At 32.5% G+C, this 144,179-nt stretch overlaps 1 protein-coding gene across 1 annotated transcript; it reads right to left on the reverse strand.

Moving 5' to 3' along the window:
- Positions 1–4,207: 4,207 nt before the first annotated feature.
- Positions 4,208–101,869, reverse strand: LOC126879775 (aristaless-related homeobox protein-like). Its single transcript, XM_050643025.1, has 3 exons — positions 101,647–101,869; positions 31,369–31,598; positions 4,208–5,052 (listed from the first exon to the last, which is right to left on the reverse strand). Exons 1-3 carry the CDS (start codon positions 101,750–101,752, stop codon positions 4,597–4,599), a joined length of 792 nt encoding a protein of 263 aa, XP_050498982.1. The 5' UTR covers positions 101,753–101,869; the 3' UTR covers positions 4,208–4,596.
- Positions 101,870–144,179: the final 42,310 nt, after the last annotated feature.

Here is a 144,179-nt window from a genome sequence, read left to right on the forward strand (position 1 = left end):
TCGCAGCAGTATCTTGCTGATGTTATGGGAATCCACCAGTGGCGTAACAAACTCCGTCGGGCCCCCCCTGCGGAATTGGAAATGGGGACCCCTTTAAAAAATTACTAAATGTGACATGTGTTACAAATATCTACAGTGCTAGTCAAAAGTCCGTACCCCCCCTCTTATCTTTTGAACGGTTTTACCTATAATAGTGAAATTTGGATGGAGGAAATTAACTGACGTAAGCTTCTTAACTAGTTATGACAGGTGACGTAATAGTGACAGATGACGTTACAGAGCCACTGTGACCGATAATTTTAAATGGGACCTTATGGCAAGTGATACCTCGTTTGAAAGGTATTCAAAATACCTACTCAGCCATACTAATTTTTTTGTGTTTTAGTTGATTTTGATTTTGGTGAATAAATTAAATAAATATAATATTGTAGCTTCGAATTTAATTAATAAAAATTCAAATGTACGCCTATGGTTTTTTTGTCAAAAAAGTTGACGTTTTTCGATTCTCTAGTAGTTTTTACGTCAACGTCAACCTTTTTGACAAGTAATCATAGGCGGAATTTTGAATTTTAAATTAATTAAATGAAACTACAATTTTATATTTATTTCATTAATTCGTCAAAATTAGCTTAAACTTAAACAATATTAGTATGACTGAATAGGTATTTTCAATACCTTTCAAACGAGGTGTCACTTGCCATAAGGTCCCATTTAAAATTATCTGTCACAGTAGCGCTGTAAAGTCATCTGTCACTATTACGTCACCTGTCATGACTAGTTAAGAAGCTTACGTCCGTTTATTTCCTATCTCCAAATTTCACTATTATAGGTACAACCGTTCAAAAGATACGAGGGGGGGTACGGACTTTTGACTAGCACTGTATATACAGCTCAGTAAATGAACGTAAAATATAGAAATACCGTCTAATTTTTCAATATCACCACCGAAGTGGTCAACTCAAGACTTTTCGAGTTATTTATGAGTAAAAATGTTTATTGTTCAACAAACAAAACACGATTTTAGGCGATTTTTCGCAAATAGTTCAAAGAGTAAGTATTTGATCTAAAAGAATATTGTTAGCAAAAATGTAGCATATAAAAAAATGAAACAAAAATGAAGTTTATCGACCCAGTAAAGGAAAAGTTGTAGCTAATGAAAAGTTTTTCTTATACATCAAATTCCAAATCGAATATTTTAACGTGAAATAACCAAAAAATGAAATACTTTTCGTGGAAAACTCATTAGAACTTTTTTAAAGTGTTTTAAAAAAAACTTTATTTTTTTATTTAACCAAAGGTTTTTGGCATTAAACCTAAGCCAGTTACCCTCAAAATACTGTTAATCCCATTTTTTGCTAAAAAAATTGTGAAAATCTCTCCCTATTTAGCACCCCAAATGAAACTTCACTATCGCTTTACAAATTACTTAACTTTTTATATGAGTAAGTTTTACAGGTTCAAAGTGCTTATTTTTTAAAGGGTTCTAGTTGAAAGGGCTTGAACGAGTCAATAATCACGAGTGTACGCAAATTTTAAACAGCCATATCTTAACCAATTTTTGTCGTAAAGAATAAAGCCAACATATTTATAAAAGCAAAACCCACATTTCTGTACTCTTTGAGATTTTTCGTATCACCAATACTTTTTAAGTAATTTTGAAAAAAGGCATTTTTCCAAAATAAAAAAAACTTTTGTTACTATAAAATCAAATATTTTCAAAAATAAGAACTTTGAAACGGTCAAACTTACAGATCATATAAACAATAAATATTTAAAGTAAATAGTAAAGCGCTAACGATAAATTTTATTTGGGGTGCTAAATAGAGGGAGATTTTCATGATTTTTTTACCAAAAAAGGACCAACTTTATTTTGAGCGTAACTCTTATAGTTTTGGTGCTAGAAACTTTTATAAAAAATAATAATAAAGCTTTTTTTTGTAACACTTAAAAAAATTTTAATGAGTTTTTCCCGAAAACTGCTTAATTTTTTGGTTATTTCAGGTTGAAACATTCGATTTGGAATTGGACGAATAAGAATCATTTTTCATGAGCTTCAACTGTGCTTTTACTGTGTCGATAGACTTCATAAATAAGTACACCATTTTTTTGTATCTTATATGCTACATTTTTGCTACAAATATTTTTCGATATCTAATATTTAATTCGATAAAATGCTTATTTTTAAGTTATTTGCGAAAAACCCTTTAAAAACGTGATTTTTTTTTGTTGAAAAATAAACATTTTCACTCGTAAATGACTTGGAAAAGTATTAACATAGATAAAGAAACTCCATAGAACAAAAGTTGCTTATAATTAATCAATTTATACATTTCCGGACTTACTTTAAACGTGTGTTTTTGACCCTAAGAAGTGGTGTCACCCCCCGAAGTAAAAGCAATAAACGGCATAAGACCAACTTTAAAGTGGAGTGTAACTAGAACCTAAGTAAAAATTGTCAAGCAAATACGTCCGTCGTGACGCTGATAATTTCACTCCAAAACTGTGAGTTACTGAACTATTAGTGTATTCATGCATTGTTTATGACGACTTACATTTTTCATCTTTATTGGTATGGAATAAAATAGATCAAAAATTACTAAATGATTACATTAATACATAGTATTATTCCATGAGAAGAACAACTTTTCTTCGTGCACTACTATCAGCGAATATATCTACAATTTTATTAATTCGGATGGGCAACTTCATTTTCAATACTGCACTGCTTAAAAAACGTCTGTATGCGAATAATATAACAACACATTTTTACATATATTAGACGAAAGATGGGGCCCCTGACATATTGTATGTATCTCTGAATAATTGTATATATCGAAATACTAAACGTAGGTAGCGATTAAAGAAGAAACCCATTTCCAGATTTAGAAATATTGTTCTAAAGTTCGGCAAATTGCAATTCTCAAACCTTTCAATAGTCAGGTACAAAACATTATAGTTTATTGTCGTCACCATAAAAGTTCGAGAGACCGGAAAGGATATATACACACGTAAAATAATATATAACAGATTTTTACATAATATCAGACGACAAGATGGGGCCCCTGATCGATTGCTCTGTTTCGCCCCTGGAATCCACCAATCCAGTGTTTCAAGAGTTTAAGAAGGTATAGAGAAAGTGGATTAGACACAAGAAGACCAGGCCATATTACAGCTAGAAAACTGCGAAACAATCTTTCCCCAGTACGTAATGTTCGAATAAGTGCCAATTCGGTTAGAGCAGATCAAGGGAATTTGGAATCATAGCCAGAATTCCTGCTACTGCTTCACTGTTAACAAGGGCACACCGTATGGGTAAAGCACGTATAAGTTTTGCACCAGAACATGTCGATTGGGATATTAACGACTGGACTAATATTATTTTTATTGACGAGTCAAGATTTTCACTTTGTGGATCCGATAGAGCTTTGTGGATCGTCTCAAGACATTTTGCTCTGTCGGATCCACAAAGTGCAAATATTGACTCATCAATAAAAATAATATTAGTCCAGTCGTTAATATCCCAATCGACATCTTCTGGTGCAAAATTTAAACGTGCCATACGGTGTGCACTCGTTAACAGTGGATCAGTTGCAGGAATTCTGGCTCTGATTCCAAATTTCCTTAATCTATTTCTAACCGAATTGGCACTTTATGAACCGAACTTTATGAGCTTAGAGCTGTAGAAAGATCATTTGGCAGTTGTCTAGCTGTAACAAGATGTGTACAGAAAGTCTGAAGATGTAAATAACGTTCATCTGCGGGTTCGTTCACCTGGGAAGTCCTGGAGCTGGTCTTCTTGTGTATCCTCCACTTTCTCTATACCTTCTTAAAACACTTGAAACGCTGGGTTGATGGATTCTGATAACGTCAGCAAGATATTGCTGCGATTGTCCATCTCCAATTAGTAGCAGTTGTCTAGCTGTAACAAGATGTGTACAGAAAGTCTGAAGATGTAAATAACGTTCATCTGCGGATTCGTTCACCTGGGAAGTCCTGGAGCTGGTCTTCTTGTGTATCCTCCACTTTCTCTATACCTTCTTAAAATACTTGAAACGCTGGGTTGATGGATTCCGATAACGTCAGCAAGATATTGCTGCGATTGTCCATCTCCAATTAAAGTTACAATTTTTGCTGCTTGTTCTGACGTTATATTACTCATTTTTTGTAAGAACGCACCACCTCATTGAAAACTCAAGCAGATATAGTCCACAGATCAAATTCTCGAACACAAATGTCCAAAATAAATTTTTTGTTTTACCGACACTGTTTATTTTTCGGTAAAAACACGCTTCAACTTGAAATGTTATGGGTTTGTAGACACCTAAAGAAGACGATAGATGAGATTTATAATATTCTACTAAAAATTAAAAATTATTTTTAATTTTTTTTTCAGTTTTAAAAATTATGCGATACTTTTTGTGATTAGTGTATTTGAAAATTTAAGTGCTTTATATACATATACCAAAATAATTATTATTGATCAATGAGCTGTTAAAAATTCAGTCAAATAAATACTACTGATCTAACTTGGGGAAAAATCCCCTACCTACATTAAAACTAAACTACAATATATTTACACTTATTATTTAATCCTGTCTACGAGCTAGCGTGGACCTTTCGTGGCGATGAGGGAGGTATCGACATATCCTGCGTCCTTACCCTAAGAGCATCTAAGGCATTGGGGGATAACTGGGAGGGACTATGGATTTCGGGACTAGAACTCCTCGAGCGCTCCTCTGGCATAGGTACACTTCCTACTAGGTTTAGGGGTGGTACTCCCCCTCCTGCCAACATGTACTGTGACAGAAACGCGTGAAATGTCGGCATATGGGTTTTGGGGGGCCAGTGGAGACCTAACGCTGGGCTAAGAATTGGTGGGAATGGGACAGATGGCCAAAAGTGTTCGCTAGAAACTGGGGGCATGCCAACTGGACCGTGGATTGCGAAATCTGGTAGGCCGGGTTGGTCTCCGGGATGCATGAATGATACTGCTTCTCTGCCCATAGCCTTTTCGCGCTTTCTCCATTTAGCGCGTCTGTTTTGAAACCAGACCTGGAATAAAAATATTTTCGTTTATAACAAATTTTAAGTCTAAGCGTAGGTAGTATAGTCACTTTATTTTGCAGTATACTCTATTTTTTATTGTAAATGTAAAAGAGGATATACAATATAAAAAGGAAACCTGACCAGATACAATATTTCAAATTTGGCGCCCACCATGTTATACAAGTATTATATTTGGATTTTAGATATCAAAAACTCATAATTAACAAAAACATAACCTCCAGTAAACTTTATGCTTGGTAACTTCTGTAGTCCACAAGTTTCGTATACTAATATAATATTGAATAGTGTTTCTAACAATGAGACATCTATATATTTCTTAGATCAGATATCCACATGTTCTCTCCATGTTCTAACGTATAGAGCAGAAACATTGACTCTTACCAGAATATTAATCAATAAGGTACAAGTGGCACAGTAGTCCAGAGTAATAAGGATGTTCTCGGGACACTCAAAGATCCAGGTAAAGTTGACACCATCTATCTATCGCCCGTCGGCAAATTCAAACAAAAATATAACTCCAGACCATATTTTACAACTTTTAGTCCAGACAAATTAATATATGTATTTAATATATTTTTACCACCAAAAATGAGATGTTTTAATCAAATATTGCTTCAAATATAATCTGCAGAATAATTTTGAATCACGTTCCGCTAATGAACTTGCTTTTTTGTCCTTAAAAGTAGAAAAAAGTTTCAATTCTATTGCTTAATATTTCATCTAAATATAATCGTCTAACAATTTTAACTGTACTAATGCCCAAGTATACATTTTTAAGTGTTAAACTGATTGATTTACAATAAGTAACCCGGTTGTAAAAATACCGGCGTGTGCCTTATCACAAAGGGACATCCGTTTACTCGAATTTCATAACAATACAAATGTTATCTGTTTGAATTTGCCGACGGGCGAAATATCTATGGACCCGACTTTAGCTGACTCTTTTTTTAGTTATTGTAGACCTATAGGAAGAAAACCTACCTGTTTCCTACCTAGAGTTTGCGTTAGTTTTTTAATAATTAACAATTTAGTGCAAAAATCGCGATTTTTTCGACTTTTACACTCCATTCAAAAGCTAAATAGTTTACCTAAAATTACAAAATTCAGTTTTTAGAACATTGAAAATCCTTCAAAATTCCGGTCTTTGAAAGTTTAAAAGTTAATTTGTTGCTACGCAAACTGCAAAATAAGTGAAAATCGTTATTTGTTAATAACGTTTACTAAAACTACCTTGGAACTTTAGTGTTTCACCCAAAGTTGGGTATTGGCGTACTTAACAAACATTTAAAATTTGAGACCGATCCATTAATTAGTTTAAGAGTTATTCTATTTGTTTATCCCAGAGACCTTTATTTTGCAATACGATAAGACAGAAAATAATGAAGATAGGGCAATTCTGAGTATTTTAAATAAAAGTAGAAGAGTGATAGTATCAAAATGTATTAAAAAAATATAAAAAAATTATTAATATAGTCAAAAATCCTCATGCCAAATTTTTGAAATTTTGTAGTTTATAAACATTTAGAATAACTTTAAAAATGTTGTACGTAGGAACAATCTTTTTATATATTCGAAAAGATAGTATTTTAACATGAATTTTCAAACAAAAAATTTACCCTGAGTTCATTTGGGACAAAGTTAGCCATATGTTTTTTAATTCCCAGTTATTTTTGTTTATAATAATATAGGAATCTCATAAGTTATAAGATAAGTCATTTTATATATTATAGAAAATGACTTATCTTATAAACTATTAACTATTCTTTTCACACAGTCATACCAGAACCGTCGTCATTGTCTCCTTCGTCTATTTCTGTCATCCCTTCGGAATGTATTTCAGATTTCTTCGTTCCTTCCTATATCCCTATATCCCGAAAACTCTTTACCGTTACCATTTTCAAAGTGTTCATCGCGGCCATTCAGATTAATTTCAGCTTAACACATATAGGAAATATGTGGGAAAAATACATCTAAGATTTCTTTGCTAACGAAAGAACAGAACCACAAATGAGTACAGTCCAAAAAACAATACTTAGGTATATTTTAACATCAGAAATTACAAAAGCAATACATAGAGCCAAGACATGAGAATGTAATAAAATCCTAAAAACACTTTAACTGTAAAAAGATAAGGGGATACCTAAAAAGTGATAAGGGGATACGTCTTAGAAAAGCAGATGTATTGAAAACATAACATAAAGTACTCAGGTCCACGTAGAGATGTTAAAAGTTATCAATGAATCTATTTTTGAAGAAGCATTACTATCTGAAAGTGAAGGAATGATAATTAACGGAAGAGCTATTAACTATCAACATAACATATCCAGATGACACCGTGATTATGACAAGCCCTCCTGAACAACTACAACTAGGTACATACTCGTATTACTAAACAATACAAGCAGTTTCTGTAAAAAATATGGACTAAAAGTGAATAAAAATAAAATATATGATAATAACAACGAAAACAAACATACAAACAAAAATACATTTGGGGATGAATCGATAGAAACGGTTAAAGCATACAAATATATGGGAACCTGCATTTCAGAAAATAATGATCAAAGAACAGAAATAAGGACCAGGATAGAAATAGCAAGAAATGCATTTGTAACAATGAAAACAATTATTCTCTCCAATAAAGACCTTAGATTAGAACGTAGAGTATCAGTCTCAGGTAGTATAATGACAATTGGTAGGTTAAAAAATATTACCTGTCTTATTAGCTTAAAAATAAATAATTACTGGAAGTAATCAAATAAGAGAGCAATATTTAGTCATTCTAACAATTATTATGTTTGAAAATAAAATTTACAATGAAATGTACAAATACAGACTAAAAGTTTAAATAATATGGAACAGCATTTTAAAAAACAACAAATTTAATGCGTTAATGTCACTGAAAATGATAAACAGTAAATAATGTATCAAAGACATGCCGTATCGCTTATCATTGTTTAACTTATTGTGGTTTGTATGGACAAACGGCCTAATTTTGCGATACTAGTTTCTGTGAATAAAAAAGAGACCTAGTATAAAAAGTAGTTCGTGAATAATTCCATGGATGTGCAAGGATCCGTTTGAAAACTGTACAACATCTGAAACAATTGCAACCACAGGCCTCCCCTCAGTTCTTGAAAAATTAAAAATTAGTATCCAGCAGCACACTGCATGCTTTCTGCTTATGGTCTGTGCGATTCGGGTCATTGAATCCATAATACTGGATAATAGCGGACATGAATCGCGTCTTAATTGGTAACAATTTGGATAATTAATCTGGCTTGTAACGGCGTAAGTAGCATTGCAATTGGCCATTGTTCGCCACAATAGCAGTAATCGGAACTGGTTCCGGACCCCAGGATTCTCTGATGTCTCATTTAGAGTGCCTTATACAGTGAGGGACTTAAATGCTCTAACTCTAAGTTCAGATTTTAAATGTCTGCTTCATTAAGAGATATATTTAAATTAGGATCTAATACAATTTACTACATATTTTATTGAGAAATGAGCCACAATTTGATTTAAAAATGAAATTTATTGACGTTTCGACTCCCACTTTGGATTTAGAGTACTGGACTGCGCTCCCTGTTCTAAGTGAAAAATTAGATTGTTTTGCCTTCGCATTGCAACTGAATAAAAATGGTATACATTTTTGTTTTATATTAGTATTACTCCTATGGAGTAACTACGTTTATTTTCCGTTGAAACTTTACCAAGCTGCAGACGGGGGTTGTGAATTGCAACTTTTTAGAATTCCCTTTTGTCTTCACTGCAGCATCCATCTGGCTTGCAAATTTTAGAAGCCATGGAGGTGTTTCCAGGGAAATGGACCAATAAGTTTTCAATTTAAAAATCTTTTAGTAATATTTTTAATATTTTTCAATATTATTAATGTTGCTATTAGGATTGAAAACTTTACCCTTAAATAATTTTATCTTTTTATAATATTCATAGCAATCTGAAGCTTGCAAAAACTAAACGCATTTGGAATGTTTACTCATTGGATTGAGATCCGGGTATTCTGGTGGCCACGGCAATACAATAATTTTTGCGTTGGTCAACCAGTTTGTCACAATACGTGCAATATATGGACCAGCATTATCAAACATGAGGCGAAAGTTTGTCCAAAATTTCCAGCAAATGTGCGATGCGTTGAAGAATGCCGATTTTTTCATGTTAAAACATAATAGGTATTGGTATTATAATGGTATATGGTATACAGCCAACTAGTGGGACTTTGCCTTTCAATATTCTATAGGTAACACTTAGTGTTAACAAAACGATGGATATAGCATCAATTAAATCGAGCCTACCAAACAGTCCAACTACTATGGTACTCTAACTCTAAGGTTTAAGCGTTTATATTAGTAAAATAAACAGGAGACAACAATATTTATTCTATAAGTTTACCATAGTTGTATTTATGTTTAATTTAGCTATAAACAAAATCTTGTTCATCTTCCCTTTATAAGAAATTCTGAGTGTTCATTGAAGGGCTGAGACCTCTATTGAAGGTTTTCACTTTATCTTTTGGGCAATCTTCTGAGACATTTGCCGATTGGTGTCAGAGGCAAATCTACGGAGAGGCAAAATGGGGAAATTTCCCCCTAACAAGGTCCAACATTAAAGAAAAAAATTATTGAAACATTAAAGTATATTTGCTGACATGAAACTTAAGCCACAGACAGACAAATCCAACCTAATAAACACGCTAGTTAGGAAAAGTACTTATACATATACAGCTCCCGGAGCGAAACATGGCCGGTGATAGAAATCCTGTCTGTGTAATGTTTAGGTGGGTGTACGACAGACGACAGCGTTTGTCGTTGGCCATGGTCTATTCCGGGAGCTGTAAGATATTATTTATGTCTTTCATGTAGTTTGGGTTTGTCTTTTTTATGTCTATCGGTTAGTGTTTCGTTGGAAAAATTCCCTCTTTCCCCTCCCAAGGCAAGTATCTATATCCGCCACTGATTGGTGTCGAGTCTTCTTTCTGATCCATCTCTCATTATTGTCTTACACAGGCTTTATACATTCTTGACTTCAATTTTGTTTTTAATACGTTGATTTTGTTTAGAAATATAAAAGGCAGATATCAGGCACTGTCATTTAGTAATTCTTGTCTAAGTACACTTTCGCTTCAGAGCATCATCAGGGCATTTCGTCAGCAAGGAAGATATACCAGAATGTCGTAGGTCGTAGACATCAGGCCCGCCGGCAAGAGGGGTCAGGGAGGGTCCGCCGACCCCCCTGTATAATTACAGCTTGATATTATTGATACATTTGGTCAAGATCGAAGGAGATTACAGTTTTTATTTACCGATTAATATTTTTTTTGTATTATATATGATTATTAAAATAAAAAATTTTCTTGATCTTTTATTCATTTCTAGAATAGAAAAGCGACTTAAAGATTTTGAGCCACCCTAAATTTTTTTCTGGGGGCGGCTCTGGTATACATTTGCTTAAAATTAACGATACAAATAATTAATAACATACGCTGGAAAAAGGGCAAACAGATTAAATTATTTGAATACTGCTACATTGTTCAAAGTTTAGAGAAACAGTAATTGATATTATGTAATATTATTCGTATACATCACGAATTTTTGAGTAGTTAGCGAAATGTTTGAATCGTTATGTTGTTCTGAAGCTTTTCCTTGTGGCATTTTTACAATGAACTATTTTTAATGGGAATTAAGCCACGATTAGTAAGTAAATAACATATCGAGTTAGTACAAATTTTATATTTTATTATTACTTATTGTATATCTATATATTATTTTTAATATTATTTATAATTTAAACATATTAAAGTCAGAATTTGGTATTAGTTTTTTGAAATTAAATTAAATGTAAGACCAAATACTTACGATGTCGGGATAGTATCACTAGGTTTTTTCCTGGTTTTCCCTCTGATTTATTATGAAATCTCTAACGCGAGAATTTTACTCTCATCGTTGCATTGGGTTGTCTTTTTAAAGACAGATCACATGCTATGATTTTTTTGTGACGGATATTCTTGAGTTGGGATTGATTTCATGTAATAGAATGAACTATCTTTTAGTATAGTCGTCCCAGGAACGCAACTCATAAATATTGGCGATATCATTTTAAAGTCTTCTACTTTAAAATGTATAATATACGTCTGAATTGCCAATATAAATGAGTCAGATTAAATATTAGAAGAATTTTTTTTTACATAGCAACAACATTTTTGTTTATTTTAGTAGTATTTTGTATTTTGACAACGAAACCCGATTTGGGCTTCGAAACGTTAATAAAATCATTTTTTGCTAAAATTGTGGCTTAATTCCCATTAAAAATAGTTGTTTGAATCGTAACATCAACAATGAATAAAATTCGAATTTTACCTAAAAGCTTTGTATATTAGGCTATTGATTATGTACTATAGAAAGGAACTACAGAGTGCTACCATTTAAAGAGGCACGTTTTTGAGAAATGGGTGAATTAGTCCCTGGGCACAGGTTACATTAGGGTGAGTTCTAGGCATTTTTGGTACAAACACGTCTACATAAAAATTGTTCCTGGTTAAATTTCCTTTCTAAATATAGCTTTTTAAAGTCAAAGATACTTTTTTTTACAAACATATATTCAAAAGAAAAAGCACAAAGGAACCCAAAACAAAGAAATTTTGTTTTTTGTCCCATAACTTTTGTCCACGGCGATACAGGTATAGACATTGCTTCACAGAAAAAAAACTTACACATTTTCTCTTTAAAATGATGCTTAGTAGAGGTCATTGGGATTTACAGTTTTCGAAATATGATTTTTCAAAGTTCGCCACTCACAGCAATTTTGGCAATTTTCCTTGTTATTTCGCAAATATTGTTCTGTAACTTTCTGCGCAACTTTAGGCATATGCAATGGTACATGTAAGAGGAATAGAAATCAATTACCTTTAAAATGTTTTACTGTATAATGTTGTACGACTTCTTTTAAAGAGGTTATCTTTTTCAAGGTTTTATACTTTTAATGACTTTTTATATTTTTTACGATTATTTTTTAAATTTCCCATTATGACTTTTTTTTCCACATTTAGGTATATATTATATAAAAAAAAAAAGAGAAAGCTTATTCTGTTTACTTTAAAATGGTGTATTATAAAAAATTCTAGGATTATTTTTGAATAAGATATGCTTTTTCAAAATGTAATAAGTACTTGCAACGATTTTTGATTTTAGGATTATTTTTTAAATTTCTCATTATAACTTTTTTATGCGATTGTGTCTTATGATTGAATCTTATTTTTTATAGGTAATACTTTGGATCCACTTGACACGGCCCGGCACAACTTCAAAATATGGATTAATTCCAATATTTACTGTCAAAGCTCTTGCACCTCAAGCTTTGCTTGAAAAATAGCATGTAAATGTACCAAAGGATGTACAAAAAACTGCGGTAGTAGGAAGATAGGAATTATTTGTTCAATATTCTGTAAAGGGTACATATGCACGGATACTAATTGTAGGAACTCTAAGACAACTGAGGTGTCAGAGGAAGATATTGAAGCTAATGCTAACGAAGAGATGGACTTTGACTTTGAAAATTTTTTAAATGTCAACGTTTAAACAATTTTAACTAAAGTGATGTTTTCTAAGACTAATGTTTATGTAATTTTTGTAAAAGAAATAATTTTAAATAATACAGGTAAAAATATATCAAAGAATCACTCGGTTTCCATTATTTACATATAGATGATACACCATTGTAAATAACAGAAAGTAAGCCCTCTTTATTGAGCAATATATAGTATATTCATGTACAAGAAAAAAAAAGTTATAATGACCAATTTAAAAAATAATCCTAAAATCAAAAATCGTTGCAAGTACTTATTACATTTTAAAAAATAATATCTTATTCAAAAATAATCCTAGAATTTTTTGTAATAAGTACACCATTTTAAAATAAACAAAATAAGCTTTTCTTATTATATAATATAATATATACCTAAATGTAGAAGAAAAAAAGTTATAATGAGAAATTTAAAAAATAATCGTAAAAAATGTAAAAAATAATATTTTTTTATATTAGGTATTATATGTACAGGGTGTCCCGAAAAGAGTGGTCATAAATTATACCACATATTTTGCGACCAAAAATAGTTCGATTAAACCTAACTTACTTTAGTACAAATGTGCTCATCAAAAAAGTTACAGCCCTTTGAAGTTACAAAATGAAAATCGATTTTTTTCAATATATCGAAAACTATTAGAGATTTTTTATTGAAAATGGACATGTATCATTCTCATCGCAGGAACATCTTAAAACAAAATTATAGTGAAATTTGTCCACCCCATAAAAATTTTATAGGGGTTTTTTTCCCTTAAACCCCCCCAAACTTTTGTGTACGTTCCAATTAATTCATTATTGTGGTACCATTAGTTAATCACAACATTTTTAGAACTTTTTTGCCTCTTAGTATTTTTTTGATAAGACAGTTTTTATCGAGATGCGGCTTATTTTTTAATATATTTACATAAAAATTTTATGGGGGTTTTGTTCCTTTAAACCCCCCAAATGTTTGTGTACGTTCCAATTAAACTATTATTTTGGTACCATTAGTTAAACACAGTGTTTTTAAAACTTTTTTGCCTCTTAGTCTTTTTTTGATAAGTCACCTTTTATCGAGATGTGGCTTCTTTTTCAAAATATACCTAAAAATGTAAATTATAAATAAATTTTCAGATTATTAACAGGTCTCTATAATCGTACTTAACCATATACAAATACGTGGTGGATTCGACAAATATTCAAAATATCTCGATAAACAGTGGCTTATCGAAAAAGTACTAGGAGGCAAAAAAGTTTTAGAAACATTGTGTTTCACTAATGGTGCCACAATAATAATTTATTTGGAACGTACACAAAAGTTTGGGGGGGTTTAAGGGAACAAGACCCCCATAAAATTTTTATGGGGCGCACAAATTTCACTTTAATTTTAATTTAAGATGTTGCTGTCCTAAGAATGCCACATGTCCATTTTCAATAAAAAATCTCTAAGAGTTCTCGATATATGAAAAAAAATCGATTTTCATTTTGTAACTTCAAAGGGCTGTAACTTTTTTTGTGTGCACTATTGTATATAGGTAAGTGAGGTTCAATCGATTTATTTTTGACCCCAGAATCTGTGGTATAATTTATGACCAATCTTTTCGGGACACCCTGTATAATAGGTATATAACATATTATATAATAATATTATTTTATTTTTATATTATATTATAAAAAACCGTTAAAAGTATAAAACCTTGAAAAACCATAATCCCTTTTAAAAAAGTCGTACAACGTTATACAGTAGACCATTTTAAAAGTAATTGATTTCTATTAATATTACGTGTACCATTGCATATACCTAAAGTAACTTAGAAAAAAGTTACAGAACAATATTTGCGAAATGACAAGGAAAATTGCCCAAAATTGCTGTGAGTGGCGAACTTTGAAAAGTCATATTTCGAAAACTGTAAATCCTAATTACATCTACTGAACAAAATTTTAAAGAAGAAATATGTAGGTTTTTTTTTCGTAAAACAATGTCTATACCTATATCCTCGTGGACAAAAGTTATGGGACAAAAAACAAAATTTCTTTCTTTTGGGTTTCTTTGTGCTTTTTCTTTTGAATATATTTTTGTAAAAAAAAGTATCATTGACTTTAAAAAGTGATATTTAGGTAGGAAATTTAACCAGGAACAATTTTTATGTAGATAAGTTTCTACCAAAAGTGCATAGAACTCACCCTAATGTAACCTGTGCCCAGACGCACCGACTTTAAATGGTAGCACTCCGCGGTTTTTTCATATATAGATGTCCATTGACCATATGAAATAATAAAACCCCGTTAACGTTGTAGTTCCTTTTAGTTATCTTATTTTGAATATAATCAATAGCCGTATATAGGCATAGGCATGTTTTGAATGAGACTTCGAATACACAGTTCACATACGTAATACATCGAAGTTCAACTGTGGCACGATCTTCATGAAGAGATGTGTGAAATCGGGCTAGTACATTACTGCTAATTCTATATCAGGGATAAATGATGAAAAGCTGTCTCTTTTATAATTGCCCTTTTAGCATCGATTTAGATAAGCTCCACTACACACGCAACAAAAGTTTCAGTGAATTCGTTAGCCCCTCTCCATTTATAAACCTTCTTAGTACGCGATCAAAACAGTGTAATATGCTATAAATCGGATTTGAACAAGCGGTCGGCATAGGGTATACGTATTACAGTTGATTGGCTGTACGGCCAGGTAATTGTGAACAGCTACCTGGTGATTTGCATAATTATTTTCTGTAAAAAGTAAGTTTCAATTGTATGTGCAATTCTATGGAGAACAATTTCCATTATTGCATGACTTATTAATTGTTGGATTTAACACTTTATAGTACTTCGATTTAACACTTTACATGAAGTACAGAAAAATATTCAGGTATTTATACTTTTAAACATTTACATTGCAAAAAGTAATAAAATAAAAAATATTTATAACAGCAGCAAAGCTAATTGGGAAAAATTCGCAGATAAAATGGAAAAAGATAGCCAAAGGAACCAAAAGCTATTTTACAGAACCGTGAAAACAATAATAAGAACACAAAACATAAAACATGAAACAAAGAAGCGTTAAAGATGAAATTGGAGACTAGAAAGAAAACAAATTGAAAGATGGAAAGAACACTTTGAAAAACTATTAAGGGTATAGGCGCAAAATGTCGCCTGTCAAAATTTTCAATGTGTTTTAAATGTATTCATTTTTTCGAATACTGAGAAAACTAATAAGTATTTTTGAAAATGAAAAATTACGTGGTTACAGAGGGCCGAAAGTCCCTGAAAACTTCTATAGTGTTTATTTTAATAAGTTACAAGGGTGAAAAAAAAAAAGAGAATTTAGTGTGACTTTTAATCTCAAATATCTCATTCAAAAGAAAATTTTTGATTATTCTAAGGGACTTGAGGCCCTCGGTAATAATACAGTCTTTCATACTGTGCTTAAATTTTTCAAAAATATTTATTAGTTTTCTCAGGATTCGAAAAAATGAATACATTTAAAACACATTGAACATTTTGACTGGCGACATTTTACGCCTATGCCCTTAACGGATAAAAACCAAGACGGCATTAACAAAGAACAAAATAATATTTGAGAATACAGAATATAATACAGAAAACTCAATAAAAGAGTAAGAGCTAGAAGAAACAATAAAAACGTTGAAGTATCGAAAAAGCGCCTGGAGTGGATGGAATAACAGCAAAAAATGATCAAAACATGAGAAAAATGGAGATCACATATTATTAAAAAGAATGAATAAAATACTCGATAAAAACGGAATAAAGATAAATAAAGATAAAACAAAGCAAAAGTTATACAGATAGGAGAAAAAAGAAGAACTTAATATAGAAATTGAGGAAACAAAAATAAAACAAGCTAAAGAAATAGCACTAATAGAAAAAGCAGTAATAATAAAAGAAACAGGATCTGTAAAAGCAGCGAGTAGAGAAAACGATACAATTGTATCCTACAATGAACAAAACATTTATATGCAGAAAAGAAATATCGCGGAATACAAAAATTGTAAGTTTTCAAAGCAGTTTATAGACCTTTGACTTTGACTTTAGGCGGCGAATCTTTGGTACTACCTACTAACCTAACCACAAAAGAGCAAGTACATGCTGTAGAGATAAAAAGAAAAATAATAAATGGGTTGCACATGTGAGTCCATCTCAAATGAGTTGCAAAAATAAAATTTAGACTTACAATCTGCTTTATTGAGCCAAAAGGATGACCGGTTTGGAACACTACATGGATTACTGTCCATTTTCAGGTCTCCCGTAACATTGACTCACCATTTTGAGTCGACTTTGGTATACTCTAGATAGAATACGTAGAAAAACGTAATAAAACAAACGATATTGTCAGAACGGCGCAATAAGGGTATTGAGATGGGTTGATGTACAATCCGACAAGCGAGAACTGGCTGGTGACCTTAATCGTGGGTGTCACAAATGCGTGGTTGTCGTATCAAAAATTTAGTTGGGATCTGAAAATTACGTTAGTAGATATTATTTACTACGATGTGAACTTAGCCGACAGCAGTAGAAATTAGCAATCCCTTCCAATTTTCAATTTGTTCTACTCGCAACCCGCCAGCACTCACTACTTGTAGGATTGTATCTCATATTTAAAATGCTATACACGGAAGAGAGAAGGTAGCTTAAGAAAACTTAATACAGAAGAAACGGAAAACGAGACTACGCAGCAGACAAAGATAGATCATAGACAAAGATATATGGATAGAACATTACCGAGAACTATAGATAGAAAAGCCATGATAGAAAAGACATGAATTTGAACTTACTAATCAACAGACTCGCACTACAATGAAATATCATACAGATGAGAAGAAGTGTCTCTAGATGAGTTACAAGAATCCCTAAAACAAATTAAAAACCGAAAAGCAGGTGAACCAGACATCATGAACATAAAACTTATAAACCATGATAGACTAATATTAGAACTGAGAATACTACATCTATTGAATGAATGTGATATAGTAGTATCACTATATCAAAAAGGAAATCAAAACTCATGTGGAAATTATAAAATATATAAGTATGTTACACACATCATACAAATTATATGGTGGACTTATAAACAATAGGACAAAAACAATCGCTGATGTGCCACTATTATAAAACAGAATTCCACCATAGTACGGCAATTATTAGAGAAACTACATAGAGAAGATAACATACAAGTTCATATTGCTTTTATTGACTACGAAAAACCCTTTGAATGGGAAAACAGAAATACTTTGTGGAGAATTATGGATAGACCAGGTTATCCTAGAGATGTTATAGAAGTGATAAATGGATTATGTTACGAAACAAAAATAATCATAAATATTGGAAAAGATACAACTGAACCATAACAATCAACGGAGGAGTGAAACAAGAGTGTAGTCTGTCACCGACCTTGTTCAATATGTAGGGGAGAGTTGGACAAAACCGGGTACCACTCCAAAAACCGTCTGTATCTTTTGCTATGTGAGAGTAGCAAATGTTTGCTGCAGATTGAAATATTCTCAAATGACTTAAGTTTATATGCCAATATAAATTTTTAAAAATATTCTTAGATTTTTAATTTTTTTATTTTTATGAAAATATTGCAAAATACCCGGTTTTGTCCAACCGGTATGATAAAACCGGGTAGTAACTTAATTACCCTGTAAAAAGACTAATGGGCAGAAAATAAAATATTTATTAAAAGTATGTGAACAAAAATCGAAAAATCTATGAACAGAAGTCACAAATAAAAACTTCATCTACATCATCATAGGCACTACAGGCGTCATAAGCCCATTTGGTGCAAGACACACAATTTATCCAGCCTTCCTTCGCAATATAATTTGAAAATAGTTAATTGTAATATAGACACGCATCGTCATTATTCTCTTCTTCCTCCAAACTCTCCAAAATGTTGTTTTTGGTGCAGCCCTTTTTACCACGTTTTTTCTTTTTTTTTTTTTGTCCAAATCATTTAGTTTTAATTTTTTTTCGACTGGAGATTTTTTTAAATTTTTTCTACTAGCTTTCTTACTAGCTTCTTCAACAGAAGAAGCCACATGTTGTAGTTAACTAAAAGCCAAAAAACCACTGCAGAAACTGGAAGTAACAATAGGTCTGATAAAATCGGGTACCCGGTTTTGTCGATTTTCGCACTACCCGGTTTTTTCAAACTCGTAAACAAGACATTAAATGTTATTTAAATTTTTAAGTTATGAAATAATATTCAAAATTTTTGGCCAAATTAAAGGTAATATACTATACTCCGTCTACCGAACAGACGGAGTAATCACGTAAATAAATCGAAATTTTTCTTCAAAATACCTTAACTCACGCTCTAGTACACAATACCATTAACAATATATTCGGTACTGGTGTTATCGCTATTGTGTACAAGGGCGTTAGTTAAGGTATTTTGAAAAAATATTGTGATTTATTCACGTGATTACTCGGTCTGTTCGGTAGACGGAGTATAGGTTACATGTATTAAATTTTGAAATGGCCATTAGTTATTCATTAGAGGAGAAAACAGCTAGAAACTTACCTCAAAAAATCGAGTTTCCTGCATCAAAAAACAGGTGAGGTCTACTGCTCCGGCACAGATTACTCAAATAAGGTAGAAATGAATACACACGACTGTTGGTGGTAAAGGGACACTAATTTTAACATTATCTAATAGATAGCAGCAGACAGTTAGAAGAATTAAGGGGTACCCGGTTTTATCAACCTACCCGGTTTTGTCCAACTCTCCCCTAGTTAACTGCAGACCACGAGGAACAAGAGACGTAGATAGACCCAGAAGAAGATGGCTAGAAAGAAAACTAAACTGGTTGCAAGCCTATTCCTTGAGGTGTAAAGGAAGAAGAAGTAGAAATATAAGCGGTGTAAGTATAAGGTATTTAGAAACAAAGTTTTCGCGCCAGAATATGTATTTGTAATATACAGGGATAAATAGTAACAGTATGAATAGTAAAAAACCGGACAAAGCGAAGCAGCACTTTTAAAATGAAGAAAAACCGAAATCACTTTTCCGATTTCAGTTTTCATTTGAGATTCTGTTTGTTTTCGTTCTACTTTTTAAATTAATATTAGATATTTATTCTTTAGTGTTTCCAATATAATTTTTTATCCGATTTTTGATTCACATTTGGCAAGTCTCAAGATTATTTTTTGGGTAAATTATTTTTATCAGTGTATTAAAATATAACAAAACCTCGTTGAAATCATAAGAGCACTTAATCTCTTTCTGTATCAAAGGGTTGCAAAATTACTACAAGGACTACTTTTTTAATTATTCAATTACCCTTTTTGTATATCGCGTACCGATTCTTAACATTTGAGACACTTTTAATAATGAAGGGTAATTATTCAATCATTTCTAATTAAATACCTTAGAGCAGGTGGAGGATGCTTTATGTATGAGGACAAAAACGTTTAGCTCAATTTTTAGTTAAACGCATGTGTTGACGAACTTTTGAGGTCTAGAAATTTAGACAGAAGACACAGAGAATGCAATAAAATAAAATCATAAGGCTTTCTTGAATACTCTACAAAACAAAACACAAGAAGCTAGATTAAAAATTATGTAGAAAAATGTAATAAAGCAAAACATATTGTCAGAAAGACACATCTTGACATATATTTATATCCAATATTGAAATTGAAAACGACACACACAAAAGACAGAAGATAGCTTAAAAACGCGTAAATAAAGAAGAAAAGGATATTGTACAGCTACACATAAAAGACAAAGATATATGGATAGAAATTACAGAGAAATATGGACAGAACAAACAGAGAAATAGCACGAAAGGCATGAAAATGAGTTTGAACTTATCAATAGACGCGAACTTCAATGAAACATCATACATGTGAGATGAGATTTCGCTACATCAATTATACGAATCCTTAAAACAAACGAATAGTCAGAAATCAGCAGGACCACACACCATAAATACAGGACTTATAGCCCGGGAGATAGTGTCAAATTTAACCGGACCATTTTAGCATGGCTGTTTTCTTTTTATTTGGTTAGGTGTTCCAAAGCTTATTAACAAATGATGTGTCAGCTGGCCCAAAACCGGGGATTTTAGCCAAGAAAAGGTAAAATGTGAAACTTGATGGAAAATGGCTATAACTTATATGTCAAATATTTATCACCGTGACTTAAGTGTATAATAGCCAAGGATACCTAGCTACTGGCTGTCACCCAGACGATTCGGGTTCAAATCACGGCCCTGAAAATCTTTTTTTTTTAAATTGACATTTTGATTTGAAAAATAATTATTTTTTGATAATACCACGTTTTTATTATTTATACGACACAATATAAAAAAGTCTGTATGTCTTTTATAGAATCGTAAACTTTGCATTTGATCATATATATTCAGCTGACGCTTATTTCTTACAATCTAAAATTCATAAATTAATGATTTATATTTTTTAATCTTTGCCCAACTACATAGTTCATGAATATTTTTTTTATTATTAACTAGTTGACCCGGCAAACTTCGTACCACCTTAGAACTAAAAAATAATGTTTAAAAGTTAAATACCTAAAAATTACCAGAAAGCCAAAAAATACTCAAACATATTGCGTATACTTTTTTTCTATTAAACAATATTGTTTTTGTGCTGTCTGCGTAAATAATGATTACTTAGATTGGTCGTATTAACTCAGATACCTTCCCGGGTTCATGTACAACTTTGCTTGAGGCAATCCTTGTAACGGCATGTAAGTAGATTAGAACAATATTACTATCTCTTTTATTATTACTACTTTGAATTTGGAAGCATATTTAAGTCAGGTTATGTTTATTTTGTTTTTTAATGGTTAAAAATTTTAATCTCAACAAATTCAAACTGTATGCACCCATTTGCACATACATGCCTATGAGCATTTTTACTCATAGGTTTGATTTTGTATATACCAATATTCTGAAATGTCAACAGTTGCAAACCTTTATTTCAAAAAATTTTATAAAAAATTTTTTAAATTTGGCTTTCTATTAACATCTCTTCAATCAGACACTGGTCTAACACAAGTTTTCTCTTATTGTAGCATTTAACTACTTGTAACGCCGACCTGAAGATGATCTGTATATTGTAGAGATCGAAACCGGTCGTCAAAGTATAATTAAATGATTGTGAGTAAGTCTGTGTTTCATTACTATATTTAATATGGACTCACATATGCAACCCATTCAATATTTGTTTTTTTAGTTCAATAATATATACTGATATTATAATAAACTTTAAACAATATCGAATTTTTAAAATACATAATATTTTGGTTATATTTTTAAGTCGTTTTGATTAAGTCAAACGGTTTGCATTTTCTCAACCTTCAAAGTATCCAGAAGGCAAGTTTTCAAACGGCGACAGTTCAAGGACAACTGAAATTATTTGTAAGACAAAAAAATGTAATTATAGATAGGATAATCCATTACAAAAAATGCCATTAAAAACGGTTTTTATGTACCAGTAGTTTTCGCTTTTTTGTCTAATAAGAATACTTACACTTATTTCAATTATTTTCGCATAATCGAGGAAAAATGTAGGTTATTTTCTTTTCACTTTTATTTTTTCTTTTATATAATATGCTATTGAATTTATAAAAAGCAGGTTGTGTCTCAATTCAACTTACAATTGAAATTTGAAAATAAACCTTTATATTTGAAACATACTTCTTAATGAAATAATTAGGTGAATGTATAATGTTAAAATTGGTATCCGTTTGAAACTACATTCTACTTTCTTTTAAAATTTCAAAGCAAAAAATATAGTTTCATTCTTCACATCTTTATTTATTTCAATGTACATTTTATTCGAAATGGTTTGGTTCAAATTATTACTACCAAAAAATCAAGACCAGCAAGACTCTTGCAACAAGCCTAAGACCAAGAACAAGACCGGCTAGTGCAAAACCTAGACCAAGACTGCCTTTTAGCTGCAAGACCAAGACCAAGCTTGCAAGAACAAGACTAAGACCAAGACTAGCCTGGTCTTGGTCTTGTTCTTGTTTTGCTCATCACTATTGGTTTTCTATTCGTCCTTTTATCAATCGACCTTACAAACTCCAATCTTCTGGAATACTTTTTTGGTTAATTAGATATTTATTAAAGATCTCCGCCAACTATTCTATTAGTATTGACGATTGTGTAAGTTCCATTAATTCAAAGGGGAATTTTTCTAGGATCTGTGGTTTTTCCGTTATTTAATTCCTTTATGGTTCGTTTTATCTCATTCACACTGAATGATTGTACTTCGTCTTCATCTGTTGGATCTATTCTGAAGTCTCTGTAATTTGCTTCGTAATGTGGTCTTACATCTTACCTCCCTCAATAGGGACTTCTAATATTCTTCTCATTCTGACATACTTATGGAGTTTAATCCCCATATTCCTTTATGCTATTTTCTGATGTTTCCTATAACTTCCATGCTTCAGATACTCGAGTTCCACCTCAACAACAAAACTAATAACAATCAAAAATCAAAAGAGGACAAGGGTGCAGTTTGTTACCAACGCTGTTCAATATGTAATTAACTGCAAACCGCGAGGAAGAAGAGAGGTCGGTAGGTTCAGGAAAAGACGGCTACAAAGAAGACTGAACAGGTTGCAAGCCTTGAAATTTTCAATGGTCTGAAACAAGCTTAATGTACAGAAGAAGAGGAAGTAGAAGAAATAATAATAATGTTTTCAGAAACAAAGTTTTCGCATCAAAATATATATTTGTAATATACAGGGATAAGACGTAACAGTAAACAGTACGAAAACTGTTTATAAACTAAAAATAGATAGTTCCCTGGGTTGGCTGTATACCATATAGTTAAAATCCATAAGGAAAAATTTCCCGTAACTGGCTGTATACCTTTAATTACAAAAATTGAAGAAAGACTTCTATGTAAAGTAAAAGATTGTAGATAAAAGATTCTAGAATCCACGCAGATCATGAAAAATCCGGAAATCTGACACTGGTTTCGTTATGTTGACGATTGTTTAGTTTTTATATCCGGTGACTCCAATTCAGCCGATCTTCTTCTTTCAAAAATCAATCAAATCCACCCTAACATTAAGTTCACTATGGAACTTGAGTCATCCCAATCAATCAATTTTCTTGACCTCACCATCATTAAACGACCATTTCGACTTCAGTATATATAGGAAACCAACACAGACTGATCATGACATACCCTTCTCATCCAACCACCCCATTTCACACAAATATTCAGCGTTCCATAGTTATATACACCGTCTAGAAACCACCCCCCTATCACAAGAAAATTACAATAAAGAATTAAAGATCTTGAAACAAATAGCCTTCAGCAACGGTTATGACCCCAACATCATAACTAAACTTATCCACAAGAGACATTTCAGAGTCTTGAGAGAGGCTGCGTTCCCCAGAGATGCGACCACCAGACCCATTTATACTTCTCTGCCATATCACCAAGAGCGTTTGTCCGGAGATATTAGAGATATTATTAAACGATCTGTCGACAACATCCAAATTTCCTTTAAAGTTCAAAACAATCTAGGTCAATGTCTCTCCAACTCTAAAGATCCTATCAACTACATGAATCGTAGTGGAGTCTATAAACTACAATGTTCCGATTGTGACGCCACATATATAGGAAGAACCTGTAGGTCACTTGCCTCCCGTTCACTCGAACACACAAAAAGAGAGAATACATAAACTTTTTCTCAACATCTAAAACAAAACAACCACACTCTTAATATACCGGACAACGTATCTCTAATTCATAACATTTCCCAAAAAAACTTTCTACGGTTGGACCTTTATGAGGACTTGGAAATAGTTAAAGAAAAACAAAGAAGTCCTAATTGTGTTAATCGTCATGTGTCATTCAACCGTGACTTTCATCCCTTACACCGTCAACTTTTTTCATAAATTACTCTTTGTTTTTCTCCTCTATATTTTTTGAGTTACAACATTTAATATCTATCAGTCATTTCATAAACGTTACATTTATTCACTCCTCCTTTTATACTAACCTTTCATTCAATTCTTCAAATTCCGCTTAATCTAATCTATTTTTTAAACATTATATCTGTCACAATTCCTACACAACTATATCAATATAACCTCTCACTACACTTTAAGTCCATCTATTTGTATGGGTCTTCATCTAGTTTCCAACCAACATTACACAACATTCATTCCATTAACATCAACTCAACCTTTTACTGTTTTAATTTCACATATTCACCTATCTTTCTCATCTTCTTACCTATCATCACCATCATTTATTGGTAGCCGGTTGTGGTCAGACTCCTGTGGTTCTCAGTCTCTCTCTCATTTCTTTCACCAATCTCAATCACTCTGCTGTCTGATATTTACAATTGCACAACTTGATAGCATACATTTACTTTTCACAATCTAATCTTAACTTTTTAACATAAGAAAACATTTTTTCCTTTTTAATTTTGAAACAACAACTTTTACTCAACACATTCTTTCTTTATTTTCTCCATGAAGGTAATAACTTAGAAAAATCTTACTTAATTTTTTCATTGTCCTAGATATACACATATATGGACAGAATAATATTTTTCTAAACATTTTTATAACAACTATCAGTCCTAATCAGTGTGGAGTAAACCTCACATACCCCATAAACTTTAATATAGTATGAATTTCAGTTAAATTAATTCATCCTCCATATCAATATTAAAATATTAGACATATAGAGCTCATTGTCTCATAATTTTACCATTAGCTATACCTTTGTTGCCTTTCTCATTTCATTGCAAGAGTGGCAACTTCAACCTAGACATTGCCTTCACTATGTTTAATAGTATTGAAAAAATATTCACTTATTTTCTCTGCCCTAAATGCATTAGATCATATGGGCAAATTATTATTTTTCAACTATTAAAAAAAAATAAATTTTATTTAAAATACACTCATGTATGGTTGGTTGCCTATCTTTGATAATGCACTTATTAAACCCCACTGACAATTGGCTTTCAAATAACGGTACTTCCACTTTGTATATCATTCTTGGTAGTTTAATAGTGAATACTTATAATCCCAGCATATGATGTTTGTTATTATCGTATTTTGCTACAAATAAATTTTTTAAAACTATTGGCTAGTGTACCTAACTACATATCAGTTCACAAATCTTCATGTTGGACCGTCTGTCTTGTGCTGTCATCAGTCAGAAACGCTTTCTTACCTGTCACCTGTAATTAGTTGGCTTTCACCTTTCTCTTTGTGAAGACAGAGAAATCAACTCAACCACCCACATACACGTGGTGGAGTCATATAATGCTGTGAGGTATATCTTTTTCATTTTCACCCATCGCCAGGGTTTAACATAATACACGCCAATGTAAGACTTTTGGTCGGCGTTTTAAGGGTTTTAACCTATGTATTTTTGGTGGCTTAGCATGTAGAGCTTGTAAGTATAACCTAATTTTTTATCTTGGTCAACCTTTAAATTTTTTTACTCTTGTCTTCACTAATTATGGTTGTACTTATTTTAGGCTTAGAACACTGATGATGCTCTCTTTAGAGCGAAAACGTTCTGACTTTTAATGTAGCCCTTTATTGGGGTTTTAATAAATATACCTTTTACACAGAAGTCTTTCTTCAATTTTTATATAGTTAAAAAGTTTTCGTTTAGGGTTTCATCATGTTCCTAGAGATATCTTCTAACATCGCCATTAAGCCTTCTTAATTTCAACACACTAGCATATAGATTGAATTATAATTACAACCACTGTTTGGTTCTGGGGCTAGTTAGCAAGTATATGAGTTCACTGATGATGGACTGATAGGTACGAAAACGTTCGTTCTGAACACATTTTATACAATCCATTGGTATTTTTGAGTATTATTATATTATATTATACCTATTACATAGAAGTTGTTTTACTTCGGTGTTAGAGTTTTTTAAAACTGTTTATGTTTTTGCTCTATTTTTTTAAAGTGATATTGTTGTTTCTCTAGTATTTTATAATATAATTCTTTATCCCTTCTTTGATTCTCATTTGGCAAGCCTCATAATATCGTATACATGCGCAAGATTATTTGTTGGGTAAATTATTTTTATCAGTGTATTAAAATAGTACAAAACATTCAGTTTGTATCAAAGGGTTGCAAAATTACAAGGACTATTTTTTTTAATTATTCAATTACCCTTTTTGTATACCGCGTACCGATTCTTAATATTTCAGACACTTTTGATAATTAAAGGTATCTAATTATTCAATCATTTCTAATTAAGGTGGAGGTTGCTTTTATGTATGAGGACAAAAACTTTTAGCTCAATTTTTAGTTCAACGCATGTGTTGCCGAACTTTTGAAGTATTTAATAGACTATATGAAGTTTGTAGTTGTTGGTAGTTATTAAAGTTACATTCTTAATTATAAGTTGGGTTTCGTTTGAACTATAACATTCAATGAAAAATTTAAAGCGCAAAAACTTTAAGCGTTCCTAATCAAATACTAATGAAGGGAAATTGTTAAAATGTAAAGGTGTCTCCTTATTACTAAAAAATCATAAATAGCCTGATAAAAATAAGGAACGTGAATGCTTTTAGGGGAATTATTTGCTATGAATGTAAAACAACTCACAAAGGAGTTCATTTGGAGATAAATCTGATTTACCGTTTGTGGTCTCCTTGACCACAAGAGAAAATAAGGCATGGAACGAATGATATGGAGACATGAACACGTTTAGAAGGAGTAATAATTTGTCGGATAGGAATAACTTTTGAGTTTATGGTAATTATGGTAATATTTTGGTGGGCACTGATAAGTTCGTCGACTATCGCAATGGATTTTAAATAAAGACAAATACGATTATTTCAAATTCAAGATGCAAAGGTAATATTTTTGGGGGTAACAATGTCACCTATTGCTTTTATAAAAAGAGCGACATTTGGAATAACATGTAACATAATAGCTTGATTTTTATGAGGAAACGTAGGAGGTGAAGGTTTAGTTAAAGTTGCAGCGACATAAGACATAGTACGAGTACACATTGTTACGTTATTTTTTGAAATTATTTGAGTAATTTAAGAGTTATTGGAGGTCATTTTAGTGAGCGATCCTCGATACCAAAACCACTACACGTAAATTTTTTTAATGCAACAGACGTCCCAGTAGAACTCTGTGGATAAATTGATTGAAAAATAACAGTTACCTGGTATGAGATAATTAAATATTTAAAAATGAATAACCATTTTCAATTTCGTTGCAAAACGAAAATACAGCCGAACCATATTCCAGTCCAATCAGAGAGTGCAGCAAGCACCTCTACCGGTTTCGAAACTTATTAGTCTCTCATCAGGAGGCACATATGCTGCTCTCTCTGATCCAACCAAAACAAACCTCAGCGTGCAGTCCCGGATTGCAATGAACGAAATGGCATAGATGCCCTAGCGGCAACTGCTAGCAAAAAGACTAATTCACTCTAATGGCATATAAAACAACATAATGCTATTCTACATCCCACCAGAATGAAAACAATGGGAACCTTCTCTGGTTACACGTCCGAGGCTTCTACAATTTGCAAGCCATACGGATGCTGAGACTAAGGAAGATGAGAGAATTCTACAATTTACAATTCACGTCCCATGTGCTTAGCGCGGTAAAGTTCCAACGAGAATGGTTCCCAATTCACTTATACTACCACTTGGCGATCTATAAATACCCACTATTCCATAATATGATCCATTAATTACAACATCCAAAGACAAAACCCACAAACTGTTGTCAATAATAAATGTTTTGATATTATTGACTTTTATGTATTCTTTCGTATAAATTAGAACTCCTCCTGTATGACGACTACTAGAATCACAACGCGCCATTACATATTCAGGGATCTGTAGCTCAGAATCTGAAAAATCGCTAGTGATACAAGTTTCCGTTAAACATAAAATGTGTGGGTCATATACCTGAACATAAAGTTTGATTTCATCGCAATGTTTATAGTAACTTTCAGCATTAATACAAGAAAGAAGAAGATTATCTGTACACTTTTTATTTGTGCGTGTAATATTTGAAGGCGTCTTTGATGTCTAGATATTATACCCTATTCTTTCTTTGGCTTTTAATAACTGTCTTTGATAACTACTACAATTTCTATCAAATACATTATGGTTATAATTAACATGTTTAAGTTTAAGAATTTCATTTGCATATTTACAGTTAACACAAGTAAAATTATCGTTAGTAATTCTGCACTCATCTTTTTTGTGTTGACCTTCACATAATGGACAAACATCCTGTGAAGTACATTTTCTGCGAAATGTCCAAATTTCCAGCACCGAAAACAACGAATAATATTTACGTGTTCAAAAAATCTGTAGCTATTCCATCCTATATGTATTTTTTCCTTTTCATTAATTAGATAATTAAATATATCTGCTGAAATTTCCACTATTACATTAAGTGCATTACGGTTATTAGTTTTCGATTTATATTTACGTAATATTTTAATGTAAGTTTCTATACCGTCAGTCAAATTTTGTTTTTTAAAACTATCAACAAATCTGTCAATATCTTCAATGTCTTTTTCGTGGACATTTATGATCTTGATCTTAGGTTTAGATATACTTGCAATTTTTATCTCATAATCTGCTCCAAGAACTTTTTCAGCATTAATTTTCAAATTATCCAAAGACTCCTTATTATTACAATGAATTGCAATCGACCCTTTAGCACAAGATTTAACATTTTCAACTGACACATTTATATCAACTGGACTAAATTTTTGTGCTAATACAGTTTTTGTTGTTAAACAATTTTGATTTTGATTTTTTGGTTTTATAATAAATGGTTCGGTTTTTTTCGTTTTTACAACATCGCTCCATTGACGCTGACTGTTTATTAGTGTACAATTATTTTCAATAAGATCAATTAACTTACAAGTTTTTTCCAACACTTCTTTTGTTTTCTTTTCATTAAGTTGATATTCAGATTCGTTTTTGTTAAGTCTATTTTCAGCTATCGTAAAACAATTGCCAAAAAACCACTTTAAATTAACACAATCTTGTTTAATTTTTAACACTTGATCTTTCACTTTAGCACAATGCAAATGATATGATTTAATACACAAATCGCAAACGATATACTTATTATTTACAATAAAATTATCAGCACATTGGACACACGTCTGTATGCCCGGCGCCATCTTTGACAAGTTCAAGGTAGTTGTAACCCCCCCTCCTTAGGATCATCCTGGTTACACCTCTGCTGAGTTGTCCTCCAGAATAAAAAACTACCAAAAAGGCAGCTGTTACATGTTTAACACAATATTTGATTATATTCGTCGAATAATTCTATATTTCCATAAAATCGAAAATTGTCGAGACAACGTCAAAAAATAAAAAAAAAAAACAAAAAAGAAATATTCGGATATTTCTCACCCAGTTACGTCGGTCGCTACGAAGAATTCTACGTTAATTTAATTTTTGTTAGAAGAAATTACAAAATAATTAAAAAATTTAATCGGGTAGTCGAATTTGGATTTAATATAATATAATATTTAAAATACCTACTACTTAATTGTTTATTGCTATCTGTCAAGGACGACCAACCTTTTTGATGTAAAAACAAGGTCCGATAAAAATCATAATAGTCAAGTCCGTAAAAATAAAGTAAGAGAGATTCATTTGAGTCCAAATTAGTTCAATAAAGGTGCGGTCAAGCCGGACGACTGCCCAGAGCGCCAAATTTTGAGAGGCGCAGATATAAAATATTTGTTTACACTCAACGCACCCGTAAATCAAAATATTTTGGTATCATTTTAGATTGTACTCATGATATTAGTCATAAGGAACAACTTTCATTTACTTTACCTTTTGTAGATATTAATAAAAGTGACTTAAAACCCAAGGAGCCATTTTATTAGCTACCAAGAACAATCAACAGGCCACTCATTACCTGAGATAATAAAACAATTATATGAATGATTTTCAATTGAACTTAGATGATTGTGGAGGCCAAAGATATGACAACGGCTCTGCCATAAACGAAAAAAAATAAAGGTGTATTTGTAAAGAATATCCGCGTGCTTTTTCCAATTTAGACATTGTGGATGCAGCTATATCTTGTACACAATCAACGTTGTTTTTGGTATTGTACAACTTTTATACTCATTTTTTCCGTACGCTTTCGCAGGGCGATAAAAACTTTGAACTGACAATGTGCCTTTATCTTTAAAACATTTATACGATACTCGCTGGGAAAGTAGAATTGACTGTATCAAACTTTTGAGATTCCAAATAACTAAAATAAACAATGCACTTTTACAAGTAGGTATACTAAACTCTAAAGATGATGTTGCACGAGATGAAGCATGTATGTGACCAGAACAAATATGTGAATATCCATTTCTAGTACTAATAGATATTTGGAATACCTAATAACAGAAACACCTAATTTTACCATAATTTGTTAATAAAACTCACCACATTTGGGCCTCCAAACCACTTCCATTGGATTCAGCGACCCAAAAAACCTATAATACCACCATCAAATCGCAGCGACCTAAAAGTGCCCACGGGACCCCCTATATCGCGACTAGACTATATTGCCAATCAACAAGTTTTCAAAAAATTATCGCATTATTTTTTATTTTCAAATTATTCTCACTCTCTTGTGATTAATGTTGCTAATATACAATGAAAAATATTCATAAAACATTCTGTATCAAATAAAAATTAAATATTACCTGGACTCTGGCTTCACTAAGATCCAACCTCATAGCTAATTCTTCTCTCGTAAAAACATCAGGATACTGTGTCTTCTCGAAAGCTCTCTCCAGTTGATGTAATTGAAAAGTGGTAAAAGTAGTTCTAGATCTTCTTATTTTTCTTGGTCTAGATGAATCTGAAGAGTCTTCTAGCGACTCTTCTATCATTTCACCCTCGCTCACAGATTCTCCTTTCAATGTATCAGCATCTAAAATAGATAAAAATTATTAGAATGGTATGTAGATAGTAGAAGATGGAATATTAGAACAAAAACAATATTTACAATTATTATGAAGTGGCATTGAAAAACGGCAAGGCGATCGGACCAAATGGGATTTACGTAGAAACACTAAAGCTTTTAGGTACCGAGGGCATTAAGATACTTACGAAATTATTCAACTCTACGAAAGCGGAAAAATTCCTAAAGATTTGCTTAAATCCTCATTTGTTGTACTACCAAAAAAACATAGAGCCACAAAATGCAGCGACTATCGCACCATCAGCCTAATGAGTCATGTATAGAAAACTTTTCTCAGAATAATTCATCAAAGAACATAATAGAAAAATTGAGGAAAGAATCTCAAGTACTCAATTCGGTTTTCGCTGTGGCCTTGGAACGCGTGATGCACTATTCGCAACCCAAGTTTTAATTCAAAGATGCAGAGATGTAAATCATGACGTTTTCATGTGCGCGATTGATTTTGAAAAGGCCTTTGATAAAGTTCGCCATGAAAAAATGCTACATATTCTCAAAACTACTTGTCTGGACGGTAGGGACATTAGAATAATCGCAAATTTGTATTGGGGCCAGGCTGCATGTGTTAGGGTTGGGAATCAGTGCTATGAAGAAGTAAAAATCAAGCGTGGAGTTCGACAAGGCTGTATATTGTCACCAATCTTAAACAATTATGCTGAAACAATCTTAAATGAAGTGTTGGAAAACGCAAAAGAAGGAATACTCATTAATGGTATGCTTATGAACAATATCAGATACGCAGATGACACCTTGATACTGACAGGATCAATTGAACATCTTCAAGCGTTATTGAACCGAATGGTGTCATTCTGCGCTACATATGGACTCAAACTCAACGCAACAAAAACAAAGTTTATGGTTATTGGTAAACAGGCAGCCGTAAATAATAATAACTATAACGTAACAATCGGTAATGACTCAATTGAACGAGTAAGTAATATTGTATATCTGGGTACTCATATTAATGAAAGCTGGAACCCTAGTACAGAAATAAAAATTAGAATTGCCAAAGCAAGAACAAGTTTTATGAAATTTAAGAAAATCTAAAAGAACAGTTGGGTAGAAAGAGTCACAAACGAAAGAGTTTTGCAAAGTTTGAATAAAAGTTGCGAAGAAGTGAACTTGGTTAAAAGGCGCAAATTGGAAATACTTTGGTCATATAATGCGTCACCCAGAAAAATATGACATACTTCACCTTGTCATGCAAGGTAAAATAATGGGAAAAGGAAGTGTGGGCCGCCGTACGCGTTCTTGGCTTAAAAACCTACGCCAATGGTTTGGGAAAACCAGCACTGAACTATTTCGTGCGGCTGTAAATAAGACAATGATTGTTAATATGCTGGGCAACATGAGAGCCAACGATCGACAAACGGTCTCGGCACCTTAAGAAGAAGAAGGCATTGAAATCTTATTAGCATTTTATACAGTTATGAGTGCGCTAAGAACCGGTAAAGTAACGCAAAAGTTGGGAAATATGTTAAGTTCTTAAAAGTGGCTAGTTTCAGTCACAATTTACTTATAACGTTGAAAAAAAAAATGATTCTTAATCAATAATTTAATTTTCGATTAAAAAGTTACTACTAATTAAACTGGTTTTAATTACATTTGCTTTATTGTCTTCAATCAGTTTTTATTTTATACGAAATTTAAAAAAAATATGTTTTCGACGTCATACATATAACTATGGCTGAAATCAACTAGCTCTAAGTCGCGTTTACACGATGGCAATTGGCGAGACAATTGTCAGAAGACAACTGACTGGCATGAAATTATTGTCTTCGTGTAAACACTTCAGGCCAATTGAATTGCCAACTGCCCTCACAATTGGCCCAAAATTCAGTTGTCTCCGGGAGTAGACTGAGGACAATGAGCTGCGCCCAGTGAGCCCCCCCACCACTCGAAATCTCAATTGTCGCGACAATTGGTGCCGTGTGAACGGTGTAGGCCAGTAGTGCTGTCTTGTTTTTTGCTGCCAGTTCTCACTAGATGACGAGCAGTCGGCCATGTTTTAGCTGTCTACTGCCATGGCAATAGTTGGCCCCGTGTAAACATCTTCTCTTTCAACTGGACTGGCCTCCGACAATCCGCAACCACGTGATGACAATAGGGCTTTTCATTCACAGTCATTTGTTTCGAGCTTCTGTCATGTGTCACATAATATTAATATATCTACGTCATACGTTATTGGTATCTACAATAATACAAACCAAAGACGTATGACGTAGATATATTAATATTATGTGACACATGACAGAAGCTCGAAACAATTGACAGTCGATGAAAAGCCCTATTGTCCAATGACAATTGTCTCGCCAATTGCCATCGTGTAAACGCGACTTTAAGCTAACGTCCAAAAGTAGACACTATCGATAGTAGTATTGCAATGTAATGTAAATTTATAGGTTTCTATCGATAAATTTCCCACCTCTACAAGATTCATCTCTTTTGATTTCACAACGTATTATGTTTTCCATCTTTTGCGTTATTTTGCCAGTTGTTAGCGCACTCATCACTGTAAGTATTATTACATTGTTTTTGACCCATCTCAAAATATCGACCAATTTCACATTTATTGGCATTTATTTCAAAAAAATTTATAAAACAATTTCACAAAACGTTTTTGGAATGACAATTCCATCTTAAAGCCCCAGTGCACATGAGCGGAATGTTGCCGTTAGGCCGCCAGGAAAGTTTCCGTACGACCGTCGTTGTAATGTTACGGCTAAAGGTTCTAATCGGGAGGTACACATGAGACGGAAACTGTGCGGCCGCGGAACGTTTTCGCAATTTAGCCGCAGCGCCCATAGAAAACCGTCCTCCATCTAGGGATGGTGGTTTAGGGAAACTTATTCGGTTTTTTCACCGGTTATTACGTTAAAAATAAAAAAAAACGGTTATAACCGGGACAAGAAAACAACCGAAAAAACCGATTATTCCGGAGAAAAAAACCGGTTTTAGGTTATAACCGGTAGGTTTTTTCCCATCCCCACCTCCATCGTGTTGCCGCAAGGTTGGTGCGCTATTTATATTTGAGTGTATTGGATCGTATCCATGACAGGAAAGAAACCTCGCGATTTCACTCTTGAACGGGCCACCAAGCGCATATATTGTTTTCTTTGAGCAGTATCTTTTGTTTTGTCTAAAATGCAAGCCGAAAACGTGGATATCGAATTGTTAATTATGGTGGTCGAAAAAAGATCTTGCGTGTGGGATATACCTACGGAACGAGCAATACAGAGACCTAATCTGAAAGATTCTGCGTTGTTTGGGATGTGCCCTGCACTTTTTTCAAACTTTTATATCTATCTGTCCCAGAAAAAAACGACTTTTCGTAAACGGCTACTAACTATAGGATGTGTTACACCCAGTATTTACGTTTTTTTTTTATTGTTTTCTTCTTAATAGTTGAAGACTGAAGTACCAGACCACTGCACAATATGGAGCGTCCATTTTAAATGATTCATTGCTGTTAGTTCTTCCGTTCCGCAGTATGTCCGTGAAAGTAGTTATTGGACGGAACGGCCGCCGCACGGAGGTTCCGTCCAGTGTCCGCTCATGTGCACCGGGCGTTATGCTCATGGTTAAAGCCACTAAAATATATGGGTGAAAATAAATGTATCAAATCGTTATTATGATGTTTGAACTTTAACTTAATTTACATCATGGCAAAACAGAACTCCCAAATATGTGGGTTGTTGCTTTCTGTCTGGGCCCTTTTAAAATAGATTTCTTCGTGATGACATACACAGTAGTGATGTAACGAATATTCGTATTCGCATTCGCGAATATTCGCATGTTTTTGTATATTCGCATTCGCATCCGCATTCGCGAAATTTGTGCGAATGTTTTGCGAATATGAAAACCAGAAAAAAAAATTTTAAGATAATATTTGGTTAATAAAATCAAAATCTATTCACTTTTCATCCTTTTTTATTAATAAAGGTAAATTAACCTCAAACATGCAGCTACTCTCAAATGGAAATATGCAGGACACAACACCAGACAAAGAGAGGAAGATGGAATGAAGCGATAACTCACTGGAGACCTTGGGACTACAAAAGAGGAATGGGCAGAGCACAGATGAGCTAGTCTGATGACCTAAAAAGATACGCAGGGACCAGATGGACAGCATTAGCACTGAACCGAGAAGAGTGGAAAAATAAGGGGGAGGCCTACGTTCAACTTTGGACAAATGAAGGGTAATAGATAGATAGAACTTAACCTTGTATAATCACATTATCAGCCTTCACTTTTTTTTATTATTTGGTATTATGTAGCTTAAGCTTAAGATTCAGATTGATTTACACTAAATATCAATTAACTTTTCATTATAAATTTAGGAAACATTACAAAAATAGAAACAAATTAAAAAAAACTGAATATTCGCATTCGCATCCGCATTCGCGAATGTCGGTAGCAGATATTCGCATTCGTATTCGCGAATGTTCAAAAAATGACATTCGTTACATCACTAATACACAGTTTGTGGAGATTCTTACGAACTGAATGACCAAAATCGCTACTTTGTGGAAAGTCGACAGTAGGGCCTATTTCTGTTTCTGTGCTTCTTTATTTCCTTAACTATGGATTTTAACAAGGCATTAAAAAATTTGTAGAGTAGATTTGGTAAGCCATATTTTAGTATAGATAACTTAAAGACAATTATTTTTTTATAAAATCTAATAAACACAGGATAGAGACAAGTTTTCACATATATCTATGACACATAATATCGATTTAAAAATAAAATGTTATAGAATATGAATATAACAAAATAATAATAAAGGTAATAACGTAATTCCAGTTAATACGAATAAAATGAACAATATCAAGTGCATTTCAACAAGGTTTTATACCTAGGTTAATAACGAAATCGGCTTTTAACTACAACTCGTTATTTTTTTATAATATCAGAATATTACTGTATAACGCAAAAATATATCAATGTGTATGATGTTATTTAGTTATCAAATTAAAATAGATTAATTAAACAGCAATTCATGCGCTTATTTACATTTTTATGCAAACTCATTTTATGGCCATGTTTATACTAAAATCACAATAAAGATGCACTAGAAATAAACAAACCAAGACACGTTGAATGCTACGAGGAGCACTCCCGAATCATGATTTACAATGTATAAACTTTGTAAATCATGATTTGGGATTTACAATTTATATATGTTACTCATATATGTTACTTATATATGTTATATATGTCGACTCCAACTAGTTGGAGTCAACTAAACTGAAACGAGCAGTAAAAGTTGATTTTAAAAATTTAAATCAACTTTTACTAGTTAGAGTTGACTCTTCCTGGATCGATTCAGTAAATGTTGATTATACGAGAATCTCAAGTGCATTTTTGATGAGTGTGCGTTTCTTTGTTTTGACCGTTTCAACTACTTATTAGTATAGTCTGTAACGTCGCCCCCGTTAGGTAAATTATTCTGATTCGATTTTTTGCACAAACTTACTCAAAGAAATATATCCGTATAACAATCCTTATAACAAATACACAGGGTGTCACGCGGTACCGCGGTCGAAAAATTGTTTAACCAATTTCAGTAAAGTCAGTCAATAAAGTGACTCTTTATCGAACGAGTCTGATATTACGAGCAGAGAAACAGACGCGTTCGATAAAGAGTATTGAGGTGGTGCGTACAAAATTGTATCGTTAATCATAAAAAACATTAACACTTACAACTTTGAGAAAATATTTTTAATTTTAGACGAAATAAAAAATTCGTATGACTGTAATGACAGTAATGACAGATGACTTTTGCATGATGGCCGGTTTTGATGTTTAATCGATAGTTATCAATACTGTATACCTACCTAATTACTAAATCTGTAAAGTTTTGATTTATTTTGTATGAATATAATTGCGAAACACTACAGAATTTTACTTTTTGACATAAATTTTATTAATAATAAATGCTCATACGCCAGCGCACGTGGGTTCGAGCCCTGCTAAAGACAAACCATTTTCATTTTCAATAATGACACGAGCCGTCTCACCGTGCCTCGGAGAGCACGTTAAGCAGTCGGTCCCCCTGGGCTAGTGTACATCGACACTAGTTACTTGAAACAGGGTTAAAGATGTAATTGGCGCCGGAACTGTCCGAAAGGCAAAAATGCCATACGATATTATATATTATGAAAGTCAGAAACTAAAAAAATCAAAGATTAAAGCTACCTCTATAAGATCCTGAAGAAATTTTTGTCATTATTTCATTAATAAGATATTATTTTGAATTATCAACAATGAGCGCTAACCGTGTATTGAGGCTCCGTCAATGTGAGTGCGAGTGAGATTCACCATTGGATGGCTGGAATGGTGCATCTCTTAGCACTCACCATTGACGGCCGCCTAATGCGCACTTAGCGCTCATTGTTAATAATTAAAAATAAAGCTTAGTAATAAAATAGTGACAAAAATTTCTGCTGGATCTTGTAGAGGGGTTATAAACTTTGATTTGGTCACTTTCTGACTTTCATAATAATTATATTTAACCGAGTTATTAAACCTTGAAAATTGCCATTTTCGCATTTTTCAAATTTTAAATCGCGGATAACTCGACAACAATCAATTTTAGAGAAAAATCACAAAATACCTTTTTTGCTCAGAATAACCCAAATGATCTAAAAAAAATTGTTCGAAGTGAAAAAATTATTTTTGTGAATTTGTCTAAAAAAATTGTTTAAAAAACAATTCATCGATCAAGGTACTGCCTGGCACCCAGTAGATTTGTTATAAGGACCTCTTTTTGAGTAAGTTTGTGCAAAAAATTCGAATCGGAGTAATTTACCTAACGGGGGCGACGATACAGCCTAGACTAATTAGAACATATTCAGTAACATTTAATTTCTAGAATCGGCTGTTTGTGTGAATCAGAATCAACTTTTACTAAATGGCATTGGGAAGAGTATACTTTTCCTATTTGGAGTCTACTTTTACTAGTAAATGTTGAATATAAATCTTCATTTTATATTTATAATCAACTTTTACTGAAACCAGCCGTTAGAGTTGCCTCCAACTAGTTGGAGTCAACTCCAACTGGATAATCAACTTGAACTGTAACATATACAAAATTATGATTTGGGAGTGCTCCTCGAACATTCAACGTGTCTCGGTTTGTTTATTTCTAGTGTATCTTTATTGTGATTGTAGTATATAGTAATCAATAGTAGTAGCTATGTATATTGTACAAGTGCAGAAAGTTACTCATTTTTCACCGGTTTGAAAAATTGTGAGTGCAAGCGAGTGCCTTAATTCAAACTATTGAAAAATTATCTTTCTGCACGTTTTATACATTTAGTCCAGGGTAATAAGGTTTTTTCCATGACACTCGAGCAGCCAGGGTACTGAAGCGTTTTTTCGACAGGTAATACCTATAAGAGCAAATTGTAACTATTTCCTGCGTAGGATCTGGCGTCCATTTTTATTTATAAACAATTAAGTGTCAAAAAATGGCATTTTTCCCTTTGTGAAACTTATGGTTTTTTTAGTACAAATATCTTTGAGATTATGGAAAAAGCTTTACAATGACTTATTACAAAGTTTGATATACTCATTTATTGTTAATATAATTTCGAAAAAAGTTCGGAATGACAAAAAAAAATTTTGCGCAATATCTATTGTAAAAATTAGTGTACAGCTTTGAAATTTTTGTCATATAAGGGTTCTTTGGTGCTTAATATGTGGTAAAAATTTCAAAGCGATTCATTTAATTGTTTAAATTTTATTCAAATTGTTTATCCCAGAGAGCATTTTTTTTACAATAACATAAGTCAGAAAAAATGACGTTAGAACCATTCCACAGGTGTTAAATGAAAGAGCATGAGCTATATTTTCAACTTGGTTTAAAAAAAGTGAATAAAAAATGCATTTATTAGTAATAAATAATTATGCAAAAGTATCGTAAATCTTTCCTTATAAACTTTTTATTTTGTTATATAAGAAATTATATACAGTGCTAGTCAAAAGTCCGTACCCCCCCTCGTAACTTTTGAACGGTTATACTTATAATAGTGAAATTTGGAGGAAGGAAATGAACTGACGTATGCTTCTTAACTAGTCATGACAGGTGACGTAAAAGTGACAGATGACTTTACAGCGCCACTGTGACCGATAATTTTAAATGGTACCCTATGGTAAGCGATACCTCGTTTGATAGGTATTGAAAATACCCATTCAGCTATACTAATTTTGTTTGAGTTTAAACTCATTTGTATGAATAAATGAAATAATATAAAATTGTAGTTTCGCATTTAATTAATAAAAATTCAAACCTCCGCCTATGGTTACTTGTCAAAAAGGTTAACGTTGACGCAAAAACTACTAGAGAGCTGAAAAATGTCAACTTTTTTGACAAAATAACCATGGGCGGACATTTGAATTTTTAATAATTAAATGCGAAACTACAAAGTTATATTTATTTCATTTATTCACCAAAATCAAAATCAAATTAAACCCAAAAAAATTAGTATGACTGAATAGGTATTATCAATACCTTTCAAATGAGGTGTCACTTGCCATAAGGTCCCATTTAAAATGATCTGTCACAGTGGCGCTGTAAAGTCATCTGTCACTATTACGTCACCTGTCATGACTAGTTAAGAAGCGTACGTCCGTTTATTTCCTCCCTCCAAATTTCACTATTATATGTATAACCGTTCAAAAGATACGAGGGGGGGGTACGGACTTTTGACTAGCACTGTATATTTATTACAATTTTTTATCAATTATGATATAAATAACATTACTTGGTAGTTGTGCACTTAAAACAGGGTAAAAAAGTTAATTTTTTTGGAAAAAGTTATTCAAAAAGTTTATAAGGAAAGATTTACGATACTTTTGCATAATTATTTATTACTAATAAATGCATTTTTTATTCGCTTTTTTTAAACCAAGTTGAAAATATAGTTCATGCTCTTCCATTTGACACCTGTGGAATGGTTCTAACGTCATTTTTTTCTGACTTATGTTAGTGCAAAAAAAATGCTCACTGAGATAAACAATTCGAATAAAATTTAAACAATTGAATGAATCGCTTTGAAATTTTTATCACATATTAAGCAACAAAGAACCCTCATTTGACAAAAATTTCAAACCTGTACACTAATTTTTACAGCAGTTATTGCGAACATAATTTTTTTTGCAATTCCGACCTTTTTTCGCAATTATATTAACAGCAAATGAGTATATCAAACTGTGTAATATGTCATTCTAAAGCTTTTTCCATAATCTCACAGATATTTGTACTAAAAAAATCATAAGTTTCACTGTTTTCCATTGATTTGAAAAAAAAATGGAAAAATGCCATTATTTGACAGTTAATTGTTTATAAATAAAAATGGCCGCCAGATCCTACGCAGGAAATAGTTACAATTTGTTCCTATAGGTAGTACTTGTCGAAAAAACGCTTCAGTACCCTGGCTGCTCGAGTGTCACGAACAGGGTATATTTTTGTCTTATTACCCTGGCCTAATTATATTTTTCTACAACCACATTTTTGGTAAAAATAAAAATCTTCTAAATTTATATTTTTGTCTGGAAATTGAAGGAGCAGCAATAACACACCAACTAACAACATTAATTAACAAAATTACCAAACACAATGAAATACAGGAAGAATGGAGAACGAGAGAACTAATTCTACTATTCAAAAAAGAGTCAAGAAATTACAGATGTATCAACTTGTTAAATACTACTCAAAAATGTACAACTAAAATTTTACAAGAACTTATGAATCAGAGGATAAGTTTAGCAGATGAACAACAGGAGTTTTCTTACTGGAAGATCGTATACCAGGTGCCATAATAGTCGTCAGAAAGTAAATTATTGAGAAATCACTATAGTTCAAATTCAATAGGATTGTCAGGACAGACATTTTGAAGTTTGTAAATACTTGATATCAAGCGGCTGTACATTTATTTGTTTAGGTATTAGTTCTTATTTTCCCTTGTTTTAAAAATGTACACTCCACCATTGAACTACACTCGTCTCTCGTCACAGGCCCTCATTCTCGTCATTCCAGGTTCTATCATTTTTAAGCGATACCCTGACAATCCTATTGAATTTCGACTATAGAGTATAATAGTCTGATAAGTATGATTCTGATTGACTTGAATAAAGCATTTGACAGAGTAAGACTCAAAATGTATTACACTTTCTGTATTATAGAGAAGTTTCCTTAAATATAGAATAGATGAAGAATATATAGACACGGGCAGCGGAATAAGGCAGGGGGACTCGTTGAGTCCTGTCATCTTCAATTGGATGAAATCATCAAAAGCTTCAACAAAGGAAGGGGGTATAGAATGGGAAATAAAGAACTAAAAATATTTGTTACGCAGAAGACGCAATATTGATAACCCGAGTTTAAATATTTTATCTCAGAAAATTAAGACAATAGATAGTAATCAGCAAAGAACCAATCCGATGTAAAATAGAAATTGATCACATCAGTATTGAACTAGTTTGAAATGTCAGTACAACCTTCAGAAAGTCCCCTATTATTTGCCAAGAAATGAGTTCGATGTTTCTGAAGTGGTACCTCAGGCTGCCATATCCAGTGATTAGGCATACCTAATCCTACGAATTGGCCACCCTACGAGGGCATCTCTCTCTCCCTCTCTCTGAGCTGTAGTAAAGTAGTAACTATATGTTTGTGATCAATGATCCCAGATATAAATATGAGCTCGCAACCTCAAACCGGTCGATCGTGCTTATGTGTGGATGGCTATTATATCTGTTACGGTAAAAGTAAATACATAATTGGTAATTGTATACAATTACCGGTATTTTTATACAATTACCAAGGACCAGTGGTAGAAGTAAGTAAAATGATGAATAAAAAGAATAAATTCCAAGAGCTATTCAAGAAGTTTGATTTTTATTGAACTTGAATTGAGCTATTTTGCCTGAATTAATACTACTACTTTACTTACTTACTATTTATTGTGACATGGCAAACTCTCATGGAACTTGGAATTAAGCAACTTTTCAGTTTTTCTAACATACTCGCGCAATGAAAAATGTTTAGTTTTGAAAGTACATCTAAAGAAATTAATGATTCTTTGCAGATGGTAAATTGATTACTGCTGTGCAACTATAGAAGTCGCCCTTCTTTAGTACCCAAATAATATAATTAATTTTAAATACTCATAAAAACAGCCAAAAGTTTTTGATGTTTTAAGCATTTTCTTCTCTTGCTATTCAAGGTCTTCCTTTGCCACATGTCCATTTAATTGCAACAGAATCTCGCCTCTCTGAAATTTGATTAGACATTACTTCTTTTAGAATCGCATTAGATTCATTCACTGATGGTTGCTCAGGTTTTTCTAGTTCTTGTGCTATTAGAAGCTCATTTGGCTCATTCACTTCTGCTTCTTCACTTTCTTCAAAATCAGGACCTGACTGGGTTTCTTCTACTTGTTGTTCTATTTCCAAATCTTCTTCAGTCGAAAGATCTTCTGGCAGTGATGAAGTTCTGAAACTAATTTTGGCAGGTAACACAAACATAGCTTCATGCCGACTGCACTTGATGCCATAAGGGCAAGCTCGGTTCTTGGTGAATTGTACAGACCGAAGACCCTGTGACAACTTGTTTTTGTTTGAATGCTTTTCAACTCGGAACTTAGTATATTTTCAATGTCCTTATTCGCAACAGATCCTTGTGACTGACTGTTTCTTGGCTTACCGTGCACTATCTTTAAATCTTTTCACGTGGAACACAGTTCTTCTATAATTGTGCTGGATAATTCTCGTCCATTGTCGCTTTAAAGAATCCTAGGAGCTCCAAAGACACAAAATATTTCAAGAAGAACTAACGAACTTCTTCTGCACGTTTAGTTTTCAACGGTCGTAATTGTACAAATTTTGTTAAGTGATATTGGTAGACAAAAATGAACTTGAATTAATTATCTGTTTGTGCTTGCATAGATATCTATCAAATATATTTGACCTCTACACTATTCATTTTTTTTGACAGTATAGGTTTCACTACTAAACCTTTTTTGGGACATTTAGATTTTTTCTGGCAAGTTTCACACGGATCCAAATAGATCTTTATAGTCCAGAAAGCCACTGCGCATCCGCTAGGAAAAATATTCTAATTCGGATTTTTTGCACAATCTTACTCAAAAAGGACTCCTTTAAACAAATTTGCATGTTGCCAGGACCAAAAGGTGGTCAAAAATTTTTTAAACGTTTTTTTTTGTTTTTTTCCTAAAATAATTTTTTTGCATGAAAAAAGTTTTTTTTTGGTTTTTTGGATCATTCCAAATAGAAAAGGTCCTAGTGACTTTTCTCTAAAAATGACAGTTTTTGTCATATAAGCGATTAAAAATTGAAAAATTGCAAAATCGGCCATTTTTAACCCTCAAAAATTATGTGAAAAACTGAAAATTTGAATGTTGCCAAGGTAGGTGGATATATTTTAAACATCGATTGATGAAATCCCGAAGAGTTTTTTGCAATAAAATTTTCAAAACTCCTTTGTTTTTTAATTGCTAATCCAGCGTGCGCGACACTATTTTCCACCGACAGTATGGTGCAAATGAAAGGAATAAATTCGTTACTTCGTAAACCGGCGACTTTAAGGAAAAATCCCGAAACAGGTCGATTTTTATTTTTAAGTTATGATATTGTGGCATATATGTTATACTAGTGACGTCATCCGTCTGGGCGTGATGACGTAATCGATGATTTTTTTAAATGAGAATAGGGGTCGTGTGGTAGCTCATTTGAAATGTTCTTCAATTCTCTATTCAGTAATGTAAACATTTACATAATTATTTATACAGAGTGTCCTTTTACTTCTTTTTTGTCAAATAATTTAATTTAATAAAAAAATTTTGGACACCCGCTATAAATAATTTTGTAAATGTTTATATTACTGAATAGAGAATTGAAGAACCTTTCAAATGAGCTAGAACACGACCCCTATTCTCATTTAAAAAAATCATCGATTACATCATCAGGTCCAGATGGATGACGTCACTGGTATACCATATATGCCACAATATCATAACTTAAAATAAAAATCGACCTATTTCGGGATTTTTCCTTAAAGTCGCCGGTTTACGAAATAATGAATTTATTCCTTTCATTTGCACCATACTGTCGGTGGAAAATAGTGTCGCGCACGCTTGATTAGCAATTAAAAAACAAAGGAGTTTTGAACATTGTATTGCAAAAAACTCTTCGGGATTTCATCAATCGATGTTTATATAATATCTACCTGCCTTGGCAACATTCAAATTTTCAGTTTTTCACATAGTTTTTGAGGGTTAAAAATGGCCGATTTGGCAATTTTTCAATTTTTAATCGCTTATATGTCAAAAACTATCATTTTTAGAGAAAAGTCACTAAGGACCTTTTCTGTTTGGAATGATCCAGAAAACCTAAAAAACCTTTTTTCCATGCAAAAAAATAATTTTAGAAAAAAAACAAAAAAAAAACGTTTAAAAAATTTTTGACCACCTTTTGGTCCTGGCAACATGCAAATTTGTTAAAAGGAGTTCTTTTTGAGTAAGACTGTGCAAAAAATCCGAATTAGAAAATTTTTCCTAGCGGATGCGCAGTGGCTTTCTGGAATATTATGCTTTCCACAGCTATGTATTATGGCATTCAGCTTGCGTGTCAATAGTTATAATTTAAATTTCTTACTGTTACCCAGATCCTCTGGGGAATGTATACAATTACCGGTAAAAGTAGGAAATAAAGGGTTTTTAAAGAATAGTTCCAACATTTACCGTCGACTCTGGTAATTGTATACAATTACCGGTAATTGTGTACAATTACCAGATCATCTACTTTTACCGTAAAATATCCTCTATAACGATCTTTCTCTTTGATTTGTTTAACTGCAGACCAAATATTTGACTTTCGTTTTCAACCAGTTGTATGAGATCAATAATTAACTCTTCTTGACTATTTTCAAGGAAAGCTATCTGCTGTCGTGGGTCATCTGCAAAACGTAGGTTGTTTATTTTTCGGCCATTTATTGAGATAGCAAAGATCGACGGCATAGAACGTTATAAAAAAGAATGTAAACTAGAGCAAACAAATATTTTTTAACAAAGTAAGTCATCAATCGAAGTAGCACAGAAAACGACAATAAAAATCGTTCCCATACCACCAGATATGAAATACAGGTGGAATAATTTCTTTGGTTACAACCTCCCGAGATTTTAAAAAATTATAAATCATACAGGATGCCGAGGAAATTAAGATGAGAGAATTTTAAATAATTCACAACCCATCTGCGTGGTAAAAGTTCCAACAAGAAAGATTCCTTAGTACTCAACAAAAGAGTAAATGAATTAAAATATATAAACATTTTCAATTTCTTTGCAACACGAAAATGCAGCAGCTGCATAATAATCTGGTTAAATCGGAGAGTGCAGGAAGAGTCTATACCGGTTTCGGAGGTTTTTTCCTCCTCATCAGTAGTCCCATATCCTCTTCTCTCCGATTTTCTCAGGCATCATACTTTGGGCCTTTCCGAATTGCAAAGAACGAAATGTCACGGATGTACTAGAGCCATCTACCGAAAAACAAAGTAAGTCATTAATCGAAGTAGCACCGAAAACGACAATAAAAGTCATTCCCGTACCACCAGATTGATAACAGGTGGACTACTTTCCTTGGTTACAACCTTCCGAGATCCTACTAACCAAAGAAAGTATTCCACCTGTTGTCAATCTGGTGGTATGGGAACGATTTTTATTGTCGTTTTCTGTGCTACTGCGATTGATCACTTACTTTGTTTTTCGGTAGATGGCTCTAGTACATCCGTGACATTTCGTTCTTTGCAATTCGGAAAGCCTCAAAGTATGATGCCTGGGGAAATCGTGTGACGGTTCACGTTACGAAATTAGCTCTTTAATTATTTTTATAATTATTTTCCCTTAATCTCATTTAAATTCTTTAATTTCTCGTAAAGGACTACTTATGTGACGTCACACGTCTGCGTCTACGGAACATACTTGTCGTATCGTTCCGTGACATTTAATTCATGTTCTGTGGTCGTTTGAGGTTCTCCTCTTTGAAGGAGCAAGGAAGGATGAACTTTTGACTTGTGGCTGTAAGTGAGGTTGGTACGTTGGTACCATGAAATGGCGGATGATTTCCATCTAGAGTCTGAATTATTTACCATCTTAAGTTTAATTAAAGTAAAAAGTTACCACCAATGGTTGCCTGGAGTAGGGAGACATGTGTGGGACACAACTCCTCTTGGAGCCGGAATAGGAATCATTCGCCATTTGGAAGAAAGCTAACTATTATGTGGAGTCGTACCCACTTTGACCACATAGGGAAGCCACTTTGACCTATTACAGCCACTGCCAAGTCACTATAGGGAATATGTCTATTTGGGAACAAGTTATGGGACGTTCCAGTCCCATTTTCAGTCATCGGTACACCTGTACCTACAGGAAATATTGTTCAGCACCTCCTCTGGTGCTAATTTTATGGATAGCAGCATCGAACCTTATCCGGAAATCGTTCGATGAATGGATTTGTTTGGGAACATTTAGTGATGTGCTTTTAGTAACTATTGGTTTTTTACATTTCAGACATTTGGTTTAATGCACTATGTTATTAATTTATTTTCAGATTTAGTTTACCTGTGTTTTTTATATGACATATTTGTATATTAATATTTGGTTCCCAAACTATTGTATCTATGGTAAGTTACTTGTATGCACAAGGTAATCAGGCCTAGACAATTAGGGTTTTATACTTTATTATTGGTTTGATATTTATTTTGTAATATTACTTGCTTGTTTCCAAAATATTTATTTTTTTATTCGCTTTATTCCATTTGTTCGGTTAATTTAGGTTATCGTTTCGGTATTTATCTTAGCTTCATTTCTATAACTTTTATTAATTAATTTTGCTTAATTCATCATTGTATTTTCTCTTCGTCAGGCTTGTGCCTATTTATTTATACATTTTTCATATTTTTCGGGTTTTAATTTAGTTGTACGTAGCAAGCGTACTATAACCATTTGGTAGAAGTCTCATGTGAGTTGTACCCTATATGTAAGTAAGAGGTACTTATATAATTTTGTAACAGGTAACAATATTGTTGTTATCTTAGATAGATATAACTTTTGTATAACTTTGTCATTTTAGAGTCACATTATATTCAATTTGATCTAACTCAGAGATTGTTAAAAATCTGGTAGTTAAATTTAATAAATGTTTATTTATTTTTTACATCATTTATTCTTATTCCCTTTATATTTACATTTACTTATATATTTAATATTTGACAGCAGTGTAAGATACCTGGGAGAGTGATCGAAGATCATTTTCTTGGCGCCCATGATTTGATTTATTAGTTTTATTTAATTGGTTCTTCTTTGGCACTTATTCATCTCTATTCATTTTCAGAACATTATTCTTATCTTAATATTTACCTTTTTTAGTCACCATTAGCTACGATGAGCTACTGTTCTTCGACAGGCATGCAAACGAGCCGTATCCATCCTTGAGTGTCAAGGTGTTCTCTTGCATCTCTTGCTAGCCACTCCATTCAGTTTGCCTCTGTCTCTTCATACTTCTACTTCTATTCCCTTTAATTCCCTTTTCCTCAACTTCATCACATTATCATTATTCCCCATACTACTACTACTGCACAAGTAGTATTTTTTATTACTTCAGCTTTTTCTTAATATTTTTTATTACCTCACCCTCTTTTCGTTTCTTGTTCTATTAGCATCCACTAGTTAGTTTGTTTTTTCTTACTTCTGTTGGAGTTTATCCCTCTCTTTACTTTCACTTCAACAGAAGTTCTTTTTATTTTTGTTTCAATCGGAGAGAAGAGGATATGGGACTACTGATGAGGAGGAAAAAAACCTCCGAAACCGGTATAGACTCTTCCTGCACTCTCCGATTTAACCTGAGTATTATGCAGCTGCTGCATTTTCGTGTTGCAAAGAAATTGAAAATGTTTATACATTTTAATTCATTTACTCTTTTGTTGAGTACTAAGGAATTTTTCTTGTTGGAACTTTTACCACGCTAAGCAGATGGGTTGTGAATTATTTAAAATTCTCTCATCTTAATTTCCTCGGCATCTTGTATGATTTATAATTGTTGAAAATGTAAGAAAGTATTCCACCTGTTGTCAATCTGGTGGTATGGGAACGATTTTTATTGTCGTTTTCTGTGCTACTTCAATTGATGACTTACTTTGTTTTTCGGTAGATGGCTCCAGTACATCCGTGACGTTTCGTTCTTTGCAATTCGGAAAGGTAAAAAAGTATGGTGCCTGGGGAAATCGGAGATAAGAGGATATGGGACTACTGATGAGGAGGAGAAAACCTCCGAAACCGGTATAGACTCTTCCTGCACTCTCCGATTTAACCAGAGTATTATGCAGAAAATGTTCATACATTTTAAATATTTTTTACAATCTCATGCTGCATAAAAACTTACTATGGATATACTAAATTGATCCACTAATTTCCAATTTTTGCAAACTTACACTAAACTGATTCGAAATTTACATACAACGAGAGACAAGACCGAAACATAGGCTTAAATGTTATTAAATTCAGTAATCTAGCGTATTTAACGTGGCATAATCGTGTACCCTCTTTTGTCCGGCCAACGTATAGCCAGCCAACTTCGCTGCGAGTACATATTTGGTATTCATAGACCTACCCTATGTGTTTAAATGCTCTTTGATACGACAGACGCATATAAATTTATACATGTAAATTGAATGCTAATGCTAACCGAGTTAGCGTAACTTGTTCTGGACATGTAGCATAGGAAAAGTCAAACAATCTCTTCTCATCTCGATGCGGTTATTAAATTTAGCTAAATACATTCATAAACGAAAAATTAACGTTCTATATAGTACGGGTAAAATAATGGAGAAACGGAATGCTATAAAATAGTGACTCTCTTGGAGGGAAGAAATTATTTATTGAAATGAAAAATCAAGGTATACCGGAAAAGACAATAAGATTAACAAAAATGACTATGCAGGGATCTCGATCTAAAGTAACAACAGAAGAAAGAAGAAGGTAGCACATAATAAATTGCAATAGAAACAGGAGTGCGACAAGGCGATTCACTGTCAACCACACTATTCAACGTAGCAGTTAGAAAGAACAGTCAAGGCCAGCGAAATTAAAGCAACTACAGCCCACTAATCAACACAAATAGTAGCATATGCCAATAACATAGTTCTTATGGGAAGATACAAGGAAAGATTAAAAGAAGCAGTAACAAACCTTTCAAATGAAGCACGGAAAAGAGGTCTATAAATTAACGAGGGAAAAACAAAACATCTACTCTGCTCTCGAAGAGAAGATAAAAAACGACAGAAATTAATATAGAAAACGACACTTTTGAAAGAATTCAACAATCTAAATATTTGGAAGTAATTCTAAATGCCAAAAATAAGAGAAGTGAAGAAGTAACGGAGAGAATACCAGCTGGAAACAAAATATACTTCCTGGATATATCATAGGCAAATGAAGCACAGGGACTTATCCAGATATATAAAACTGAAAATAAACAGAGTTGCAGTCAGACCAGTAGTTTGACACTCAGCTGAGACAATATGCCTCAGAGATAAAGATGAAGAAAAATTAATAAAATTCGGAAGGAACATCTTCAGACGAATTATGGGTCCTATAAGAATGAAAAAGGAGAAATAAGAAGAAGAATGAACCATGAACTAAGAAACATAATAAAGGGAAAAGATAATAAAATTATAAATGATGGTTTTGCTTGTTTTCGATTCAGAGGGTTGCACACCCGCTAGACAGGCTGTTTCTACCATTTCAGGCGTCATCAGTAGCTTTTTAAAGGGAATCTGAAAAATAATTCAAATTTCCCATTAGACACGATACAGCGACATCTCATAACAAATTGAAGAGTCTCAAATTGAAGCTACTGATGACGCCTGAAATGGTAGAAACAGCCTGTCTAGCGGGCGTGCAACCCTCTGAATCGAAAACAAGCAAAACCATCATTTGACTGAAAGTTCATCTGCTGTCCTTTTCCGAGACGAATGAAGGCGGAATGTGATCGTTTCCCTTTCGTTTTCTATATTCGTCGTCTGCTGTCTTATTAATTGAAAAAGTCGCAGATTAAGGATGTACCAGTAAGAACTTTCAACGCGAAAAGTCTCAGGTTTAAATTACTATTTACTATTTTAATTTTTATTAAATTGGTGGATTCTGCATCTGAGACTCTTCAATTTGTTATGAGATGTCGCTGTATCGCGTCTAATGGGAAATTTGAATTATTTTTCAGATTCCCTTTAAAATGATGGTGGAGCTATTTTTCGATTCAGAGGTGTGCACGCTAACAAAAGCTACTGATGACGCCTGAAATGGTAGAAACAGCCTGTCTAGCGGGTGTGCAACCCTCTGAATCGAAAACAAGCAAAACCATCATTTATTATTTTATTTCCTTTACTCGGTTTGAGTACTGAAAGTTCCTCTGCTGTCCTTTTTCGAGGCGAATGAAGGCGGAATGTGATCGTTTCCCTTTCGTTTTCTATATTCGTCGTCTGCTGTCTTATTAATTGAAAAAGTCGCAGATTAAGGATGTACCAGTAAGAATTTCAACGCGAAAAGTCTTAGGTTTCAATTACTATTTACCATTTTAATTTTTATTAAATTGGTGGATTCTGCATCTGAGACTCTTCAATAATTCAATTTGGAAAAGATAATAGTTATATTTATTATAGCGTAGAGACTAAGATGGCTAGGACATATAGAAAGAAGTTAAACCGACCTACTGATTAAGGAGGTCACGGTGATTAAGAAGGTCAGTCAGTTATTAGAAGAAGATTGTAACGAAAGCCAAGTCATACAACAAACTTTAACAATACACAAGAGGAATGCAGAGTGATTCTCCGCAATAAGCGAATCAGAAAACTGTAAGTAAGAGCAGGAAACATTCCATCCGGAACGAACAGCCTTGATAATGATGAATATAGTGTCGTGTCATATAATAGTCAAAATTTTGAGGTTACTGTACAATTAAGGCATATGCGAAAGTAAAATAAAATGAAATTAAAATCATTTCAGTGGTTTAGGACTGTGTTATGGGTGTGGTTCACAGGAATTAGTGTTGCCCAAATGCAAGACCAAGACGAGACTTAAACAGTCTTGGTCTTGCGCCAGTACACCTGGTCTTGGTCTTGTTATTGCGCTCCCGGTCTTGGTCTTGCAGCAAGAGTTTTGCAAGTCTCGCAGTTGCCCATTAGCCTATTGCATATCTTAGATCAACATAACAGAGAGGTACATTTTAAGTTTGAATAATAATATCATAGCCATAGTAAAGACTAGTCAAATTAATAAATAATTTAACAACTGACACCGGGTGGGTTTGAACCAACGATCTAAGTGATACCTGCCTATGTTCTAACATTCTAACCAACTAAAGTTAAAACTATATCTCAAAACCCACAAAATTTCATTTGCATAATTCAACCGGTTTTAGAGCAATAAATAAATCGTCAGTTTGTAAGAAAAATTTCAACACCCCCTATTTGGGAAACGAAGCATTTATAAAGTGAACGTTTATTAAGCAAACTGTCATTACTTTTTTGTGCAGAATTACCCATCAAAGTTTGCCATACTTATTTAAAAATATCCTGTATTGATGAAAAACATGGCTGATAGCAATAAAAAAACATAATGCTAAGAAAATATGAGGCTATAGTTGGGTTTTAATTTTAGTATGCTATTGCATGCTTAAATAATAAGTTAGCATAATGCTAGAATATTCCACAGAGTGAGAAAAACACAGTCTACATACATCCGGTATACAATGACAATAATTGACCTGTTTAGTAACAATATTATTACAGCAATATTTATAAAGAATAAGACAACATAATAAAAAAAATTACTTAAATCGGACAACAGGTTTAGGAAATTTGAGACATTAAAAATGACCCGTTTTTAAGGTGGTGCGTTAATTTCTTGGAGAAGTGTATATCGTTAGAATAATATTTCGGTATTTTGTTTACATGATATCCGGCATTATCTGTACTTTTGTCTCGTATCTAGGATACTTTTAAATAATAGCCGCGCTGTTTCGGCAAATTTTGTTTAGCCGAGTGACCTCATAGCACAGTTAGCATAAACAATACATAATAGTCTTACTATAATATTCTGTATACCGATAATATTTCTGGTGTTTGGATTTCTAGAAAACTAATAATGAAAAAAATTAATTACTTATTTACTTATTAAGTATATTTTATATTAGCTAAGGTGACATACTTTAAAAAGTTTGTATACGATATTCGATGTTACTGTAGGCGTCCCAACGCAGGAATTATGTTATGATTAGAAGACGACTATTGTCAAAACCTGAATAATTAATTTCAGAGCGAAAAATTCGGCTGCTGGGAAAGTATGTACTTTATTTTTACATTATAGTAATGACCTCTGAGTACATGTCAAATGTGTCAAGTGTTTTTTAATGGATATTTTGATTCGCTATGTATGTTTATGGTATTGTTCGTAATGCACATATATCCAATTTTCAAAAAAATTGTACAATTTTTTTTGTTTCTCATAGAGTATCTAAGAATATAGCCGAACTTATATACACACTCCCTAAAACGATCCTCAGTTCTAATTGCAAAACGCAAGAGTCTCGCAGGCTTAGTCTTGTTCTTGCTCAAGTCCTGCAAAGTAAGTCTTGGTCTTGGTCTTGCTAAAATTAGGCGGTCTTGGTCTTGCGAAAACGCAAGAACGAGACCAAGACTGCAAGACCAAAACCGATTTTAGGCAACACTAAAAGGAACTAGGATAGGTAATTAAAGATTAAACAGACAATAGCAAAAATAAGTTTATAAAAAGGGTTACCAACACCAACACCACTATTACATACACTCGCGGTATTCAGATGAGTAGGTTTCGGTTATTGCATAGAATATAGAATGCTTTCATTCGGAATATTCATACGTGGTTGTTTCTAGTACGTGTAGCGGTTTTTGTCTATAACGGATTAGTGGTATTTTTTCACTGTAGTGTTTCTTTTTCAGTAGTCGTTCACTAAGACAGACCGAAAAAGCACGTCTATTCTATACAGGAACCAATATGTAAGATATAGCAAAAAGGCGACTGCTCAATGCGAGAAGCGGTATCAGAGATATTCACGGTCTTTTTCACCATGTGGTAACAAGTGGTTATTACTAACAATGGAGAACAGCACGTCTGTTTTCTTCGGGAGCAAAGTCAGAGAGAGCGATTCGCGTCTGTTCGCTCCTGTTGAACACTTAACAGTTAGACGTTTGCACCGAGGTAGAAAAGATTTTGAAGGCACTTTTCGTTTTGGAGTAGGGAAGTTACCTCGATCCAAGGATTTTTAGTACGTTCTTTAACGGTAAAATATTGTAAAACCTCTAAATTTTAAAGAACCGCTTGGATTGACATGAAATTTGGCATACACATAGCTAACAAGTCAAAGAAAAAAAGTGATATTGTGCCGATATGTGCTTTTGTCCCGGGGGTGGTTCACCCCCTCTTGGGGGCGAAAAAATATTCGTCCAAAGTAAGTCCGGAAATGGATAAACTGACTAATTTTAAGTAACTTTTGTTCTATAGATTTTTTTCACTAAGTCAATACTTTCCGAGTTATTTGCCATGAATATGTTCATTTTTTCAACAAAATAACCACGCTTTTAGACGGTTTTTCGCAAATAACTCATATAATAAGTATTTTGTCGAAAAAACATTTGTAGCAAAAATATAGCCTGTAAAAAATTTAAAAAAATTGGTGTAAATATCAAGTCTCTGTACCTAGTAGAAGCAGAGTTATAGCTAATTAAAAATTGGTTCATATTCGTCAAATTCCAAATGGAATATTTTAATGTGAAGTAACCAAAAATGAAACACATTTCGGGGAAAACTCATTACAACTTAATTAAGGTGTTTAAAAAAAGCTTCATTTCTGTTTTATAAAAAAAATTCTAGCATCAAAGTAAACAAGTTACGCTCAAAATAAAGTTAGTCCCTTTTTTTTTGGTAAAAAAATCGGGGAATTCACCCCCTAATTAGTATCTCAAATGAACTTAATCGTTACGACTTCACAAGTTTCTTGACTCGTGTTTGTATTGTTTATAGGATCTGTAAGTTTCATCGGTTCAAAGTCCTTATTTTTGAAAGGGCTGTAGTTAAAAGGGGTCGAACGAGTCACTGATCATGAATGTATGCAAATTTAGAAACACCAAATCTTAATCAATTTTTGTCTAACAGAAAAATAAAAAAATACATGATATTCAGAAAAGCAATGCTGACTTTTTTTGTTTTTCGAGATTTTTGGTATCTCTAAAAATTTTTAAGTTATTTTGAAAAAAGCATATTTTTCAAAATAAAAATTTTTGAAAATTTTATTTTAAAACCAAATTTTTTTAAAAATAAGCACTTTGAATCGATGAAACTTACAGATCATATAAACACAACATAAGTAAAATAATTTGTGGAGCGGTAACGATTAATTTCATTTAAGTTGCTAATTAGGGGGTGGTCTTCCCGATTTTTTTGCCAAAACAAAAGGGACCAACTTTATTTTGAGCGTAACTTGCTTAAATTTAATGATAGAAACTTTTTATACAAACAAAAATAAAGCTTTTTTTAACACTTTAAAAAAGTTATAATGGGTTTTCCCCAAAAATTGCTTAATTTTTTGGATATTTCACTTCGAAATATTCTATTTGAAATTTGGTGATTATGAATCTATTTTTCATTGGCTATAACTCTGGTTATACGAGGTCCAGAGACCTAACGTGTACACCATGTTTTTTACTTTTTTACATGCTATATTTTTGCTAGGAACGTTTTTTCGATAACATACTTACTTTTTGAGTTATTTGCGAAAAACCGTCTAAAAATGTAGTTATTTTGTTGAAAAATGAACATATTCACTCGCAAATAACTCGAAAAGTGTTGACTTATCGAAAAAGCTCTATGGAACAAAAGTTACTTAAAATTAGTCAGTTTATGTATTTCCGGACTTATTTTGGACATACATTTTTTCACCCCCAAGAGGGGGTGAAAGTCACCCCCAGGGGAAAAGCACACATCGGCACAATATCACTTTTTTTCTTTGACATGAAAGCTATGCGTATGCCAAATTTCATATCAATCCAAGCGGTTCTTTAAAATTTAGAGCCAAAACCGTGAAAGAATGGACTATTTTGGGCCAGAGCAGATGAACGTATTGATTTGTCCTCCAGAAATGAAAGGAGTAGAATTGGTTGTGTTTTTATTTTTGAGAAAGCAGATACGACGAAGATGCAAATGAAGAACATAATAACGCCTGGATAAGAAATAGAAGAGTAGAATGGAAAGATGACGAGACACGGTTCCCCAATAGGAAGACAACCAGTGGGAACACCACGAAAACCATGAAATGATACAACTTACTGGAAGCACATTGAAAAACAGACAGTCATATATTGATGTGATCTTGGTTATTGATATGAGATAATATTCTTATTTGTCATTTAATTTAATCAATGCATTAATAATAATTTAATTAATTAACCAGATCACATATCAATATGTTTTCAATCTCAGGGCGAATTATAAAATTAATTACTTACTTACGTGGCTTCTCAGTATTTCTCAATGGTTCCTAATCGGGATAGGAAAGAAAAGAGTAAAATAATACACACATATGGGTTACAATTATAATCAAAATATTGTTTATTTTATTTAAATGGCAATCACTGCTTAATATTTGCTAGATCTTATTATTCTTAAACATAACATTTACAAATGGGAATCTTATTTCCTTTTGGTTTCCAATTGAAAGTTTTTATTAACATTTAGCTATTAGGATTTATTAGCAACAATTCTATTTAAGTTTGATGAAGCTTTTCTGATATTATTTATTATGTTCTTCGATTTATAATGTGGTATTTAATACGAAAAACCCATACATTCATGTCCAAACAAATGAGACTGACCTTTTTCTGGTGAACTGAGAATGTCTTCACACAAGACCCGTTTCCTGCTATCCTTGGCTGCGATCAAAACCTCGTCCTGGCTTTCAGTAATGTTCTCCTTTCAAAACTAGCTCGTATAGCTCTCGTACCTGCTTCTGTCGTGATGCTGTATTCTACCTTTTTCGAAACTGCAATCAGCTACCGGGACACTCTTGGCTCAAGGAGGTTCTTTTACTCTCAACCTGGCCTACCTCTCGTTCCACGATAGATACTCCACACTCACGGAACTACACCGGCTTTCTCACTCTCCGTACACTACCGTCTACCACTGGACTTCACTTCTCGACAGCTCAAAACATTCTGATCTCTATTTGTCATTCATTCCCCTACTTTCTAAACATCCCTTCCAGATTCACAAATCAACCTTCCACCACCAACTCTCATTCGCAGTATTCCTCAAAACCAATTTTTAATCTTTCTAAATATGCTTAATGGTTTTCAAAAAAGAAATAGTTAATTCCCATTCTAAAATTACTTTCTACTATTTACAAAATTTAATGACCTATTCTCTATTTCCACTAAGTCTTATTTAGCATCGGCTAATGATCGACCCTTCCGCGAACAACGATAATGACCTATTATCGATTTCACTTGAGTTTTATTTAGCATAGGCTAATAATCGAACCTTCCGCGAACAACGATAATGGTACGCGCCATTCACTTTGTTTTTTCTAAGCGCATTGTACCGAGTTCCGTAAGCTTTTTCTAATCATTTCTTAAAATTAAATATAACAATTTGTTGTATACAGGTTCTTCTAAATTTATATGCCCGTGGTTGAGAAAATTGAAAATATTTTATATTAAATTGAATTCTGTTTATAATTATCAAAATTTAATTTTCATATCAAATAGAAATATAACAAATCCCCGCCTTGTATTCGATAAAATTTATCTGCATTTTTAAATAAATTTTCTCGAGGCAAAATCAACTCCCTGTATATTTCCTTACTTTAATCTACGTCTTATACCCCTTCTTCTTGTATTACTCTAATTAGTCCCACCTGTAGAGTAATTGTTTCCTTATTTTCAGTGTCCTCATCCTGTGTTAGAGTGTCGGCTATTATGTTGTTTTTCCCTTTTTCCCATATCAATCTTCTGTCTTTTTCCTCAGATTTTTCACATACTTTTACCGTGTATTCTGCATCCTCGTTTTCATATGCCTCCTCTTCAAATGCCACTGTTTCGATCATATCTTTTTCGCTTTCATTTGTTAGCTTTATTTCTTCTTCTCCTGAGCTCATCTCTTCTTTTGAGGAATCCCAGTTTTCTTTTGCTTTTGATACTCTCAATTTTTCTTCTTCTGGGCTCAACTCTTCTTTTGAGGAGCCACAGGTTTCATTTTCTTTTGTCTTTTTCTGACTTTTTCTCCCTTTTATTCTTTGTCCTTGCTTCGTTGCCAAATTCATTTCCACTGTTTGTTCTTTACCTGATTCGTCCGTATTTTGTTTCTCCTGTTCCTTGTCCTGTTCTTCTTCTTTTTCTTCTGTTAGATTCATCGTATTATTTTTAAAATCTATCACTACATGTTTTTCTGCCAATTCGTCAACTCCTACTATCATGTCATGTGACATGTTTGGCATTATTACACATTGTAGTGCATACATCTTCTTACCCAGTCGTACCATTACTCGTATGCCTTCATTTATAGTTGCCAATGTCCGTTTGTTTGCGCCCACTAAATTTACCCTAGGTATTTTGTAAATTAAATTTGTTAAGTTAACTTCTTCTATTAGTTTTCTGTTGACCAATGTTATTTCAGATCCAGTGTCTATCATAATTTTAATTGGTTTCTCGTTGATAAATCCATCCACAAATTTTAAATTAACTCCATTTTTCTTTTCGTTGTTTCTTGCCAATTTAATAAACTCCTTGGGGTTACAAAAGATTCCTGTTTGATTTTTGGTTTTTAGTGAGCGCCGTCGTGAAAAGACGTCGGTTGCTCATCGTTGTTTATATTTTCGTCATAATGTCTCTCTCCGTCATATTCATCTGTCTGGGTATTATTTACTTCTCTTCTATTTTCTCTTGGTCTGTCGGATCTGTTTCGGTTTTCTCGATATCCCTGTTCATTTTGTCTACCATTATTTCTGTTTTCTTGATTTGCGAGTGTGGTGTTTCTATTCTGGTATTCTCGATTTCTGTCCTCATTCCATTGCCTATTTCTTTGTTCATAATTTCCTCTTCCGTTGTCTCTATTTTCGTTTTCCCTTCTGGGATTAAAATCTCGTCTTGTATAGTCCCTCTTATTTTGATTTCTATCTCTGTAATCCTGTGTTTCTCGGGGCCTGTAATCTTCTCGCGACCTTCTTGATTTTCTTTCTCTTAAACGTGATTCTCTTATTTGTAGGAATTGGCATAAACTATCTATGTCTTTGTAGTTTTGCAATGTGATATGGTCTTCCAGCGTTTCTTCGAAATGTCTTGCAATCAGTTCAACTAATTGTTCCGATGAGTAATTATATTGTAAATGTTTTGCATTATTGTAAATTTGTAACGCATATGTCCTTTCTGATACACCCATCCTATCATTGTATTTCCCATTTTGCAATTCCTTGTTAATTTCCAATTGTTGGACTTTTCCCCAGAAATAATTCAAAAATTTTTGTTCAAATTGTTGCCAATTGCCGAATTCTTCTTCTTTACTATCGAACCATAGGCTTGCTTCATATTTGAGATGGTTTCTGATAGTTTCTTTTGCTGTTTCGAAATTTCCGATGTGTTGTATTTTCTTTTTCAGGCTATTTATGAACGGCACTGGGTGTAATCTTCTTACATCCCCGCCAAACCTTATCTTCACGTCATCTGTGCTATGTATAACCATTTCTCTTCTTTCTCCTACATTTTGTTGCGTCCGGTTTTCGGTGACTTGTTTTTCTATTTCTGTGATTCTTTTTTCCACTTCTTCTCTGTCTACTTGAATAGCATTTTCCAACTTATTTTCCAAATTTTCTAGTTCCTTTTTCTGGCCATTCGTTAACTCCTTTATTTTATCTTGAATTTTCATTTCATACTTTTCTATGCGTTCCTCCATTTTCTTGTTGTTCTCTTCTATGGCTTGTTTTGTTTCCTTCTGATTTTGTTGCATTATTCTTTTTGTTTCATCCATTTTTTGATCCAATTTTTGTTGTGTTTCATCCATTTTTTGTTGTGTTTCATCTATTTTTTGTTGTGTTTCATCCATTTTTTGATCCACTTTATCCATTTTCTTTGATGTTTCTTCCTGATTTTTATCCATTGTCCTTTTTGCTTCATCCATTGCTTGTTTTGTTTCTCTTTGATTGTCATCCAGTTTTTGTGACTGGAGTTGCATCAGTTGTAATAGTTTATCTATTCCTGCTAATTCTTGCTGTTCTGATGCGATGATTGTCGTGTCTAAAATATCTTCTTGGTCTGAATATTCTTTTTGTTTTTTATTGTCTTTGCTTTGGCTTCTTGTCACAGACATTTGTTTTCAAGAAGTACTGTCCCCGCCAAATATGAAATTTTACTAGTATGTTACCAAGACGACTTTTTCTCACCCAAATATTATAAATTGTCAATAAATATATCAAATGTAAATATCGTAAAAATAAAATATTAAATCAGTTATGTAAAATTTGTACCTAAAGAGATCTAAAATTTTATGTTATCAAATGTAAGTATCTCACTTTTTACCACAGGCATATAAATTTTCAAATACCGGCTTTACTCTTTCTATCCTTCAAATTTGCCACTAGAAATACTTTACAATGCTTTCCACGTTGGACGAAAGTTGATGTGTTCTTGATTATTGATATGAGATAATATTCTTATTTGTCATTTAATTTAATCAATGCATTAATAATAATTTAATTAATTAACCAGATCACATATCAATATGTTTTCAATCTCAGGGCGAATTATAAAATTAATTACTTACTTACGTGGCTTCTCAGTATTTCTCAATGGTTCCTAATCGGGATAGGAAAGAAAAGAGTAAAATAATACACACATATGGGTTACAATTATAATCAAAATATTGTTTATTTTATTTAAATGGCAATCACTGCTTAATATTTGCTAGATCTTATTATTCTTAAACATAACATTTACAAATGGGAATCTTATTTCCTTTTGGTTTCCAATTGAAAGTTTTTATTAACATTTAAGTATTAGGATTTATTAGCAACAATTCTATTTAAGTTTGATGAAGCTTTTCTGATATTATTTATTATGTTCTTCAATTTATAATGTGGTATTTAATACGAAAAACCCATACATTCATGTCCAAACAAATGAGACTGACCTTTTTCTGGTGAACTGAGAATGTCTTCACACAAGACCCGTTTCCTGCTATCCTTGGCTGCGATCAAAACCTCGTCCTGGCTTTCAGTAATGTTCTCCTTTGAAAACTAGCTCGTATAGCTCTCGTACCTGCTTCTGTCGTGATGCTGTATTCTACCTTTTTCGAAACTGCAATCAGCTACCGGGACACTCTTGGCTCAAGGAGGTTCTTTTACTCTCAACCTGGCCTACCTCTCGTTCCACGATAGATACTCCACACTCACGGAACTACACCGGCTTTCTCACTCTCCGTACACTACCGTCTACCACTGGACTTCACTTCTCGACAGCTCAAAACATTCTGATCTCTATTTGTCATTCATTCCCCTACTTTCTAAACATACCTTCCAGATTCACAAATTAACCTTCCACCACCAACTCTCATTCGCAGTATTCCTCAAAACCAATTTTTAATCTTTCTAAATATGCTTAATGGTTTTCAAAAAAGAAATAGTTAATTCCCATTCTAAAATTACTTTCTACTATTTACAAAATTTAATGACCTATTCTCTATTTCCACTAAGTCTTATTTAGCATCGGCTAATGATCGACCCTTCCGCGAACAACGATAATGACCTATTATCGATTTCACTTGAGTTTTATTTAGCATAGGCTAATGATCGAACCTTCCGCGAACAACGATAATGGTACGCGCCATTCACTTTGTTTTTTCTAAGCGCATTGTACCGAGTTCCGTAAACTTTTTCTAATCACTTCTTAAAATTAAATATAACAATTTGTTGTATACAGGTTCTTCTAAATTTATATGCCCGTGGTTGAGAAAATTAAAAATATTTTATATTAAATTGAATTCTGTTTATAATTATCAAAATTTAATTTTCATATCAAATAGAAATATAACAATATATATACAAGAAGGAGAAGAAGAACGGCAAAGGTTTATTCTATTTTAGTGCTTATTTTCATATTTCATTCATTCATTAAGTATTACAATCACTAGAGATTCTATCTAACGCCATGGCGTTCAGAATCCTATTCTTGGTTGACGTGGATTACTCCTCTATGTCATTTATATTTTACTGTGTCTTTGACGCTGTCGCGAGTTTATTCCTATCCTTGCATTGAACTTTCAAGTCTTTAATATTCATTGCTCTTATATTTTATCTTCTACATCATTCAGATATCTTCTTCCAGGCCTTCCTCTACACATGGGCCACAGTGGTGTCCAGTTAGTTATCCTTCTCAACATATCTGAGTATTGGCGTCTCTGTATAATCTGTCCTATCCGCATTCTAAGCGAAAAGATTTAATGTATCTGACTATATCTTCTCCCTTTAATTCTTCTTCAATTTCGGTGTGTGTTTTCATTCTTATTTCTCCTTCTCTTGTTACATTGTGGCCAGTGTAGAGTGTAGTTCTCATTACTTTTCTTTCAAATTTCAGAATTTCCTCTTTCTTGTTAATCGTCGTTGTTTATATCCCATACAGGTCTAATTAGTCATTTATAGGTTCATCTATATTCTCTTACCTAGAGTCTTGCTTCTCAGCAGATTTCTATTTATTCCATATGTTTTTGTCTTTTAGAATTCTTTCCTCTGGTAGTTATAGTTTCAAATTTAGGGTTCTGTGTTATTAGATATGTCTGGGTGTCGTGCTTCCCTATCGTCATGTATTTTGTTTTGTGCTGGTTTATTATTGCTCTATTTAGTCATAGTTAAATATTTTACATAGATATGTTAATCGCTATAGGTATATCGCTATAGAAATCATGTCTCTCAAAAATACTTTTGTGCATTAATAAAATTTTCACTCCTGCGAAACATGGAACATACAGTCTAAGATATTTAATTAAGGTATTATAAAAATAATAAATCATACAGAAGTAAAAGTGTACACTATATGAACCGTAGTGGAGTTTACAGCTTGACTTGTTCTGATTGTGATGCTTCCTATATAGGTAGGACTTATAGATCACTTTCAACCAGATCTGCCGAACATTCAAAAAGGGATAATACATCAGCTTTCTCCCATCACCTTAAAGTTAACAAACACCATGTTAACATCCCTGATGGTGTCAAATTAATTCACAACATTCAGGATAGGAACTCTTTACGGTTGGATTTGTACGAGTACCTGGAAATTTCTAGAAACATGAGGACTAGCCCCAATTGCGTTAACCGCCAAACTACTTTAAATCGACCTTTTACTCCTATCCACCGACAATTATTCCCTTAACAATAGTTTGATTTATTTTATAATTCTCCATTCTTTTCTTTTTCTTTCAATCCTTTTCTTTACTTTTTTGTCCTCTTTCCATTCACTCCACTTACATTAACATTTATTATTTCCTTACTAATCACCCACTAACACATATTCAAATATGCCCTTGGTTTCTTTTCTTTCTCTTCCCCTATTTAACTATCGCACCCTTAACACAGTTTACCTCCTTTCTTTTCCAATCTTCCTTCACACATTTTCCCAAATACAAAGTTACATTATCATCCATAATAAAGTTTACCTTCTTTCATTTTCAATCCTCTCTCATACATTTTCTCAACCCACATAGTTGCATTGCCATACCTCGTGTCTCTGATTTTTTTCGGGTCCCCATGTATTTCTTGATCTGGTTGTTCTTCTTCTAATTTTCAACACTATTCATTAATTTCCCTCGACAATATATCAACCTGTTTATTCCATTAAAAACTATAAAATTTCAAATTTTCAGTTAACCCATTCAATGAATTAGTTCATCAAGATTTTTGCTTCATTTTGACAATAACCCCTGTATTACTAACTATCATTCCAAAGTACACTCACACGGTAACACTAATTCCTATGGTTGCCTCTTATGTTATAACTCATTAACTTCATCTATTCAGTTTCAAAATAACAATTGTTTGACACATAATTCACTTTACATTTCTGATATTATCATTCAGGTTATTTGCTCTTTGACTGGATTCTTTTAAATCATAATTTTAAATTTTCTGACATCTTTTAGGTCATTATCATTAAATAACTAATATTCTTTAAGTAATTTTAATTATTTAATTCTGCCTTTGGATCGAAAAAATCCGAAAGGTTGTGGGTTCGAATCTCACCAGGGTCAGGAAATTTTCATTTATTATAAATTAATAAATGAATATAGTTTCTGTCCTTGTGGGATCGGTACTCACCGGAGGGACCGCAGACGTTCGGATACGATTAGCGTCTCTTTGCAAAGACAATGACGTCGACTTTGCAAAGTAACAAGACACTTACTCAACACACACACTACACATGACACTAGGTACGTAACTGTTCAAAATTACCGTACCTACCATGCCAATGGCCATTAGTTGTCGAGGCATTAGCTAAATAAAAAAAAATTTTAATTAAAATTATAATTTAACCTATCATATCAGGCAACCACCATCACTCTTTTTTCAACTTGATTCTGCTAAACACTTTTCTCTCCTAGGTATATGGAAAGCTTTACAGCAATATACATTACTTTCACATCAGTCTGTTTACTCCATTACCTTACCTAGAGTTCAAATTATTAGGTCACTAATTCAGATAATAAATTAAATTAAAATATTTTCAATTTGTCAATAACCATTACAACCACAATAATAGGCAACCAACATTACTCTTGTTATTTTTACAACATTAATTACATCTTATCTTGGTACCTATATAAGTTTTGCACATAGAATTAATTTGCTTCTCTTTTATTTCAAACTAAATCAAATTTTCGTCTTCTTTCTCAAAATTGTCACCAATGACGTCATTGACTCTACTATGACTAGTAGTTTTATCAACCTAACGCTAACAACAGTTCTTTCTGTAAAGGCAAGCGTCCACAGACCCGCATCGTACGCAACGGATTTTAGTTTGCCTTGTACAGAAACTTATGTAACCGCGTCCACTGATCCGCATCGTACGGATCGCATTATCGGCAATAATTGTAAAACAAACTAAAATCCGTTGCGCACGATGCGGGTCTGTGGACGCTTGGCTTTACAGAGAGTAGAGAGTTGCCTTTTAGACTTTTACAATAAAATCTAATTCATTATAATTTAATGTTGTTCTGAAGCTATTTTCTTGTGGCATTTTTACAATTTTAACTATTTATAATGGGAAATAAGCCACAATATTATTAAAAAATGATTTTTATTAACGTTTCGACGCCCAAATCGGGTGCCGTTGTCAAAATACAAAATACTATTAACATAAACAAAAATGTTGTTGCTTAGTAAAAAAATTCTTCTAATAATTTATTTAATTTGACTCATTTATATCGGCAATTCAGATACATATGATACATTTTAAAGTAGAAGACTTTAAAATGATATTACCAATATTTATGAGTTGCGTTCCTGGGACGACTTTACTGAAAGATAGTTCATTCGATTACATGAAATCAACCCCAACTCAAGAATATCCGTCACAAAAAAATCATAGCATGTGATCTGTCTTTAAAAAAGACAACCACATGCAACGGTGACATTAAATACAAAGAATCGTATTTATAAAATACCTTGTGAATGCGAACAGTTTTATATAGGTGAAACATCAAGACCATTAAACGTTAGAATAAGTGAACATCAATCTTATATTAAAAATAGAGAATTTGATAGATCTCAAATATGTCAACACGCATGGGATAATGAACATAGAGTTCAGTGGATAGATTCAAGTATAGTCCTGAAAGAAACAGATAGTAAAAAGAGAAAAATCAAAGAAGCGGCTCTAATTATGCTAAACGAAACCAATTGTGTCGCAAATTCCTCGGTGGAATGCAGTAGGATGTGGATACCCATATTGAAAGAGGAAGTCAATAGAAAGAAAATACCACAATTAGTAAGTCAATAGTCGAGTTAGTACATATTTTATATTTTAGTATTACTTATATATCCATGTATTATTGATATTATTTATAATTTAAACAAAATTATAGTAAAGTCAGAATTTGGTATTAATTTTGAGAGTAAATTAAATATAAGACCAAATACTTACGATGTCGGGATAGTATCACGAGGTTTTTCCTGGTTTTCCCTCGTGATTTACTATGAGATCTCTAACGCGAGAATTTTAATGTCACCGTTGCATGTGGTTGTCTTTTTTAAAGACAGATCACATGCTATGATTTTTTTGTGACGGATATTCCTGAGTTGGGGTTGATTTCATGTAATCGAATGAACTATCTTTCAGTAAAGTCGTCCCAGGAACGCAACTCATAAATATGGGCAATATCATTTTAAAGTCTTCTACTTTAAAATGTATCATATGTATCTGAATTGCCGATATAAATGAGTCAAATTAAATAAATTATTAGAAGAATTTTTTTACTAAGCAACAACATTTTTGTTTATGTTAATAGTATTTTGTATTTTGACAACGGCACCCGATTTGGGCGTCGAAACGTTAATAAAAATCATTTTTTAATAATATTGTGGCTTATTTCCCATTATAAATAGTTAAAATTATAATTTAAATTTCACTTTTATACATTTACTAATATATAATCCAAATTTTAAACAACACTAATAGTTTGAAATTCATAACCAAAAATTGACTACCTGTCTTGTCATGTCACTTCGGTCTGATAATTAGATTGTCATCTCCTTCACTTTTGTTGGTCTGTGTCCATTGAACTGACAAGAACCACAAGTTCCTATCGAGCAGGGAACCATGTTGCCCTTTGAGCACTCCTAACACATTTAATCTTTTAACATCGACTTGGAGTCGCTATAAATATCATACAACTATTATGTAAACCATAATTATCGATGTAATCTATTTCAAAAAGTTGCTAGTTTCATGTACTCAGCAGAACGTAAGTATTACCACATTTTTCTTTAACTAGTCACAATTTTAACCTTTTGCATTCATTCTAACGTGGAAATACTTCGTTCTAGGCACTGAGGATGATCTGATCCAGATTTAAAATGTTTTGCAAATCCTTTTGGATGACTTTTAATGTTTTTTAATAAAACTTTTTTATACCATTATACAAACGAAGTTTTTACTTCTGTATGATTTTTTAATTATGGTATACAGCCAGCTACTGGGATTTTCCCATTGATTTTTTTTTATAAAAATACTATTTTGAAATAAGACACAAAAATATTCCATTATTAAGTAGATATGTTTATTTATAAAATCCCCACCTGGACTTTCTCTATTATTCATAATAAATTATTAATTAACATTTAATGGGACTACGCATTAAGAGAATTGGATCAAAAATTGCTTTAATAGAGTATAAATTAGTTTCATTAGATACATTACCCCCACTTTCCCCACTCTCTTGTTTACCTAATAAGCATGATATAAGATAATTAAACAAAAATAGGATATAAATCACATTTAATTAAAGAGAGGAATATTCCAAAACTTGTTATAGCAGTTCAATTAGTTTTTACTGTTATATTAGAAAATAAAAAAAATATGAAAAAAAAAATTTAAGAAACGCTTTTCTTTAGTTATGAGTTATGAGTGACTAAGATTTAGAATATTATAAAAAAAATCAACTAAAGAGCAAAAAATAAAAAAAAATCAAACTCGAAGGATTATTCGAAAAAAAAACGTTCGTTAAAAAAATGAAAAATCTAACACATTCGTTAAAGAAAAGCGTAGGGCGCTATCCTCAAACCGTTTATTCGATGAAGATGCGCCCCACGCTTTTCTTTAACGAATGTGTTATATTTTTTCATTTTTTTAACGAACGTTTTAATCGAATAATCCTTCGAGTATGATTTTTTTAATTCTTTGCTTTTTAGTTGATTTTTTTTATAATATTTTAAATTTTAGTCACTCATAACTAAAGAAAAACGTTTCTTAAAATCTTTTTCATATTTTTTTATTTTTTACTTTTTAGTTTTACACTTTTCAAACATTAAAATATATCGTCATGTTTAAAAAAAGAATGTAAGTATATGACAGATACATTTTTTGCAATTATTTCAACATTTTTTGTTACAACTTCTGATACATACATTGTACATTTTCTGTAATTTCTTCATACATTTCTTAAATCAAAATCATTATTTACACCTAGTACAGCTTTCGCAGTCTTTCCATCTCTTCTAATACTTTACTGTTGCACGGTGTAGACCCTGTTAATTTCTCGAAATGCAGCTCTTCGATGCGCAAGCCGTCTAAAGGTACGTATCCATACCAGGGTAAGCATCGCTCGGTGTAGCAGCTCCACATAGTGGATACGTCGGTGATCGCCGCTCAGCGCTTACCCCTTCGATTCAACCGGTTTACGGTTTATATGTAGGGGAGCGCATGCCGTATCCATTTGAGCAGCTACACCGATCGTGGTTCACCCTTCTATGGATACGTACCTTAATGATCGCACTCGGCTCAATGGAACGTAAGTTTTGCAGGCTCAATGCAGGCTGTTAAGCCTGTCCTTACGCAAACACTTTCGGGCCCAAGTTCACGACAGCGTAGTCAACAGTGGAACCTTGCGTTTTATGGACAGTCGAAGCCCAAGACAATACTAATAGAAATTAAACAGAAACTGGATAAATTTTAAACTTTATTGTTTATGTATGACCCATAACGTAAACAGTTAACGTAAAAAGTGAAATTATGTATAGTTCATACAATTAGCTACAATCTGTAAAAGTTTCAAGTTTCTACATTGTAAAAAAAGAGAGAATTTAAGCATTTTCCATTAAAATCGTTTTTTTTTATTTAAACAATTCATAAACACAAAAAAAAATTTGATCGACTATTCGTGTATTGTTCCCGCGAATGCATATGTCTGCAAAATTTCATTAATTTGCATTGAAGAAAAGGCAGTCAAATTTACGTCTAAAGATTTGACGCAAACGATTGAACTAAAAAAAAAGAATGTGTGTGTACTTTGTACGCACGTAAGAAGTTATACTTCTGTTATATGATTATATGATTATAAACGAAATTAATATACTTTTTATTTATATTTTATTTAAATATTAAACTAATTTATACTTACTACTTCTCAAACATTTTTATTAAAACAGTGCCAAAAATTAAAATAATAAAAGAATAAAACACACACAAACACATTAAAAATGCCACAAATGATTTCGGAAACATTAATTGTCGGAAAATTTTTAACTAAATACGTATTTTCTGAAAATAAAATTATATAATAAATATACTTACAATCATAAAATGTATAAAAAAAATAAAATTTTCTATTGGGATTCGAACCAACTTATCAGCGCGGTTAGTATTGGCGTTGTATTGGGGTTCATTCGCATTAAACGCTTCGCCACGGAGACAACGTGTCATTATGTGCGAAGATCGACTAACTAAACGGATTAAACTTTTGGCATTTTTGAATTACATAAATCAAATTATTTTGATTTTGAATTGAAATGATTTAGAATTGAAAAAATACAACAAAACATAGAGTAAGAAAACAATATATTAGATTAGGTGAATATTGATAGAAATTTTGATGGTAATCAAATTATGTAAATAAAAGTATTACATACTATGTATTTTGGTAGGTTCAAATAGGTAGGAACCTATGATACATTTACAATTATTACGTACCTGTTGCTTTAAAAACTATTTAAAAATCACTACAATTATAAACTTTTTTGTTTCTGTCCTCACAACAATAAAACTAATATATTATACATTTGTTTACCTTCATATTGAACAATTATTTATTATTGACAGATCATTTCAACACCCAATCAGAGCCCGTATAACGACTAAACGACTAATACCATACTGTCGGTGTGCGCATGCGCGCAGATCAATATAAATTCACCCTCAATCTCAATCGCGCCTAAAGAAGTATAACTTCAAAAAGCGTTTAATAAAGGTAACTCTTTTTAAACAATAAAGTTAAGCATGAGAGTCTTACCTTTTAGGGTAAAAACGACTTCCAACTGAGGTTTCTTCCTTGTACTGTTTTTAGTTAGGTCATTTGTTCACGTTTGGACCTGATGATGGGCTGAATTTGTAGAGTCCGAAACCGGTCGTTGCAGTTACATTAAAAACCAATTGAGAGTGCCTTATTTATTTTTTCTTTTACCCTTTGAAAACAGACTTACACATTCAATAAATTCATTATTTTTTATCTTCTTTTTGAGCCTACCCTAGCCACACATTAACAGTTGTCTGTACTCTTCAAACCATTTGTGGACTGCCGTTTTCGGCTTTTCGAAATATTGCGGCTATATCTTTAATGATTTTACCTTTTCAAGATATGGCTCCTCTCTTTTTTGATACGGAACTGTACTTGCTTAATCTTCCCAAAAGTATTTGTTAAACTATCTTCTTCTTGGCTGCTGTGAGTGCGTGAAATACGAATGTTGTGTCTTATGTTGTTTTCGATAATAGCCGCGTGACACACTGTAGTTGTTTCAAAACATAAAATGGGAGCCTAGTGGTCGTAGGGACCCATTTTTCAACATTATGCAGACAACGATTTTTTGACTCTTGCATCCGATTCCCATGACAACGTAGAGCTGTCACAAAATGCACAAGATCGAAATATGGAAAATTCTGAGGAAGATCTATGTCCAGCAATGGACAAGCGACAATTGAATGATGATGGCAGCCAACGTGTTAAGTGCCTTCTCCCAATCGGAGGTTGAATATCATTTTCACTATCTTTACTCAGTGGCGCTGCTGTGAAGAGTTCTATTCTATTGAACTGCATTTAAACCAGTCCCTTAAATTTTTCAACCATGACACGCTTCTTCTTCCTATACTCCTACCTGCTCTTATCTATATCTATATTATCAATCTTATAGTATTTCGTATCGTTGCCCCCTCATTATGTGTCCCAGAAATTGTAACTTACTTATTTTTATTGTGTTACCTAATTATTTTGTATTCTTTGCCCAATTCTCGCAATACGTTCGTATTCGTTTTCTTCTGTGTCCATCCTATTGTAAGCATCCTTCTGTAACACCACATTTCAAATGACTGTAGCCGTTGTAGCTCATTTATGTGTTCTTACCTCAGTGTTCATATTTTACTATCGAAAACATGTAACATCAATTTCAGTTTTAATCTAAGGTCTTTATTGCAGAGAATTGTTTTCAGTTTTACAAACGCATTTCTTGCTATTTCTATCCTGACCTTTTTTTCCGTGATTTGAACATTATTATCTGAAATCGAAGTTCTCAGGTAATTTGTATTTATCAACCCTTTCTATCAACATCTCCTAATATGTGGAATATGCGTCTCAAAAGGTGGAATCATTGCATCGCGATGTTTTCCCGTAAATAGGCAGGGTGTTGATATTTGGTTTTGAGTTGTGACTGCATAGCTTCACTGATGATGCATAGATGCTGAAATAGCTATATGGAGATGGCGGTCAAACTCTGAATCAAATAAAAACAAAACCTGCCTTTATCTTTTTCATCTTTACTCAAATTTGAGCATCTGAAACTGTCTTTCGGTCCTTTTCCTAGACGAAAAGAAGGTAAATACGTGGCTAGTGTCCTTTATTTGCTTTCTTTTATATTCGTCGTCTCTTGTGCTTATTATATTGTAAAAGCCGGAGATACAGGATGCAGCCAGAAGGCAGTTTCTTAACGAAAAATCTTGGATTTAAAATATTGTTTATTATTTTTATTTCAATTATTCTATTTGTTTAACTAACTGTAGGGCTTTCCGTCTTCCTCGTATTATGAGAGATGTCGCTGCTATGCGTCTCAAAAAGTGGAATTATTACATCGCGATGTTTTCCCTTAAATAGGCAGGTTGTTGATATTTGTTTTGGAGTTGTGACTGCATAGCTTCACTGATGATGCATAGATGGTGAAATAGCTATATGGAGATGGCGGTTTAACTCTGAATCAAATGAAAACAAATCCTGCTTTTATCTTTTTTAAACCTGCCTTTATCTATCTCCTATATGTTTGTTTGTACCTATATTTGTTTTCTTTGTTATTATCATATATATTTAGTCGTTTAGTCCTTTTTATATTTATATTTAGTCCATCTTTTCTACAGAAACTGCTTGTTTTGTTTAGTAGTAATTGATATTGTTTAGCAGAGCTTGCCATACTGACAGTGGCATTTTCATGTTATATCGTTAATAGTCTCTCCATTAATTATTATACTCTGGGCTAATTAGCAAAATTCATGGAAAAGATATTTACCAGCAATTTTATTGCTGGAATCAAATTATAAGATCCTATATATTAATAATATAGGTATACAAAGTCCGCAGATAGTGTGCTACTTTTTTTATAAACAAAATGGCGCCGACAAATCGTATTTTTTCAATTATTGCTCTATAACTCCGAAGATTTTAACTTTACAACAAAAATACCCAAATAAAAATTCACCGCAATTAAATTCTGCATAGAGATATGTTTTTCACGATTAGCTCCGACGAAAATTTTCCACGGAAAATGCGGGTTTTCCTAACAAAAACTCTAATTTTCAAATAAAGTTTTAGGTAAGTAATTATTAATCAATAATTAAATAACTTAGGGACGTCAAAGCTTTCTTGGTATAGATTGTAATTCCAGAAGCCGATGAAAATTAAACGAATATTTTAGCAACAATTCAATTGTTAATTAACAATTTACGATCGCAATAATAACCAAAATAATCATGATACATTGATCAAACTTATAAAGATTATAAAGATGAGATGCTTATTTAATATTTTATCGACAAAATATAATTTTTCTTTTTTTTGCATAATCTTTAAATTTTGAAAAAAAAATAGTTATAATACGCTGGTCTAATTAGTAAAGTACAAAGAAAGGTTATTTACCAGCAATTTAATTGCTGGAATCGAATTATAAGATCAAATATATTATTAATATAGGTATGCAAAGTCCGCAGATAGTGTGCTACTTTTTTTATAAACAAAATGGCGCCGACAAATTGTATTTTTTTCAATTATTGCTCTATAACTCCGAAGACTTTAACTTAACACCAAAAACACTCAAATAAAAATTCACCCCAATTTAATTCTACATAAAAGCATGTTTCTTCCGATTTGCTCCGACGAAAATTTTCCTCGGTAAATGTGGGTTTTCCCAACAAAATCTCGAATTTTCAAATAAATTTTTTGGGCCAGTAATTATTTATCAATAATTATATAGCTTGGTGAAATAAAAGCTTTCTTGGTATAGATTATAAATTCAGAAGCAGGTGAAAATGAAACGAATATTTTAGCACCAATTCAATTGTTAATTAACACTTAACAGTCGCAATAACAACCAAAATCATCATGAGACATTGATCAAACTTAGAAAGATTATAAAGGTGTGATGCCTATTTAATATTTTGTCGACAAAATATAAATTTTTCATTTTTTTGCATAATCTTTAAATGTTTAAAAAAATGGTTATAAAAAAATTAACATTTCTCAGAAATTGTTTATTATATTCTAATTTTATAAAATACTTAAAATGCGTATTTCATAGGTCTTGAAAATGAATGCATTAAAAAAATTTTCCCACCATTTGCAAAAAAGTTATGAAACAGCAAAGTAAATATACGAAATCTCCGTTGTTTATAATTTGTTTTAATTGTTGCAAAGCTTAAAAGTTAGTCTATGGTACAATCTAATTACTCACAAAGAATGTCAAAAATTAGTGCAATGGTTATATTTTAATCAAAGATTAAAAATACTTTTTTGGAATTTTTAGCGCAAAAGTAGGCCTGATACAGAGTCGGAGCTAAAATGTTCACTCGAAGCGACTGACACGCAGCATACATTATTTATAAAAGTGTACGTCTCGCGCGGCCGGTCGTCGTTCCGAGTGAAAATTTTAGCTACAGTACTGTATTATTCTACTTTCGCGCGTGTAAATTACAAAAAAATATCATTATAATCTTTAATTAAAATATAACCATTAAACTGATAATCGATATTTTTTTGTAATTAATTAGCTTGTACTTTAAGCTGACTTCTACGCTTTGAAAGAATTTAAAAAAATTATAAACACCATAGTAATCGTATGTTTACTTTGCTGTTTCATAACATTTTTGCAAATGGTTGAAAAAAAGTTTTATAGCATTCATTTTCAAGATACTTGAAATGCGCATTTTAGCTATTTTTTAAAATTACAATATAATAAAAACTTTCTGAGAAACGTTAATTTCTTTATAACTATTTTTTTTAACATTTAAAGATTATGCAAAAAATAAAAAAAATATATTTTGTCAACAAAATGTTAAATAGGCATCTTATCTTTATAAGATTTCAAAGTTTGATCAGTGTATCATAATTATTTTGGTTATTATTGCGACCGTAAATTATTAATTAACAATTGAATTGTTGCTAAAATATTCGTTTAATTTTCATTAGGTTCTGGAACTATAATCTAAACTAAAAAGGCTCTTAAGTCACCAAATTATTTAATTATTGGTAGATAATTACTTATCTAAAACTTTATTTGAAAATTAAAGATTTTGTTGTAAAAACCCGCATTTTCCGAGGAAAATTTTCATCGGAGCAGATCGGGAAAAACACGCCTCTATGCAGAATTTAATCGTGGTGAATTTTTATTTGAGTGTTTTTGTTGTAAAATTAAAATCTTCGGAGTTATAGAGCAATAATTGAAAAAAACACGATTTTCGGGCGCCATTTTGTTTATAAAAAAAGTAGCACACTATCTGAGGACTTTGCATAGCTATATTATTAATATATAGGATCTTATAATTCGATTCCAGCAATAAAATTGCTGGTAAATAACTTTTCCCAAAAATGACCTATTCTTCGATAAATCAGCCCAGACTATTATTCCTTCACTTTCAGATAGTAATGCTTATTCAAAAATGGATTCACTACATACAAAGTAGTACGGGCAGAATACATCTCTGACTAACTCCTCTCCTGATTTTAGTTTTTGAACTGGGCACGTCATCTATTATAATTTGTGCTCTTTGCTCTTTGTTTACTGTAAAGAACTGTTATTATTTGTACCTAAGTTCCTTTGTAAGAAACGAAGATATATTAATAAAATAAAGATAGAGGACATAATAGAATAGGTTGTAAAAGTGCAGCAGATATAACCTTGTTAGATGACCCACAAGAAAATGTCAGAGGCAGATAAAAAAAATAGAATTGAGACCAATGTCTAACAAGAGAAAGTAAGCACGTCCATCTACCAGATGGGCAGATGATCTGAAGAGGATCACAGAAACTGTATTGTAACTGTCCAAGGAAAGACACAAATGGGAAGAGAATGATAATATTATCAAAGTATATAATATTATCAAAGTATATAATATTTTTAGTATATAAACCTGCGTGTACCTTAGTAAATAGTAATTTACGTAACAAGTTCCGAAACTGATATTTTACGAGACGAGTAGGAAGTTTCTAGCGCGAGCCGTAGGCGAGTCTCGTAAAATCACTTTTGGATCGTGTTACGTACAATATTTTTTCTGCAGCCGTTTTGTATGTTTAAAAGAATATACATATGTATAAGCTTTACTTATGAACTTTTATTAATAGTCCAGTCGGGTTAGACGAATAACAGGCCTAACCATGCATTAGGAGCTGCCTTAAATTTTATTTTTCTAATCTTTAGGGAGGGTCAATATTAGTATAAATTTAAAATCTCGACTAAATTTCACCGTTGCGTTAGCCGCCATCTTGATTTTAAACGAGAACCGTTTTTGATCAATCTCCGCCATTTTCAATTTTTTTGACAAAAAGTGTAGAAACTGAACTTGTTGAAAATACGATTTTCTATAATTTCATTTATAATAATTTTTTTCGTGCGGTCGATATTTTCCGAGTTATGAGGGGAAACTAGTGACAGTTGGAGCATAATTATTGAATTATTGAATTATCTCGTTTATTATTAGTTGTACAACAAATATGTACCTATACAAAAATGAAGATAATTAAATTCTACACAATTTTGATCTCTTTCAATGTTTTGCTAAAATTAATATTTAAGGTAGTACGTATGCGGTAATGGCGCGAGCGTAAGACCGGATTTATTTTATAGCAATTGTTTTTGTTCAATATCTACGCCATTTTCAACTAAAATTGTTCAAAATATAATTTCCTACAATTTCTTTTTTACAATTTTTTTCATGCGGTTGATATTTTCCGAGTTGCATGGGAAAATAGTAAAAAGTGGTGGGGGGAGCATAATTATTGAATTGAATTTTGTATCCGAGCTGCCCCAAATTTTATAATTATATCATTTAGGAGAGATCAATAGTAGTGTAAATTTAAAATCTCGACTGAATTCCGCGGTTGCATTAGCCGCCATATTGATTTTAAATGAGAACTGTTGTTGCATAATATCTCCGCCATTTTCAACTTTTCGACATAAATGGTGGGAAAGAAAATTATTGGAAATGCAATTTCCTACAATTTCTCTGGCACAATTTTTTTATACGATCAATATTCTCCGAGTTAAGGGGGGAAATAATGGAAGCGGAGGGGAAGCATAATTATTGAATTGTCTCATTTATTATTAACTTTACGACATAATTGTACATAAACAAAAATAAAGAGAATTATATTTTATACAATTTTTAAAACTTCCAATAAAACATCAACCAAACTAAGTATACAGGGTGTAACAAAAATACAGGTCATAAATTTAATCACATATTCTGGGACCCAAAATAGTTCGATTGAACCTAACTTATCTTAGTACAAATGTGCACATAAAAAAAGTTACAGCCCTTTGAAGTTACAAAATAAAAATCGATTTTTTCCCATATATCGAAAACTATTAGAGATCTTTTATTGAAAATAGACATGTGGCATTCTTATGGTAGTAGTATTTTAAGAAAAAATTATAGTGAAATTTGGACACCCCATAAAAATTTTATGGGGGTTTTGTTCCTTTATACCCCCCAAACTTTTGTGTACGTTCCAATTTAATTATTATTGTAGTACCATTAGCTAAACACAATATTTTAAAAACTTTTTTGCCTCTTAGTACTTTTGCCAAAAGTCAGTTTTTATCGAGATATTTTGAATATTTGTCAAATCCACCACATATTTGTATATGGCTAAGTACGATTATGGAGACTTGGTAATAATATGAAAATTTATTTATGATTTACATTTTTAGGTATATTTTGAACCATATTAAAAAAGAAGTAATATCTTGATAAAAAGTGCTTTCTCGAAAAAATACAAAGAGGCAAAAAAGTTTTAAAAACACTGTGTTTAACTAATGGTACCGCAGTAAAAATTTAATTGAAACATACACAAGCATTTGGGGGGTTTAAAGGAACAAAACCCCCATAAAATTTTTATGGGGCGCACAAATTTCACTATAATTCTTTTTTAAGATGTTCCTGCCATAAGAATGCCACATGTCCATTTTCAATAAAAAATCTCTAATAGTTTTCGATATATTCGAAAAAATCGATTTTTATTTTGTAACTTAACTTTTTTAAAGGGCTGTAACTTTTTTTATGTGCATATTTGTACTAAGGTAAATTAGGTTCATTCGAACTATTTTTGGTCTCAGAATATGTGATTTAATTTATGACCTGTATTTTCGTTACACCCTGTATAAAAGACATAAAAAGACATTATATACATTAAGTTCACTTAATTTTATTAACTAGCGGGTTTTATTGGTTGAATTTGTCTGTCGATATTTTAAGTTTAGTCCCCCCTGTTGGGGGGAATTTTCCCATTTCCCCCCTTGTAGACCCGCCACTGGTTCTCTCGAAAAGTTGTAGTAAATCGTAATTGCAACAATTTCAGTTACACTTTTTGTCGAAAAGTTGAAAATGGCGGAGATATTGAACAAAAACAATTGCTACAAAATCAATCAGGTCTTACGCTCGCACCTTTACCACATACGTACTACCTTAAATATTGATTTTATCAAAAAAATGAACGGCATCAAAATTGTACAAAATTTAATTCTCTTCGTTTTTGTATAGGTAAATATTTGTTGTAAAACTAATAATAAACGAGATAATTCAATAATTCAATAATTATGCTACAACTGCCACTATTTTCCCCTCATAACTCGGAAAATATCGACCGCACGAACAAAATTATAATAAATGAAATTATAGAAAATCGCATTTTCAACAATTTCAGATTCTACACTTTTTGTCAAAAAATTGAAAATGGCGGAGATATTGAGCAAAAACGGTTCTCGTTTAAAATCAACATGGCGGCTAACGCAACGGTGGAATTCAGTCGAGATTTTAAATTTTTACTAATATTGACCCTCCCTAAAGATTAGAAAAATAAAATTTGGGGCAGCTCCTAATGCAAGGTCAAATGCTATCCCGACTGGGCTATAAACATTTTAATTATGACAAGCGTTGTCATATTAAAATACAAGTTGATGTTATTGTCAAAGCCTTTACCTAGCTGCCCAAAATCGTCCCGAAAGTAAAAAAAGCGTACGGAAAGTGAAAAAATTAATTCCGAAACAGCGCCCGTTTATCCACTGAGCGCATGGGGCGGGCGCCCAGCCTGTTCCTTTTAATTATAAAAAAGTAAAGTCGCTAAATAATCTACATATTTTCCGAAAATAATCTCATACGCAGATACGCCAATACACTGCAAACGCCTATGTTCTATTGTTACATCTCTTTACGCCTATACACAGTGGCGTAGCCTAGCCCCACATGGGCCCCGTGTCAATGTTTGTGGCGGGGCCCTTTTCCAAAAACTACAGAAAGTTGTCAGAAAGATGTCTCGAATTGTAGTGAATTTTGCATGTGAACCCAGCTTGGAAGTAACTACAGTGGAACCTGCTTAATTCGAACTTCCATAATTCGAAATCTTCTTTAATTCGAATTTTTATTCTGGTCCCTAGCATTTCCTATATAAGTAATGGTAAAAAGTCGTGAATAATTCTAATTATTTTTTGGCTAATTCGAACTTTTCTGCTATCTTTTCTGAATATCTTAGAATCTTTTGTCATTACTGAGAAGTTAAATTCTAAAAAGCAGCTAAAAATTTCGGATCTCTTTGAAAAAAAATAAAGTCCGTCTTTTTTATAGCTTGCAAATGTTTTAATTTGTATTTTTGGCCGAATTTTGTTAGCCCATTTTTTTTTAGGTTAACAAAGCTCTGGCAAGAATAGCAACAAAAACAAGAATCATCAAAATAAATGGAGAACCACTCAAAGGTGAATCAACCATGGCGCAGAAAGTGCGAAATGGAAGAAGAAACTGCCATACACATACTATGCCATTGCAGTGTGCTAGGTGGTGTAAGGCAGTACTTCACTGGTCAAATGAGGTTTGAACAAGAAGAGATCCTAAAACTAGCAATAAGAAAACTGTTGGCCGTCGTTGAGGTCACAGGACTTATTAAAGTTTAAGGAGAAGAACAGGGTTTGGTACAAAGGCCTTATGACTAAGTGCCAGAGATTGACCAAGTGCCAGAGACTAACGAGTCTCGCCTGAGTTAAGAAGAAGAAGAAGAGGAACAAAAACATCTCCAAGCGATAAAAATGATCAACTACTGTTTTTTTGCTGATCAACTACTGATATTTATCATTTTCAGATGTTTTTGTAGGTAATCCTTGTTTTTGTAGATTTATTTTTTAATTCGAATTTTTGGATAATTCGAATTTTTTTAACAGTCTCCTGAGATTCGAATTATCCAAGTTTCACTGTGGTTATTTCAGAACTGTTCAAAGTATCTACACGTTTTTTTCGGTTTCTCCTCAAAGGTGGAATTTACTGAAATAAAGCGGCAAATGTTGTATAAAAAGATTAATTGAAACTAGGTCCGCCCGATTTGAAGCTGTAAATGCAATATTTAAAAACTACGAATCCATCAAACATATTTTTTCCAGTTAAACAATAATAGTGAAGCCAAGGCACTGTACAATAAAATGGATACCTTTGCGACAGCTCTATTGACACTGATTTGGGTAAGAATTTTGGAACGAGTGAATGCAACCAGCAAAACGTTAAAAATTGTGGACTTAAACGTATCAACTGGAGTAGAATTAATGACATCTCTTTTGAGCTTTGTTGGACACGTAAGAAATAAGTTTAGCGAAATTGAACACGAAGCGAAAACTTTCTTTTGTGAAGGCGAGGATATCTCAAACATCTACTATACAACTGATCTTCAAAGAATAAAAAAATAAAAACATTTTTCGAAGAAGCAGGTGAAAGTCAAATCATTTTAAAGGGACAAGAGATATTCAGAATTAAAGTATTTTAAAGAGATCTTCAAGGTGATCTCGTTTAAGGAGATCTATTTCAAGATCTTTTAAAGAGAATTGAATGCTACAAGCTACAAGGATGTAACATCAGCTTTTAGATATTCTTTTACGCTACGTAAAGCAGAAGTCAAGACGTCAATTAATACTTTATGAGAGAAATATAAAAAAGATGTTGATGAAACCAAAGACAACTTGCATAATGATAATGAAATTACCCATCTTGTAACGTTATGCCAAAATTTAAATAAACATACATTTTATGAAAAAATTGATGTCATCCAGGATCTAAAGGCAACTTTTCCCAATATTTTAACTGCAAATTTATTTGACGAAACTAATTTCTAATGCGTCAGGCGAGCGGTCATTTTCCGCTTTAAAAAGAATAAAAACATTTTTAATGTCAAATTGGGGTCAAGAAAACCTGGACGCATTATCACTATTGTATATAGTCCAGAAAGCCACTGCGCATCCCCTAGGAAAAATATTCTAATTCGGATTTTTTGCACAATCTTACTCAAAAAGGACTCCTTTTAACAAATTTGCATGTTGCCAGGACCAAAAGGTGGTCAAAAAATTTTTAAACGTTTTTTTTTGTTTTTATCGTAAAATTATTTTTTTACATGTAAAAAAGTTTTTTTAGGTTTTTTGGATCATTCCAAATAGAAAAGGTCTTTAGTGACTTTTCTCTAAAAATGATAGTTTTTGACATATAAGCGATTAAAAATTGAAAAATTGCAAAATCGGCCATTTTTAACCCTCAAAAACTATGTGAAAAACTGAAAATTTGAATGTTGCCAAGGTAGGAAGATATTCTTTAAACATCGATTGATAAAATCCCGAAGAGTTTTTTGCAATACAGTATTCAAAACTCCTTTGTTTTTTAATTGCTAATCAAGTGTGCGCGACACTATTTTCCACCGACAGTATGGTGCAAATGAAAGGAATAAATTCGTTATTTCGTAAACCGGCGACTTTAAGAAAAAATCCCGAAATAGGTCGATTTTTATTTTTAAGTTATGATATTGTGGCATATATGGTATACTAGTGACGAAATCCATCTGGACGTGATGAAGTAATCGATGATTTTTTTAAATGAGAATAGGGGTCATGTGCTAGTTCATTTGAAAGGTTCTTTAATTCTCTATTCAGTAATAAAAACATTTACATAATTATTTATACAGGGTGTCCAAAAAATTTTTATTTTTTTTTTTTTTTTTTTTTTTTAACATCCCATTTATTTACAATCTGTAATAATGATTACAATAAGTAAATTGTTTAACAATTAAAAGAGACTTGCAGGAGACTGTCCAGTGACAATAACCTATAAAATCATAATTTTAGTACTTAACAAAATTATTTGTGACTAATAAATAAAACCCTATAAATAAAACTCTATAATAAATAAAATATTTTTGAAAATTTAAAATTTAAAATCTTGTTCGTAGATCGCTTGGAGTGTGGCGCTTTAGCCTTCTGTTTGCCTGGGGTCTCATTAGGTTCTTCGCTAGCCTGTTGGGGTGGTTTTGTAGTCGGATGTCGTATTTTTGGGCGTAACTGGCAATTTCTTCTTTGACAGTCTTCATTTGGAGATCACGATTGATGTGTTCATTGGGCATGTACCACGGTGCATTTGTGATAATGCGCAAGGTTTTCGATTGGAATCTCTCCAGGATGTCGATATTGGATCTCGACGCAGATCCCCACAGTTGGATACCATAGCTCCATATTGGCTTAATCACTGCCTTGTATACTAAAATTTTATTGTACAAACTCAGTTGTGACCTTTTTCCTATCAGCCAGTACATTTTATTGAGTTTCAGACCCAACTGTTTTCTTTTCGTGAATATGTGTTTCTTCCACGTTAATCTGCGGTCCAAGTGCATACCTAGGTATTTTACGTCATCCTTTTGTTGTAGTACTTGATTATTTATTGAGACGGTTGGGCACGTATCTTTTCGATTAGTGAACGTTATATGTACTGACTTGCTTTCGTTTACTTTAATTCGCCATGTTTGTAACCAGATATTTATACTGTCGAGATTTGTCTGGAGCAGTTGCGAGGCGATGTACGGGTTTGAGTGAGCTGCAATGATTGCTGTGTCATCTGCATATGTGGCTGTGATGATGTTTTGGCTTGTAGGAAGATCTGCTGTGTAGAGTAGGTAGAGAACTGGGAATTTTTATTAAATTAAAATATTTGACAAAAAAGAAGTAGAAGGACACCCTGTATAAATAATTATGTAAATGTTTACATTACTGAATAGAGAATTGAAGAACCTTTCAAATGAGCTACCTCACGACCCCTATTCTCATTTAAAAAAATCATCGATTACGTCATCACGCCCAGACGGATGACGTAACTAGTATACCATATATGCCACAATATTATAACTTAAAAATAAAAATCGAACTATTTCGGGATTTTTCCTTAAAGTCGCCAGTTTACGAAATAACGAATTTATTCCTTTCATTTGCACCATACTATCGGTGGAAAATAGTGTCGCGCACGCTTGATTAGCAATTAAAAAACAAAGGAGTTTTGAATAATGTATTGCAAAAAACTCTTCGGGATTTCATCAATCGATGTTTAAAGAATATCTACCGACCTTGGCAACATTCAAATTTTCAGTTTTTCACATAGTTTTTGAGGGTTAAAAATGGCCGAATTCGCAATTTTTCAATTTTTAATCGCTTATATGTCAAAAACTATCATTTTTAGAGAAAAGTCACTAAAGACCTTTTCTGTTTGGAATGATCCAAAAAACCTAAAAAAACTTTTTTCCATGCAAAAATAATAATTTTAGGAAAAAAACAAAAAAAAAAACGTTTAAAAAATGTTTGACCACCTTTTGGTTCTGGCAACATGCAAATTTGTTAAAAGGAGTCCTTTTTGAGTAAGATTGTGCAAAAAATCCGAATTAGAATATTTTTCCTAGCGGATGCGCAGTGGCTTTCTGGACTAATATAGAAAATGAAGAACTGGAGAAACTGAATTGTGATAATATTATATGGCAGTTTGCGAATGCTAAGTCAAGAAAAAAGTGATCTTATTTTTGTCTTTATGTATTTTTTAGAATATGTTTTTTGTTTGTGATGTGTTGTTTTGTGAAACTTTCTGTTTTTGATTTATGTTTTCAAATGTATTTTCTGGAATATTTTTTTATAATAATAGTCTCCCGTTTTATACCGCTGACGTGCCTTTGGGATTATAGCAGGGTAGTCTGCTATATCTAGGGCCTACGGTATACAAGTAGGGTAACAGGGCCAGTGCTACGCTTCAACCACCTATTATTACCCCTGGTTTTACCCAAGGTACTCATTTTATTCAGACTGAGTTTCACATGGGGCCTATAGACATTTCTAAAAATGTCTAGTTGTTCTTGCCGGCGGTGGGATTTGAACTCCGGCCTACCAGCACGCGAGTCAAGCATACTACCGCCTGAGCTACGCCGACCCGGGATTGTTTTTTACGTTGGCTATTCTACTTGCTTGTTTAAAAAAATATTTTATGGATTTTACAATAAACCTTTATAGTTAATGCATGTGTTTTCTTGTTAAAAAACTGACAACGAATAGCAATGAATGGGGCCCCTAAACCTCCAGCGCCCAGGGCCCGAAGTTAGGTTAAACCGGCACTGTCCCGAAAGTAACTATTATACTTTCGATTTAATAAATCATACCGAAAGTTTTATTTTCGGAACAGCTGCAGAAAAACTACTTTAATTAAATTAACAAATTTCAGTTGTTTTACAAATACAAAATATCCGAGTATTTTATTTAATTCAAGTCTAGACTTATTTTATCAAAAAAGCCATTAAAAAGTGTCACGATATCCTCATTAGCCGTTTCTTCTGCATTCTTGAAACTAATTACCAAAACTTAACTACAAACTAACCTTATATAACAGTATTAATTGTACTAACTGTACAAATTAGATAGAAAATAATCACTTTTTAATATAACCCGAAGTTCGTTTAAATTGTTTTATTATTCGATAATTACAATTTTAATTATTTTGTCAAATTAAAATACCTTCTGCGTGTAAAATTTTAATATACCCAAACAAGGTAAGTCAAACGATATAGTTTGTTTTAACTACTTATTTAAGATTTAAGCAACCTTAAAATTTTGGTATACCTATCAAGAATTGATCTCATCCCAAATGAAGAAATAAGAAAAAAGGAAGGATTTACAATATACCGTAAGTTACAATAGTTCTTCGTCGACGAAACGGAGTTAATCGTTTCTCGGTAGATATTCGATTTTCATGATAAGAGATAAGATCTCATTTTATTACTCTTCCACTACAGGGCCCCCGTAAGGGTTACTGGCGCCTGTGTGCAAAAAAGGATTTTGGCGCCCTTTAAGGCATTTTGGGTTATGTTTTTTATTTATTTTTTAAAGGGAGGTAGGTGCTTGAAATAAACCAAAAAACTGAACTTTGGAAATCATATTTATAGTCCATTCACTCAAGGTAAAATATTGTAAAAGCTCCGAATTTTTAAGGACCGCTTGGATTGACATGGCATTTGGCATACACATAGCTTAGCTAACGTGTCAAAGAAAAAAGTGATATTTTTTTTATTTTATTCACCCTTTCTCGGGGGTGAAAAACATATTTTATTCACCCTTTCTCGGGGGTGAAAAACATATGTTCAGAAAAGTCCGGAATTTGATAAAATGACTAATTTTGAACAACTTTTTTTCTACTTAGAAAGTTTTTTCTTTAAGTCAATAATACTTTTCAATACTTTTCTAATTAGTTATTTGCAAGTAAATATGTTAAAAGTGAAAAAAAATGGTGTAAGTACCTACAAAGTAATACGAAATGATTTACCTATATAATATGAAGTCTGCACACCCAGTAGAAGCAGAGTTAGTTGTATCTAATGAAAAGGTGGTTCTTATTCGTCAAATTAAAAATCGAATATTTCAATGTGAAATAAGTGTTTAAAAATAGCTATAGTTTTGATTTTTTTGTTTTTTTATATCAAAAGTAAGTTGCGCTCAAAATAATGTTAGTCCCTTTTTTTGGTAAAAAAATCGTTAAAATTACCCCCTAAATAAGCATCCCAAATGAAATTAATCGTTACCGCTCCGCCACAAATTACATACTTTACTTATTTATTGTTTATATGATCTGAAGTTTCATTGATTCAAAGAGCTTATTTTTGAAAAGGTTGTAGCTAAAAGGGCTTGAACTAGTCACCAATCACGAGTGTATGCAAGTTTTGAACAGCCATATCCAATTTTTGTCTTACAGCAAAACAAAAAATCCAAAATATTCAGAAAAGCAAAACCTTATTTTTACTGCTTGAAATTTTTTACTACTTGATATTTTTGGTATCACTAATAATTTTTAAGTTATTTGGAAAAAAGAAAATTATTCAAGATTAGATTAAGATCAAGATTAATAACTCGAAAAGTATTGACTTGGTGAGAATGTCTTATCGAAAAAAAGTTGTTTATAATCAGTCAATTTTTCCAATTCCGCGCTTATTTTGAACGTATGTTTTTTTCACCACCGAGAATCAGTGGCGGATCTAGACTTTTGCCTTGGGCGGGGAAATTTTCCGAAGGGAGGAACTTTCAATGAAACACCAATCAAAAGACATAAAAAAGATGTAAACTCAAACTACTAAAACACATACATAATAACTTAATGCATTAGTAAGTTCCCTTAATTTTCCTAACTAGCGTGTTTATTGGGTTGAATTTGTCTGTCTGTGGTTTAACTTTCATGTCGGCTAATATATTTTTATGTTTCAGTAATATTTTTTCTTTAATTTTGGACCTTGTTAGGGGGGGAAATTTCCCTATTTTCTCCCCGTAGATCCGCCACTGCCGAGAATACCCCAGGTACAAAACCACACATCGGTACAATATCACTTATTTTCTTGTTAGCTATGTGTATGACAAATTTCATGTCAATATAAGCGGTTCTTTAAAATTCACAGCAAAAACCGTGAATAAGTGGACTATTATTTGTAGACTAGAATACTAAAATATTAAAATGAAACAAGCATAATAAAATCATAACAAAATAAATTAAAATGCTTGACTTCTGATATGTTCTCGTAAATGGGAATCGGCAGTAACTGTTTGATATACAGTGGAACCTCGATAACTCGGATTAATCGGGACCGCCGCCGATCCGGGTTATCGAAAATCCAGGTTAGCCGGAGAGCATTGTAAAAATTAATAAAATACGGTATACTTATAGATAAAGTCCGTTATAATTAAAATAACATGAAATATATATGCACAGTACACATCTAACTTACCTATTATAGTTGTATATTTTATAGTATTGACAGTATAGATAGAGTATTGTTCATTTCTAGGTAAAAAAACTCAGTCAGTTTCGGTTGTGTCAATTTCGTCTGCCATCCGAACGATGTTATGTTATATGTTATTTAAGAACAGTGGCTCTTTCATTGTTTAAAGTTTAAAAGACCATTGTTCTAAAAATAATTTTTTAAAAGACAGTTGAAAATAAATAAAGGAATAAAAGGTGCCTGTTGTTTGCGATAGCCCGATAATGGATAATGAACGTCGCTCTGCCGTGTGCCATGAGTCATTTTTACCATAATGTTCAAATTACACAAATACCCATTATCTCTCAAATATTATATTATGGTCGAAGCCAAGTTTTATCAATGAAACTCGATATTTTTAAGACATTCCAGAAGCGGCTACAGATAAAATGTTTTAACATAATACGTACATTTTTATTGTTGAAATGTTTGTCTGATGAAAATCGGTCCGGGTTAGCCGGACTTCCGGGTTATCGGGGGCCGACTTATCGAGGTTCCACTGTACTAATAAAATTTCGTGTGTGTTTATACTTAATCCTATTTAATTTCTCAACTTTTATTTTAAAATTAATTTTTGTTTGTTTGTTTTTTTTGCAATTTTTGACCCCAGTTTTGGCGCCCCTAAAGGATGGCGCCCGTGTGCATTGCACACTTTGCACATATGGTAGCGAGCCCTCTGCTTCTTCACCATTGTATAGGTATGGTTGTGTTCGTCAGTCAGTAGCGTACTGAGCATGGTTCCGCGGAACCAGGGCACGGCCCCGCAGAGGCCCGCTGTTTTTCTAATTTGATGTGGACATTTTGCACTACACAAGTACACAATAGAAAATGTAACTTCTTAATAAATTTTTATTTTTGTTTAGGTACTTATAAATAAAAACGAAGAATACGTATTTATCAAAAAATTTGAAAACAAAATTTATTAATAGACACAGGGAAAACTTTTGTTAGGTTCTGTACTTGTACCTGCAAAAACCGAAGCCCTGGTTTCAACACATGTAAATAATTACCGCCTGTACCTTCTAACTCAAAAACTTATATTTATATCAGCACGTTTCATGGATTAGTTGTTGTAAACTAGAAAGTTGTAAAAAGTTGACACAGTCATTGCAAGTTATATAATACGGAGTGTTATAAAAATAAATAATCCCAAGACAATAAACTCACGACCGACGGTATACGGTCACAACTTTGGATTTGAATACCTTGATAGTAAAATTATAATACCAATATTTATTTAAACTTTACTCTGATCATTGATAATAATGTTCAAAGTTTTAGTTTAGACGTTTGCTTCTAGACGATGGCTTTTGAATGTTCTTGGATAACCGTTACTTGTATTACCGCTTAAATTATTAATTCAGTTAATTAATCTGATTATTTCATTCATAGGAGATTCTGACCAAAAGAAAGCTACAGAAATCTAAATTAAATTGATAATTTTTGACAATTTCCCGTCGTCAAGTATACTGTCAGATGCCCTTCGTTGCTATGAGAAAATACATTCAGTGACATTAATGACAATTAATGTTTTAAAAATTATAAAAGCGATGACTTTCAACCGTGAAATATTTATAACAACTGTGTGTTTAATCGTACTAATTTTGTACTTACATAAATAAATTACAATAAAATTTTGGTTTTGAACAGTTTTATTCATGAAATAATCGCAACAAATTTCACTCGATCTCTAAAATTAATATAGAATTTTAGAGCTCTTGTGCAATTACTACTGATTATTTCATTCATAGGAGATTCTGACCAATAGAAAGCTACAGAAATGCAAATTAATGTGATAATTTTTGATAATATCCCGTCGTTAAGCATATTACGTCAGATGCCCTTCGTTGCTACGAAAAAATACATTCAGTGACATTAATGACAACTATTGTTTTAAAAATTATAAAAGTGATGACTTTCAATCGTCATATTATATTTATAAAAACTGTGTGTTTAATGGTACTTTGTACTTACATAAATAAATTACAATTAAATTTTGGTTTTGAACAGTTTTATTCATGAAATAATCGCAACAAATTGCACACGATCTTTGAAATTAATATATAATTTTTGCTCTCGTGACACTTTGACATAATTTAACTCGCCTTCGGCTCGTGAAATTAAAACTGTCAAAAGTGTCACTCGGGAAAAATTCAATAATTTCAGAGCTCTTGTGCAATTACTACTGATAATTTTTTCACTAACCATGTATTCATTTATTACAATAATTTATATACTATACAATAAAAACTAATAATCGAGAAAAGAGTAAAAGCGATTTGTTTAATAATATATTGTTACTATGGAACGCTTAGATAAATTTTGAACATCTTTGACAACAAAATACTTTGATCACAGAATATATCCTAGTGTATTCTCTGATTAGATCTTCCATAAATAATAAACAATAAATAACTTTTTATTAATTTCACGTCTTAAACCAAATATGTATCAAAAATATGCAATTTAGAATATTGATGTAATTTCCATTCTAATATTCATTTTTTAAAAGCTGTTTTAGTTATTCGATATTAAGGTTTTTAATTATGACTGGAGATTTAGATGTAGAAAATTTTTGTGATCAATTATGTCAGTATGAAAAACGATAGGATTGATATTAATTTACTGTTTTAAATTAGCTTGAGTTTTATAAACAGATGATGATTTATATTTAATGTTTATTAAAAACTTTTAATATACCGGGTGGACCAAAAGTCAGTTAACCGTTTTGTATATTAATAAAAGTAAAAATAACTGAAATAAAAAAAAAGTTTATTGTTTATTGTAAAAAAGTAGGTACAAAGAAGTGCATGTTTTACATTTTATGTTCAAAATGTAAACCACCTTCATCAATACATTTTTGGCAACGCTTATTCAAAGTGAAACAAGTCTTTCTCTTTCTACAGACTTCCAAGTTGGCACGGAGAACTTCAAATTGTCGAAAACTTTATCTTTAAGTACTCCCCACAAGGCAAAATCAAAGAGCGTCAAATCTGGCGAACGCGCGGGCCATTCAATTGTGTCTCTTCTCCCTATCCAATCACTAAACTGGTCATTTAGAAACTCACGAACTTGCAATCCGTAAGGAGGCGGTGCATCGTCTTGCTGAAAATATCGAATACCTTGTAACTGTGGATTATTTGCAAGGCCTTTCACAGAGCATATATTATCTTGGAGACGCCGCAAACTTGCGCGTGACTTTTTTTGATAGCGTTAACTGACTTTTGGTCCACCCGGTATAATGTGTGTTTTTATTGGGCAGCGGGGCCCGCAGACCAACAGGAACCAGGGCCCGCGGATCTATCAGTACACTTCTACTTCGACTATTCGAGCTTACCTAACACAACTATTAGTTCTCTTGTTGAGGCTATCTTTATGGATTTTTGAGTACGTATGATCTATATTGATAGCTCAAGTACCCAAAATGAAATCTTCTATGAAAAAATATATTAGTATTCAAATGATTTTTACAGGATTGGTCGAAACCATATTATGTAGTTAAGATTATTAATGTGTAAAATATTAAGAAACACACATAAACTACGACTTTAGTGAAAAGTCGAAGTTTTACGAAAATTAGTGAGAAGATAACAGATATTTGCATCCCAATCATTCAAAATCTAAATTTTTTGTCCATTAATAAATCAACATAAACTTCCCTCGTTGTTGCTTGGTATTTTACCTACCTACTATAATTTTGTTTTTAACGATTTTTAATATAGCATTCATTCACTTACCAAATGACTGTTAAAACCTTTTTAGAAATCCCCTGTTTGTAATATTGACTAATCCCCTAACGATCAACAATGCAAGGTATCGGCATTATAAAGACTAAAAATGTTCAAGTACCAAACAATGAATGAATCGCAAAAGTTGTCATCCCCTAAAAGTTCCCCTTGTCAAGGACCTAACTGTTGTATTGTAATCCTCTAGTGTTTTGCAAGATAATCTAAAATAACGTAAATTTGTTTTTTTTTTAATTTATATTTCTAAAAAATTTCTAGTAACTTTTAGAATCGACTGCTACTACATGTCTCTTCAATGTTGGACATTGAAGAAACAACACATAAGAAAAATAGAAGCGTTCGAAATGTGGTGTTACAGAAGAATATTGAAAATTCAGTGGGTTCAAAGGATTACCAATGTTGAAGTGCTACCGACGTTTAAATAAGGAGTTAGAAACTATGAACAGTATAAAAACTACAAAACTGGAATATTTGGGTCGCATTACCAGAGGAGAAAAATATGAGTTGCTGAGAATTAATATGCAAGGAAGGATCCAACGAAGAAGTAGAATAGGAAGAAGACGCGTCTCCTGGATGAGGAACCTCAGAGAATGGTTTAACTGTAGTTCATTACAACTGTTCAGAGCAGCAACAAAGTGACCATAGCGATTATGATATCCAACCTCCGATAGGAGGGGGAACTTTAAGAAGAAGAAGCTACTACATATCCGTTTATAACGGCCTACTCCGTTTTCCGACTATATACCAATCGCCACTTCGTCCGGTTGTTGTATAGGTTCTCTTCTACGTTTCTTTCTCTCATCTCTTTCTCTATTCCTTCGCTCCAACTTTTTCTCGGTCTACCTAGTTTTCTCTTTCCTTCTCGTTGCCATTTTAGTATTTCTTTTGGTATTCGTTGTTTGTCCATTCTTTGTATATGTCCGAGCCAGATAAGATGTTTTTTGTCGATAAGTCATCAGTGATCAGGCGCGGATTTAGAAATTCATAATAGGGGGGGTCAGACGTACCGCAAATATTTTATTGTCCAGATTTAGCCATACGACTCACTTACTCTAAGGATAAAATTCAGTCATCTCAGTTACCCACGGTATCAAAATAATTGAGCTCTGGTTGACAGAAAAAAATAATAAATAATAAAAAAATACTTATAGACTAAATACAATAGGGGGGTCCATGGACCCGTTGACCTCCCTCTGTATCCGCGCCTATAGTTATTGTTCGATTGATTCTCATTATTTCTCTAATGTGATCGTTGGTAATCCTTTGTCTTCTAGATCTTCCTGCTGTTCTTCTCAAAAAAAAAACATTTCCGTTACTCTTATCATTGCCAGTGTTCTTTCTTACAGTGGCCGTACCTCACAGTTGTATAGAGTGATACTTGTCACTATAGTCTCTTATCTCTTTTTGTTTTCTTTGCTCATGGATTTGTCCCCAAAATTGTTGCTTGACATTGTGATGGTTTTGCTATCTGTCGTATTCCTTTCCGTTATGGCTTTGTCTATACTAATGTTCTTTCGTGCGAAATATTGATTTACGCCTATGGTGGTCATGGCGTCTGATATGAGATCTTTGTCTTCTTCTCCAATGCACAAGTGTACGTTTTTCTTTTTATTCACTTCTAGACCCCTTATAATCATACTCTTCCAAGTAATTTTCTTATTTGTGTACTTATCTTGATATTTGTTATGAGTTGATTGTATAGTACCTACATACTTTGACGGCTTTTATTTATGTTAACATTCTTTACATTGATTGGCCCAGCTTCTTCAATGGAACTCTCTTGTATTAACTATTATGTATGGGAAATTTCACCAGTGTCACAGAGAGACAGTCATATAAGTAAATTAAAAATTGATGCTAAACAACATTCAAAGAAGGAGAAATAAGTATATATACTTAGCAGGAAAGGTTTTACAAATTTGTAGAGGTATTAAAGAAGGATAGTTTTCATTCTGGAAACCGTCTGCGTCTGGTAGAAACTGGTCGTACTGGCACCAACTGGCTTACTGTCAATCTTTTATTTATTCATAATAGTCTTTCCACGATTCTTGGACCGATGCCCGGTTCTACAGATCTATAGTGGATGTTCAATGGCCATGCAAAATATAGTCTAGAGCTCATGTCTTTATGAAACAGCCTTGACAGGGTATATTACCACAATTTTTTAGTTGGAGTCATGTTGTTTTCGACTACAGGTATTTTCCTTTTGATATTTTCACCGAGATATTTTGTAGACAGAAGAGGATACAAATGGATGATAAAAGACAACCTGTTGTCCAAAAAAATAATGGTTCGATAAATCGAAAGAAAACCTTAAAGGGAAAGAGATTCAAAATTAGACAGCAAAACTTGAAAGTGTCAAGCCAAAGGCATAAAAGAACAAGCGTATATGCTTAAAAACCGGAAATAGATCATGTAAATGCTCAAATATGAATATACATGCATATGCAAACTACATGGCCGTATAACTACCTGTTTATACCATAAAAATGTGGGAGAGAGTAGATAATTGATAGACAGATGCGTGAAGAAACCGAAATATTCAATAATCAATTTGGCTTTATGCAAGTCAGATGCAATTTATTTTCATTATAAGGCAGTTGACGGAAAAATCCAGGAATAAAGAAACAAACGCTCATATGGTACTCATTGCTCTTGAGAAAGCATATGATAGAGTTCCTCTAGAGTTTCTGCGGTGGGCACTCAATAAGAAAGGAGTCCTTGGTGAATACGTAAAGATTGTGAGAGTCATGAGGCTTGTATAAGGGAGTAATAACTAATGTTTGGTCAGGTGTGGTAGAAACTGATAAAGTTTATGCAAAAGTAGGATTACAATAAGGCTTGGTGCTTAATCCTCATTTATTCTCATTAGTTTTGGATTATATAACAGATAAACTACAGGGTAACATTTCCTGGTGCTTAGTGTATAAGCTGATGATGTAGTGTTAGTAGGAAATGGTGAAAGCGACTGGACTAGAAAAGAATGGAACAGTGGAGAAAAGCTGTTGAGGAAATAGGTTTCAAACTTAGAAGGACAAAAATAGAGCATTTGAAATGTCCATTTAAAGTTGACATTCTCTATATCTATATCTTTTGATGGTGAAATAATTTTGAAAAATAATAGGTAGTTTTAGGTACCTACATAGGATCGGAATTACAGAGTAATGGTGAAATAGATGGAGATGCATGCAGTAGAATTAGGATTGTATGTTGTATGGATGAAGCCGAAGAAAGCGAGTGGTGTGTGGTGTGAGAAAAAATTCCAATGAGGCTGAAGGGAGAATCCTATAAAACAGCCATAAGACCAGCTATGATGATGAAACTGAATGTTGGGCAATTAAAATGGAAGAGGAACAGAGAATACATGTGGCGTAAATGAGAATGCTTAGATGGATCAGTCGTGTGAGAAAAAAAGAATAATATTAAGAATGCGTAGGATAAATCTAGGGGTAGCACCAACTGATGTCAAAATAAAAGAACATAGGTTATGATGGTTTGGTCACGCTCAACGTCGAGACGTTATTTACTAAGTAAGAATTGCTGATTTGCGAGTTATTGGAAGGAGTAAGAGTGGAACACCAAAGAAGACCTGGGGAAACGCTTAGACAGGACATGTCGGTAAAGGGGATGGATATTGATACGATCCAAGATAGAAACTTATGTAGAAATCTAATTAGTCGACACTGCATGGGCATAAAAGCAAAAAGAATAATGATGATAAATTTCATTGATTTTTAATCATCAACTACATATCAAATTGGGTGTATGTTTTTTTTCTCAAAATATGCATACTTACCTGTTTTAAATAGGTACATTTGATTGTAACATTTTTGGTAAATTTTATAACATTATGAAACTTCGAGTAAAATTAAGTAGAAAATAGCGACGGAAAATTACTAATGAAGTAAAGTAGTAAAATCCAAGAAAATCATTAGACACTTCAATATTAGGTATCTAATCTGGGTTCCTATCTTGACTTTTCCAGATTTAATATTACTCATGATAATAATTTAAATTGGAAAATTGAAAAGCTATATTTGTGGTTTTTGTATCACATATAAACATATTGGTAAAATATTTTTTAATGCGGAAAATCATTAATATTACTCATATTGAATTTATTAATTTTACGTCCTATCTTACCTATTATTCTTCCTACTATATCCTGTTTCTGTAGTCGAAGAATACAGAGACCCAAAGAAGTTTCGAGTTCACAAAGGTGAATTTGAATTTGGAAAAATTTTAGTTCTTCCGCAGAATTCGTCATCTAGCTCAATGAGCCACGTACTATACTCAAAGCGTTTTTAAAAGTAATTCCCAAGATTTATAACAAAACAAATGTGAAGAGAAAACGGCGACATTTAGTTTGGTTTAAAAACAGTTTAGGAACACGGGAGGCACTATTTGCATAATATTATTGATGCAAAAATGCTATGAGTAGAGAAGGGATGTTTTTATTCGCTTTGGTATTTATTGGTATTGGTATTGATGGATAAGCTATGAGGATGATTCAACAGCTGTACTGGAATCAAAAGGCAGAATCAAGTATCTCCAACAGTCTACATACTCAACAAGTAGAAACAAGTGAGGGTGTGAGACAGGGTTGCATCCTCTCTCCTCTGCTGTTAGATGCATTTATGTAGAAAAGATCTTCCAACTTGCACAGCAGAATAAAAGATGGATTAAAATAAATTTAATTCTGCGATATGTGAATTTGCGATATGTCGATGATACAGCTACTATAGCAGACAACATCAACATCGGAGAATTAACACAGAAAAAAGAGGTAAAATAAATTCACTGTTTAAATAAGATACAGTGCGTTGGAATAAGTGTTACCCCCCCCCCCCATTAATGACATATTTATTTCTAGTAAAGCACACATAAGCTAAACGCTCGGACAGGGCGATTTTTTAAATAATCAAAGTATATTATAACATCAATGTTTCGAACTTTACGCGATCCCTCTTCAGGTGACAGGCGAAACTTTGACTTTTTTAAATGGAAAAGTAGATCATGTGATAGATCATTTAAAAGCGTTTGAAATACTGATTACAAAACTGTATAATACTTTAATCCTTTTTAAGAGCGTAGGCGCACAATTTCGATCGAATTGTTTTTAGACGCATTTCTAATTTCTTCCAGTTTTGTCGATCTTGAGCTTTCTGCAACCAATTCCCAGCAATCCTTTTGACGTCGTCTGTCCATCGTGTAGGTGGTCTACCTCTACTTCTTCTGTCTTCTCTTGGTCTCCACACTGTAATTTTTTAGGTCCACCTCCCGTCCTTCATTCTGGCTACATGGCCCGCCCAATTCCACTTCAGCCATGCTACTCGCTCTATGACATCTTTGACGCCTGTCCTTCTTCTGGTTTCTTCGTTTCTGACCCTGTCTGTGAGAGTCAGTCCAAGTAGTGACCGTTCCATTCTTCTTTGGGCCACTCTAAGTTTCGTTGCTGTGGCCTGGGTTAACACATTTTTTGGGCCACATGTTTTTCTAATACTAAGAAAACTAATAAATATTTTTGAAAAAATTAAACGCAGAATAAAAGATTACATTATTACCGCGGGCTGAAAGTCCCGTAGAATAAACAAAAATTTATTTTTAATGATATATTTGAAATTAAAAATCCGACTAAATTTTCTTTTTTTTTTTCACCCCTGTGAATTATTACAATAATCATTATAGAAGTTCTCAGGGACTTTTGACCCTTGATAATACTGTAATATTTCATTCTGCGTTTAAATTTTTCAAAATACTTATTAGTTGTCTCAGGATTCGAAAAAAATGAATACATTTCAAAATAATTTGACCGAAATTTTGCGCATACTGTTTCAAAAAGGATTAAAGTATTATACATTTTTGTAATGAGTCTTTCAAAAGCTTTTAAATGTCACATGATGTACTTTCCCATTTAAAAAAATCAAAGTTATCACTGTGTGCTAAAAATAAATAAGTTAGTAAAGGGGGGTAACACTTATTCCAGCGCACTGTATCATCATCATCATCATCCAGCCTCAAAAGTCCACTGCTGAACATAGGCCTCCTCCCCTCGTTTCCAACTCCATCTATCCTGCGCCGCCCTCATCCAGTTTTTATTTACCTTTCTTAAGTCGTCAGTCCATCTTGTAGGCGGTCGACCGACGCTTCTCTTGTCTTCTCTTGGCCTCCATTCCAATAACCTCTTCGTCCATCGCCCATCTGTAATTCTGGCTACGTTTCCTGCCCATCTCCACTTCAACCTGGCTATCCTTTCGATGACGTCAGTCACCTTTGTTCTTCTCCTGATTTCTTCGTTTCTGATTTTGTCTCGCAGAGTTATTCCTAACATTGACGGCTCCATTCTTCTCTGGGTGACTCTTAGTTTGGTAGCCGAGGCTTTAGTTAAGGTAAGTGTTTCTGATCCGTACGTCAAGACTGGGAGGACGCACTGATCGAATACCTTTCTCTTTAGACATGTGGGTAACTCACTTTTAAAAGTTTCTCTCAGTTTTCCAAATGCTGCCCACCCAAGACCGATTCTTCTCTTCAGCTCATGAGTCTGGTTACTGTATATTCCGTATATTCGTATATATACTGTATATTCCTGTATATACTGTATATTCCGTTTACTGTATATTCCGTATAGAGCGCACTGTATATTCCGTACTATTGCAATAAAATATTAAAACGAATAAACGAAAACTTGTTGAGTAGTGCTGAATGACACAACAGACCAATAAAATGTTATTCACAAAGATAGTGTAAAATATATCGCCGCTTATCTGGTCCGCTAGTAATAAAGTTATCGGCATTTAATTGCAAAGCGGTCTTCTTAGGTGGAAAATACTTTAGAAAATAATATTAACACAGTGGAAGAATAAAATATTCTCAATATCAACATCACAAAAACGAAATAAATGTTAATAATCAGCAGACAATCCCATATGCAAGCACAGATGAAAATAAACAACCAACTTAGAGATAGAGTTGTGAAATTAAAATATCTTAGTTACTTTAAACAGTAAATTGGGCTGCAATGAAAAGGTAAAGATACGAGTAGCAATAGCAAGAAATATTTTGACCAAATTAAATAACTGCCTTTGTTAGCGAAACTCTGAGTCTCCTTATTCGCGCCCTAAAATGGTATAGGAGTATAGGTACATGGCCAATAATAATGTACGGTAGAGAGACCTGGTCACTTAATGTAAGATGGTTAAACCGTATATTGACGCGTACGAAATGTGGTGTCTCAGAAGATCGCTTAAATTTCCATGAGTCTTAAAATTCTATATTACAAATGAAGAGGTCTTAAGAAGAACTAGAGGAAAGTAACCAAATATGGAATAGTGCCCTAATATGGAATTCCTTGATTTTTCCGAAAATATAAGTGCGAAGCGCACTACAAGACCATCCTCTATTTTAGTCGCTCTCTTTATTATCGTATTCACACCTCTGTGTCAGATGCGCGAACGATACGTGTCTGACAGGCGCGTTTTGTTTTATCATCTCGCAGAAAATTTCAAAGGTAAATAGGTATATTCAACGAGTATTATTGGTTATTTTGCATGAATACAGACTTGTTATGCTATTGCGTATATCAATAGTACCTTTATTTTGATATTTTATGACCTTCTGTAATTAAAACATTAGGTACGACTTGAAAAAATGTTGATACTAGTTTGAACTAATGTACAAATCCAAATATGGACAGTCGTTGGTGCCTAATTATGGAATAGTGGATTAAGTGTTAGTGGGCTCATTATGATTGTGCTGGTCCAGAGTTTCATACATGGATCTATGATGTCTGCAAGTTAATTAAGCTACTTCTTTCATTTTTCATAATTTTCTTATTTAAATTTATTTGATCTCAGATGTTTATGTCTATTTTTGTTATTGATATGTTGGTTTATGCCTATATTCCATATATGGGTACCTATTCCATATTTGGTCACTCATTTGGGATTTTGTTTTTTTGTTCGTTTTTTTTTTTGTTAATGAAGATATTTAATAGAAGGCTTTTAATTACTATATAAAAATGTATGACTGATGTGTCATAACACTAAATTGTTTTCATTTCTATAAAGGTATTATTTTATATTCCCAAAACAAAATGGTATTCCATAATTGGCGACTTTCCTCTAATACCGAAAGACAACTTTTAAACATACTTAGTTAAATCGGCAAAAGATCTAATATCTAGGTCATTAAGAGGCGACAAATATAACCTTTAAACAATCATTTAATGGACAAAACTAGGTTGCTAGATTTGTTAGAAGGTCGGAGAGGACCAGGTCGCAAACAACACTCATGGTTCAGATGAGACATAAGAAACTCGTGCGAAGAAGAAAATGCAAAAATAATAGCAAGCCAAGGTCAACGATAAAACTTCTTAATTGAAGAAGGAAAGTAAAGGGCTGGCCTAATTATAAAGCAGAGCCCGATTTTAAATTACAAAATTATTTCATGTAGGTATAGGTATTCTTGACTTTACCGAAATATAAATTAAAAATACAGTATTTGCTGTTGGTATAAACATACAATGAATTATTCGTTTGTTATAAAAAAAGGTTGCTTAAAAAAAGCAAAAAATATCTATGTTAATAATTAAAGAACTAATTATGTGCCTATTTATACCCAATAAATTTTCATTATAGGTATTGACACTTCTAAATTATATTCAAATAAACAAAGTTTTTCTAAATGTTTATTTTTGGTTCTCATCAATTATGTACCTACATTATGTAGTGTTTCAAATCAGTGACAAGTTTCAACTTCACATACTGTTTCTCTATACTGTAGGTATTGCTTAATATGTGAATAAAACAGCATTTGATTGTACTTAATTACATTTTTTAGATTTGGTTTGATATTTCGATTTCCAATCCTAAATCGATTTCAAGAATTCTAAAGCAAAACTATGAATGGTAAATTATAAACATTCACAGCATAAGATCATTCACAATTTTTGATAAAGATTTCCGAATTGGAAATCGAAACGTCAAAACAAGTATAGATAAATTTTATTCTCATTACAAGCAGTTGTGGTTTACTCCAGTGGAGGCTTGTTAGAGGAGGCAAGGGAGGCTTAGCTCCCCATAAATTTTTTACCCACGCTACACTGTTTTGTTTATCTCGAATCGCGAAAAACAACAAGCACTCTCACTATTATACAACGTGTAAATTCCATATTATCACTAAACATCCATACGCACGGAGCATTAGCATTAGAACGCATGATTGCGTCTCAGTTTTTTTATTAGTATCGTTCGCGGTACCTGTTCCGTACTTGTCCAGGATTACTTCGCATGCGCACTTTAAAAAAGAGCGTTCTTTTTATTAAAGTGCGCATGCGATTTTTAAAGTGCGCATGCGAAGTAATCCTGGACAAGTACGGAACAGGTACCGCGAACGATACTATTATTATTGTAGGCAGGACCCTGGGTTATCCCGAGATGCATGAACGGAGCCGAGAAGCCGGCCAGCCTCCGTTGCTAATGCTCCGCGCAGCGCAGCAGGCGTTTAAGGAGACCCGGTCTCCTAACAGTGGCATCTATACGGTGCCATCACACGCTGCCCGGAGATTTACCAACGGAGGCTAACTAGCTTCTCGGCTCCGTTGCCCTTGCGTGCATCTCGGGACAACGAATTTTAGGGTCCTGACTAAAAATAATGTATATCTAGTCTTTTGAGTCCCTTTTACTTTTCAGTGTCGGGACACTGACAGACTAAAAATAATGAAAAAACTAAAAGTGCGAATTTTGTTATGAAATTTGGTATTTGAGGTTAGAATAATATTTGGAAAAACTTGTTCAAATAACTTTTTCGGATATTTGTAACGCAAAGCAAAATATCGGTAATTTATCATGTTTTTGGATTCGCAGTAGGCCGCGTTTATAATTTAAAAAATTCAGTTAAGTATCTTAAAAAATGTGAACCTGCAACCTGTAGGTATGGACAGCAAAACTTCAAATCTGTATTTATTTTTATATGCTTATCTACTTACAAAGATGGAATGGTTAACAAATAAACGACACAAACTTTGGTATTAAACTTTTACAATTAGACTAATTATTTTTAAAATGATATGATATTATGAAATTACGAATTTTGATATTATGAAATGTAAATACAAAATGGTCAAAAAATTGGACCTTATATTACATTTTTGGCGCATTTTTTTTGCTAGTGCAGTCTAGATATTTTAGAGTTAGGTATAGCCTCCCCTATTGTAAAAATCACGAGCCGCCACTGGTTTACTCCCAATTAAAAAGTTTCAGGACCTTTACATCAACTATTAAATTGATAATGTATTGTTAACTTAAAATCAATGATAGACTGAAAGCAGTAACCCAGTTACCTCAGTGGCGGATCTATAAATTTGCCTTGGGAGGGGAAATTTGTTTTTGAGGGAACTTGCAACTTCCAATGAAACACCAGTCGAAAGACATTAAAATGATAAACTCAAATTACATAAAAGACATACATAATAAATTATATGCATTAAGTTCCCTTTATTAAGTTTTCCTACTTAGAATATTTCTTGGGTTGAATTTGTCTGTTTGTTGTTTCAGTTTCATGTCAGCTAATAGATATATTTTTATGTTTCAGCCACTTTTTTCTTTAATTTTGGACCTTGTAAGGGGGAAATTTACCCATTATCCCTCCTTGTAGGTCCGCCACTGAGTTACCCATTTTAACATGTTGCTAAGAGACAGGCAAAAGAAACAGAACTAAATATAAAAAACATAATAATTATGAACTGCAGATAAAGTATTACAGATATTTATAATTACATAAAAAGATGATCCAATGGGAGACAAAAGTTTTTTAAAACCAAATACTTAAGGAATCAAGAGCATTAGGATTGTTGAAAACAACAGACAAAATAAAATAAAAAAAGAGCAGAAATAGCAACAGAACAAAATATCAATTTCAAAGTATGTACCTACTTATGTTGTGACTCTTGAAAGTTCCGTATACAGGGGGAAAAGGAATCCCGAAAGGAAACCAAAGATATAAAACTTAAATCATTAACAGGTAGGTACCTAGGTAAGTATTCCTAAAACACTTATCGAAGAAAAATATTTTTTTGTAATGACAAAAATTGCACCAACAAAAAAAGTTAAAGAAGTTTTAAGTATAAAATACAGTATCTTGTGAAATAATATAAATATTATAGAAAAACAAGAACTGGAACTACCTCAGAAATAAAAAGAAAACAATAAACCAAAAAACTAGTAGGGACAGAACCATTAAAACAAACAAAATGAAGAGTTACGATTGATTTAAGGTTTTCTTTAAGATTTCAACAGTGTCGGGAAACCTCAAAAATATCGGGGACAAAAAATAAAATATAAGAAACAAAAAGAGTTTAAAACAAATATTTAAATTATGGAGCAAAGACAAGATTATAAATAAATTGAAGAAAAAACTATAAATATGTGGTCTTTTTCTTTTTCACAAACTTGATTATAAGTTGGCGTATTTTAAAATTAATTTGATTATAATTCAATTAAGATTGGAAATTTAATCCTAATTTTAATCTATAGAAAACTCACCTATATTATTTTTTGCAGACGTCTGGCTGCTAACTCCTAATATCTGGTCGATGCTGTACACTGCCCTCGGCCTAATCTCTTCAGCCAAAATATTAGATTGTGACATTTTGAAACCACACTACTACAAAACAAAAACAGTCCTCACAAATTAAATCTGGTTGCTAATGCTACCCTTACACATTCAACTTCAAGTTCCTACTGACAGTGTCGACTACTTGCTAACGTTGTTTTGAGGGGACTGGAGACACTGCCTTTCGTCGTGTCGACCAATCAAAGAACCAATCCGAGTCTTAGGGGCTTGCGCGCACACTCAAAAGTTGTATAACCACGCCAGTTCGGGATATATACACAATTATGTGATAGCTTTTATTGTGTTAGGAGATAATGAAATAGATTAGATATATGTATATTAGGTTTATTAATATTTGATTAAATGAGATATAATCAGGTGTTTTATTATTAGATTAAAATAAGCAGAATAATAATACATAATAATATTATGTTTGTTAGTTTAAGTGTTTAATTATACCGCATAAGTAGGCTATCTATCTATTATTGGAGTATAGAAATTGCTATTTTATTGTAAAGGAATATTACACCCCTATTATGTAAGTAGGATTACATAACTATCAAAATAGGTAGATACTCTCCGTAACAATGAAACTTTTGCTACGACCGTTTAATAACATGCTCATTATTCGCTATTTTTTAATAGATAATAGCACCCATTACTTTACCCGTGGATAATAGTTCATTACTCACGGGCTGAAGTTACTCATGGGTAATTACTCACGGGCTGTAGTTAGATTCATAAGTGGCGCATGCCAGTTTTAGTAAGTAGGGGAGACTGTTGTACCTAGAGCCACTTTTTTTAAATTTTCGTCTAGAAAAAAACTGGATATTTTTTTCAGGGATTTTACGTATTTGGTAAATTCTATACACATTTGTCCAATATAGGAAGAGATTAGATAAAAAAATACAAAAAAATAAAGTGCATATTTAAACAACAATGACAGGCTTACATGGCGGCCCAAGGTGCACGAGGTCATGTACCTTGAGACAAGCCTCCTGTACCTTGGGCCGCCAGTAAAAAAAGAGAACAAAACTGAAAGTTGTAACGGTTTGAGTTGGCCCCATATTTTCCATTTCACGATCGGTTACATATAGGAGCCCAAAAAATCTTGATCTGAAAATTTTTCGCTATCTAAGGGATATATTCCAGAAGCTCTAAAGCCGCTAATAATATTGCTGGGGGTGAAAGCTCCAGGATAAGCTTTCCCAATGACTTCGGCCACTGAGTAGATATCAAAGGTTTTTCCATCATTACTAAACAACCAAGAATCACCTCCTTGGCTATAAAAGGTTTTGAGGGGCGCATATACTGTCAAATCAAGTGGTTGAAGTTTGTTCGAAGTGTAAGGAGGAAAGGTAATCATTAAATTTCCCGCATTGGATGCTTTTTCTACTGCTTCGATAGACAGGTGAGATTCGTGATTATCTAAAAATAATACCACTCGTTCGTCCTTTGAACACTTGACATGCTGGATGAAGTGGTCCAGAAATTTCAGAAACAGTTGATCATTTGACCACCCTGAGGCCGTTGCAACTCCGACGGTTCCTGGAGGAGCCCCAAAAATTATTCTATCTTTCAAAAACACCCTAGGAAAAATCAACATAGGTGGGATGTAGTTTCCTGTAGCACTTATCGCTGCTACTCTCGGCCGATATAGCACTACCAAGTTGTTTAATTCCTTTGAAAGCAACTATTTTTGACTGCGATTGAACAGTGCTTACACCGGTCTTATCTAAGTTCCAAATTCTGTTAGGAGGAATTACTATAAATCGACTGTGGACGGTTTTGATGTTGTCAAAATTTTTTTTGACATTGACCCTGTTGAAACTGGTTGACCTACTGAGACTTGTTGCTTCGGGTTTTCGAATTGACAATACGTCCTTATGCCTTTTCAAAAAGCCTCTCATCCACTCTTCACCGGCAATTTTTTTGTGTGCCAAGAATCTGGAAATTTCTTATTATTGGCGACAGCATATTTGTAAGCTAGCTGTCTTACGCCTTTCTTAGATAAACCGTACTGCATTAAAGCAATCTTTTTTATATGTTCAACTAAGCAAGTTTCCTCTATGTCAGTAAACACTTGGCGTGCAGCATAATTTACAGAATAGTGATATTCTCCTCCTTCTGGTTCTTGAAATTTTCTGGCCTCTCTAGCAAGTGTAGCACGGCTAATCTTAATAACTTTGGAAGCCTATCTACAGCTAATACGTTTTGTTGGATCCTCAGGGAATATAGACTCCAAAGCCCCCTTTTACAATTCAGGATTAATCGCTTCTCGCTTTTTTCCAGTCTTGCTACGTGGCATAATGAGAGGTTATATCCTGCAAGTAAAAAAAAAACAAAATAAATACCTAGCTATAATTTAAATTTTAAAAAACATTAATGTCCGACTGGTGTATTATTTAATAAATAATGACATGATTTGACGTGAGTTAAAAACGCAAGTTTCACCAAACTATTTAATTATCTATACGAAAACCAAAGTCTCGTGTACCTTCGGCCATGGGTCGTGTACCTTGGGCCATGGCCCAAGGTACAGGATGTGTTTCTGGCCCAAGGTACAAGAGGGTACACTTTTTTAGAAAAACAAATCTCTAACTTAGAGGTTATGTTTAAAACAAACAACAAAAATAAATAAATACTTACCAGTAAACTGTTGATATAACTATACACTCAAATTATTAAAAACACTATCTTGTATTACAATACTGGCACTCAAATTTTTCAAAAATATTTACTTTTAAGTCTCAAAACTAACTTTTGTTGCGCAAAACCTCAGTTTGCCGCGGATTTACACCAGACTAAAATTTTGACGTAGCGGCAACCATAAGCAAATGATTTAGTTTGTTCTGGTGTTAGTACTTGGAGACACTGGTTTTAAATTTGAAGTGGCCCAAGGTACAACGGCCTAAAGGTACAACAGTCTCCCCTACATACTTATCTATTAATCGTGGGTATATAAAGTATTTAATACAATAATTATTGTAATTTATACCAATAATTAATTTCGAAAAAATTTTAAAGAAATTTTAACTGTAACAATGTCAGTATATTTTTTAAGTTTGGGTACTTATAAGTAAGTACCCAAGTATCTTGTTTAGATATTATCTAGAAAATTTAATAATTTTGACGTTTATCATTTATTTTAGTGACAGTGACATAACATTAGCACATTTTGTTTGTGTTAATTGGAATTTATAACTAATAAGTATTGTGTTTAGTTTTTAAGTTATATTGTGTTAAATATGTATAACCTATTATTGTAAGTTGTATTATTATGTAATATATTAGTTAAATGTAAATTAAATAACTTATTATTATATTATATTAACTTTTATGAAATACGTCCACCGATTATATAGCCATTTCCTATTTATTAGATTCATTGACACTACATAGGTATATAGGTACTTAGGTATAAATTTATGCTTATAATTTTTCGGAAACGAATAGAACTTGAATTAACTATTTCTTGTTGTATTTTTACAATAAGAATTTGCTAATAGTAGGCACCCAATTATTCAGCCACGTACTAAGGGAAAACAGCATTTAGGTGTTTTTGTAAATTATTATAATTTAGATCTCGAGTAGTTGATAATTATATTTTTTACTAATTAAAATAAAAAAAGGACGTAGAAAAAGTATAGTATTCTACTCGCATGTAATGGTTATTACCCACTCTGATGAATTACGACACTCGCCTACTGCTCTTGTCGCAAACTTCATCATCGTGAGAAATAGCTATCATTACATGCTCGTTGAATAATATACTATAGCACGATTATTAAATATTTTAATTAGATACTCTATACAAGATGTTCCGTATTATTTTCTAATTTTCTAATCTACATTACATTGATATCCTATAAAATCATTAATAGCCTCTTAGATTTTAATTTCTATCTTCTCAGTCTCAGTCTTCTTCTCCTTCTTCCTCTTCTTCTTCTTCTTCTTCTTCTTCTTCTTCTTCTTCTTCTTCTTAGCCTTCTATCGGGTAATCTCGAGTAGTAAGTATATTTTTTTACTAAAATAAAAAAAAAGTTGTAGAAAAAGTATAGTATTCTACTCGCATGCAATGGCTATTGCTCACTCATCATCGTGAGTGATTTACCTATCTACTGAATTCGCTCAGTGGAGATTCATTTTGACACATTCGGAATAGTGTTTGTGTGTGTGGTATGTGTGTGTTCACAAAGAGGGGATGGCATTAGATAAACTTTTTGGCGCATATAATTCGGAATAGGAAACATACAACACAAAAATTTGTACCTCACACTATTAACTGCTCAAATCAATTTAATATTTCATTAAAAAAAAAGAAGAAATATTGGAAATAGTGGGAGTGTATAAACTCATAAAATTTTGTGGAATTTATTTCTAAAAATATTTTTATTTTGTACAATACATAATTTCCTCATTTGGTATCAATACATTAGAATGGTGTAAATAAATAATTACACCATTAACCAATTAAAACAAAGACAAAAAACATAGGTAGACAAAAGGGACGAATAATAACAAACCTTTACCGGAATCAAAGAACACAAATTGTAATAGACAACGAACCCAGTCCAGAAATTGAAATCAGGAGAGGAGTTAGGCAGGGATGTATTATGTATCCATTAATGCATATAGTGAAGCCATTTTTGAAGAAGCATTACTATCTCAAAATGAAGGAATAATTTAACGGATGATCTATTAACAACATGAGATATGCAGATGACACCGTGATTATGAACAAAACAGTTTCTGTGAAGAATAGGTATGGACTAAAAATGAATATAAAAAAGCAAATAGGTACATGATAATAACTAAGAAAACAAGAAATAAGAAATGCGTTTGTAAAAATGAAAACAATTCTCTGCGACAAAGACCTTAGATTAGAACTGAGAGTAAGAGCTTTGAGATGCTGTACTGCAATGTGGACTTGAAAGCTGGATATTGAAGCAAGACCACATAAATAAGCTATTTGAAATGTGGTGTTACAGAAGGATGCTTAGCAATGGCGGCTGGTCAGAGGAGGCAAGGGAGGCTTAGCCTCCCCATAATTTTTTTACACATGCCACACTGTTTTGTTTACTTTTCTATTTTGCTTCGCGTTAGAGATATCGGAAGAAGTTATTTGAACAAGTTATTCCAAATAATATTCTAACCCCACACACCAAATTTCATCACAAAATTCGCACTTTTAGTTTTTTCATTATTTGTAGGAATAGCTCACTTGCTAATGCTCCGCGCAGCCCAGCAGGGTTTAAGGATGGTTTAAGGAGACCCGGTCTCCTTAGAGCTGCATTATTGCTTAACGCACACGCTGCCCGGAGATTGGGCAAAGGCGGCTAATCGGCCAGCAGCCTCCTCTGCGATTTTAGGATCCTGACTACAAATAATGAAAAAACTAAAAGTGCGACTTTTGCGATGAAATTTGGTATGTGGGAATAGAATAATATTTGAAACAACTTGTTCAAATAACTTTTTCCGATGCCTGTAATACAAAGCAAAATATCGGTATTTTACTGTGTTTTTGGATTCGCAGTAGGCCGCTTTTAGAATTAAAAAAATTCAGTTCAGTATCTTAAAAAATGGACTGCAAAACTTAAAATCTGTATTTATTTTGATATGCATATCTACGTACAGAGATAGAATTGTTAACAAATAAATGACATAAACTTTGGTAATACATTTTTACAATTAGACTATTTTTAAAATAAAAAAAATTAAAAACCTTATTTTGTAAAAGGGATATGTATTTAAAATCCCTAAAAAGGGCTGTATCACAAAACGTTTTCGTAGTCAATATTCCATCATCAGTGCTATCACAGGTGACAACTCTAAACTCTGCCATGTAAGGTCTACCTTCAATTTTCCAACCAATATGGTTGATGTCATGTGATGCCAGGGGTTAATCTGGAAATATTTTAAACATATTTCTAAATCAGATAATATAATGTAACCCCAACTGTTTAAAATCAATTTAAGGGTTTTTACCCGTACATTTTGGTGGCTTAAAGCATGTAAACCTGTGATAGCAGTGATGATGGAATATTGACTCCGAAAACGTTTTGTGATACAGCCCTTTTTAGGAATTTTAAATACATATACCTTTTACAAAATAAGGTTTTTATTTTTTGTGATTTATGGTACAGGAATTTTTCCTTGTGATATTTTTATTTTTAAAATGATATGACATTATGAAATTGTAAATTATGATGATATTATAAAATGTAAATAAAAAATGGTCAAAACAATATTTTACAGTTAGGTATAGCCTCCCCTATTGTAAAAATTACGAGCCGCCACTGATGCTTAGAATAACATGGACACAGAAGAAAACGAACACAAGTATTGCGAGAAATAGGCAAAGAATACGAAATAATAAACAAAATAAAAATAAGGAAGGTACAATATCTGGAACGCGTAATGAGGTGACAGCGATATGAAATGCTAAGACTGATAATACAGGGAAAGAAGATAAGAGGCAGAAGGAGTATAGGAAGAAGGAGAGGGTCATGATGAATAAAGAATTTAAGGAACTAGTTTAAATGCAGTTCAATAGAACTCTTCAGAGCAGCGGTAGATATATCAAAGATAGTGGTGATGATATCCAACCTCCGATTAGGAGACGGCACTTGAAGAAGAAGAAGAAGAAATAAATAATTATTGATCGGCAGGTTTATGTTATTTATCTGTGTTTACTATTAATAATATTGGCTATGAGCAGAAGTCATACGATATATCGATACGATTCATTTTCAATCAAATTAAGTCAAAACATAAATTGAAACGAACGTCGATGTGTATAAACATTTTGTATACTGTATACTACAAAGTGATTTCTATGTATGGAAACATTCAATTATCTCGAAAACGGCTTGCACGATTTTTTATAGATTTTGGCAGGTGGCAGGTAGGGCTTTTCTAATGCGGCCGATATTATAGTGCTAATTACATTGTTGTCAGATCTTCCGTTTTTCTGGAAATCTAACTAACTTTCTTATTTCAAATAGAATACCCTGTATATTTTTTACGTTTTGAAGTCCTTAAGAAATACTGATTATTTTTTATGTTATATTTTCTATACCTAAATGCCATAATTTCGGAGCTATTAGAGCTCGGGTAGACATTATTTTACGTTATTTGGATCATTGGGAACAAAAAAGTTTTTTGTAATTTTTCTCTTAAAGTTAATCGTTTTCGTGTAATAAACAATTTAAAACTAAAAAAAAATGAATGTGTGACTTTGTACGCACGTAAGAAGTTATAATTCTATTATATGATTTCAACGAAATCAATATACTGTAAACAGTTTATTTATATTTAATTTAACTATTAAACTAATTTTAATACTACTTTCCAAAAATTTTTATTAAAACAATACCAAAAATTAAAAAAATAAAAGAATAAAACACACACAAACACATTGAAAAATGCCACAAAGAAATAATTTCTGAACAATAATTGTTGTCAAAATTTTTAACTAAATACGGTTTTTTCTGAAAAAAATTATATAATAATATACTTACAATTATAAAATGTATAAAAAAAATAAAAGAAAAAATAGTAACTTGCATTGAGGATCGAACCCGCTTCCCGTCGATCCCGCCGATCGAAAATCGAAGTTCTTTCCCATTGCGCCATCTTCGCGTTTCTGTCATGTGGGAATATACACCAACTGAATGTTTACACCATAAACTTTTTGACAGTTATTTATTATTTATATGAATTAGTTTGATTTTTGTGGAATTAAAGGAATATTTTGTGGATTAACAATATATTAGGTGAATATTGGTAGAAATTTTGATGGTAATCAAATTATGTAAATCAAAGCATTACATACTATTTTGGTAGATTCATTTTAAATTTTCCAAATAGGTAGGTACCTATGGAATTTTTTATTAGGATACTGAAACATTTACGATTATTACGTATCTGTCGCTTTTAAAAACTATTTAAAAAGTCAGTACAATAATTATAAACTTGCTTTTTTCTCTGCCATCACAACAATAAAAACGAAAATACACTTTATCTAACAATAAAACACTGAAAACGTTTGTTTTCTATACTTCCACAAAATTTATTACAACTATGTAACTACAGCTGTTTCGGCAGAGTGCCTTTCTCAAGTGATTTAGATTACTATGGGTTTGCCTTTTTAAAGTCTTCAACTGAAGAGGTTGAGGAGTGGGGAGCTGTTTGTCTCGAGTTGATCATTCAGAATTATATCTGTATTTTTCAATTTATTAATTTCCATAGATTCTAATAAAGATAGCTATTGTTTGAAAGAAAAACAGACACGTCTACATACGCACTTCACCTTCTAGATCATAAACATTCTTTTAATAAACAGTTTCAAATTCTGCATATTCAAAATAAAGGCCATAAGCATCTTTATTAGTATCTATGGAAATTAATAAATTGAAAAATACAGATATAATTCTGAATGACCAACTCGAGACAAACAGCTCCCCACTCCTCAACCTCTTCAGTTAAAGACTTTAAAAAGGCAAACCCATAGTAATCTAAATCACTTCAGAAAGGCACTCTGCCGAAACAGCTGTGGTCACATAGTTGTAATCAATTTTGTGGAAGTATAGAAAACAAACGTTTTCAGTGTTTTTAGATAAAATGAACTTCCATCAAGTAACGGTCGAATCCATCAATTAAAATACACTTGTTTATCCATAATCTTCATATTGAACAATTATTGGCAGATGATTTTAACACCCAATCAGATCCCGTATAACGTTTGAGCGACTAATACCATTTAATACCATACTGTCGGTGTGCGCATGCGCCCGGAAAAATAAAAATTCACCCTCGTTCCTAAAGAAGTATAACTTCAAAAATCGAATAATGACGATTTTCAAGGTTTAAAAACACAAGTAAAAAATATAATTTTTGAAATTACGAAGTACCTAAATTCAAGCTCAACTCTTCTTCTAATAGATTGCCCTAAGATTTTTTGTCTCGTTTTATTCTAAAACATTGCTTTTGAATTGTTAATGAAGTGCATATGAGAGGACGGGCGATCGAACTGCATTAACAACAAACAAAAAACAATGTTTTAAAATGAAACAAGCTCAAATTACTTATCGCTAACTGATAAAATTGCTTGAACTTGAATTTGGGTACTTCGCAGTTTCAAAAATAATTTTTTGAATTGTGTTTTTGAACCTTGAAAATCGACATTATTCGATTTTTTCAGTTTTAAATTGTTTATAGTTCAAAAACGATTAATTTTAGAGAAAAATTACGAAAGATCTTTTTTATTTACAATGATCCAAAAAACCTAAAATAATGTTTATATTACCAAGGCCGAAAAAATAGATTTTTATAATTTGTTCAAATTTTGTTTTAAGATAAATGTAGCAATAACTCCGAAATTATGGCATTTAGGTATAGGGAATATCACATGAAAAATAATCAGTATTTCTTAAGGACTTTAAAACGCAAAAAATGTATAGGGTGTTCCATTTGAAATAAGTAAGTGTAACGGTCCACCCGTTATAATATAATTTTAGCTCTTTAATTATTTTTTATAATTATTTTCTCTTGACCTCCCAATTAATTTCTGTAACTTTCTCGTAAAGGACCACTTATGTGACGTCACACGTCGACGTCTGCGGAACAATTGTAGAATCGTTCCGTGACATTTAATTCATGTTCTGTGGTCGTTTGAGATGCTCCTCTTGGAAGGTGAGGGAGAAGTTCCGTGGCACGTGGCACTTGTGGTTGGAGATTCAACGAGCATGGATGGGTGGCGTGTGCAAATAGTAGGTCAAATTTAGAGGTTAGACCTCCAATATGTGAATTTTGGAGTTTGGATCACCAAAAACTTATTTGTGGAAGGAATAAGTAATTAATCCAATGGGATTTCTGCACAACATCATCGTATCACACGGTAAATAGCAATATCTGTTTTTTTATAAATAGTTTTTATAACCACCTGTTGTCACTCTTGTTCCAGGTGACAAAATATATATTCTTTCTGATGTGTGCGATGTGTAAATTTAATCAGTGAATTGTTCTTTTAATTATTCTATTATCTATAAGTAATATCTTTTAATTAGTCCCATATCTATAGATAATATTCATCCAGAGAAAATTCTAATAGTTTTAATTTTTTTTGGTTATACCAAAGTAACTTCTAATATCATTTATAAATACCCTATAATAATTACTTTAAAGAAATCATATTTATTCCAAATCCACATGTCTGTAATGAGAACTCACATAAACTTTGTCAAGGTCAAGTACTTCAGTAATTAAGAGGTCTCTTTTTGGTGTGTTTTTTATTACTATCTATTCAAAAAAAACACACTTTCGTAGTTTTTCTTCCTTTTCTTTGATTTATTGTATACTTGGGAAATTGAAATAAACGGGAGTTATGTTTTTTGTAGCCACCCATGTGAGAACTTAAAACACCTCGAAACACCGTGAGGCCAATCTCCAACCATAAGTCGTCAGGGAATACGTCTTTTTGGGAACAAGCTATGGGAGCGTTCCAGCTCAATTTTCGTCTTGGCACCTGGGCCTACAGGAGTCATGGGGTCGCACCATCCTGGTGCATAATTTTCTAGGATGCAACCGCAACCTCGTTTGGGAACATTTAGTGAGGTGTTTTAGTAACTATTGGTTTTTTTTTATATTTCAGACTATCTGTTAAATACACTATGTTTTTTTCCAGATTTAGGTTACCTCTGGTTTTTTTTGACATATTTGTATATTAGATTATTTGGTTCCCAAACTTTGTACCTACGGTAACTTCTTGTGCACAGGAATAAGCCTAGAGAAAATTAGGTTTTCAATACTTTATTATTGCTTTGATATTGGTTTATGTAATTCGGGTAAATTTATTTTGTAATATTACTAGCTTGTTTCCCAAATATTTTACTGTTATTCGCTTTATTCCATTTGTTCGGTTAATTTAGGTCATCGTCGGTATTTATCTCAACTTCATTTCTACTTTAGTCAATTGTATATTTAACTTTATTTATTCATTATTGTATTTTCCCTTAGTGAGGCTTGGGCCTATTTATTTGTAGTATTTTCATCTTTGTCAGTTTCCTTTAGTTGTACGTAGCAGGCGTACTATAACCATTTGGTAGAAGACTTATGTAATTTTGTACCCTATATGTTAGTGAGAGGTTCTTATACCTGTAATTTTGTAACAGATAACATTATTGTTGTTATCTTAGAGATAACTTATGTCATTTTAGAGTCACATGATATACACTTTGTGTAACTCAGAGATTGTCAAAAATCTAGTAGTTATTTTTAATAAATATGTATTTATTTTGTATATCAATTATTTTACTATTCCTTTATGTTCATTATTACAGGTTTCATATATTTAATATTTGAAAGCAGTGCAGTGTAAGATACCTGGGAAAATGATCGAAGATCATTTTCATGGCGCCCATGATTAGTTAGTTTTATTTATTTTGTTCGTTTTTAGTCATTAGTCATCTCCATTAATTTTCAGTACATTATTCTTATTTTATTATTTCATCTTTTAGTCATCATTACTATCTATATAGAGCTACTGTTCTTCGACAGGCATGCAAACGAGCCGTATCCATCCTTGAGTGTCAAGTTGCTCTCTTGCATCTATAGCTAGCCAACTCTATTCAGTTTGCCTCTGTCTCTTCCCACTTCTACTTCTATCCCTTCTAATTCCCCTTTCTTCAGTACTACTGCACTTTAGTAGTATTTTTTTTTTATTTTTCCTATTGCGGCTTCTCAACGTAGAAGTCACTTCATCCTTTTCTTTACACTCACCCACTACATCTTCTTTTCAGCCACAACTATTTAGTTACTTAGTCTTTTTTTTTCTTACTTCTGTTGGAGTACATCTTTTTACTTTCACTCCAACAGAAGTTTTCTTCTTTTTGTTACACTACATTTTTACCTTAGTCTTTTCTTTTCTTTTTTCATTACTTCTGTTGGAGTATATCACTCCAACAGAAGTTCATTCTTGTTACATAAGTTCATTAGATTTTCAGAAAAGCGTAAAATCTGACAAGAATGTAATTAGCACTATAATATCGGCCGCATTAGAAAACCCTCAAATACCAAAATCTATAAAAATCGTGCAAGCCCTTTCCGAGATAATTGAGTGTTTCCATACATAAAACTCACTCTGTATATACTCTACACATCGGTGTACGTTTCACTTTCTGTTTTGACTTAATTTGATTGAAAATGAATCGTACCGCATGGGAAAAGTTATAGCGGACGGACTATATGTTTGGTTGTGTATGTGTAGTAATTTCCAGTCACGTCTAACAACCTAACTTCGCAAAAAAAATTACTAACGTCACTAGACAGAGTAGTGTCTCAGATTAGCGAATCGACCTTAGCCATCATTACATTCTCGTGGAATAATATACTATTAATTACTCTATACAAGATATTCCGTATTATTTTCCAATCTACATTCCATTGATATCCTATAAAATCAAATCATAAATAGCCTCTTAGATTTTATTTTCTATCTTCTCAGTCTTCTTCTTCTTCTTCTTCTTCTTCTTCTTCTTCTTCTTTTTCTTCTTCTTCTTCTTCTTCTTCTTCTTCTTCTTCTTCTTAGCCTTCTATCGTCTATTTTTGGATATAGGTTTCTTCTAACTCCTTTCATCGATCTCTATCCTGAACCTGAGCAACATACTTCCAATTTGTTCCGGATATTGTTTTTATGTCATCTACCCACCACATTTATGGTTTTCCTCTTGGTTGTAATGGCTATTACCTTTGTAAAGTCTCCAATGTTGTATTGTGGCGTTCCAACGTTTCTCTTATTGTCTAGATATAGATATAGATGTGGCCTGTGAGGCTCCATTTGAGTTTGGCAATTTTTGTTGTGATATCCTCGACTTTCTTTTGCTTTCCATTGCCCTTTCTGTTGTGGCTATAGTTAATGCATGTTGGCCTTGGTTAGGGTCCAGGATTGACATCCATTTGTTATGATAGGAAAGATATACGGGTTGAACACCTTGTTATTCAAATTTATTCCTACAGCTTTTGTTTTTTTGTCACATTTATCACACTAAGTAAATTATATGACATAGAGACATAAATAACCTGAATTTAGAGGATTCTCTTATGAAAACGTTTTGCACAACTTTTTATGAAGTTTTTTAATAAACCATTTTATACCAGTATACAACTTGAAGTTTTTACTTCTGTATGAGTTTTTTTAAACTATGGTATACAGCCAACTATTGGAATTTTTCCATTGATTTTGATATCTTAATTGACCCCCCATTGCCATTAAAAAATGTTGGGGTTATCTATTCTTACCCTGGCTTAGGGGTGAAAGTAAAATAATCCAAAATACCGAAAATAGGTTTTACTAATCCTTAAAAATAGATACTGGGTTTTTAAAAATGTAGTTTTTATAATGCCTCTATTTCGTTTTTTTTTGGCTCCCCTGTATAATTAAATATTTTTCTAACATTAAATTATTGGTGGAGATTTCATAAAATATATATTTAAATTTTAATAAATTTAAAATCATCAGATTGTTAGTATTATTGATATCAAAAACACATGCCATACCATGCAATAAGTTTTTTCGATTAATTTAATTTTATTTTTTGTGAGATCAAAGCATTTAGAGTAAATGTTAATATTTTAATATAGTTATATTAAAGTTTTAAATTATTGGGACATTAATTTGATACAAATATTTTAATATTTTCGTAAAAAAAATAAATCAAGTTTTCAGACCAAATGAATTTTTAATTTGAACTTTATATTTTAAAAATATTTTTAATTACAAACACGATTATTTTAATATTAAACGATATATTGGTATATCTCAAATTGGTATATTTTGCAGAGTAGGTATATAGAAAATTATAGGAGATATTACGAACGCCTTAAAAATGGTGAAAAATCGAAAACAACCTGGGAAAGATGGAATAGCTAATGAAATTTTGAAATACAGAGGACTGAGGGGAAACACTTCACAAAGAATTAAATATCCTAATAAGTAAAATAATAAATACAGAGAAGAATTTAGAACCATTCAAATTAGGGATGGCGGTTTTTGACAAAACACCGGTTTTCGGTTATACCGTTTTTTTTGCTTACGGTTTAACCTAGCGGTTATAACCGGCCAAAAAAACCGGTTTTTGGAAAACCGGTTTTCGGTTTTTTTAATCCAATAGCTTAATACAAAGTTACATTTACAATACACTTTAGTTTGCGATACTCCATTCGACTCGATATCAATATGATCAAAATTAGTAGGTACATCTATCGAAAGAACATGTATTACTTTTAACACGTTTGTATATTTGTAGAATAGGTACATTTTAACTCATTTAATACTTCCTGTATGAGTGTATCGTTTTGAAAACGTAGCGAAATTCTTGGAGATTCGATATTCATACTCAGAGCATTATTTTTGGTAATCAGAAAAAGTCATTCACAAACTTTTAATGTCAAGAGTTAAGTGTGAAAAATAGATGATGTTTGCGTCGTATTCAACCAGATCACTTCTTATGTAAATATTATGATTACAAATACCTTTTCAAGGAAATATTATAATAAATCTTAATAATTGTTTCTGGCTGATGTGAGATTGCACTTTCAGTTTGCTTCTGTATTTTATAAAATAAAATAAAATTTAAATTATGGTTTTGTTTGGAATAATTACTTGAGAATAATAATTATGATTGGGATCCAAAATAATACCTAACCTAATCCTAATCACCGTAAAAACCTAATTATAACCGGGACAAAAAAACAACCAGTAAAACCGGTTATTGCGAAGTAAAAAAACCGGTTTTAGGTTTAAACCGGTAGGTTTTTCCCATCCCTAATTCAAATGATAGCGTTATTTAAGAAAGGTGATAGGACAGACCTCTGTAACTATAGAGGGATACTGAGTACCATATTAAAACTAACAACAAAAATATACCAATGGAGAAAATAATGGCGTGCATAAATATATCGGATGAACAACAAGGATTTATAAGTAGAAGATTATGTAACGATGCAGTTTTTGTGATAAGGCAAACAACGGAAAAATCGTTAGAATAAAATAAGCCAGCCTTTTTCTATTTCATAGACCTAGAGAAAGCGTTTGGTAGAATACAATTAAAAATGTTTTACACCTACTATATGACAAAAATTTACCACTGGATAATCATAAAACTGATAGGAAACATATAATATATAGGGTGAGGCAGATAACTGGCCTATTAGAAATATCTTGAGAACTAAAGGCAACAAAATCATGAAAATTGGAATAAAGGGGTTTTGAGGGATGATCTATTAAATGAAAATATTTTAATCTCTTTGCAACTTCCGGTTATACCGGAAGTGGCTTATAACTTGGTTTTTTTAAATGGGACACCCTGTATATTTTTACATTTTTGGATTCTCTTCAATATCTTCTTTCTTAAAATATGAGATTTTGTAATATTATACAGGGTATTTTAAAAGATATTTACGTTTTTTTATTAATTTCGTAGCAATATTCACACCCTGTAGAATTGTAATAGTTTGACATTAAAAACTCTGCTTACGTTTAAGTGATTTTTTATATAGTCTATTATTGTTAAGAATCATTAGTATAGCTAATTTTGAAATATTAGTATACAGGGTTGGTCGAAACTCGGAATGAATATTTTCTGAGTTTTCTTAAATAGAACACCCTGTAGTTTAGTATTGTAATGAAATGATATTTCATAGTACTTTTTAATTTTATAAGTATTGCCTATACTTAACTGCTTTAATTTGTGAGTTATTGGTGATTCAAGCTAAACATTAATTGCCACAAAAAATACGTAAAATTTTATTAGGTTGGCCATGAAAATGTTCAATCACAAACAATTTTTCAGAAATAAATACATATTAATCCAGACCGATCCTTAAAATTACTAATAATGGTTTAGCTATCAAAATAGCTACGTAGTTAAGATTGTTGGTGCGACTAACAATTAAGCACAAATTAAAGCAGTTAGGTATAGGGAATGCTTAAGAAATAAAAAAGTACCATAAAATATCATTTCACTACAATACTAAAATACAGGGTGTTCCATTTAAGAAAACTCAGAAAATACTCATTCCGAGTTTCGACCAACCCTGTATACTAAAATTAAAAATTTAGCTATACTAATGATTCTTAACAATAGTAGACTATATTAAAAATCATTTGAACGTAAGTAGAGTTTTAGTTGTCAAACTACTATAATTCTACAGGGTGTGAATATTGCTACGAAATTAATAAACAAACGTAATTATCTTTTAAAATACCCTGTATAACATTACAAATCCTCATATTCTAAGAAAGAAGACATCGAAGAGAATCCAAAAATGTAAAAATATACAGGGTGTCCCGTTTAAAAAAACGAAGTTATAAGCAACTTCCGGTATAACCGGAAGTTGCAAAGAGATGAAAATATTTTCATTTAATAGACCATCCTTCAAAACCCCTGTATTCCAATTTTTATGACTCTGTTGCTTTTAGTTCTCGAGATATTTCTAATAGGCCAGTTATCTGCCTCACCCTGTATATCTACAAGGAGTAAAATAAAAATTAAAGTTAATTGAATAATAGAACCCATAGAAGCAAACACGGGAATCAGGCAAGAAGTTACACTAAGTCCTCTACTGTTTAACATAATGTTGGATAGAGTAACAAAACAAGTGAAGAAAAAAAGAGGGTACAAAATGGGGGATGGATAAAAATATTCTTTTACGCTAATGACACCGTGTAGAGTGCGAAGACGGCCTACAAAGATTACTGCACGAATTCAACATTAACGCAAAAAAAATGAATATGAAAATATCTGCCCAAAAAACAAAATGCTTAGTAATAGCTAAACGACCAATAAGATGCAAATTGGAGTTAGACCATCAAATTATACAACAAGTAATGACTTTCAAATACCTGGGAATTAATCTATCGGCCGACAACAATATCGAAGAAGAGGTAAAAGACCAAATCATGAATGCCAATAGAACGGCCGGATGCGTAAACGACACAATTTGGAAAGACAAACACCTAACAGTAGAAACAAGGGCCCAAATATATGTCAGTTATTAGGCCAGATATGACTTACACGGCCGAAACAAGACCAGACACAAGCAAAACACAAAGATATCTGGAGACTAACGAAATGAAGATCTTAAAAAGGATTGCTGGAGAAGGACTACAGGACAGGGTAAGAGGTGAGGAAATAAGACGAATATGTGGGGTAGACAATATAAAATACCTGGGTGAAGAACAGAAAAGAAGAGTGGAATCAACACATAAGCAGGATGTCTGAATCAAGGATAGTAAGAATAGCTAGAGACAAGTCACCGTTAGTCAAAAGAAGTATAGGATGCCCAAGGAAAATATAAAACGACAATTTAGGGGCAGAATAAAAGGCACCGTTAAAGAAAAACAGGCAGTAGGTACTGATTATATAAAAGAAAAAATAAAAGAAGAAGAGGAGATAGAAAAAATAAATAAAATATCCTGATTTTTTCCTTAAAGTAACGATTGCCCAAAGAAATTATCGATAACTGCTCACATTACAGAGAAATAGGGCGATTATTGGAAAATGTTGAAAGGGGCAGGTATAGAGTTCTTGTTTATTGAATAAAATTTTCAAATAAGTACTTGTATCATTGTATAAGTATTTGAACTTTTGAGATGAGATATATTATAAGAGTTCATTGGTTTACAAATTTTTTAGGGGCGTCCCATAAGAAAATTTAATACTAACATGTTTATTACATGGGACACTATACATTTTGACATTAATTTTTCTTTTACATTTTTAATTCTCTTTCAGCTGATATAACATACTGGATATCTATTTTCAGTCGTTAGAGCAACCCTTTAAATAAAATGTTTACTGTTGACGTCATGATAAAGGCGCGTGTTAAAACACTTGGTAACGTTTTTGAGCATTTTTAAACGCGATATATCAGAGATAAAGTGAAAGAGAGCTAGCGCGCAATGCCACTGCGCACTGGTTTGATAAGGTTGACAAGGTTTGATGACGAATGCGAGTTGTTAATGCAGTAATCTTGCAAGACATTTTCGTTGTGTGCTAGCTCTCTTTCACATGATTTAAGGTATCCGTAATTTGTGAAACATTTTTAAATATTATTTTTTTCATGAGAAGGATGTAATTGGATATATTAGAACATAATTTTAATTTAAAACAACTTTTGATAATAACAATTTTCAATATTGTGAGAACTAAAGGTGCTTTATTCTTAAGCGAAATTCAAATTTTTGACATACCTCGTATAAAATAGACACAATTTGATATCTAATGGTTGAATCTCAGGTTTTAGAACATGCAAAACTTTTTATAAAGAATAAATTTTTTCATAAAATAAAAAATAAAAAATTACCCACAATAAATTATGTAGGTATCCAACTTAAGTAGACACGCTGTATATAATAACATAAATAATATACTACATACCTACATATTTATGATTGGATAAACAGCTCAAATAAAAAAATAGTAAGCTGGCATTTAACATTACATACATCACATTAATAATTAAAATTTATTTATTTGGCATTTCAACTTGACGTTCAGTGCCGGTTTAACCTAACTTCGGGCCCTGGGCGCTGAATATTTAGGGGCCCCCTTAATTGCTATTCGTTGTCAGATTTTTTTACAAGAAAACGCATTCATGTATTTATACCCGTAAAATCCATACACAATTTTTAGCAAACAAGAAGAATGGCAAACGTAAAAATATTCCAAAAAATACATTTAAAAATATATAGAAAAAACAGAAAGTTACACAAAACAACACATGACAAATAAGAAAATATATTCTAAAAAATACATATGACAAAAATTAGATCACTTTTTTGCTTGATTAGGCATTAGTAATCTGTCAGATGATACTATCACAATTCAGTTGCTCCAGGTCTTCATTTTCTATAATACAATAATAGTGATATGCGTCTAGATTTTCTTGACCCAAAGGCGTTAAATATATTTGTATTCTTTTAAAGCCGAAAAAGACCGCTCGCCTGATGCATTATATGTAAGTTGGTATGGTGAAATAAACTTTATGGTGAATATTGGGAAATGTTACCTTTAGGTACAATATTTACATCCTGGATGATACCAAAGTTTATAAATGTTTATTTAACTTTTGGCATAATGTTATAGAATGGGTAATTTCATTATGCAAGATCCCTTTGGTTTCATCAACATATTTTTGTAGATTTCACATATGTATAAAGTATTAATTGACGTCTTGATTGCTTCTTTATCTAGCCTAGAAAATCATCTAACAGCTGATGTAACATCTTTGTAGCATATATCCTCGTCTTCGAAAAAATAATATTTTTGGCTTCTAGTTCAATTTCGCTTGACATATTTCTTACGTCTCCAACAAATCTCAAAATAGATTGTCATTAGTCATTATTTCTACTCCAATTGACACGTTTAAGTCCACAGTTTCCTCATGTTCACGTATTGCTTTTGCATTAATTTGTTCCAAAGTTTTTGTCAAAATCAGTGTCAATAGAGCTGTCTTAAAGATTTTATTCTGCAGTGTCTTGGCTTAATTTTTAATTGCTAATTTTTCGTCTCTGTTATTGCTTAACTGGAAAAAATTGGTTTGATAGATCCCTAGTTTTTAACTAAAGCATTTACAGCGTCAAAAGTTTCTACAAGCTTTGATTTCATTACTTCCAAAAATGCATTGCAAATTTGGTGAGACAGATAGCTAATTGAACCTTTTCATTTATTCGCATTCCGTTGTAAATGCTCAGCTAAGAAGTAGTCAAATTTGGCCAAGTATACAAGACGACTGTAATTTTCTTTATTACGACTCGTTAAATCCTCATTGCATCAACGGAAAGCTAGTCCTTGAGAAGCAAGTCATTTAGTAGTGACAACAACTCTTCTTAGGACGTTTATCCAATAGTTAGCTTCGCATTTTACTTTCTCTTTCAAGACAGCGTCTATAACTCCAATAAATGATGATCTTGTTATTAATGTAACCATAGAGTTCAGACGAAATTTACTTTCTTCGTGAGATTTGAGCAAAATATTCAAATGTTACCAGTGGGTCCATCCAAACTCAGTTAAACTATTTTTTCAATTGAAAATAATTTGCACGGGTAAGAATAAACAGCTTTAACACTTGCGCCGTATATTAGCCAATCTCTCTTTTCTTTGCCTCCATTGGGTTTTCCTCTATAAAAGTTGCTTTTATTTAATCTTCTATAATAAGCTTTTTCTCCATCTTCAAACATGTTTTTATAACGTTCTAAGAAATCACTTTTTGGTTTAAAAGTTCGCAGTTTTTATAAAGTCACCAGTCTTAAAATCAGGGCCCGGATTACGTACACTCGATACGCATCGTATCCGCCATGTTTTCCCATAAGGCGCTACAGTAAAACTTGGCGGATACGATGCGTATCGAGTGTACGTAATCCGGGCCCAGACCATTTCGAAATCGCAGGTATTTCGTCGTTTTTTTTTTCTATTTTGGAAAATACGTAGATTATTTAGTGGACTTTACTTTTTTTATTAGTAAAAGGAACGGGTCCGTACGGGCCCCTCCGGGGTCCGGGCCCCTCGGCGCCCGCCCCAAGCGCCCAGTGCCTAAACCGGCACTGTTGACATTTATGTGTCAATCAAAACAAATACTTGCATCTCGGGACAGCAATTTAGGATCCTGATCACAAGTGTTTATAGCCGATGTCAGTCGAAGTCACGTGCTATACTTTTTTTGTGGTATATTTTTTATTTGCATTTTTACGTACATTAGGTTTAATGCGTTTCTAGAAGTGTCTCTATTGTAGGATTCTCTCAAATCTAAATTTGCTAAAAGACCCAAAATTGCTGTCCTGAGATGCAAGTTGTCTTTGAGGTCGTTTATCTTGAAGATGGTATGAGATATCAAAATACCGTTTTCAGATTTGGATTCAGGAGATAAAACTACATAGGAATACATCGGTAGGTTGGCTCCAAATATTGTAGGGGCAGCGACGCACGAACGAACGAACATACTTTGCGAATTTATAAACGAAAACAAAATTTTCGTTGATAACATGTATTTACGTCACGAACTATGTATTTTTTTAAATAATTTATTATTAATTAAATTAAAACTATTTGCGGCCACTTTGTGACTGACAACCTCTTATCAATGTATTCTCATATTCTTAAATTTATATAAAAATGTGATTTAATTAATTAGGTAGGCTATGAACGTAGTGATTTTGCAGTGGGATCTTGTACTATAATAATTATTTGTTTTAATCACAATGTTATAGGCCTGGATCCAGCTTACCAAAAAAAAGTTGATTAATAGCAAGCTGAAAATTTGTTAATAGCTTAACGGTGTCTAATCGGACAAACTTTGATGTACGGGAACACTGGAACAGGGAAAGTTTTAATTGTGGAACAGGTTACAGGTTTCGAACGTCAGACTACGAAAACGTCCCATGTATTTTGTCGGACAGAACTTCCAATTGATTTGTTACTCTTTCAATAAACACTCATGCAAAAATCAGACTGCTATTTACGACCAATATAATTCCTGTCATTTGACATGTTCTACGTGTCGGACTTATTAAAATCCACAACATATTTGTCAGACAAAAATTTTTTCGTATATTATATAAATTATATTATAATACTATTGAATGAACTTAACAACCTGCTAGTTTTCACAATCATAAAATTGTCAGTTGTCAGAATGACATACATCAAAGTTTGTCCGACTAGACAACGTTAAGCTATTAACAAATTTTTAGCTTGTTCTTTGGTACGCGGGATCCAGGCCTATTATAAAAAAAATTAACATATAAAAATGATTAAAAAGATGTGGTTACTTTTTGTTGAAAAATATAAAAACCACATTCATATGATAACGGAAATTTAAGGGAATGTAGGAGATAAGAGTTACGTAGTTAATCCAAGCTCATTCGCCATTTTTTTAAATTGCGTAATGCTGAAGTTTATTGTCCACATACATTTGAACAATATTTTAATCAAAAGCTAATCCTCAAAAATAGAGCTTATTCCTTTAAAAAAAGTTTTTTATTATTACCTGACATGCTAATTAATAATATATTAATCTATATACAACTCGAGTATTACATTTTACATCAACAATAGAGGAAAGGCACCAAATTTGAGACACTTTTTTTTGAAAAACAAATATAAAACAGAATATTCAAAAGTTTTTAAAGCATTTATTTCGAAAACTTAAACTTAATGATTCTACAACACAACAAAAAGTAAATAAAGCGAATAAGACATATATTTTTGCAAAAAAATACGTTTAATTTTTTTGCGACATTTAATATTAAAAATAAAAGGTCGCCTAATTTGGGATAGTCAGATAGCCAGGTAAGCCAGGTATCCAAATTTGAGACAGGTATCCCAATTTAAGATACTATTCAAAAAAGCCCTTTCCTTCGCAGAAAAGGCAAATAAATGTGCTGGATTTTATTTCTCCACAGTCTTCATGTGCCCACCTGCCACATTGGTACCACTTTGCCCATCGTTCTCCATATTTATCGTCGGAAAATTTTCCGGTGCAAAATAGACATTTCGCGTCGTTTTCTCCACTTTCGTCGGACGATGAATCAGCTAATGGAAAGTCTTCGCTGCTATCTGAACTTGAACTCGAAGAAACTTTCCGTTTCCTTCTTGATGTTTTGCCTTTTGATGTAGAAGGTTGACATACGTCTTCGTGTACTGCTATTTCTTCTTCGGACGTTGCTGTTACACAATCCAAGTTTAGCTGGGGTACTAGTTTTTTGCTTTTTTCTTCTGCAAACTTTGATCTAATTCTTCTTTGTAGGGTGTTAAGAGTAATTACTGAAGTCTTTCCTGATTTGGCATGTGGCTTTTTAGTGGTGTCTCTCTTGTATGTAGGGATCGAACAGATGTCTTTCGGAGATACAAGTTGTTGATGAGGTAGTGGTGGACTAGGAGTTCTATGTTCTCGCATTGGATGATTTGGTTGTTCATGGTTTGGTTCTATAATTTGTTCGTCCCTTTCGTTTTGTGTTTCCAAGTGCTCTTGAATTCCAAATTCAAAGTCGCTAAAAATATGGCGACAAATAGAGACCAGTCCAGTTTTTCGGAAACCATTGCAAGATATTTCCATCGTCGCAGCTTTGTTATACGCTTTACAAAAAATACTGGCAATGGCATAACGGGACACAACACTCAACTTATTTTCTCTAAGCCAGTTTTCTATTTCTAATGCGTAGTAAGTTTTCAGCGGTGCCATAGCACCGCAACATCCAACGGTTGCATTTTATGTGTATAATGTGGTGGGAGGCAAATAATCGTCACATGGTTCTGTTTGGCCAAATCTATTAGAGCAACGTTTCTTGTATGAGAATAGTGGCCATCAAGGACGAGAAGAACAGTGTCTGCAGCTGAAGGTTTAGTGAATTTTATGAAGTGTTGTAGCCATCTAGTGAAAATATCGGCCTGTACCCAACCTGACACATTGCATTCTGCGACTGCTCCAGTGGAAGCTCCTAGGATCAACTCTGTTTTCATATTTTTTCTAGGGAAGATTAATAATGGTGGTACGAAAACTCCTGCAGCATTCATACACGTAATAACAGTAATCAGTGCCCCTTTCTGCTGAAGTAAGTGACGAAACCTGCTTCTTCCCTCTCATAGAAATGACTTTGCTATGTTTGTGCTGAACAATTGTAATACCTGTTTCGTCTACATTGAATATACGTTGTGCAGGGTTAGTAAGCTTAAGATATTCTGGTTCATACAGGTCAAAGAACTTGGATACATTTTCAGGAGTAAACGATTTTACTCGAGCAGATGACATTCCCTGAGGAGTAGGTACGCATTGAAAGCGTCGGATGCCTTTCAGAAAGAGTCTCAACCATTTCTTTCCGGCTGATTTTTTGACTCCGTTAAATGGATGTGGTATTGAGTTTCGTATTGCAAGTTGAAATGCCAGCCGTTTTATATCACGCGCTCTTAGCCCGAAATAACGTTGCTCCATAGTTAGGGCATACTCAACCAACTCATTTTTTAATTCCAAAGGAAGAATAGGTCGACGGCCAATTGATTATTCCGACGAGTTCTTCTGGTGTCTTGTCTAATTTCACATATCGTTCTAAGGTACCTTTTGGTACTCCAAAAACTTTTGAGGCCTTCAAATAGCCCATCTATCTATTTCTTACTGTATTTACTTGCATTCCAATTTTTATTTTTTGGCGGCATCTACAAACAAAAAATACATAAAAATAAAAATTTTACACGGGGTCCTAATTTGAGGCACTCTCAAATTTGGAACCTACAGGTGTCTCAAATTAGGATTTTTCCGTTAAAAATAAAACGAATTTTTGTTGGTTGTGTATGCCACACAATTACCGTTTAATTTGCATAAAATGTAGTAACTAATATTAAACTACCAAAAAAAAACTGGAGTAAATGTAATCAATCATCTTATCTTGATGTATTGTAAGATTTTATAAATTCTGAAAAAACTTTGTGTATCGTGTAAATCAAATTAACGTCGACAAAACAACAACGGTCACTTCTAAGCGCCAACTAAAAGCAGATCTACCACTAACTTCACAGAATGATCAGTTTTCAATATTTTCACTACATGTCAACCTATGGTACACAAATATACGACGGTGTCTCAAATTAGGCGCCTGTCTCAAATTTGATGCCTTTCCTCTAATTATTGAGTGTGCAGTTACCTACTTTTGTGTGCAGTTATTGGTGTCAAAATGCTATGATCATAAGAAAGATGTCTGTATTTGCTTTTCCGATTACCAAAAAGTTTATGAGAATTGCAGTTGGAGAAAGCAGTCTTGATGGAAAAGATATGAGGATGATCCAACAGTTGTATTGGGATTAAAAGACAGAATTAAGGATGGCCGACGGTCTATATACCTGCACAACAATTAAAAATGAGTAAAAGCGTAAGACAGGATAGGGTTTCATCCTCTCCCCTCTGCTTTTTGCCATTTATGTAGATATCTTTCAACTTCCATAGCAGAATGACAAAAGAAATAAAAACCTTCAGAAAATGTAACTACATACTACATAGTCAAAAATAACAAAATAAAATAACATCATAGCACGGTGATCCTTGCCAGTGGCATAGATGAATTGCAACAGGCAATGAAAAGGGTTAATTCAGTTAGTGATGAAAACGGCCTGAGGCTCAACTTCAAGAAGACAAAATGAATGCTGATAAGCAATCAGCAACAACCTGCTTGACAGTTACGGATAAATAACTTATCTACTAATTGACCATGTAGAATCTTATGTATACCTAGGCACCAACGTAAATGCAAAATGGGAACAGGCCACATAAATTAAGGCGAGAATATAACGAGCTGGAGCTGCATTTAACAATATGAGAAAGCTCTTCATAAGCAAAGATTTGTCTCTTCCCCTAAAACTGTTTTTTTATATATTAACCTTTTTTCCTATTGGAATTGTCGAATAAAGGCTTCTCCCATTTCTCGCCATTCATCCCTGTTGTGTGAGAGGCGTTTCCACATTGATCCTACGACTATTTTGATGTCGTCGCTCTATCGCATTTGAAGACCTTGGGACCAGAAGGGGACAAGTCACACTTTCGTCAAAAATGAGTTAAAGTAGAAATTGCACACTCTAAGACCATATTAATGTCCCAAACAGAAAATTTTAGCTTTTTTCTCATAGATGGCGCCGCTGTAGTTAGTCCCGTTGTGTCACCATTACTTTATATTGCAACAGAAGGAGACAAGCCACAGTAGTAATCAACATGGCGGCGGAACATTTCAGGGCATGTAAACGGAAAAGAGACTTTGATGAGTTTGATTCTGAAACAAAGTGACCAAAATCCCTTTTTAAATAAAAGTGAAGATGACAAAGACTGCAGTTCATTTTTTAGAATAAGTACATTTTTTTTGTACAAAAGGGGATAAGCCTCATATTTTTTCAAAAAATGTTCAAAAACTCAAAAACCGTTAAATAGATATTTGTGTTACTTTAATTGTGTATTTAATAACATATTTCCAAACGATTGTGGACCTTACTTCCGAGAAAAATGTAAAAATTGGATTTCAGGATCTGAAAATAAGTTTAAAATGGTGTTTTCTCCAAAATAATCTTTTGTGGCATGTCCCCTACTGGTCCCAAGGTCTTCATTCGAGGCCTTCCTCTTGGTCTCTTCGCTTCGTACGGTCGCCATTTTCCAACTTCTTTGGTCCATCTACCACTTTCAAGACATTCGTTGTGTGCAACCCCAAAAACGCAGAAAACAGAAAGAAATCGTGAGCACAATTAAATAAAAAAACTTAAATATCTAAACCACCGTGACCAGACACCTCGTAACGCGACAGTTCGTAACCGGACAGTTGGTAACGGACAATTCGTAACGGCGACACTTGATAACGGCGACAGTTCGTAACTATACAAATTCGTAACGGACAATTCGTAACGTCCAAATTGAATTATTATGTTTATTTTTGTTAACGTGGAAACTAACTGTTATTACAGTTATAATTGAAATTATGGTTATCAATTTAACGAATCAGTACGGATAAACATGTTTAACACATTTTATATTTCGTGTTTCAGAATATTTAAAAATCTTTAAACAGAGACAAATATATTTAAATACATAGAAACTTTTAACATTATTTTTAAAATTTTATCACTTTTCTTGTTCCTTAAATTTGCGTATACCTAAAAAAAGGAACAATGAAGTACTTAATTCCTGAAATCTTTAATCTGACAACCGTCTTTAGACATTCCAAACTTTTTAAATAAACATTTAGTAAAGGAAAGATTATAATTACCTGCTGTTATTATAATAAACCTTGTAATTGGTAATAGCTTTGGGGCATTCAATCAACGGTTATAATTGATAAGAGCGATGGCTTGTAATACTTACTTTAATACTTGGTTTAACTACTTTTATTATATTCAGAAACACGAAATATGAAATGCCTTAAACATGTTTATCCTGATACTGATTCGTGAAATTGATAAACATAATTTCATTTATAACTGTAATAACAGTAAGTTTCCACGTTAACAACAATAAACAGAATAATTCAATTTGGAGGTCCCGAATTGTCCGTTACGAATTTGTATAGTTACGAACTGTCGCCGTTACGAAGTGTCGCTGTTACGAATTGTCGCGTTACGAGATGTCATGGAACCCTCAGCCACATATTGAGACACGATAAGTTTAATTATACCGTCTACTGCAATTGATTATCCAGGGGAAAATATATAGTAAGCGAGGGTCAGGCAGAAGAAGACACTCGTAGCTCCAAAATCTGCGGAAGTGGTTTGGGCTCACATCAGGCGAATTATTCAGAATATTATCAGAGCCATGATAATAGCCAACGTTTGCAATGGACAGGGCATTTCAAGAAGAAGAATAACATCAAAACAGGTCGCAATGAACTGTGCAAACTATGCCAAACATAATATACTAATCATTTTCTGTGACAATCGTAAATTAGATAAATACTACGCATGAAAATACATATTTAACTGGTCCACCATTAGAATCAGAAGTGGAATAAGCGATCGCAGGTTTAAAAAAATAATAAAGCTGTAGTATCCGAAAATACACCCGTAAATGCAGAAATGGATAAACTCTTCGATATCAAGAGCCTATTCAGACTCTTTAATAACTTATACAATAGTGGAAAAATACCATAAACTTGCCTGAAGTCAACTTTCATAGCAATTACAAAGAAGCACAATGCCAGTCGCTGCGAAGATCATCACCTAATCAGCAATGACCCACGTACATACTCAAATCGTTCTTAAAAGTAATTTTTGTTATATTTCTTCTTTCTCATAATCCTTTCTCATAATCCAAAAAGTACATAATTTATTAGTGGAATTATAAATTATAGCAAATGTGAAAAGAGACCGGGAGACACTTAGTATAGATAGAGGATCCGATATAAGGTCAATTTGCACCGATCTGTTTAATGGATAAAAATTATTGGGTATGTAATTTAGAATGTTAACAATTACAAAAAACAAGAGTTTCCCGATCTAATCTTGTTCTAACTTTATTTAATTAATATTTAAAAAATGACATTTTTTTATGAATTTAAAAAAATTCGACCCGGGCAAATATTATTTCAGATTTTTTGGATCATTCTAAACAAAAAAGTCTTTTGTAATTTGTTTTCTAAAGTTGATCGTTTTCAAGTTACAAACAATTTAAAACTGAAAAAATAACGAAAGATGACAATTTTCAAGGCTCAAAAACGCAAGTAAAAAATATGATTTTTGTAATGATCGAGTACATAAATTCAAGTTCAAATCTTTTTCTATCAGGTCCCGATAAGAATTTTAGCTATGTTTTATTCCAAAATATATTTTTTTAATTGTTAATGAGGAAGGTTTCTTATGGGGAGGCGGGCATTAACAACTAAAAAACAATGTTTCAGAATGAAATAAGTCCAAGAGGCTTATCAAGAACTGATAGATTAAGGGTAACACCATGTATTGGGATACACTGCATCTCAGTAATCATCTTATTAAGACAAATTCTTTAATAATTAAATGTCTTTGGTAAAACAAATACGTTTGTTTATAATAAATACGATTAACCTACATTACCAGATCAATGCATGCGGTTTGGATACAAGGTCAGTTTGAAATAATAATTAGTATACGTTATTTATAATCTTGTCGATTCAGCAGTTTTAGTATCACTCTCACTTTTTGTTTATATAAAAACAATAAACACGGCAATCCACTTTTAGTTATACTTTCACGGAGGAAAGATTAGTCAATTAGTATTCGAGATCCCAGCGGGCAACATCACATCTATTAAATATTATACCACCAGCTCCTTACCGTTATTACTCCAACGTACAAATAAATGTATTCACAGTGAGTATTGTTACTTCATCAACCCTTATGGTAGGGGGGTAACCACCCCTTAATTATCTGAGGTGGCTCAGAAGCTAGGAGCCACCATATGGCGATCTAAGACCAGGGAAGAACACAGGACTGGTAAACGGGACGAGTATGGAGAAAAACGTCAATGTTCTGGCACCTCGACCACCCTAGATAACAGTGTGGTACCTATATAAAAAGAATGGAGACCAGGCCGACGCGGAGCTGAGGATGGAATGGTATGGAGATGGAACTTCGTGTGGACAATGGAAAATGGACAATGGTATGGGACGTGCAGCGAGGACTCTTGGTGATACGAACACAGACGTGTAAAAGTGGTAAGTCCATATTATCTGTTCTTATGCTATTTCCACGATATTAGTCCTGATTCGTATAATCATATAATAAAGTAATATAATCGTAATTTAAGATGCACATAATCTTTTAAGTTTTACCTATTTTTATCTACCTATTCTATTTTAATTACCTTATTGGTATTATAGGGAATTTTTTTTTCACAAATATTATGGTTATTTATAGGACGCAATGATACATTTTTATATGATTTTTTATATACATATTTACTAGCATATATTTTTAGATGTATAGAAAAGGTGTCTTCGCCAAAGATGACAAATTAAGACGTGATACTGTCTCGGTTAAACGGAGTTCCATAGTTTTTTTTCGTCATTTATGTTGTGTGTTATGAAGGGAATATCTTATATAGATGTTTCCCATTTTCTTGATTTTCTCTATCACTAAAATCTCCGGCGCCGTGTATTACACGTGTATAAATAAGTTAATAAAATAGATTAGAAATACACGAATTAATATGAGATTAAACAAGATGTAATCAGGTGTTTTATCATTATATTATCGAAGAGTAATTACAATTTTATTTGCTGATTTATTTGTGAGGTGTTATTAATAAATGATAAGAGAATTCTTTGTGCTGCAAATTAATGTTCGCGTGATTGATCTTATAATTTATTATTAGGCTTTATTAAATGAATAATTTCCAAGAGCTGAAATTAATATTGGACGGTTGTAAATCGTTATGAAATTTAATAAAGTGTCGATGTGGAAATGGTGTATTTAAGGGAAATTATTAAAAAATGACAAGAAATTCTTCGTGATTTATCAACTTCATTTAATAAAATTTATTATTTACATATACTATTATATACATATAATAATACTATATTTTGAGATTTTCAATACACATAGGTAAATAGTAGGTATATTATTCAAGCGGGGAAATCACGGTAGTTATGGGCGATTTTAATGCAAAAGTCGGCAAGGGAAGTGCTGGAACAATAATGGGAGATCAAGGACTAGGGGAACGTAACGATAGAGGTGATCGTCTAATACAATTCTGCCAAGAACAAAATCTAATAATCACAAACACGTTCTTTGAATTACCTTTGAGACGGTTATATACATGGCGCTCACCAGCAGATAAACCGGAAAAAGTGGTAAGAAACCAAATCGATTATATACTGATTAAAGAGAGATATCGTAACACCATCAAATCCGTTAAAACATATCCAGGAGCAGATGTCACATCAGACCATAACCCACTAATCGCTAATGTCACGCTTAAGCTTAAACGTATTAGAAAACCCCAAAGAACTCCAAATATAGATGTTAGCAAACTGAAAGAAGTTGATATAAAAAACAAACTTCGACAGAAAATATACGAAAACTTGGATAAATTAGATACTAACAACTACGAGGTAAACCATCAATGGGAAACACTAAAAAACTGCCTACTTGTTCCATGCAAAGAGGTATTAAAAGAACCAATAAGAAAGAGAGACACTGGATGACCGACGATATACTCGGCATGATGGACCAACGAAGACAAGCCAAGAACAAAGACAATCACAATTACAAAATAATTAACAATGAAATCAGGAAAAAGATAAGAGAGACAAAACAAACTTACTATGGGGAAAAATGTAAAGAGATAGAAGATCTTCAGAACAAATATGATCTATTCAACCTGCATAAAAAGGTTAAAGAAATGGCAGGGCTGCAAAAAAGAAACCACAACACAACTCTTTTAGACAAAAATGGAAACACTATTATAACGACTGACGAAAAGCTAAAACGATGGAAAGAATATATGGAAGAGCTTTTCGACGACGAAAGAGGAAACCTACAAGACATATCTTTCGAAAACAGGGAAACAAGTGTAGAAATTACAAAGGAAGAAATATTGTATGCACTAAAAAACACCAGTAACGGAAAAAGCCCGGGGCCAGATCAACTGCCTATTGATATTCTTAAAATAATAGAAAATGAGTACATATATGTCCTCTTAAAGCTATTTAATGAAATTTATCAGTCGGGTAACATACCCAATGAATGGTTGACCTCAACATTTATTTGTCTCCCAAAAAAGAAAAATGCTAGAGAATGCACCGACCACCGTACCATAAGCCTGATGTCTCACACACTTAAAATGTTTTTAAAGATCATTCATAAACGCATTTACCAAACACTTGATATGGATATTGAAGAAACGCAATTTGGATTCCGTAGAGGCGTAGGTACCCGTGAAGCTCTCTTTGCATTCAACGTACTAATCCAGAGATGCTTGGACGTGAACCAGGATATGTACGTCTGTTTCATGGATTACAACAAGGCTTTCGATAAAGTCCGACCCAAACAGCTAATGGACGTCCTCAAAGCAAAACAAATACAATACAATGACCTGCGAATTATAACAAATCTATATTATAAACAGCAAGCACACATACGCATTAACGAACACACATCAGAAGAGTTCGAAATTAAAAGAGGAGTGCGACAGGGGTGTGTATTGTCACCACTACTATTCAATGCATACTCTGAAGAAATTATGAAAAGAGCTCTTGAGGGAGAAACAGCTTGACTAAAGGTAAATGGAACGCCAATTAACAACATTAGATATGCGGACGATACTATCATAATAGCAGACAACCTTAAAGACCTCCAAAAGCTAATGAACAAGATAGTTGAGTATGGAGAAGAATATGGATTATCAATAAACATCAAGAAAACTAAATTTATGAGGATATCAAAAACCCAAAATAATGATGAAAGCCTGACAATTAAAGGTAAAATTTTTAGAACAAGTAGAAAACTATAACTGTCTTGGCACAATAATTAATCACACAAACGATTACTCCAAAGAAATCAAAGTTCGAATAGAGAAAGCAAGAACAAACTTCAATAAAATGAGAAAGGTACTTTGTGCAAGAGAACTGAAATTAGACTTGAGAGTTAGGCTGGCAAGGTGTTATATTTTTTCGACTCTGCTTTACGGGATAGAAGCATGGACTCTTAACGCATCGACTACTAAAAAGTTGGAAGTATTTGAACTGTGGGTGTATAGAAGAATCCTGAAGATATCATGGACCGAGCATATAACAAACAACGAAGTCATGAGAAGAGTCAACAAAAGACTGGAAATATTGGAAACCATCAAGACACGAAAGCTGCAGTACCTGGGGCATGTTATGCGTAATGAGAGATACAACATACTTCAGTTGATTATACAGGGGAAAATCCAGGGCAAGAAAAGTGTAGGAAGGAGACGAATTTCGTGGTTGCGTAACTTGAGGGAATGGTACGGATGCACATCAACCGAACTGTTTAGAGCAACAGCATCTAAGATCGGAATAGCCATGATGATTGCCAACCTCCGTCGCGGAGATGGCACGTGAAGAAGAAGATATTAAATCAACAAGTACCTACGTAATGATGGCTATTAGTCAGGGATGATAAAGTTTGCGACACGAACCGAAGGCGAGTGTCGTAATTCATCAGAGTGAGTAATAGCTATTACATGCGAGTAGAATACTATACTTTTTCTACAACCTTTTTTTATTTTTATTGGTAGAAAACTATAATTATCAACTACTCTCGATTCAAATTACAATTTACGAAAATAGATGAAGGGCCAGAAGGAGAAACAATGAATGTCAATTTTTGTGTCATTTTGTGATTTTTGCGCAATCTGTTAGCTTAGAAAGAGTACTATCCACCTGTGAACGGCCAAGGGGAAATAACGATGAGAATCGCATTAAAACCGCGTCTGAAGATTGGATGCAAGGGAAAAAACGGTGAATATGTAACTTTGATTTTCATTTTACCGAAAGTACTTCCAGATAGACATTCATCGTTCTTCCCCCTGACCCTTCAAATGTTGTTCACCAATAGTACTGAAGGCTGAATAATTGGTTGCCTACTATTAGGAGGCGTATTCGCTATTGGCTGTGAGTTTCGACGGTAGCGCTATCTCGCGGTTTGAAACTTATACTTTTCTGATATTTATGTATGTGAAATATACAAAACGAGAAAAATAGATACTTATCTAGAAAGACACAAATTATGAACTGAAATATTATTGTAACCTGATTACTAAACGAATACACAGAATTAATAGTAAAATTAATTATGTTTTTTTTATTTTATTCATTATAATTTTAATATTTAATATATAAGTTCTTGCGACTGGATGACTGCTTACGCAAGAGACCATTGAGAAAAAGAATAAGTTTATATGAATTATGTAACATTTTAAAGGTTACCTCTGTTTATTTTTGTGTGCTTACTGTTTTGCTTATTAAAATTTGTAATTTGTATGAATTGTAATTTGTTTGAATTCTATCAAAATGGATATTAAACATTATACTGGATTCAAGTCTTATTTCCCAGCATGATCTCCAATTTCAATCAGCAACACCAAAAAAGGAAAGGATTTAGTTGATGCAGGACATGTACGCAATGTTTCCGAATATAATAACTGCATCCAGTACTGTTATATTCAATATTTTTACATGAATCAATACAACAGCTGCAATATCTTGTTTTCTTTTTTGAAAAATACATATTATCCGCCATTTCAGTTTATGAAGTTTATCAAATGCACAAAACAAAACTGCCAACTGCCACTAACACAGCGTTGTCACATTTTATTTAGAAAATCTACTGTAAGTTTAGCTTACTAAAATCTACTTATCAAAAATTAAAATATACTATAAAACTTGTATTAATATATTTGTATATAATTTAGGACTTTTTATAATAAAAATAACAGCTGACTAACTAGAAATTTTTTTTATTTAGCTAATGCCTCGACAACTAATGGGCATTGGCATGGTGGTGGGCATTGGCATAGTGTTATGTGTAGTGTGTGTGTGTTGAGTAAGTGTCTTGTTACTTTGCAAAGTCGAAGTCATTGTCTTTGCAGAGACGCTATTTGTATCCGAACGTCTGCGGTCCCTCCGGTGGGTACCGATCCCACAAGGATAGAAACTATTTTCATTTATTAATTTATAATAAACGAAAAATTCTCTACCCTGGTGAGATTCGAACTCACGACCATTCGGACCTTTCGATCCAAAGGTAGGCGCTCTTACCACTGAGCCACAGAGGGAGTTTAACTAGAAATTAATATGACTGTTTGTAAACAAAAACCAAACTTTTTTATATCTTAACTGGGGAACAAAATGACCAACTATAATTAATTTTTATCGGTTTCATATTTAATATTTGTACATAATATTTTGTCATCCACTGATTTTAACATCTGCATGTCTGGATCACATTCTCCAAACAATTATTTCGCATTTTACATTAGAAACACGCAAACACAACATTTGTTGTTTTGCAAAGTTACATTTATTATAATTAGGCCCGGTCTTTTCACCTCCGAATAAATATGTATTAGGAAGTTTATCCAACAGATTACATGTAAATCTGTCAAATAAACCTCCGAATAACTTTTATTCGGAGGTGAAAAGACCGGGCCTTAGATATTTTAGTTTTCCATCGTTAGCTTCTAACAGGCTCACCGAATGCCAGAACTCTTCAATAACACCTGAAATAGGTACTGATTGCACTGCTACTTGAAATCTCCAAGTTTGGTACACCAGAATCCAGTTTCATTTCTGTTTCATATTCATCATCTACGTCCTGAATCTTATTTTCGGTAATGACATTGGGAAATTGTAACAAAATGTCTAAAAATTAATTTAGAAATGGGGTAAATACTATTAAAAAGCAAATTTTATTTTTGTCATAAGGAAATGTTGAAATATACCAAAAATCTACTAAAAAATATTGCCTACTAGAATTTTTTAAAAAATATCAAAAATCTACCAAAAAAGTAGAAATCTACTAAATGTGGCAACGCTGCACTCACAGCGCTGGAGAAAACCGTCAAATCCCCTCTCCTCTCCCCATGGCGCGCCATTTAAATTTATCAGATAAATGCACAAAACTGCCACTAACAGCGCTGGCGAAAGCTGTCAAATCCCCTCTACCCATCGGCTCATGGCCAATATGTGCCTACTATGTCGCCTACTATTACGAATCGTATCAAAACAATCGTGCGTGAAGTGACGAAACTTTGCATTATTTTGGCACATTTTATAAGAACTATATTTAGGGGAGTCAATGGAGTTTGACGCTTACGGAGAAAATCAAACAAGATAGAAATTTTTTGTAATTTTATTAAGAAATATTTAATAAACAACATATCAAAAAGTTCTACTCCAAAAGTGAGTGCTTCACTTTTTATTAAACAAATAAACTGCGAAATTAGTTGTTTTTTAAATACCCAAGAAAATATAAGTTTTAGATAAAACTGATTTGACCATTGAAAAATTTAGAGAATTTTACACAAAAAACTTGATATAAATATTTTTCTAAAATTAAATCTACAGCTTCTCTATTTTTTATTTATAACGCTCACGTCACCCCTCTCATAAACATTGGCGCATTGTGAGTTAATTTATTATAATTTTTTAACTAATTGATCAAATTAAATTTTACATATTGAAAATGAAAGAACATTAAAGCTATCTTATAGTTTAATAAAAAGAAAAATAATGGGCATAAGTAGGTACAGTGTGGGCGGAAAGACTTACATGAATTTTGTTTAGAACTGATTTAAAAATCTATAACCAACACAATTTTACCTATAAAACTCTAAAATTTGCACACACAATTTACTTTCCAAACATCTCAATAAACTATGTTTTATTAAAAAAAATCTCAAAACTTAAGTCAAATGATACGACGTCTCAAAAAATGTAATTTTTGAAGACGTCGTAGTTTTACAGAATTACTACTACTTTAAGATGATTAGTCAAGTTTAAAAGGACATAATATTACAATTATATACATAGTTGTTTTTTTTTGTCTAAGATGCAGTCTTTAAAATGCACTAAACTATTTTACTTTAAAAATTAAATAAACAACTTCTTTTTTAAAAAATTAAGAAAGATAAACAATAGATATTTGTATAACAAGGGAGCAAATTGCTACTTTTCCTCTCGAGAATGAAGTTTACTGTATTGTACAGTAATCATTCAAGGGAGAAAAAGGCACTTTACTCCCATGTTATACATATGATTTTTCCACCTCCCTCAAATAGAGATGCATCAAGTCAAACTAGTTTGATTTTATTCAACAAACTTGACTTGACTTGAAAACCAAACTTTTTTTGTAAAAAAGTTTGACTTGACTTGATTTCGATATCTTTAGGTTTGACTTGAAATCAAACTTCTTCAAACAGTTTGAAGTTTGAATATCATAATATGGCGCAACGTGTTTATTTCCAATTCCAATTGAGAGCGTACCGACTTTTGTTTTGACTTATTTGGATAGGTCTGAATGTCTGAATCTGTACTCTGTTATTCCGCAAATTAGTTTATAGTTCATATTAAAAAGTTTATGCCTGCCTTGTTTATTACGTTCGTTTTGTAGTGTGTGCTTTGTGAAATAATTTCTAAACCTGAATATTTTTCGGCTCAGAATAAGTAAGTTTTAATCTAGTAACACTCAAATAAAAATATAAATAAATGGTAAGTATGGATAAAACGAAACTTGCTGGCAAGCAATTCTAAGCATACAGGAATCATTTTCAACAAATTTACGACCCTATTTTGATTTAAATATCTGGTGGCTTTCTGTATCAAGTTCAGGACCGCCGCTAAAATGTTGGTCTCCCGTGTGCAACTTAATATTTGCCGCCCCCTTTCAACATTTTGATCGTTTTAACATAAGTACTAGTATTTAAAGACATGTGCAGGAGACCGTAACGCGTATATGAATAATAATTGCTCTAATCTTGACGTTACTTTTAGACCTTGATCCCGCGTACCAAAAGAAAGTTATTATTATTAGTTTTAATTGTGGAACAGGTTTAAAATTTGGAACGTCAGACTACGAAAACGTTCCATGTATTTTGTCGGACATAACTTCCAATGATTTGCTACCAGTTCATTAAACTCTTATGCAAAAATCAGACTGGTGTGTATTACCAACTGGGCATTTTAATGACTGAAACACGAAGAACATGTTTAAGGACAGGAATCATGTTGGTTAGTAATAGGAGTCTGATTTTTGCATGAGAGTTTAATGAAAGGGTAACAAATCAATTTGATGTTCTGCCCGACAAAATACATGGGAAGTTTTCGTAATCTGACGTTCCAACTTTTTAAACTGTTCCACAATTAAATCTTCTCCTGATCCAGTGTTCCCATACATCAAAGTTTGCCCGACTAGACACCGTTAAACTATTAACAAATTTTCAGCTTGCTATTAATCAACTTTTTTTGGTACGCGGGATCCAGGCCTATTTGAAATACAGTAGTGTGCAAAAGAAACGATCACATTACTATAATATATTACAAACAAAATCGTTTATCAAAAGCGTCTCTGAAATCAGCATATTCTCAACTTGACTGAACTGTAACCCATCTATAACCATACATTATAAGCATAAAGGAACAATATTATAGCTCGAGCAATCAAAATGATTTTTTTAAATCATCGAGTAATAAACAAGACTATTTTATTACTCAATGAGAGCAACTTACCAAGACCAAGCACTTACCTAAATTCTCGGAAAGTATCCTATTGTAGTATCGTACTCTTAAAAATGTTCAGAATTTGAAAAAATCGCCTGGCATATGGACCAAGTATGTAGATAAAAATAAGGTCCGAAAGCCGCCAGCCCTTTGAATTAAAAAGTATCCCGGAACTACTTTATGACTACAACTACAGCTGCAAAAGGGCAGTTCATAATAAATAACATGCTGTGGCATTTTTGTTTAGATTGTTTGGAATAGGTATTAGAGTTTATAGAAATATCATTACTATTTTTAATTTTTTGAATTTATTTTCGTTGTAAAAAAAGTATTATCATCAGTGGTATGCTTTCGGCCGCTCGTGTGCGATGCACACTTTGCACACATGGTAGCGACGGCCCTGATCAAGTTACTTTTATATGGCACTCATTGTATTTAGGGGAGTGCAATTAGAACGAAAACATGCATTGTTTCGGAAAAATTCAAACAAGCTTATGTTTTTCTAAAACTTTTTTTGTTAGTTTATATACATGTTAAAGAAAAAAGTTCTACTCGCGGATTTGGCCGCTAATTGTTTATTAATTGTTTAAACAATAACAATTGTTTTGTATTAATAATTTCAAAAATATCGTTAAATTCATCATGTTACTTTGATCAAATATGTTTCTATTTTGTTTTTGATTACACTGAATCCGAATATGGCATTGCAATTTGAAAATTCTTATACAGAAGCTCTTATACAGTATGTCTGCGTAGTTAGGAACCACATGGAAAACTTTTTTATTATCAGTTTTACGAAAAAAATTTATTCTTTATAAAAGGCTCTGGATAGTCAAAAATCTAAAACTCAACCATCAGATATCAAATTTTATCAATTTTATAGTTATGTCAAAAATATGAATTTCGTTAAAGAGTAAAGTAAAGTACCTTTACATTTCAGAATATCAAAAAATGCTATTATGAAAAGTTGTTTGAAATTAAAAACTAATTACATTATTCTAATCGAAAAATTTTTTCAAATTTTTTCTCAAATTACGGATAGGTACTCATCATCATTTTATTACATTTATGATAACTATTTTATTATCACTTTTACGAAAAAAAGTTATTCTTCATAAAATGCTCTCCCTGGTCTAAAATCTAAGATACAACCATCAGATATTAAGCTTTTTTAATTTTATACGAGGTATGTAAAAAATATGAATTTTTCTTAAGAGTTAAGTGCCTTTATTATTCACAATATTTTAATTACAAGGATGTAATTGAACACTAAAACAAATTTTTTTAATTCCAAACAACTTTTCTTAATAAAAATTTTCGATATGTATTGTGAAATTTAACGATACTTTACTCTTGAGTGAAATTCATATTATTTGACATACCTCGTATAAAATTCAATAAATTTGATATTTGATGATGCCATCTTAGATTATATACGATGCAGAGTATTTTATAAAGAATAACTTTTTTTCGTAAAACTGATAATTGTTTGCTGAACATTTATTACTGTTGAAGTTTATTATTAAATGTATTTTAGGTAAGTTTTACAGAAAAAAGTTTTGATCACTTTATATAAACATTTTTTTAGCTGGTAATTTTCGGTTTTTGTATTACATTTTTGTTACCTTTCTTAATTTTCTCAAAAAGAAATAGTCTATTTTATTTCTAAAGTAAAATAATTTCGTGCATTTTAAATATTACATCCTAAGCTGTAAAAAAGCACTTATAAAACTGTAATAGATATGTTTAAACTTGAGTAATACCGTCTTAAAGTGGTGGTAATTCTATAAAACTACGAAGATGTCAATAGTTACATTTTTTAAGACGGCATATCATTTGAATTAAATTTTTGAGATTTTTTTTAAATAAATCATCATTTAGTACAATTCTTGAAAGGTAAGTCGTGCAAAATTGAGGGTTTGATAACAAAAATAGTATTAGTTACACATTTTTAAATCTTTTTTAAACAAATTTCATGTAAGGCTCATTTTCCGCCCACACCGTACTTATGCCCATACATTTTATTTCTTTTTATTATAACCATAAGATAGCTTAATTATTCTTCTTTTAGGTTCAAATTTGTAAAATTTCATTTGATCCATTAGTTAAAGAATTACATTAAAATAACTCAACCGTGCACTTCGCCGTACGCTAGTTTACAGTGCGCCAATGTTTGTGAGAAGGCTGACTTTAGCGTTATAAATAAAAAATTATAGAAGATACAGATTTAATTTTAGAAAATTCTTTATATAAGGTTTTTTTTGTAAAATTTTCTGAAATTTTCAATGGTCAAGTCAGTTTTGTTCTAAAATTTATATTTTCGGACTTATTTAAAAAAACATCAAACTTCGTAGTTCATTTGTTTAATAAAAAATGAAGCATCCACTTCTCGAGTAGAACTTTTTGATATGTTGTTTATTAAACATGTCTTAATGAAATTACAGAAAGTTCTATTTTGTTTGATTTTTTCCAAAGTGAAAATCTATATGCACTCCCCTAATTATTAATTCTCTTATCTTAATTGGCAACTAACGTCTATCTCGACAAATAAGTATATCTACTAAATAAATGATTTTTCAAACTCTTTCAAACTAGTTTGACAAACAGTTTGAATTTTCAAACCTGTACAATTGATCAGTTTGACTTGACTTGAATTATTTATCAGAAGGATTGACTTGAGTTTGACTTGAAATTAAGTCAAACTCAAGTCAAGTTCAAACATTCAAGTCAAACTTATGCAACTCTACCCTCAAATAACAAGTCAATTTTTCATTTTTAAATAATTTATTTATGTAACTAACAAAATATATTGGATAACTAAAACTAACAAGTAGGTACAGTATAACTGTCAACTATCAAATATAAGTCAAATTAGTAATGTAAACATTGTTAAATCAAAATATCAATTTACTGTTTTTTACCATTCTGCAAAATACAGGGTGTTCTATAAATAAACGTTAAAATGTGTCGATACTTACGTAATAGAAAATAGAATATTATATAGGGCTATAATATAATATATCAATGTCATTTCGTCAATGACATATCATGACGCCACTTTTACTTTTATTCCCTAGGGAGTAAAAGTACTTTGCTCCCTACAATGAGGTCAGGAAATGTATACTTTAGATAGAGATATAGGTGGAAATACATATTTGTTCAACAAGGGAGGAAAGTGCTACTTTTCCTCCCGAGAATGAAGTTTACTGTCCGACGCGTAGCGGAGGGCAGTAATCAGTCAAGGGAGGAAAAGGTACTTTACTTTTTCCATATTATACATATGATTTTTCCACCTTCCTCAAATAAAAAGTCATTTTTTCCTTTTTTAAATAATTTATTTATGTAGGTAATTAACTAAAAAAATTTATTAGATACCTAACTAAAACTAACAAGTAGGTACATTAAAACTGTCAATTGTTAAATAAAAGTCAAATTATTAATGTAAACATTGTTAAATCAAAATAATAATTTTCTGTTTTTTACCATTCTGCAAAATACAGGGTGCTTTATAAATGAACGTTAGAATGTATAGATACTTGCGTAATAGATAATAGAATATTGTTTAGGGCGTCAATAAGTTATTTCATCAATGACATAGCATGACGTCACTTTTACTTTTACTCCCTAGTGAGGAAAAGTACAACTTTGCTCCCTACAATCAAGTCAGGAAAAGTATATTTTCGGTAGAGGTAGGTGGAAAAATAGTTTAACATCTTATTTTTATTGATGCGCTGTTGGTCGTCACTGATAATTTGCCCTTCACTCAGGGCCCCCGCTACCATATGTGCAAAGTGTGCAATGCACACGGGCGCTATCCTTTATGGGCGCCAAAATCCAGAGTCAAAAATTGAAAAAAAAAAACAAAACAAAAATTAATTTTAAAATAAAAGTTGAGAAATTAAATAGGATTAGGTATAAGTGCGCACGAAAGTTTATTAGTATATCATCCAGTTACTGCCTATTCCGAAACTAAAAGTGCTACAATTAATATTCAAGCTGTTTTCTTGTTCTGAAGCTATTTTCTTGTGGCATTTTTGCAATTAACTAGTTTTTATGGGAAATAAGCCACAACTTCATTAAAAAAATAGGAACGCCACTCATAAATATTGGCAATATCATTTTAAAATCTTATAATTTAAAATGTATAATATATGTCTGAATTGCCGATATAATTTAAGTTAAATTAAATAAATTATTAGAAGAATTTTTTTACTAAGCAACAACATTTTTGTTTAATTCATTAATATTTTTTTTATTTTGACAACGACACCCGATTTGGGCGTCGAAACGTTAATAAAATCATTTTTTAAATAAAATTGTGGCTTATTTCCCATAAAAACTACTTAATATTCAAGTATGCCAAACCTACCTAAAAAATTTAGTTGATTAATTCCAGTAATAAAAATCTGACTAATCATTTTTCGAGAAATTCTTGTACAAGCGAAAAGAGTAGCTATCTCTCTCTAAATTAAAGAAGACTTTCCACTTTTACCAACGGTCCAGAGGAAATTTAAACCTAAACTGTTTGACTATGAACACCGAGATGAAACCCCTCATGCTTCAACCCCCCCACCGAGATGAAACTAGTTTTTTCTTTAAAATTATAGATCAAGCTTTAAGCTCTCTAAAAAACCGATCTGACTAATTAAATGAGAATGATAATATTTTCGGATTTTTTATTTTGTTCTATTTTTTAAGAACGACTGACAGATATAGTTAGGATAA

This window comes from Diabrotica virgifera, chromosome 2, assembly GCF_917563875.1.
Source record: "Diabrotica virgifera virgifera chromosome 2, PGI_DIABVI_V3a".
In the NCBI taxonomy this organism is placed as follows: domain Eukaryota; kingdom Metazoa; phylum Arthropoda; class Insecta; order Coleoptera; family Chrysomelidae; genus Diabrotica; species Diabrotica virgifera.

Coding starts and splice junctions, on each gene's coding strand:
- LOC126879775 (XM_050643025.1), bottom strand. CDS start 101,752: ATGTCACAATCTAATATTTTGGCTGAAGAGATTAGGCCGAGGGCAGTG. Junction 31,599..101,646: donor GTCTGCAAAAAATAATATAG/GTGAGTTTTCTA, acceptor TATCTATTTTAG/ATGCTGATACATTGAAAGGA. Junction 5,053..31,368: donor TTAGTGAAGCCAGAGTCCAG/GTAATATTTAAT, acceptor TTTTTATTCCAG/GTCTGGTTTCAAAACAGACG.